Source organism: Syzygium oleosum, unplaced genomic scaffold (assembly GCF_021117445.2).
Source record: "Syzygium oleosum isolate NSW1041296 unplaced genomic scaffold, Sole_v2.1 Sole_v2.16, whole genome shotgun sequence".
Classification (NCBI taxonomy): Eukaryota; Viridiplantae; Streptophyta; class Magnoliopsida; order Myrtales; family Myrtaceae; genus Syzygium; species Syzygium oleosum.
In genome coordinates this window covers 7,493,481-7,602,674 of record NW_026607500.1, presented here as the reverse complement: position 1 = coordinate 7,602,674, position 109,194 = coordinate 7,493,481, and the positions used below count along the sequence as shown (strand labels likewise).

General features: G+C 42.2%; 1 protein-coding gene, 2 long non-coding RNA genes and 3 pseudogenes across 11 annotated transcripts; all 6 read left to right on the top strand.

The window, feature by feature from the left end:
• Positions 1-17,064: 17,064 nt before the first annotated feature.
• On the top strand, positions 17,065-94,455 carry LOC115686198 (disease resistance protein RUN1-like; annotated as a pseudogene).
• On the top strand, positions 27,253-36,941 carry LOC115686167 (uncharacterized). 9 transcript variants are annotated; one of them, XR_008818157.1, is made up of 7 exons: positions 27,254-27,413; positions 32,330-32,376; positions 32,453-32,668; positions 34,483-34,621; positions 35,185-35,425; positions 35,512-35,604; positions 36,070-36,941. It is a non-coding gene; the product is annotated as an uncharacterized LOC115686167 (long non-coding RNA). The 9 variants fall into 9 exon arrangements; XR_008818158.1 differs by having other exon boundaries at positions 27,253-27,413; positions 34,510-34,621; positions 35,175-35,604; XR_008818156.1 differs by having other exon boundaries at positions 27,253-27,413; positions 34,506-34,621; positions 35,175-35,604.
• Positions 44,442-45,440, top strand: LOC130140162 (uncharacterized). Its single transcript, XR_008818159.1, has 2 exons — positions 44,442-44,996; positions 45,270-45,440. It is a non-coding gene; the product is annotated as an uncharacterized LOC130140162 (long non-coding RNA).
• Positions 86,476-87,719, top strand: LOC130140158 (disease resistance protein L6-like; annotated as a pseudogene).
• On the top strand, positions 94,426-98,392 carry LOC130140160 (superoxide dismutase [Mn], mitochondrial-like; annotated as a pseudogene).
• LOC130140159 (uncharacterized) lies at positions 97,226-100,011 on the top strand. Its single transcript, XM_056318789.1, has 3 exons — positions 97,226-97,849; positions 98,354-98,469; positions 99,880-100,011. Exons 1-3 carry the CDS (start codon positions 97,733-97,735, stop codon positions 99,986-99,988), a joined length of 342 nt encoding a protein of 113 aa, XP_056174764.1. The 5' UTR covers positions 97,226-97,732; the 3' UTR covers positions 99,989-100,011.
• The last annotated feature ends 9,183 nt before the right edge of the window (positions 100,012-109,194 follow it).

Sequence of the window (109,194 nt, the reverse complement as noted above, 5' to 3'; positions counted from 1 at the left end):
GCCTTGGTTGGCTCTTCAAATCTGGCTGTCCTTGGCCACCGGCACTGAATGAGCGATCGTCTCTCTCTTTACACTTAAAAGCATATGTTTGACTTGTTCCCAAAGCCAATTTCCAGTAAAAACGCCTCTGATTTCTCTCTCAATACCTTGATTTTGCCCCCAAAAACCTCTAAAGAGCCATGGGACAACTCCAACAGGAAAACCCTCAATTGCCAGTCTAGCAATTGCAAGCAGCGCGGCTTCGACCAGAAGAAGAAGAAGTTTGAGCCAGCGGCACCGCACTCGCATGTCAACCAAAAGTAGTAGAAGTAGATGGGTTAAAGGCTGCTACGAGGCCCAATCGTCATGCCACTGACCAATTGCAAGCTCCAGCTTTTGAAGCGGGAGCGGATCAAGGACTACCTGCTCACGAAGGAGTTCGTGACAAATGAAGATCGGCTCAAGATGGCCACGAGCAACGATGGCTCATTCGACACTGGTGGCCATGGACGACCAGATCTAAAGAGCTGACCAAGAAGACGCTTAAATGCTGGCCGACGGCCATGGAAGATGGCCAAATCTCGAGAGAAACGTGAGTAAAAGAGGAAGAAGAGAAAAAAAGTGAAAAGATATAAAAAGAAAAAAAGAAATGTCTTTGGACAATTATGTCCTTGGTTGTGCTGTCGAAATAAGCATGTGCTAGCTAGCTGGCTGAAGATTTAACCGGCTGTCGAGTTTAAGCCTTTGGCCATTTTAGATTCTTACTTGAGACAACGTTCATCCCGGGCCCTCTTTTGAGAAAACTCATTCACTTTGCGCCCTTATTTGAAATTTTCCTTAGATAAATGTAAGGCAAGATTAGTGGCACTTGATTACTTTTATGTTTAATCTCTGGTAACAAGGCGTACAACAATTAGATTAATGATGGTTTTAGCTTCTATACATAATTTGGTAATTCGTCAAATCGACGTTAAAATTCCCTTTCTAAATAGCGATTTAAATGAAGAAACTTATGTTTGAACATGAAGGCTATATAGAAATTGGTCAAGAAGATAAAGTTCATAAATTGAATTACTTTTTGTAAATAGAATTCTCCCGTGTGTCTTTTCCTTTCTCTATATATCCAAAGGCATCTTCTAGAGAAAACACAAACTAAGAGATCACCATTAACATTACTCTATCATTTGTTCCTTTTCTCCTCTGTCTCTTTCACCCTTTCTCTATATTGAATATCACTTAAAAGCTTGAATCTTGTTCATCTTTTGCTTGCTACATAGACTAAGTGAGGAAGGTTAGGGTCTGGGCATTGCATTAGGGGACAAGATATCCATTGGAGTCGACTGTATTGGATCGCGCGAATCTTATCGAGAAAATTGCCATCTTCATGGCAGTATTATTGATACGCCTAGTTCTAAATATTCATCTAATATTTTTTAATCTCCATATCACGTATTTAGTTCATCTGTTTGGGCACTAGTTGGCATCTTAGATGGGCTTATCCATGTTAGGTGGGCTTTCTCATCGTAAAAATACCGAACTATATACACCTTATAATGTCATTTGCTAAAGAGAATATGATTGAAAAAATTACGACAATTTAAATTGCACGACTTTGAATTTGTAAGTTTTACGGTGAAAGTACAACAAATCGAATGTGATATTTCCTTTTCTTTTCTTATCACTTTGTGTTGATTTCTTCGTTAGACACAAATATAAAGGCTTTCTTAGGGCACAGCAAGGATCCTAGTTGTCGCTGATGACACAAATTTGACGATTAATTGAAAAGTGAAGATTCCATTACATGAACTTTGCCGATGACATCAACGAACTTTTTCTTTTAGGACAAAAAGAAGGAAAGGACAAATTGCTGAGATGAGAAAATTGAATTTTAAAAAGAGTGCTGAGTCAGTAACCATTTAATGAAAAAAAAACGGCAAGAATATTTTACCTGAACACGTCATGGAGGTCGTGGCCTAGTGTGGCTACAGATCTCCATCGGAGCGAATCGACGGAGGTCGCTACCTCCGTAGCCGCATCTCTCTCTGTCTAAATCAAGCCACGCGGTGGAGATGAGCCCGTCACCACGACCATGGAGGTTGTAGCCTTACGTGACCATAGAAAAAAAGGACGATTTTACAAAGTATTATTCTTGAAAAATATTTTTCATGGAAAGTTTCTTATAGCGAAACAATTTCACTGAAAATAACTAGCGTCAAGTCTAATATTTTCTCATGGGTTATGGCCCATTTGGTTCAAGAAGTCATTATCAGTTCATTGAAAATGAAAACTATTTTTGTTTTTATTTTTCCATCTTCGCGAAAGCACGTTTGGTAGGAAACTTTTCCGTAGAAATTAGAACTATACATGTTTGGTTTGTTTCTTGATAATATGGAGAACGACACTAGAAGTGCAAAAAATTATGTATATCGCTCACTTTACGTGACATCCCGAATTTCGGCCCATTTTTGGGATTTATAAAACGCGTAATTTGTCAATGTGCTTATAGTAAAATCTCGTCCGGGAACTGATCACTCCCGGTTATCATTTTAAATTAGAGATTTCGCTAGAATCGCACTCGATCAAATTTGGCCGTTATTTGGATCCCGAACTTGGCAGTCGATTTCCGGGAGTTTCGGGACAAAATAAATTGGACGGTGTCAATATTATGGTAGTCAACGTTGAGATTGTCAGGAATGATGGAAAAATGGGAGTTTTTGATCACGTGCGAATTTGGACTAGTAGACCTCCCTCGTTATGATTTGGTCTAATTAATTTGGCCTTTGTCCCTTTTTATGTGCGAGGCTTATTTTGGACCCGTAGACCACTTTCGGTTTTTAATTTGGGCCATCGGATCGCGATTAATATTTGAATGTACAAATATTTTCTTTTATTCTCTCTCTCTCTCCCCCTCTCTCTCTCTCTCTCTCTCTCCTCTGCCGCGCATGTCCTCTCCGCGCACGTCTCCCCCTGCCCACGTCCCCTCAGCTCACCCACTCCCACCTGCTCTCTCTCTCTCTCTTCGTTTCTTTTCCTTCTTTCTTTTTCTTTTCTTCTTTCTTTCTCTTCTTCTTCTTCCTTCTTCCTTCCCCGAACTCGCCTGGTTCTGCTTCGTTCCTGCTCTGCTCACCGGCTGCTGCTCGACCGCCCATCCAGCTCCGCCCGACGCCACCCTACCAGTCGCCGACGCCGCCGTCCTCCTCGCACCGGCGTCGCGCCGCCGTGCCGCGCGGCAGCTCCGCTCGACGCTGCTTCCTCCTCTCCCGAGCGCACGAGCTCGGCTCGTCGCCGCTCCACCAGTCGCCGCCGCTAGCAAGCTCGGCCGCCGTCGCGCCCTCCGCTGCCCGCCGCCTCGATCGCCGCTTCTCCTCCCTCGCGCAGCCGGCAGCTAGCCGAGCCGCTTGCGCTTTTCGCGCCCGACCGCTGCTGCTTCGCCGGCTCGCCGGCCGGCCCCGTCGCCGTCGCCGCTCCGGTCTTGCCGCTGGCCGCCGCCGTGTTCCACCACAAACAACCGGCAAGCCCCCTTCCCTCCCCTTTCTCTCTCTCTCTCTCGGTTTGGCCGTGAGAGGCCTTGAGCCGGAGGAGCTCCGCCGCCGCCGTCACTGTTCCGGCGCGGATCCGTCGCCTCGCCCGGCCGTCCAGCCGTTCCATTTCCCTCTCTATCTCTGACCGTGCCCCTCTCTCTCCCTCTCTAGGCCGTGGATTAGCTTAGACCGTCGCCGTCACTCGCGCCGTTCGCCGGAGCCGCCGCTGCCGTTACTGTTCCGGCGAAGGACCGCCGCTGTCCAGCCGCCATTACCACGTGTTCAGCTCGGTTTGAAGCTTAGGACATCCGGTGAGTTTGACCCTAAGCCCTAATTAGGACAATTTGCATTTCTAGACGGGTTTTAGGGGTTAATTAGGTTAATTTAGGGGTTAAACGGTGGAGGCTGTTAGGGGCTGTTACCGTGGCTGTTTTGGTGGTGAGTCGTGATGATTTAATTGAGATTTAGAGTCCCGTATTGTGCCGTGAGTCGGCTGAGCTTGGGTGCTTCGATTCGGATCGAATTTGTGGATTTGGCGGGAGAAACTCGTGATCCAAACGGTGGCTGTTAGGGACTGATTTTGTGGCACATTTGGTGACCGAGAGTGATGATTTAATCGAGGTTTAGTGGTCTATAGAGTGCTGTGATGTGGCGAAGCATAGATGCCTTGATTTGGGCGAAATTGTGGACTTGGCGGATGAAATTTGTGGACCGTATGGTGGCTGATTTTGTGGCTATTTTACGGGCTTAGTGTGACAATTTAATTGAGGATTAGTGGCCCGTAATGTGCTATGCGATGGCTGGAAATATTGGAATGAATTGGCCCGAGTTCGGTTAAGTTCGGGTTCAATTGTGGATTATAGTGCGCGCCTAGTTTGGTCCTCATGGTGGCTGATTCGGGTGATGCTTTGGGGAGTCTAATAGAGTATTTTGAGGGTATTTGTTGGCCTAGAATGACCTGCTTGGTGGCTGTCCATACCGGGATTTAATTGGACAAGGCGCGATCAATTTGAGGCTTGATTGTGTGTTTATCGGGAATGATCGCATTGATCAATTGACTGGCTAAATGAGCCTTGTTGTGATTGATTTTAGGATGCCATGTTGCTTGTTTAGCGGGACTAAGAATGGAATAGCTTGGCGGGCCTCGAATGCGAGGGTTCTTGTTATCCCGGTTGTGTGGATTGTGCATGGATTGTGTGTCAAGTTGATGTCATGGCTGATTTGAATTGATTGTCTGATTGGGCATGTTGATTTATGAAATTGAATATGCGTGGTGCAAATGCGCATGATTGCATCGTGATTTGAGTAAGTGGTGCGGTGCAAGTGAATGCCCATATGTGAACGTTATAGCCATGAGTTTGCATCACGAGCATTGGCACGGCATGTGCATTTACAAGTGGGCTCGAGTGACATGTGCATTGTGATCACCTAAAATGCCCTGATGCGTTTAACGCGGGGTTCAGATGAAAATTGGTGCTTGTGAATGTGTGATCATAATAAACCCTGATGCGTTTTACGCGGGGTAGTGAACCCGTCCTGAGGCGTTTAACGCGGGACGATGCCCGGATTGCCGGAAGACCGCCAACCTGATGCGTTTACGCGGGTTCGGTCCGTATATGGAGATCGGTGTTGCGCCCGATGCGTTTACGCGGCTAGAGACACTGGGCCGATGCGTTTACGCGGGCCGAAGTGTTGGATAGTGATAGACCTGATGCGTTTTACGCGGGTCGGACCTGATGCGTTTAACGCGGGTCGGAGGAGAAATTGATAAATGGCAAGTATGCTAGAGTGCAAGCGTGCGAAAATGCATTGATGAGGCGTGAGCACGCGTATGAGCACGAGCATAAGCATGACATGCGTTGTGACCAAATGATGTGTACATGTGCTGCGACTGGATCCTATGTTTTATGCTTGAATTGTAAGTGCCTAACCTGCAGGGCAAGGTGAGTGTTGGATTTGGGCCAGAGGGCCTAAGTCAATTATGATTTGCTTGGAGTGTTGATTTAGTACTCGTCAGGAGGTGCACTTTAGCCTAATTTAGGTTTAGGAAATTACTCGCTGAGATTTATTCTCACTGTTGTTGAAAACCAATTTTTCAGACCCCCGGCCCTGAGGATGGCAGGCGTATTGAAACGTTTTGGGAGGAGCCCCGGCTAGATATAGTGTTTGATCGCCGAGCCACGTACTCGCTTTTGATTTTTGAGTGTGGGCTGTATATGAATATTGTATATGTTTCCCGATGTCAAAACAAGTGTATATTTATCCGTGCTGGTTGTTGTATGGCTATCCTGGATTATGTGTATTTTATTGTACGGGTGGTTTTAATTACTTCCGCATGTGCTTTAAATCTCTGTGTTGGGTGTTGGGTCGGCGACGAGTCCTGGGATGTCGCACACGAATCGACCTTTGCGAGGGATGTGGCGCGCCGAGGAGTGCGGGGCGTGATATCCCCGTTTGATTTGGTATCAGAGCAAGGTCAGCTCGATCCAATTAGGTCGAAGCCTGGAGTGATAAGGAGCGGTGACCTTGGGTAGCCAGTAAGGTGACCTCGTGTGCTATGTGTACCTCCTGATTGCTTGTGTTTGATTGAGTGCTTGTTTTAGTTGACCGTAAAGTGCAGGTGCGGCAGGACCCGAGGTAAGTACGCGAATCTCCTTGGTTGAGATGTTGTGCTGTTTGTGTAAGACCGCATGCTGGTTGCTTGATTGCTGCTGTATATACCTGCCTAGGACCTTAGACCGGTTTAGCTTGGTTTAGGTCTCTAATTCCTGAATGGAATTATAGCAGCAAGGTGAGCGTGCGAGTTGGAAAGATGAGTAGCCAAGGAAGAGGCCGTGGTAGAGGCCGAGGCCGTGGTAGAGGCAGAGGCCGAGGTCGTGAGCAGGACCCTGTAGAACCGCAAGTAAGGGCTGCCGAGGATCCGAGGGTAGATGGAATTTTAAGAGCTCTCGAGGAAGCTGGAATTCTGGGAGGTAGACTAGCCCAAGAGAGAGATGCCACTATAGCTGCTGCTGTTGAGGCCGCCATGGCTGCTGCTGCCAATGGGGCCAATGGGAATGATGGAAACGATGGTGATGATGGGAATCAGGGGAATCAGGAGGATCCAATTCCAGCACCAGTGAATGTGGGCAGGCCGATGTCCAAGTTAGTAGAGCAGTTCCTGAAATTAAAGCCGCCGAAGTTCAATGGGAAAGGTGACCCTGATGCCGCACCCCGTTGGATTGAGGGGTTGGAGAAGGCTTTCGAAGTGCTAGGGTGTACCGAGGCCGAAAAGGTGACATTGGCGGTATATCAACTGCAGGACAACGCCGATGATTGGTGGAAGGCCACCAAAGGAAGGGTATTTCCCGAAGGGACCGCCCCGACTTGGACCGTATTTTCTGAGACTTTCCTGGGAAAATTCTTTTCCGAGAGCGCCGGGGAAAGGAAATTGGCGAGAATTCATGAGGCTCCGCCAGGGATTGATGACCGTAGATCGGTCGAGGCGGAATTTGCGAGACTGTCGAGGTTCGCGCCAAGGATGGTGGAACACCCCGAGGATAAGGCGCGAAGGTTTCGGGATGGGCGAAAGCCGACATTCGCGGCCGCCGATACCGTGAATTTAAAGACTTATGAGGACTTATATGAGAGAGCTCAGGCTATTGAGCGAGAGCAAGTAGATAGAGCGGCCGCATCTGGATCGCGGTTTGCCCCGGCTAAGGACAACCGCCGTTTTGGGAAGAAACCAATGGCGGGAAACAGGAGGTTCGTCCCACCGATCAGGAAGAACATTGGAAAGCCGAATCCCCAGCAGAACAGGTTTGGGGCTTGCTTCAAATGCGGGAGTATGAACCATCAAATCAGGAGTTGTCCCCAGCAGCGCCCCGCAGGACCCCTGATGCAACATCAACCCCGAATTGGGAATCAGGCTGGGAATCTACTGCCGGCTAATGTGAACAGGCCGCCGGCACAAGGACGGGTGTACGCCATGGCGCGAAGAGAAGTTGAGAATGCGCCGGGCGTGGTCACAGGTACGATTTCTCTTTGCGGTCATGTCGCGTATGCATTATTTGATCCGGGAGCATCGCATTCGTTTATATCTGCTCAGTTTGTTGAGTTGGCTGGATTAAACCCTGTTTTGCTAGAAGTGCAATTGTGTGTGACTACGCCGTTAATGGATAAGATATGCATATCGTTAGGATGTCCGGATTGTGAGATAGTGATTGGTGGCGTAGAAAGCAGGATAGACCTAGCGGTTTTGCCAATGTATGATTTTGATTTAATTGTGGGCATGGACTGGTTAGTTAAGCGGAATGCCGTAATGGACTCGGTAGTAAGGTGATTCGGTTTAGCCCTACTGGACACCCTAGATTCGAGTTCGTAGGGAGTCGAGGAGGAACCTCGATCCCTTGGGTTTCTTCGGTTGAGGCAACTAAATTGTTGGATGAGGGCTGCCAAGGTTATTTAGCGAGCGTAGTTGATTCGACGGCGGGAGAAGTGCGGCTAGAGGATATAGCAGGTGGTGTGCAACTTTCCCGATGTCTTTCCTCGGGAATTGCCGGGATTGCCACCGAAAGAGAAGTGGAATTCGTTATCGAGTTGGCATCCGGGATCGAGCCAATCTCGAAGCCGCCGTATAGGATGTCGTTGTCGGAATTGAAAGAACTTAAGGTTCAGATGCAAGAATTGCTAGACAAAGGTTTTATCCGACCAAGTGCGTCTCCATGGGGAGCGCCAGTCCTATTCGTCAGGAAGAAGGATGGGTCGTTGAGGCTATGTATCGACTACCGTCAGCTGAATCAAGTGACGATTAAGAATAAGTATCCCCTCCCAAGGATAGACGACCTGTTCGACCAGTTGCAGGGAGCCTCGGTATTTTCTAAGATCGACCTAAGGACGGGGTATCATCGCAAGGATCCAAAATGAGGATATCCCAAAGACGGCATTCGGGACGAGGTACGGACACTATGAATTCACGGTGATGCCGTTTGGGTGACGAATGCCCCGCTGCATTCATGGACTTAATGAACCGGGTATTCAAAAAGTTCTTGGACCAGTTCGTCATTGTCTTCATCGATGATATTCTAGTGTATTCAAAGAGCTCCGAGGAACATGAGGTACATCTGGAAAGAGTTTTACGGACGCTAAGAGAGCACGCATTGTATGCTAAGTTTAGCAAGTGCGAATTTTGGCTGAATCGAGTTGCATTTCTTGGGCATATAATTTCCGGAGAAGGAATCTCCGTGGATCCGGCAAAGATTGAAGCAGTAATGGATTGGCCGAGACCGACGACAGTTACTGAGGTTCGGAGTTTCTTAGGACTGGCGGGATATTATCGGCGATTTGTGGAAGGATTCTCAGCGATAGCCACTCCGCTGACGAAGCTGCTTAAGAAGGAAACGAGGTTTGAATGGACGGAAAAGTGCGAAGAGAGTTTTCAGGAACTGAAGCAGAGATTGACGACGGTGCCAGTGTTGACGATTCCTTCAGGATCGGGCGGGTATGAGATCTATAGCGATGCTTCGCTCAAAGGATTGGGATGTGTGCTAATGCAAAATGGAAGGGTGGTTGCTTATGCATCGAGACAGTTAAGGCCTCATGAGATGAACTACCCGACCCACGACTTGGAACTGGCAGCAATTATTTTCGCACTCAAGATCTGGAGGCACTACTTATGTGGAGAAAGGTTTCAGATCTACACGGACCATCAGAGCCTCAAGTATTTGTTTTCGCGAAAGAATTGAACATGAGACAGAGACGTTGGATGGAATTATTGAAGGACTATGACCGTGACATATTGTATCATCCCGGGAAGGCCAACCGGGTAGCGGATGCCTTGAGCAGGAAATCGAGCATCGCGCATTTGCTAGTCAAAGAGTGGATTTTATTGGAAGGAGCGCGGGACTCAGAATTTAAATTCGAGGTAGGACACCTCTCCAGTCTGATGGCGACGTTACGGATTGAACCAGAAGTGCAAGCCAAGATTAAGGCGTTGCAGTCTACGGACCCTGAGATTCAGAAGATCCTAGAGATGGATGGCACTAATAGGAAACCGGACTTCCAAGTGTCCGAGGACAGAATTCTTAAGTTTCGAGGACGGTTATGCGTGCCCGATGATTTGGGACTTAAGGAAGAGATTCTATCGGAAGCTCATAGGAGCGCTTATAGTATTCACCCAGGCAAAGACAAAAATGTACAGAATCTCCGACAACACTATTGGTGGAACGGAATGAAAGCGGATGTGGCCAGGCATGTGGCTAAGTGCTTGACGTGCCAACAAGTGAAGGCACAGCATTGTAAGCCTGGTGGGATGTTGCAGCCGTTGGAAATCCCAGAATGGAAATGGGAGCACATTACAATGGATTTTGTGACGGGATGCCAAGAAGCCGGAGGGACACGACTCTATTTGGGTGATAGTGGGCCATTGACCAAGTCGGCGCATTTCCTGGCGGTGCGAAAAGACTTCGAGCTAGAAAGGTTGGCAGAATTATATGTGCGTCAGATAGTTCGCCTTCATGGAGTACCGGTATCAATCACATCGGACCGTGATCCCCGGTTTACTGCGAATTTTTGGAAAAGTCTGCAAGTGGCCATGGGGACTAAGTTGCAATTCAGTACGGCCTATCATCCTCAGACGGACGGCCAGTCTGAAAGGACGATTCAGACATTGGAAGACATCTTGCGAGCATGTGTTTTGGATTTTAAGGGCGGGGGAGGAACAATGCATTTGGTCGATCGCCTACAACAATAGCTACCAACGTAGTATCGAATGGCACCATTCGAAGCACTATATGGCGGGGCTTGCGGAACACCGTTGTGTTGGGATGAGGTAGGAGAAAGAAGTATAACGGGTCCGAGTTGGTTCAGCGATCGGTGGAAACAAGTAAAGACTATCCGGAAAAGGTTGAGAACGCTCGAGCCGTCGAAAAAAGTTACGCGGATCGAAGGCGTAGACCATTGGAGTTTCAAGTTGGCGACCATGTATTTCTTAAGGTCTCGCCGATGAGAGGACTATCTAGGTTTGGCAAGAAAGGGAAACTAAGTCCAAGGTATATAGGCCCGTTCGAGATTTTGGAAAGGATTGGGACGTTGGCCTATCGTCTCGCCTTGCCGCCGAATTTGTCGCAGGTTCATAACGTCTTCCACGTGTCGATGTTGAGGAAATACAAACCGGACCCGACCTACGTGCTAAATCATGAGGTGGTAGACGTGGACGACAGGGTGTCGTACGTGGAAAAGCCAGTGCGAATCGAGGACAGAAAGGAGCAAGTTTTGAGAAACAAGACGATCTCGTTAGTCAAAGTTGTCTGGGAACATCACGGGACGGAAGGCGCCACATGGGAAAGCGAGGAAGTGATGCGACAACAATACCCCCATTTGTTCGAGTAGTCAGGTTTGGATTGTAAATTTCGAGGACGAAATTTTTATAAGGGGGGAAGAGTTGTGACATCCCGAATTTCGGCCCATTTTTGGGATTTATAAAACGCGTAATTTGTCAGTGTGCTTATAGTAAAATCTCGTCCGGGAACTGATCACTCCCGGTTATCATTTTAAATTAGAGATTTCGCTAGAATCGCACTCGATCAAATTTGGCCGTTATTTGGATCCCGAACTTGGCAGTCGATTTCCGCGAGTTTCGGGACAAAATAAATTGGACGGTGTCAATATTATGGTAGTCAACGTTGAGATTGTCAGGAATGATGGAAAAATGGGAGTTTTTGATCACGTGCGAATTTGAACTAGTAGACCTCCCTCGTTATGATTTGGTCTAATTAATTTGGCCTTTGTCCCTTTTTATGTGCGAGGCTTATTTTGGACCCGTAGACCACTTTCGGTTTTTAATTTGGGCCATCGGATCGCGATTAATATTTGAATGTACAAATATTTTCTTTTATTCTCTCTCTCTCTCTCCCCCTCTCTCTCTCTCTCTCTCTCTCTCTCCTCTGCCGCGCATGTCCTCTCCGCGCACGTCTCCCCCTGCCCACGTCCCCTCAGCTCACCCACTCCCACCTGCTCTCTCTCTCTCTCTTCGTTTCTTTTCCTTCTTTCTTTTTCTTTTCTTCTTTCTTTCTCTTCTTCTTCTTCCTTCTTCCTTCCCCGAACTCGCCTGGTTCTGCTTCGTTCCTGCTCTGCTCACCGGCTGCTGCTCGACCGCCCATCCAGCTCCGCCCGACGCCACCCTACCAGTCGCCGACGCCGCCGTCCTCCTCGCACCGGCGTCGCGCCGCCGCGCCGCAGCGGCAGCTCCGCTCGACGCTGCTTCTTCCTCTCCCGAGCGCACGAGCTCGGCTCGCCGCCGCTCCACCGGTCGCCGCCGCTAGCAAGCTCGGCCGCCGTCGCGCCCTCCGCCCGGCCCGCCGCCCCACGGCCGTCGCCTTCTCTCCCACTCGCGCGCGCAGCCGGCAGGCTCGCCGCTTTGCCTTTCGCGAAAGCCGCCGCTGCCCATCGCCGGCTCGCCGGCCGGCCCCGCTGTCCGCCGTCGCCGCCTCCCGTCTTTGCCCGGTCGCCGCCGTGTTCCACCACAAACAACCGGCAAGCCCCCTTCCCTCCCCTTTCTCTCTCTCTCTCTCGGTTTGGCCGTGAGAGGCCTTGAGCCGGAGGAGCTCCGCCGCCGCCGTCACTGTTCCGGCGCGGATCCGTCGCCTCGCCCGGCCGTCCAGCCGTTCCATTTCCTCTCTATCTCTCGACCGTGCCCCTCTCTCTCCCTCTCTAGGCCGTGGATTAGCTTAGACCGTCGCTGCCGTCCGCGCGCCGCCGGAGCCGCCGCCGCCGCATCTTTCCGGCGAAGGACCGCCGCTGTCCAGCCGCCATTACCACGTGTTCAGCTCGGTTTGAAGCTTAGGACATCCGGTGAGTTTGACCCTAAGCCCTAATTAGGACAATTTGCATTTCTAGACGGGTTTTAGGGGTTAATTAGGTTAATTTAGGGGTTAAACGGTGGAGGCTGTTAGGGGCTGTTACCGTGGCTGTTTTGGTGGTGAGTCGTGATGATTTAATTGAGATTTAGAGTCCCGTATTGTGCCGTGAGTCGGCTGAGCTTGGGTGCTTCGATTCGGATCGAATTTGTGGATTTGGCGGGAGAAACTCGTGATCCAAACGGTGGCTGTTAGGGACTGATTTTGTGGCACATTTGGTGACCGAGAGTGATGATTTAATCGAGGTTTAGTGGTCTATAGAGTGCTGTGATGTGGCGAAGCATAGATGCCTTGATTTGGGCGAAATTGTGGACTTGGCGGATGAAATTTGTGGACCGTATGGTGGCTGATTTTGTGGCTATTTTACGGGCTTAGTGTGACAATTTAATTGAGGATTAGTGGCCCGTAATGTGCTATGCGATGGCTGGAAGTATTGGAATGAATTGGCCCGAGTTCGGTTAAGTTCGGGTTCAATTGTGGATTATAGTGCGCGCCTAGTTTGGTCCTCATGGTGGCTGATTCGGGTGATGCTTTGGGGAGTCTAATAGAGTATTTTGAGGGTATTTGTTGGCCTAGAATGACCTGCTTGGTGGCTGTCCATACCGGGATTTAATTGGACAAGGCGCGATCAATTTGAGGCTTGATTGTGTGATTATCGGGAATGATCGCATTGATCAATTGACTGGCTAAATGAGCCTTGTTGTGATTGATTTTAGGATGCCATGTTGCTTGTTTAGCGGGACTAAGAATGGAATAGCTTGGCGGGCCTCAAATGCGAGGGTTCTTGTTATCCCGGTTGTGTGGATTGTGCATGGATTGTGTGTCAAGTTGATGTCATGGCTGATTTGAATTGATTGTCTGATTGGGCATGTTGATTTATGAAATTGAATATGCGTGGTGCAAATGCGCATGATTGCATCGTGATTTGAGTAAGTGGTGCGGTGCAAGTGAATGCCCATATGTGAACGTTATAGCCATGAGTTTGCATCACGAGCATTGGCACGGCATGTGCATTTACAAGTGGGCTCGAGTGACATGTGCATTGTGATCACCTAAAATGCCCTGATGCGTTTAACGCGGGGTTCAGATGAAAATTGGTGCTTGTGAATGTGTGATCATAATAAACCCTGATGCGTTTTACGCGGGGTAGTGAACCCGTCCTGAGGCGTTTAACGCGGGACGATGCCCGGATTGCCGGAAGACCGCCAACCTGATGCGTTTACACGGGTTCGGTCCGTATATGGAGATCGGTGTTGCGCCTGATGCGTTTACGCGGGCTAGAGACACTGGGCCTGATGCGTTTACGCGGGCCAGGAAGTGTTGGATAGTGATAGACCTGATGCGTTTTACGCGGGTCGGACCTGATGCGTTTAACGCGGGTCGGAGGAGAAATTGATAAATGGCAAGTATGCTAGAGTGCAAGCGTGCGAAAATGCATTGATGAGGCGTGAGCACGCGTATGAGCATGAGCATAAGCATGACATGCGTTGTGACCAAATGATGTGTACATGTGCTGCGACTGGATCCTATGTTTTATGCTTGAATTGTAAGTGCCTAACCTACAGGGCAAGGTGAGTGTTGGATTTGGGCCCGAGGGCCTAAGTCAATTATGATTTGCTTGGAGTGTTGATTTAGTACTCGTCAGGAGGTGCACTTTAGCCTAATTTAGGTTTAGGGAATTACTCGCTGAGATTTATTCTCACTGTTGTTGAAAACCAATTTTTCAGACCCTCAGCCCTGAGGATGGAAGGCGTATTGAAACGTTTTGGGAGGAGCCCCGGCTAGATATAGTGTTTGATCGCCGAGCCACGTACTCGCTTTTGATTTTTGAGTGTGGGCTGTATATGAATATTGTATATGTTTCCCGATGTCAAAATAAGTGTATATTTATCCGTGCTGGTTGTTGTATGGCTATCCTGGATTATGTGTATTTTATTGTACGGGTGGTTTTAATTACTTCCGCATGTGCTTTAAATCTCTGTGTTGGGTGTTGGGTCGGCGACGAGTCCTGGGACGTCGCACACGAATCGACCTTTGCGAGGGATGTGGCGCGCCGAGGAGTGCGGGGCGTGAGACTTTAGTGCTAAAAGTTGTTTTCGGATCATTTATGTGGCGCTTAAAAAAAAACGATTAATTAAGTGTCAATTCCGATCCGTGTCACTGAAAATCTAATGTGGCAAAATTTTATTAATTTATTAGTCGTACGTGGCTCGTTGGCGTGCCCAGTTAGCATATAACCCATAAACATCATTGTCTGAAAGTTGTAAATAGTGATTATTTAAGTGCCAAATTTTATTTAAAGTGATCACTTCAGTATCGATCGAATTGTACGATGTCATTTTTGATGTCCATGTGGACTGGATTTTTTTAAAAAATTTCCAAGTAATATTACAAATTTTAATTATAAATGCCATGTAATCAATTTGGCCGGAATTAGCACTTAACAGATCGCTTTTTCTTTGATTTGATACTTAGGTGATTGTTTGTTCTCGGATTTAGCACTTAAGCTTTAAAAAAAAAAAAATTTTTGGCACTAAAGTGAGCGCCGTACACAACTTTTGGCACTTTTAATGTTCTTCTCCCCTTGATAATATTTCCCATTCGCAATACATCAGATTAATATATAGTGAGGCTTCAGTCTCTCTTTATACTATTTATGTTTGTTAACAAGAGCGATGGAAAAAATTATCTCACTAATCAAAGTGAACCTTTTAAGACAATCCTTTCTGGATGATCATCTTAGCAAGTGAGAAATTACTCAAGTCATCCAACAATATGCTTTTCTTCTTGGCTAATTAAAGGGAATTCATATACCCATCATTAGTATTTAATAGCTTTAGAATTTCTTAACTAACTTGTCTTAAAATGAAAAAAATCTGAAACAGGAAATTTCTTTGAAGCTTCCTGGAGCTACGGATTGAAAAGAATAATCCCTTTAGCTTAAAAATAGCTTCAACCTTAAAAAAATTTTGTTAGGAATAAAAAAAAGCAAGTCACTTGGCAAGGGACCCACTCATCTTTTGAAATTCTTAGGTGTACGCTTATGTTTCACACCACTTTCGCACTTGATTAGGATAATATATCATAACGCCATATAACAATTTTACTATGCTATTATGATGTTCTTGTACTTAATTACTTTGACGTGTTGTAATGTCGTACATTACTATGCTATTATGATGTTATATTTGTTAATTTTTCACTGGTTAGAGAGAGAGAAAGAGATACGATAGGAGTTTCTAATGAATATGACATAGCATTTTTCTAATCAAGTAGTTGGAATTATATAAGAAAGACATTGAAAAATTTCACCAATTAAAAAGGTTTCTTCACAGTAATGGTCCACTAGCTATTAAGCTGTGATACATGTACAAATATCTCTCTCTATATATACATATATCATGCAACTTGATTGTAAAGAAATCGAATTGAATAGACAAATCAGCATAATATTTTACAAAATGACCAGATGCTAAAAAGAGTGTGTAAGATACTCTTGCTAACGTTTTCCTCTTAAAAATTGCCACCATCTCTTTCTCTAGACATTGCTAAAAAAAAATTGATAGAGGCTGCTTCAACTTAATCTGCGTCTGCTAAACTATAGAAAAGGGCAAAAGAAATTAAGCAGGTGTCACACTTCAGCAACCGAGAAATTAGACAGGAACTTTGTTTACGCTAATCCCAATCGAATGAGCTGTAAAAATGGGCACTTTTCTTTAGATTATTCCAACGCCAATTTGCCAACATGAACATATGTAACACAATTACACAGTTCTCTAACCACTTATGAGTATTATATTGTTGGTGTTTTTTCTTGTATATTGTCTATTAATAGAAAAAGCAAGTTGTGCCAAGAAGCAACTACGTAGTTTCCACGCACCCTCCGCATAAAGCTGCGGAAATTGCCCTATAATTTTTTTTAATAGCAAAAAGTGCTGTGCATCGATAACAAAACGTGGCAGGCAGAGAATGGTGGAGACCACAACGATATAATTGGTCAAAGTCTAGATATTGTAGGTGATGATCTCGGCTTAAAAGCTAAGCAAAAGAAGAATGTCCCCATGAAATAAAAAAAATTTTGACAAAAAATGAAATAAAAAATAAAAAATATATTATTGAATAAATATTTGATTTTGGAGAATCCGTTGGCTAACATTGAAAGAATAAAATTTATGTAAAACATCAAAAATCATTAATTTTTTTTTTTGGTTAGAAAAAATATTAATTTAAGGACAAAGACAAAAGTGCCTTGGGCTAGAGGCAAATGATGACTAGATAATCTTTAGGTTTGACGTGACATGAAGATATATAGTTTGAGGAACTCAAATTGTTTCGGGAGAGATTTAGCTTGTGAGTTACTTTTTCGGAGAAATCTTTTTTAGAAAAAACAAATCAGATTATAGATTGAGAATAATAAACTTTCCTTATTTGAATATTAAGTGTCATACATATGTTTTTTTTTAACAAATTCTAATTCAATCCGACGATTGATATGTTTCTGTCATCGACTCATCTACCTTAGCACCAGGGGCACGTGATTACAGCTAGTTAGCTTTCTTTTCCACTTTTATTTGTTAATAGAAAAAGCAAGTCAAGTCAAGTCAAGCCTTGCTGGATCTGACATTTCAATAAAAGCACCAAAGCATTGCACGTCAGTATTGCTCATTAAGTTCCTCGCACCTTCCGCGCAGTTCTACGGAAAGCACACCTGCAATAATTGACTTTTCCGAGCAGCATGCATCACAACGGTTCAATTGGCATGATGAGTATTGGATTATTGGATGGCCAGAACTCAGCTTTGTTCAAGCACGCAGAATAAAAAGGGTTGCGGGTGGGTAATCCAACGTCGAAGGCTGAGAATCGGTGGAGATCACAGCAGCGTGTGGATTGTGTTGTTTGAGCACTCCTCAGGTAATCGGTGACTCCTTGTTCTTCTCCTCTTCTCTCTTCCTTCTTTTGATCGCTCCATTTTCTTCTGATGAGTTGTATGAGAGCTTTTGTTTTTGTTTGAATGTAGCTCTCAATTGAGACCTGAGAGACATTTATGTAATTCTTAGATCTGAGATTCCATATTCCTCTTCTTTTCAGGCTCCGCGTCATCAATCTCGAGATGAAAAGAAAAGAATCCACTCATTCAAAAGATCCGTTATACAGAGCGTCTTCCTCATCGACCTCTCCACATGTAGGTGATCATGAAGGCGGCGGAACCAAAAAGCGAAAGGAAATGACTACGAAGTGTTGTTGAGCTTTAGAGGGAAAGACACTCGTAAAGGCTTCACCGATTATCTCTATACTAGCCTTGTTGATGTAGGAATTCGAGTGTTCAGAGATGACAATGAGCTCTGTGTTGGTGAGGAGATTGGTCCGGAGCTTCTCCACAGTATTACGCAATCTAAGATCTCAATCCCGATTATATCTGAGAATTACGCTACCAGCAAATGGTGTCTTCGCGAGCTTGTTCAGATGTTGAAGTGCAGGAGAAGCAGAGGGCAAGTAGTGTTGCCCATATTTTACAAAGTGGAACCCTCACAGGTGCGACGTCTGACAGAAAAATTTGGAGATGCTATCAATGCACATAAAGAGAATTTGGATGAAATGGTTGTGAAGGAATGGGAAGAATCACTCAAAGAAGTCAGTTCCTTGAAAGGATGGGAATTGGAGAAAATTTATGATGGGTATGTTATTCTCCACTAAAACATTGTTTGGTTTCTCATAACTAGATCTTACTTGAAAAAGAATATAAATATTCCCATCATATACTAAAATTTGGTGTTATTTGACAGGCATGAAGGAGCATTAGTTAAAATTGTTGTCAGAAAAGTCATAAGTGAGTTAAAAAGACCTTTTCAACTAATTGTTCCCAAAGAGTTGGTCGGAATTGATAATCGTGTAGAAGAAATTATGAGCTTCATAGATGCTGAATTTAATGATACAAGGATTATTGGAATTTATGGAATGGGCGGTATCGGTAAGACAACTCTTGCAAGGGTCCTGTACAACAATCTCTCCGGTCGATTCGAACATCTTAGCTTCGTGGCAAATATTCGAGAAACATCTCGACGCAAGGGTATTGACTGGCTACAAAAGCAGCTCATTCGTGATATACTAAGAAGTCCAGATGATGTGTCTAATGTCGATGATGGAATCTGTATTATCGAATCTCGATTTAAAAGTAAGAAAGTCCTAATTCTTCTTGATGATATAGATGATAAGGATCACTTGAATGCTTTGGCTGGAGATAGTAGTTGGTTTAAAGCTGGAAGTATAGTCATCATAACCACTAGAAACAAGAGTATTCTTGACGAGGTTGGGGCAGCCTACATGTACGAACTCGAAAAGTTGCCTTTGGATCCGTCATTGATTTTATTTAGTAGACATGCATTTCGAAAGGATTCTCCTCACAGTGATTATGAGGTTATCTCTCATAATATCGTGTCTACTACTGGAGGGCTTCCCTTAGCTCTTGAAGTTATAGGTTCTTTCTTACGTGAAAAGAAAAATGAAATATGGAAAGATACATTAAAGAAATTAAAGAAGGTGCCTGATAAGAAAGTGCAAGAGACGTTGGGGATAAGTTACGAAGCATTAGATTATGAGGAGCAACAGATTTTTTTGGATATTGCATGTTTTCTTGTTGGAGCATCTAAACAAAATCCAACTTATATGTGGGATGCTTGCGATTTTTTCCCCGGGAAGGGGATTGAAGTATTGAGTCTTATGTCCCTCATTAAAGTTGATGAAAACGGCACATTGATGATGCATGATCAACTGAGAGATCTTGGAAGGGAAATTGTTCGTCTAGAAAATCAAAAGAAGTCTCAAAAGCGTAGCAGATTATGGATTTGTGAGGAAGCCACGGATGTGCTCGAGAGTAACAAGGTAAGAGTTTTCTCTACTTGTCTTAATTAGTGAATGTGAGCCCATCTTCTCTTTCTTGTTTGAATTAAAATTGTTGCCGGTCCTAAGTCCCCAAAACTTGCTGCTTCTACCAGCAAAAGAGCTCTTTCGATTAATTGTTGTTCTTGCTTGGTTTTAGGACATAATTGAGGAGCATTATCTTGGTTATTGATAAATGATATATCTCTTTACCCGGTAGTATTGTGATGAGGAAACTCTCCTTTTGGTAACTTCAATGCAACAACAAAACTACAAAAACATAATGATTAACATAACACTTTTAGAGAAAAGCTCGCAAAAATTGTTGAGGCCATGCTTTTCTCTCATATCATTTTGACGTGCATGTTTGATGTTTGGATTCTTATTTTGATTTCTTGCTAGGTTTGTTTCTTTCTTTTTTCTTCTACTCAGTATTGACTTCTTATGAGTTGTTTGTTATGATAATGAGACCTCTATTTTGTTTATGACAATTGGCTATCATGGTTCCTGTAATTTTTAAGTTGGGCTAAGTACAGATTTAGTACCCCTAAGTATTATTGTTTGTGTGATTTAGTCTTTTATCTATTTGTTTTTTGCTCAATGTAGTCCTTTATCTTTCCAAGTTTGTGCAATTGAGTCCTTTGTTGTCAACCGTTGGTTAACACCGTCGATTTGTTAATGTGACTTTCATATTTATTTATGATATATACGCAACCATGTAATATAACCCTCTAATTATATATTATTTTGTTCTATTGACTTTTCATAATAGTGGATAATTTTCTTCCGTGAATTTGCTAATACTTTTTTAGTTTTGTGATGTTGGATAATTTTTCTATTAATCCCCCGATGACATTCATTTGTCAAATATAGGCTCTCATGTTGTTATAATTATGACTGCATCGTTCAACTCCAAGTGAGCATTGTATTTAGCAAAGATTTAGTTAATCTTTATATCGTCATTTGTTAAATATGGGCCATCCATGTGATATAATTTTTTTTCGATTTTTTATTTCTCAAGTATTAGCTACCATGTTATAATAGATATTTCTAAATTTCATAATAAGCATTTTATAGCACATAATTAGTACCTTTATATCATTTATTTGTTAAATATGAGCTATCATGTTGCATAATTTTTTTTATATAATCTGCTTGTGAAATTCACAAAATATTTTCTCATAATGAGTATCCATAGAACTTTTTAATCATAATAGCCATCACTAATTATTAATTTTTTTTATATTTATTGTAGAAATATATATAATCACGTAAAAAGGTCCGTCTAAACATATGTTCTTTTTCCTTCTATGATGGACAATTTTATTACATTCATTTATTTGTAAAGCATGTTAAATAATGATGATGGATATTTCTTAGTCACAATGGGTATCCATACACGTTTTCAATCATAACAGTTGTCGCTACATTGCGTCATACTTATTGTTGAAATATATGCATCCATGTAATAGATTCCTCTAAACATATAAATTTTTTCTTCCATGATGGGTAATTTGATTATATTAATTTATTCCTAAAGCATGTTATATAATTTTTCTTGTGATGATAGTTATCTCTTTTATAGATTTTTTAATATTATTTATTTGTCAAATATGAGTCCAACATGATATTGATCTGTAATTTGACAAGTATGCTTTTAATATTACTTATTTGTCAAGTATGAGCCCGTCGCACATAATAAAAGATAAACTCATAAATTGTTCTCATTGCTACAAAATATATATGTTATGTTGTTTGGCATGATCTATGGATTAAAACAAGACATTAGAAGAAAAAAGTTAAATCTTCACAATAAACGGAACAATAGAGCCATAAATATTTTAATTAGATTTTTAACACTCAAAACACTTTTAACTTCTGCTTCGCACTCTAGTCTCAAGATCTTGATATTCCCTATTCTTCTCAAATTCAATGAATTTACAAAACTAGAGGTGGTCAACAAATTACACTAACAACCCGTATGGTTACGGTAATGGAATAAGGCTACAACACTATTACGCTGTAATGTAATAAAGCTGTAGTAGCTATATGTTGGTCGGTTTAAGTTATGTAATAGTTATTACATGGTTTTGTTTCATGAACAACATGTGCAATATGTAGAAATGTGTCTGTTCAAACTTACGTTTTCAAAACTAAGTCTGTTAATGTCACACCCCAAACTCAACAAGAATAAGGGCATGACACGGCCATCCTTTAACAAAAGGACGCAGCCTAAACATAACCAAAACTCACATGATATCAAAATATATGCAACCACATATATACATGATATAAAGTTTATTTGGTTACAATATCAGAGTTAACTACAATCCACCAAAAAAAGCTAAGTACATTAAGCTCCACATCCATGTGTAACTCGTACCAAAAAGTCCCAACTATCAAAATGTTCTCCCCGACACCGGAACTCTCACGCCTACTAGCGTCTCGGTGAAGAACCTGAAAACAAGTTAAATGAGAGGAATGAGCTACCACGGCTCAGTGAGTAATACATTTCTTCTAGGTAGATCGAGCACCTACTATGCACACAGTTGTAAGACCAAACGAAAACTCAAATAACCCAACATATAACCAACTCCAGGTTCAAAATACGTTATATACTACTTAAACATCACATTTTCACAATAGGAAAGCTCATTCCAATTAATAATATCAAAGAAGAAACCAATGGTCAATTCCATTGGCCAATCTCGTCGAAAAGCACACGCCAATGGTCTATTCCATCGGCCAATCTCATCGAAAAGCACACGCCAATGGTCTATTCCATCGGCCAATCTCATGCTCAGAAATCTAAGTATGATTACGGATAACGCCCCGTGAAAGGCGACCAAGATTCCCCCCTTGGCAAGGTCTCCACCTACTATAAGCCGGTGGCTCGGCCCACAAGGATATCCTAAACTAGTATGCGCATACCCACAACCCCTCATTTGGGTTCACAGAGACACTGAGCATCAAAATCCACAACAATATCATCTACCAATCTACAAAACCCATTCCAGAAATCATTTCATAAACCATTTCATAAACCAAAATAAAACCCTTCATAAGCCACATTCAAATGCAAGAACTCCTCATGAGTCTTTCTCAAAAGGTTTCGCAAACCTATTTGCATTCAGTAAATTCAAATCGAAATCAAAAGATAATCTTTCATTTTAAATACACAAAATGGCAGTAAATGCTCGATCCAATTTTATGCAATCAAAATGCCATTTCTTATATGGTAACATGTCTAATACATAACATTTTATAAATATGAGTTACAAATTCAAAGAAGAAATAGTACCACTCACCTTGAAAAGCTGAAAAACTAACCTACAGCGATTTCTCGAGCCGACACACTTGAATACCTAACAATAAGTCGAAAAACGGTATCAAAACCGAGTAAAATGTTACTTCAACTACGACTCGGCTCAACTAGGCTTAGATGCTAATATAACGACTAAAAGACGCCCTCAAAACGCTCGTCTAACGCGATTATCCAAAATCGCCCACAATACAACGCCTAAGCGCAAAACTTGATTGCGCCATAACTTTCTCCAGTAAACTCCAATCCAAGCAAGTTTATAGTCAAAAGAAAGCTTGTTCGGAGCACTACAGGAACCCCAACTTGGCAGCCCCAAAATCGAGCCGAAAACAGACGAAAATCGGCCTAAAAATCACTGTTCGCGTACTGTTCACTGCGCGCACTCAACTTCAAAAATTCATATCCAGCAAATCGTAAGTCCAAATCAGGTTCCGTAAAACCCCACGGTTCCGCAACACTATAAACTACCAATTCTATAAAAATATGCAGCTGAACGACTCAAAAATCAGACTTCGCCGCTCGAATTTCCCAAAATTCCGAATTTAAACCCTAAATCGGAAAACTTCTCCGATCAAACGAACGAGGGGCGCGAGTACTTACCGAGCGTTGCGATTCGAAGTCGAATCGGCTAGGCAAGGTCCGCGCGGCGCAAAACCCTCTCCTCTCCTCTTTTTCTTCTTCTTCTTCCCTTTCCTCTCCTTTCTCTTCTTTTCCGTTTCTGTTTTTCTCAGCCAAGGAGCTCTCGGCCTCCTTTTTAATTTGGTCGAGAGTCCACTGTAGCTTCTGTTGACTTGTTGACTTGTTGACCTTTTTTTTTTTTTTTTTTTTTTTTTTTCAGAACCCATATTTTACAGTTAATGCAAAAAACATTATGTATGTACCATAAAAAAAAATCGTCTAGAAACTATGCCACTCAAAATGCAAAGAGAAATTCCGGTCCGGACGGTATTACTTGCCAGAGAGGTGGTCAAAGCAATGGCTCATTCCAATACCTGTGATGTAAATAATTATGGTTTTGAATTTTGTGTCTTGAAAGTTAAAAGGTATGCAACTAAAAGCAATTACAACATATGGATGATTTGTGCAAGCATCAGACAAGCATGTGCAAATGCCATGAGTATCTTTAATTAAAAAAACACTAAATATAATGAAGTAACGAGATTTGTAAAAAACTTTCTATCAATGCATTTCAGCGAACATATTTTTGCACCAATGAAAATGTAATCAACTGAATATAACATTGCTTAGAACTGAAAAAAAGGGTATCTATGAAGTTATTGATGAAAATAGCATAATATACAAAAAAAAAATTGAAGGAAAAATTAGTAGTACCTCATCCGAAAGAAAAAAAGTTTGAAGGAAATATTCAAATCACCAAACAAATCCGTCTTTTAACTCTCATGATTTGTGCTCACTGTGCAATTCATCACCTAAGACAAAATAAATTTGAGGTCCCTAAATATTTGGTTACAACGAAAGAAAAATGTAAAAGACTTGAATTTCCTTAGTATCCAATTTAATCAATCTTCATGTACGATCTTTCTGGAAGCAAGATCTCATTAATTTGTGCTATTTCACAGTAACAAAATAATCAAGATAATGAAAATGTTGCGTCAAACATCTATACTAATAAAAAGAGGAGTAAAGATCTTCTATATAATGTTTGACATATAATCGATTTTTCTTCCATGTACTCATTAAACAAATACATAATAAGAAAGGAATCTAAAACATGTGCATACTTTTTGAGATGACATTCTCATTTTCATTTTGCTATTGAGAATTGCAAACAACGTACACCAGAGTAATAGGGGGATCTACAATGCAAATTCTCTAAATTTTAAACACATTTTGATGACAACTTTGATAGATGTATTGGGACTGTAAGAGTCATGCTGTTTCACATGTAAAGGATATGAGTCAGGGTTATGCTGTTTCACATATAAAGGATATGAGTTAGGGTTATGTATAAAGAGAGGGCTTCTATTGTAATTTTGAAAGGATGCAATTTTTCGTAATTTTTTTATCAATTTTTTTTTGTAATTCAAACGGTGCAAATTTGCGAAAGTCATGAGTGGAAGAGTAAAAGTTTGAAAACACATTCTTGAGCTTCACATTTTTACATAAATTAGATAAATCATATGCAATGACAACTTGTCATTTCACCAAGTTGAAAGTTAGAAGCCTACATCATAATAGTATGATATCAAATTGATATTAGTCCATCTTTTCTTTTATACAGTTGGTCTCATTTCATCAATTAAAACTTACGGTCAACAATGTTTCATAATTGCAGGGCACTAGTAAGATTGAGGCCCTTTGTCTTGACAATTATGGCGAGCTTAGTGAGATTGAGAGCCTTAATCGTAGCGATTGTGGCAGAAAAAGAAAAAGCTATCGAGGTGAACAATTTAATAAACTCACCAACTTGAGATTCCTTCGAGTGTATGGTGTGAATTTCACCGGAGATTTCCAAAACTTGCTTCCTCAATTAAGATGGCTTCAGTGGCGGAATTGTCCCTCAGATTTCGAAATGGCCAACTTTCATCCGAAAAAATTAGTCGTGCTCGATCTATCAGGTAGTTACATTACAGAGGACTGGGGAGGATGGGATCCACTCAAGGTAAGAAATTGAGAAGATATATCTGTTGTGAATAATAACTTGTTACCGAAGGTGCAATCGCACTCAATTCTCCTTTCTTTCTTTTAGAAAGGTTTAATATCGTTCCTCGGATTTAGGATTTTTGGGTAAATATAAGAGGAATTTATAGCTATCTAAATACTGAGAATCTTCTCCCCCTTAATATGTTTAATTGATAAAACTCAACAACCTGTCATGCTTAACCTTAGACAATACTAGAAAGAAAAAATAATACTATATTAATTAACATCTATTAAAAGTTTTAATTACTTAATTGTGCCTATTTTGTATTTTGTTAATCTAGCTAGTTTATGGCTTCTAAGATAATTTCTCCCCGTGCAAAAGCATGTCTTTTGAGCGATTCTTATTATATCTCTGTATCAACCTTCTTTCTTTCAGAAATAGAAACTCCCACGCATTCACTTGTGTTGTACATTCATACTAAAATTCTAAATTCATTTTAATCTTAGAGTAATGGATATAATTTATGAATTGCTCTAACTTGTTGCGCAAAATAATTAATCATTATAATAGTTGATTATGGAAGTCGTCACTGTATAACACAAATATAAATTATTAATGTTCTGAGAGTAATAAAGTTATCCTTCTAGTGACATTAATTTTTTTTGGAATACAACATTCTTTATATCTTGTACATATAACATTAAAAAAATTGCTTTTCATAATTAAACTACCCGTTATTGAAGTGTCATCTGCTTTTTGATAATAAAATTTGCTTGTGTCTAATCAATGGCATTGCCATAGCTCTTAAAAACTGAATATATTTTCTTTTTGAAAATTTATCCGAAAATAAACATGGTTAGCACTTGTAATTCCCTAACATTCTTTTTGCAATGGATATGTTTAAAAAAATCAATATGATGGTGTAGCCTAATACTATTAAAGAACATTTAAAATCAAATAAAACAACTGTGAAAAAGTAGTGGAGCATGGGTATTTTTCGGGAATCTTATAGATTCTTATAAAAAAAAACAAGGAATAGTGGAAAATCACACGTTGCAGCTGTCCAATTTCACTGAGGTTTTCCTTTGTTTCTTTCAGATGGCAACCGAGCTGAAAGTTCTCAACCTCTCGTATTGTAAACATTTGAGAAGAACTCCCGACTTGTCTGCTTTCAAAAGTTTGGAGATTTTGATTCTTAAAATCTGTCGGAGTCTGGAAGCAATTCATCATTCTATCTGGCATATGAAGACTCTCGTCTCCTTGAATGTCGAGTATTGTAGGGAATTGAAGGAGGTATCAGCAAGAGTAGGGAGAACGGAAGAATCGATTACAAAATTACCTGAAAGTATTGGGAATCTGCAAAATTTGAGGATCTTGAACATTGATTGGACTCCCGTGACGGAATTGCCTAGTGCTATTGGAATGCTGGCGAAACTTCAAGAGTTGAGTGCAATATGGTGCAAAAATCTGAAAGGACTGCCTAATAGTATAGGCGAACTGGTTTCGCTAAACAAGCTTCATTTAGACTATTCGGGCATTTTGAGCTTGCCAGAAAGCATTTCTAAGCTCTCTTCTCTCCAATGTCTCAGCGTTGAATTTTGCAAAAACCTTCGAGGAATACCGAAACCGCCCTCCAGCTTAACAGCTCTGCACATCACTTTCCCAAGTCCATCGTTACCATTTCTTTCCAAACTAACCATTCTCGAGGAACTCACTCTTTATGATTGCCGTCCACTTGAATGTCTCCCCGAGCTTCCCGTCAGACTATCGAAGCTTTCTCTTCCATATATGGATTTGTCGCGTGAGAAGCGCTTACAGAAATTGATCCGCGACAAGTCCTTTGGGCGAAAAGAAGCCACCACATACCAGTATTTTGGGTGGCCTGGGCGGGGGCCTTGCATAGAATACGACATTGAAGAAATTAATAATAAAAATACGACAGAAAGAGCAGAGCGCCAATGGCTCTCAGCCTCAGCCTCAGCCTCAGCCTCCACCTAAGGCCTCGGCTCCAATTGGCGGCTTGATCTCCCCTACAACTATGGCGCTCTCCAGCCCGCAACCAGCGGCGAGATCATGCAGCTCCACCGCCAGACGAAGCACCGCCACTGCCAGGCCTCCAACGAGGCGCTCGAGCAGCTCCACGATGCCATAGGCGAGGGCGACGCTCCGGCCGTCGTCAATAAGTTGCAGAGCGCCTATCAAGTTCAATGGCGGAGGTTCGATTCTCTTCTGTTTTGTCCTCTTGTTTCTTTTGTTCCTTCTGTCTGGGATTTAGTTTTTGTTGTTTGCTTTCTAAGTTCAATGGAAGTGAGGGCGAAATTTGTCAGGAGCGATAATTGATGGAGCATTCTCTTGTCTAACGCGGACTCATCGAGTGTTCGGATTGTTCTTTAACTGTTGCCTGCCGTTGCATAGAAACAGGACCTTAATGAATTGCCAGAGTCAAATTTGCTGAGGACGTGCTTGACTTCTCATTTGGGGTCAATCCTTAGTGACTTAATGTGTTCCCTCGAGAAATGACGAGGACTAGGCTGAGCTGTTAAGGTTTTCGGTCACGGTAGCTGAATGCAATTTAGCATATAGTCTTATTCGTCAGCGAAACAGATGAACAAGGAAAAATGCTCTCAACTTTGTTCCATTTAAGGTTAGTGCACTGAAGGAAGGCGTTATTTGTGATGAAAGCTTCTTGAGATTCAATGAAATTGAGAGTGAAAGGTGGTCGAGAATTTAACTCATGGACAATTGAATATAAGAAGCGGCACATTTCAAAGATGAGCTATCCTTTGCGAGGAAATTTGTAGTGTATATAATGTGACTGATCTGGCTTTGCCAGCACTCGGTAAGATAAATCTATTATCTGCAGTTGCGGCTCATGTCAAATCCTTGATGGGTTAGCTCCCCTCTAGAGCCAAAGTTCCTGGTTTTTCAGTATTTGTCTGCGATAGCTCACCAATGTCTGATTGGTTGTCAATAGCTTTTTCCATATTGATGTGAATGGTGCGCTGGTGCTCCTGATGAACCATAGTACTATAGAATGTACGGAGTGACAAGTTTTGGATCTATATTGTCACGCCCCGAACCCCATCGAGCTCGCGACATCCCCTGCTCCGGTCGAAATGATGCGACGTCCCAGGAACGTCGCCGACCCAACCCAAACATCAGAGCCACATGCGGAAGCGAATAATAAAACCCCGGACAAATAATGACGACAACGGGGTAGAACAACAGAACAATCCAGCAACCACATATTCATACAACACCAAATATACAAACATCATATTCCAGACATAAATACAGACTAACATCCTCAGTCACCGTTTAAACAAAAGATCGAGGTCTGGTTAACTTAACTTCCCTATGGGTCAACCCGATTTACACAACCCCTAAAACCCTAGGGAAAAACCTAAGGATCGCCTCGTCCGTCCGCCTCAATTTCGGCTTGAAACTCGGAACTCACTGCGAGCTCCACCGGGCACCAACAGCGCTCCCGGACTTCCAAAAGAAAAGGCGCACTTCCCGGGTTTAGGGCCGGGGTCTCAAAGTGGCGGTTATACAACCGTGAGACGAATCTCAATAAGTGTACAACCCCAAACCCCACGTAGGCACTCACGTATCGCCAGACGAAAACACACATAACACACAACGATCGGCCAAACTAACAATCACATGCGACCCTACCTGGAATCCATCACGCACGTTCCTGCACGTTAGACAATAACACAGCCAACACATCACAGCAAGGAATCACGGACGCGCGTGCCTCAATTATAAGACGAAACCACTTGGGCACGTCCCATACCGTGCCTAGCGGTTTCTACCCCATAATTAAGCATCACATCACGCGATACAAACACACTCGCACGCTACTCACACCATGCGTCACTTTCCACAATCCTCTCGCTTGTCTTGCCAAATCCCACTCATTCTCAACCTTTCCACTACTACCGCGCCCGCGTAAAACGCATCAGGCCAACGGTCTTCTGACCTCGTCAGGCATCGTCACCCCGTCGGGCCGGGCATCGTCACCTCGTCGGGGACGGCATCGTCCCGCGTAAACGTACACGCCTCGGGACGGAATCCTACACACACTTTCCTTCTACCGCGTCCGCGTAAACGCATCGGCCAACGGTCTTCGACCACGTCGAGGCATCGACACCTCGTCGGGCCGGGCATCGTCACCTCGTCGGGGACGGCATCGTCCCGCGTAAACGAACACGCCTCAGGACGGATCCTTTCCAACCAATCCCACATTTCCAAACCTTCGTTCCACACTCTCCACACGTACCACGCCACCACACAAACACACACTGCCAAACATACACACTTCACACACATTCCATAATTTCGCATTCTCGTCACACAAACACGCACCATTTAACCACACGCTCTCGGCACGCGAATTCAATGCACATTCACATCACCATATCACCACACTTCACGGCTACATAAACACGGCACGCCACCACACCACATTCAGCCCAATGCACAAACCAAATCAGCCCACAACGATTTCCAAGCCAACCAACAAGCACAATCACACAACCACGCACAAATTTCCATTCAAGGCACAATCCCATTAATTAATCGCACAAATTAATTCCGATCAAACCCCAACATCACAGCCCTAATCCAAGCTCCCTAAACCTCAAAATTCTTCGCCTAATCAGTCCGCAACCACCAAATAATCAGTCACTCAAATCAGTCCCGACCAGCCCCTAAAACAGTCACAAATCGCCTAAACCGAGTCCTAAACGAGTCTAGAAATACCCGAGCTCCTAGGTAGTTTTTGGGGGAGACACTTACCCAAAAAAGGCGAGACAGAACGGGGCTGGAACGGGCCGGGACAGCGGCAGCAGCGTCGCCGGCGATGTACGGACGGCGTGAACAGTGCGCCGTACGAACGCGGTGAACAGTACACTCGTACGGACACTGTACGGACAGGCTGGGACGGTGCCGGCGAGGTGCCGGTGACAGCCGCGGCGTCCGACGGTCCGCGTGAACAGTGATCCGTACGGACGGTGAACAGTACCGTACGGACACTGTACGGACTGGCTGGACGGCGACGTACGGCGAGCTGGACGGCTGGGTGTCGACGGAACGGCGATCGGGGCTCCGGCGAAGCTCCGGCGGTACTGTTTGCAGACCGGGAAAGAGAAAAACAGAGAAACAAGGCTGTTTTGGACAAAAGCTGGGGCGTGGTGGCGCACGAGGTGGAAATGGTTGCTGGTGATGTTGGCTTGGTGGGGGCAGCCGGCAGGGATCTTGTTCCGGCGTGAACAAGACTGGAAGTGGCGAAACGTGTCTGAAGAACAAGAAACGGAGAAGAAGAAGAACTTGCACGGGGGAAAATAACCAAATAGCTGAGAGGAGAGAGAGAGATGGTCTGGTCAAATAGGTCAAAGATAGCTTAGTGGGATCCAAGTGTCACAATCTAGGCCCATTGGACAATTTTGCCCCTAATCCAAGGGCCCAAATTTGATCCAATCCAATAATTTAGGGGTAGAATGGTCATTTGCTCTTAACCATGGTTGACCAGACCTGAGTTAAGCCTAACTCACCTTGGTTAATCCCAAAATTAAATCCAATTTTCGGAATTAATCAAAAATGGCCTAGGGGCATTTTCGTAATTTTCCGATCTCGAACCGAAATTCTAATTTTTGCACATACGCGTTCCATATATGCGTGGCCAACATAATATGGCGTCGGAATCGCGAAATTCATCGCGCAAGCCCTCGAAAATCCACGTCAAAGTCTCGGGAATAAAATAATATTATTTTTCCAATTTTTGTCGAAATTCCAATTTTTGGCCAAAACCACTCTAAATGTGCGTGGCCACCCCAAAATGACCTTGGCCGCAAAAAATAACCTCAAACGGCCTCCGAATCCAGCCTCGGTGCCCACAGGGGCAAAACCGTAATTTTTCCGGCCCCGGACCGAAATCCATTTTTTTTGCAGAAATGGGTGGCCCCAAGGTTGGCCAAGCCAAAAACGTCATCGGCCGTCCAAAATTGTCACTTTCAAAATTCTCGATTCCCGGGCCCGAATTCCAAGAAATGACTAAAATCGAGCAATAGCAACTTTAGCTTATCTCTGGCTAACGGGTGGCTCTCTAGAAGTACGCGCTCTCGACCCGTGACCGACACTAAGTCAAATCACGTTTAAGTTTACTCCACCCGGGACGACCTCGGTTGTCATATAATTGCGAGGGTCTGTCACTAGTGCCCTTTGGACACGATCAATCAAATAGATCGGTCTCGGTTGGCTCAAAACATTCCCTCGTCAATCGATATGGTCGAAGTCGAACCCAGGTCGAGTTCTTTGGTCGTGCGAACTCAATCCCGTAACGGCCCTACCCCTAAGGTTAGCATCCCGTGAATGCGCATTTCCGGGTGAGACCTCACTATAGTGCATTGGTCAAATTCATTTCTTAAATCCCGGGAAAAGGATCGAAAATTCAGACTGTTACATATATGGCACTAGCGAGGATGGGTGGCATTCGAATGTGACCACATGCAGATTGTGTTGTGCTTACTGACTAGGAGGAAAAATTTGTTGAGGGTTGTCTTTCCATCCTGAAGACTGTTGCTTAGATTAGTCTTTGTATCGGTAGGTTTTATTTTTTATCACATCCTTATTGCAGTTGCTACCAACTAAATGGAAGGGGAAAAGAGGTGAAATTAGGGTTTCTGAGTTTCGTTTTGTTTCATATGAATAATTTATAGCATGTGATGAACAAGTGTGAAATGTTGTATTAGATATTATCAATTCATTTTTAAGTAAGCTTCATAGGCATTGTGGTGGTAGTTCATGCAGTTTTGCAAAGGCATGTTGAACCACGACTGTGATTGAACTTTCTTACAGAACTTCATCACATTTGAAACGCGCTTCATTCAGGTCTATTGTTTGAAAACAATTTGCGGAAATTTTGTGTTCTTTTTAAGAGCACTGATGGTTGTGCCGGCCATTCTATTACCTCTTCTTGTTTTTATAAACTATCCAACGATCTCAAATTTTCTTTTTATTTTCTCTATGTGCATATTCAACTATTAAAGATTAGCTTTTGGCGCTTAGCCCGTTATTATCCTTTTGATTTTGCTCCTCTTATGATTTTGTGGATGTAACCTATGTTCAGGTCATGTTAATCACTCCACATTCTGGAATAATCTTGCTCCAATTCAGGTAAATGCATGTTTGACAAATTTTGATCCATGCGGTCGCTCTATGTCTCTCTGGCCTCATATGTTGGGTAATGCAGGTAGGAGGTGGTGAGCCACCAAAAGGTTTCCTCGGTTGGGCCATTGACAATCATTTTGGCTCTTTAGATGCACTTGTGCAGAAAATGAATGCAGAAGGTGTTGCTTTACAACTTCGAAACAAACGCTGCTAGTTGCAAGAATCTAGTTGCAATTCAGGGGACCTTTCGAGTTCGAAACATCTAAGGCTATCATGTGTTGCCAACTGCAAGAGTCTGGTAAGTTTGGATATCTCTGTTTGCGTGTCCATTCAATCACTTGGCCTTTCAAGTTTAAAGAATCTAAAAGAATCAGATGCTGCCAACTGCCAGAATTTAGTTGAAGTTTGAGGCTTTGACACATATAGAATATCTGGAAACATTCTGTATCTCTGGATGCGCATCCATTGAAAGATTCCATGCTACAAATTGTCGAAATCTAGTTGAAATTCATGGTCTTTACAGGTTGGATTTACTGGCAAGATTGAATATCTCTGGGTGCTCTTCTATTAAAAGATTACCAGACTTTTCCAGTTTAAAGACTTCGAATTTCAAACTGCAAATTGCAAGAATCTAGTTGAAGTTCGAGGTCTTGATTGATTAATAAGAATCTGTTGGGTAGGTTTAATGTCTTTAAATGCATGTCCATTACTAAATGACCAGACCTTTCAATCCATTAAAAGATAAACAGACCTTTCAAGTTAAAAATGTCTAAAGGGATTCTATGCTGCAGACTGCGGGAATCTAGTTGAAATTCACGGCCTTGAGAGGTTGATTATTGGTAAGATTGGATATCTCTAATTGCACATCCATCGAAAGATAACCAGACCTTTCTAGTTTAAATAATTTGAGGGCTTTGATGTTGCAAGCTGCAAGAGTCTAATTGAAACGCGGTCTTGACGGGCTGGATATTTTGGTAATATTGGATATCTGTGGTTGCACTTCCCTTGGGAGATTATTGGATCTATCGTGATTGAAAACCCTGAAAAGGTTGAAACATCAACCACCGTGAGAAGCTAAATGACACTGAAAGCCTAGAGATATTTTCATCCTGCAAAAGTTTGCAAAATTCCCAAATGCGTTGAAATTTGAAGATTTAAGGAACTTGATAGTGATAGCTTGTTGCGAACTATCAGACATCCCAGGGCTCAAAGGATCGAGATACCTATAAAGTATAGAGATTTCATGATGCTCATCAATTGTCGCATGAGACTGCAACAAACTAATTGAGCCTCGAGGGCTTGGAGACTTGGAGCTTCCACAAGCTTTAGTCATTTCCCAATGCAAGTGGCTAAAGCCAATATCTGAATTGTCATGAGCTTTCCTCATATAGAATATGAGCAGTTGTTACGTTGGGTTTTCTTGAGATCACATTCTGGTGATAGTTCGAGATGATCCCTGTCCCCTAATAAGACAAAACCTTAGACTTGATAAAGTCATGAATGAAGCTGGCAGTCCTGGTGAATCATCCGTGAAACTCTTTTTTGTGCATTACTGAGTGATTCATGCCTCTTAGTTGGAATGAAATCTTTCTCTTGATCGTGGTAGGAATGTAGCTGGCAGCCCTTGTTGGAGGACTAGATCATAAGAGTGCCTTTTGAGAAAATAATTCGTCATTTGTCATCCCCTGTGATTCTTCAATCTCAACATGATACCAGGAACCGGACTTTTAGATTAATAATCTTTTTTCAAGTTTTGCATTTGAAGGTTGTTCTGCTCGCTTGCAGGTCATCTATAAGGTGTTTGTTTTGTTTATATGGCGAGTTAAACTTTTATGCTGTTGATTAATGGCAGGCATACTGGTTTAACTTTATACGCAATGTTGATACTGTAGAAATTACAAAACGTAGAAAGAACAAGCAGCTCTTTAAGAAAATCCGTTTGACCATAGTCATCTCAGTTTCTTAAGGTGGACGACTGAAATCCCACACTCAGGAATGATGCGAATTTGCTTGCTTTTCCTGATTGCTTGAATTGGTTTTTTATTGTTCTGGGATATTGCAACTGTAATTTTCTCTTTTGTCTGTTCTCACTGATTGCTCGAAGTAATCTAGTGATTGACATGTGGATTATTAAGGAAGCTTCTGGAGGCAAAGTATAAAAACACACAGGCAAAGGAGAGCGGTCATGCTGTTGGACTTGTGGCGCTCTGGATCCCCAAAATTTGTTGGGTTCTTTCAAGCTAATCATCAGGTGTGAATTTGATATGCTGCAAGGCTGCAAGAGTTGGTTCATAGTTTCATTGTCATTTTAAGTTCTCAATCAACCGATTATGTGTTGAGTTTGATCCTAACAAAAATTCACACCATTTTTCCTGTCTCCAAGTGATTTACTGTTTTGCTCATTTGTCATTCCAATGGTGGGGTTTTTCTCGCTACACCAATGAGGATTTGCTCTAGTGATGCTCTATTTCGACTTGCCAGTATATGCAAGTTTTTGTCTCCTGCCGCATTCTAATTTTTCTAATAATCTTGGTCTTCATGATTTTGGAACTACTAATAGAGCCGGACTTAAGAATTTGGAGGAGAATCATATATGTTTTCCAAAGAAATTTATGAACTATTACAAGTTTGAGCAATGTTATCCATATGAATCATGCTGGACTTATGAGAAGAAGCATTTTAATGAGTATATTCACTTTGTGATGAGGAGCAACATCTCACAATCTATCAATAGTCCATCTTTATCTAGTAGAAACAATGATCCTCATGTATAATGAACTCATATAATGAGCTTATGACAATAGACATGAACAGGACCAGCAGTTTCACACAAAGATATGAAGCATCACTTCCAGGTGGTGGCAGAGATGTGGTGGTCCCAGTGGTTGGCGCTGGTAGTTACGGGGATCCAGCTGGACTGGAGGTCGGGGAGGCAGAAGTTTCACTAACGGTGACGGCTAATTTTTGGCCCCGAGAGCAACAGTCACTGTTAGCAAAGATGTAGACAAAGTTATACTTGCAGGCGTCGTTGAGGGAAAAGGTGGCCAGTCTGTTGGTTAGTTTATGAACATAGAAGCACTGTTGCAATTATTGTTAGCACCATTTGACATGTTCACGACATCATGTGACCCTGCATTGCAGTAGCACACTGTAAAAATAATGGAAGATCATTGGCATTTAAGAGTGAAGTTCCAGACTGATTTTTCGGCCACTGAAGCTCAAGATTGATTGCACGTAAGTACATCTATGCAATTTAAATCAGGAGATTTTACTAACAGAGCTTCTGTAAGCTAGAAATTACAAGAACTGTTTTTCTTGTCTTCATATGTTAGCTTTCTAGCATTTATGCTCCAATAAAAATGGGATATTGAGTTCTCTTCAGGAAGGTATACATAGATTTGTTTCTCTCCCCTCTGTGAGTGCTTTTCTCTCTTTGTCAAGAGCTTTCCCTACATCATAATGATGTTTTCTTTCAGCTACCTTCCTCCATGATCGTCACCCCCCATTCTTCTCGATCATCCATAATCCTCCTATTCGCTATCATCATTAGTTATTTCCATCTGCTTTCTATTTTAGTTAAGTCTCTTTGGAATTGTTTCGTCGCATTAGTTTTCCTATTACTGCACACTGCCTCTATCAACTGTTCAACAACATTTCTGAGTTTATTCTCTGCTGATCTATTCTTTTTTCTCATTACAGGATGCCTGCGGTGGTTCCCTTGACATCGCAAGCATCTCTGGTAGACTATCTTATGGGGGATCATTTGGTTTTGGAGCAAGTTGATGATGAGGAAGCTGAGATGGTTTTGATTGGAAGGATTTTGTTGGAGAAGTGCTTGAGTCGAGCTGCGTAGCTAATGTTTGAAGGAAAACCTGGGCTGGTATGGGTGAGATTACTATAACCCCTCAAAATGAGAAGATGTATTTGTTCAGGTTTCACGATTGGCACCAAGCAGAGATAGTCTTAAGTTCTGGCCCTTGGTGGATTGCATAAACTGCAGGGATGGGATGCTCAGAGGAGACAGGAGAACCACTGTTTTCATGAACTGGAGGTGTGGCTGCAAAATACATGGATTGGCCTTAGACCAAATGAAAGAGAACAATGCGAAACCTATTGCTTGTTGGGCGGGCAAACTGGTGAAAGTTGAGTCAATTCATACCAAATCTCAGGGACATTGTGGATTCCTTTCTGCTAAAATTTCCAGATGAGCTTTGTTACTTCGACTGAGTATAAAACTTTCTGAGGGGTTGGTGAGTGAGATTGAGATTGAAATAGAGAAAGCCAGTACTAATCATTCACTGACGAAGAAAATGTCCAAAATGATGCATTTACATGTCTTTCGATGGCAGGAAAGGTCAGTTCAATGATATTGGCCAAATGGATTGCGGGATAGGGTGGGAATGAATGTGACATCGCTCAAACCTTTGTAATGGGATTGAGGAGGATGATTTGATAATGGACTGCGATTCCACAAATTCTTTACTCTCTATTATATTCAATTTGTAGATCATTCCAGCAACCGACCGTAATATTTGACTAATCGATATTCACTTGATCAGATCAAACATATATGATGAAGTGGCCAAAAGTTCAGATCTTGTTAACACTAGTCTACATCTAGATTTGCAAGCTTCTATGTCACGATGTTGTATCTGTTACTTCATACTCTACAATAACTCTGCAGGATAACTGAATTAGGACATATCGCAACTCAATCGCTTGTTTGTATCAGGTGTCTTTCCAAAGAAAGGAGAAGAACCGGGACTCAGAAGAGCATTTTTGGTCGATGTCATTCAGGAATCAGCTGAATTTGTTTGTATCAAGTGTCTAAACCTTAAAAACTAAAAGACTATGTTTCAGTCTGTAGTCTCAGCATCTATACATAAAAACTGACTCAGAGGAGATCAGTACTGCATCACACCAATCCTCTGTATGCTCTTCGCGAATTCCATGGATAACTTGCATAAATGCTTGTGACAAATGCCATTTTGGAGGCCGAAAATAGTAACAACAGAACTTTTGATCAAGAGAAAGCGTCAAACAATGCAGAGTCCTAGAAGTAGGAAATGTTCTGGAGTCCAGAGATCATACAAATCATTGATCAAGTAGCATCCCAAAAACTCCCAAACCTGCCATTGATTTGACAGAAATTGGAAAGTGACAATGACATATTCAGTCATCCATTAAGTCTGAAGATTCAAGCATTTGACAAATTAAACCACAAGCAATGCACCAGGACTGGTGAATCTTTTGAAAAACTGATTAAAGAGGCCAAACCAAATCTAGCCGTATATCATGACGTGAACAATGAAACGAACAATATTTTTTTTTTTGGTAAGGTAGAAACGAACGAATGAACCGAACGAACAATATTTAGTAAAAGATAACTCCAGAATGTTTAAATTCAGATACCGTCATAAGGAATGTGAAGGTGTTAGGAAGCAATTATGTTTTGACCAGGAAATGCAATAATAAAATCTGTCAATTGATCGCTATCAATTAGAAAGTGATCGTTGTATAACACATAAGACTGTATGAAGAGCCTGCAAGGTTTGCTACCTATTCGGAACCTAAAGAAATAATCCTTCAATCCTCGGACTTATGATTGCCAATTTTATGATAGAAATTTCCGATGATCGTCTATATCTGGATCTATATTTAAGAAGTGGCTGAGGTGTCTTAAACCATTAATGTGTACCTAGGGATGAGTCCGATGCAGTTTGATGTGGTTTCAACGTCAAGGTCTCCACACACAAAAATTCATAAATTACGAAAATGAACATCAAACCTACTTCATAATTAAAAAAAACAAAAAAAAAACCTTACTTCATGTATAAATGGTAAAAGTAATTATGAACCTCATAGATTATATAATATGGATTCGTGGTTTGGCCAGTTTCAAAATGATTGAAGCCAAATTTGTTTGATTTGTGTTCCATTTATTTAAGAAAGCAGTCTTGTCAGAGGTTCAATTGAACATAAAGGTATGAACAGTTTTTTGCTTACCCCTACATCTACCGAGATTTTTAATCATTCGGAGATTGTCTTCGGATACAATTAATCGACAATCGAGCATTTCTTGTAACAGCCCGAATTTCGATGTAATTCCGGGATCAATAAAATTGACAATATTTCGCATTTCATTTTGGTAAGTCTCGCCCGGAGCTGATCACTCTTGGGATACTAACCAATGGGGTATGGCTAACTAGGAAACGGTACGTGGACCAGGGACTCGATAGTGAACGGGACACCGATCTCGAGATATGATGAGGGAATATTTTGGGCCAACGTGGGCCGATCTTAGGAAAGGTGATGGATTTGGTTTGGCCATGGCCAACGATGTACAATCGGATCGCAGGTGATTCTGCAAGACCGAAAGTGCACGTGACCAACCAGCCCTGAACCTGAACCGAAACATCGCGACCTCTGGAACTAGTGATGATTTCTCATTCTCTTAATGATCGGGACCGTTGTAAGTCAAATAACCCTAGGTCGATACGCGTAGATCCTAAACAGCCGCCCGTTAGTGAGAGACCCTGAAATTGAAAGTTTAGCGAGTTTTGTTCACGGAATTGGGCCCGGATTTCGATGCCGATTTTCGAAGGCTTAAGAGACAATTTTTGGGAATCTGACGTCATATTACGCTGGCCACACACGTTTGGAGTTAGTACGAGTAAAGAGTGGAATTTCGGTCCGGGGGTGAAAAATTACGGTTTTGCCCCTGTGGGCACCGAGGCTGGATTCGGAGGCCGTTTGAGGTTATTTTTCGCGGCCAAGGTCATTTTGGGGTGGCCATGCACATTTAGAGTGGTTTTGGCCAAAAATTGGAATTTCGACAAAAATTGGAAAAATAATATTATTTTATTCCCGAAACTTCGCAGTCGATTTTCGAGGGCTTAGAAAGTGAATTTCGCGAATCCGACGCCATATTATGTTGGCCACGCACATATGGAACACGTATGTGCGAAAATTGGAATTTCGCCCCGGGACCGGAAAAATGACGGTTTTGCCCCTGGGCCGTTTTCGGGTCCGAATTTTTGGGAAATTTTTGGGATAAGTAACTGTGGTTATCAGCTGCATTATTGGCACCAAAGACCCAATTGCCCCTCAATTATTTAAGCCTATCTCTTTAGAACCGTTAGATTAGGGGCGTTTTGGTCATTTTTCACGGATCGGCGACACGTGGCACTTTGGGCTGCTTTATTTGACCAAGTTGGACTGTTTTCTCTCTCCTCAGCCCTCCCTCACGGCAGAACCAGCCCCCACCAGCAGCTTCTCTTCCATTTTCCTCTCTTTTTCTCCATTTTCTCTCTTGGTTTTGGCTTCGCCGGAGTTTGCCGCCGGCCACTGGAGTGCCGCCGCCGACCGCCGTGCCCCGCCGTCGACCACATAGTCCCCCAGCTTCAGCCTCACCCCTGTCCAGGCCTTTTCTCTCTCCCTTTCTCTCTCTTTCTCCCTCTTTTTCTCTTTCCCGTCCGGCAAAAAGGGTCGCCGGAGCTTCGCCGGAGCTCGGATCGCTGTTTCGTCACCACCCAGCCGTCCAGCCTCGCCGTGCGTCGCCATCCAGCCTGTCCATACGGTGTCCGTACGGTACTGTTAATCGCGTCCCCGTACGGATCACTCTTCATCTCGACTGTACGGACGTCGCGGCCGTCACCGGCACTTCGCCGGCCACCGTTTTTCGCGCCATCCGTACAAGTCCGTACCGCGCGAACAGTACACTGTGAACAGTACACTGTGAACAGTGCCGCGTGAACAGTGCGCGTGAACAGTACGCGCCCCCCCCCCCTCCGGGAATTCCGCCGCCGGTTTCACTGTTCATCAGTGATTGGCCGCCGTTCCTCGTCGTCGTGATCTTGGATTAAGTGAGTAAAATTCCTAAACCCGAATTAGGACTGTTAGTGCGTTTTTCTGGACTGGTTTAGTTATTATCGGTACAATTTGAACTAGCTTGGATAGTATCAGTGGGTATTTCAGACTGGGTTGAGGACGGATTGGTAGAAATTATCATTGGGAAATTTAGTGGATTAATGAGAATTATTTGGGGAGATTAATTGGATTAAATGACCAATTTAGGAGCCCGTTGGAAAATTACCGGGTATGTCCGGGTTGACTGATTGTACGTTAATTGTGCCTAATTGTGGTTGATTTCGTACTGCTATGTCGTATGTGGTGTGGCCGAGTTTATGGAGTGCGATTGGCCATTGTTTGGTTTACAATGAATTACTGATTTGTGAATCGCACGTTAGGCCACACGGTATTAATTGGGCCAATTAAGCACATGTTGTGACATTGAGTGTTTGAATTATATTGGTGCTCGTGGTGCATTGCATTGCATAACATGGACACGCATTGCGTATGCCAAGAGTGTGGCATGTGATGAAATTGTGTGAGAATGCGTGTCTGCCATGAGCATGTGATCACCTAAAATACCCTGAAGCGTTATACGCTGGGTTCAGATAATAATGAGTGGTGTGATCACCTAAGGACCTTCGGGTCGATACCGTCCTCATGCACTTTGAAGCAGGACGATGCCCGGTACGTCCGAAAGGCGACCATCCTCATGCACTTTGAAGCGAGGCTCGGTTCGCAAGGAGAAACAGTGTTGCGCCTCATGCACTTTGAAGCGAGGCTAGAGACACCTTGGGCCGAGATCGGTTGCTGCGCCTCATGCACTTTGAAGCAGGCTAGACGCACCGGGCCGTGAAAAATTGATGACTCGAGTCGTAATAAATAATAAATTGGGCGATTGCCAGTGTGCCAGTGTGGGCCAGTGGGCCGGGAAATACACGTGACATGTCAACGACATTTGCATGTATGAACATGCATGGACTGGCATGCGAGTGTGTGAGCCTCGGTGCATGAGCATGTGATTGGCGTACGTGTGATAATGTGTCATGTACGTGCCGTGATTATTATATATTGAACTGCCAACCTGCAGGGTCGGAGGATTATTTGATTGTTGTTGCACTATGGTTTCACATATTTATTTCCAGTCAGGATATTGCATGCTAGCCTAGCCTAGGTTTAGGGGTTGAACTCATTGAGATTCGTCTCACGGTTGTATAAACCGAAACATTTCAGACCCCCAGCCGTAGAATGTCGAGGGCATCACCTCTTTTTGGGATACCGCACAATATTCAGCGGTCGTCAAGCGTGCACCCCTGTGGTGATGGAGCAGCCTATGTGAGATATTATGCTGTTTTGTTTGTAAATGTGGGAGAGGCGCACTACCACACCCAAGAATATGTGGCTTGGTGCTATCGAGGAGCCGACGGAGCAATCGGACCCCCGCTCAGGACCTTTGATGTCCCGGTAGATGTGAATAATGTCATGATCGCACAGATGGTAAGTGGTGAGATTTCCGATCCTCCAACTACGCCTGATTGGAGCAGCCAGGGCGAAACCGTGGACGGACCTGCTGCTATGGTCGAGGAGGCTGAGGAACCTGAAGTGTTGTATGCTGATCCGGAACCCTTGGACCACCAGAATGAAGAAGAGCCGGTAGCCATGGAAGTAGATCACGAACAGGATGGAGAGGTTGAGGAACTGGGATCCGATCAAGAAATAGGAGCCAAGGACGAGCTGGGATTATACTTAGACCCTGAGTTAGAACCGGATTCGGTGGACGAGAGTGATGCAGCAGAGGACATGGATTCCGAGGAGTCCGAGTCCCAGGAGAGCTCGATAGAGGAGTCCTCAGGGTCCGACCCGGACTGGGGTCCCTAGGTTAGCAATACTCCTAAGTAAAGCGAGTACACCTTTTTGACTGAAGCCTGTCTTAGTCCCATCCAGTACCCCTAGCCACTGACCCTTTTGACCTAGAGGCTGCTATTATGAGTGTTGACTGCTGTTGTTGTATAAACGAATATTGTAAAAAGGTTTTTATAGCAATGTAAGTATGTACCTATTTTCTACTGCGATCGTGTTTATTGCTTGGCTATCCTTGGCTCGTATTTTATAATTGTCAGGGTTGTTTATTTAATCGCTTCCGCTTGTGCTTGTTCTCTGTTGGGCATTGGGTCGGCGATGCTTCCTGGGAACGTCGCACCAAAATCGACCGGGATGGGATGTTGCGTTCCAATGGGGTACGGGGCGTGACATTTCTGAATAAAGAGAAAACCAGAAAATATAGGGCCAAATAATCATCGACACTTAGATCTTAGCCAGAAGGCCGAGAAAGGTACAAATAATAATTACAATCGTACTAAAACTTCCAGGTCGCTATCTAATCTTTGGGTCATCATTTCTAGGGAGCCTCACGTTGGATAAATTCAGAAAACGGGCTTCTTGTTGATGTTTAAGCCCAAATTGATGTTAGGCTTTCGCCCTCTGACTAATATAACGGGTTCAGTCTACCTTAGGCATTAAAATTTTTTGTTTCTCTTTTTTTGGTCGAAACATTAATATTTTTTGTTCACTATCTTCGAATTTTCTTCATTAATGAACCTGGCCAAAGAACAGAAGGAAAAATTCATTAATGAAAATCTAGAACATCAAATTTTAAAATCAACTCTTTACGCCCTGTGATTTCAAGATTCCACACTTTTCACTTTGAAATTTCGTGAAGACTAAGTCCACATGTTGTAATTTCGAGTTGTGGCTGAGTTAAGTATCATCTAGTTGGAAAATAGACTTGAGAAGGGGTAGATTCTACTCAAACTTAGTAAACTAAGAGTTCATATTGCAATTGGTTATGATGCATATCATATATCAATATAACATGACATCAGTTGGTTCCTTATATCAAACTGATTTTGGCATATTTCATGTAAGACCCGCGTGATTTAGCGATGGTAAGGCATTGAGCTCACATAAAGCCAATGCCTCTAGCACTTTTTCGAACCCATTCCAATTAAATAAGTTAAATTAATTAAGGTCTCTATGCCATACCATCAAAATAAAGAAAAAAACTTCGAATTTTCATGAGATAGCCGCTTTGCCGTTAAATTGAATAACAGTTGCCTGTACGACTACACATATGTTTGCAAAAGATGTGTGTGCTAACATATATAGTGCAAATAATTTGGATCATTTATTTAGTTTTCAGAGCGACGCATCATAATTTGAACGGCCAAAGTGATGTATCATAATTTTGAAAACATCAAGGCATTTAGTTTTTAGTGGGGATGAGAAGAAAATAGCCCATCTTAGTTGAAACAAAACCGCCGATACAGTATAGAAATCCAGTTTGTTTTGTTTACATGGCGAGTTAATTTACATGGCGAGTGAAACTTTTATGCTGTTGATTAATGGCTGGCATACTGGTTGATACACGATGTTGATACTGTGGAAATCACAAAACATTGATAGAACAAGCAACTCTTTAAGAAAATCCCTTTGACGATAGTCATCTCAGTTTCTTAAGTTGGGCGACAGAAATCCCACACTCAGGAATGACGTGAATTTGCTTGCTTTTCCTGATTGCTTGAATTGGTTTTTATTGTTCAGCGATATTGCAATTGTAATTTTCTCTCTTGTTTGTTCTCATATGATTACTAGAAGTAATTTAATGATTGACGTGTGGATTATTAAGGAAGCTTCTGGAGGCAAAGTACAAAAACACATAGGCAAAGAGAGCGATCATGCTGCTGGGCTTGTGGCATTCTGAGTCCCCAAAATTCGTCGGGTTCTTTCAAGCTAATAATCATCAGGTGTGAATTTAATATGCTGCAAGGCTGCAAGAATGAGTTCATAGTTTCATTGTCATTTTTAGTTCTCAATCGATTGTTTGTGATGAGTTTGATCCTAACAAGATTCACACCGGTTTTCCCGTCACCATGTGATTTACTATTCTGCTCATTTGTCATTCCAATGGTGGGATTTTTTCGCTTCACCAATGAGGATTTGTTCTAGTGATGCTCCATTACGACTTTCTAGTATGCAAGGTTTTGTCTCCTACCACATTCTAATTTTCTAATAATCTCGGTCTTCATGATATTGGAACTGCGAATAGAGCCGAAATTCAGAATTTGTGAGGAGAACCATATATTTATTCCAAAGAAATGAACCATTACAAGTTTGAGCAATGTTATGTATATGAATAATGCTGGAATTATGAGAAGAAGCATTTTAACGAGTTTATTCACTTTACGGTGAGGAGCAACATCTCACGATCTATCAATAATCCACCTATATCTAGTAGAAATAATGATCCTCATGTATAATGAACTCACATGATAAGCTTATGGCAATGGACATGAACAGGATTAGCAGTGTCCCACAGAGATATGAAGCATTGATCACTTCCTGGTGGTGGCGGAGATGTGGTGGTCCCAGTGGTTGGGGCCGGCAGTTACGGGGATCTAGCTGGACTGGAGTTCGGGGCGGCGGAAGTTTCACTGAAGGTGATAGCTAAGTTTTGGCCTTGAGTGCAACAGTCACTGTTAGCAAAGGTGTAATACTCGCGGGCTTTGTTGAGGGAAAAGTTGGCTGGTCCGTTGGTTAGTGTATGAATATAGAAGCACTGTTGTAGTTATTGTTATCACCATTTGACACGTTCACGACGTCGTGTAACCCTGCGTTGAAGTCGAACGCTGCAAAAATAGTGGAAGATCATTGGCATTAAAGAGTGGAGCTGAAGATCGATTTTTCGGCCACTGAAGCTCAAGATCGATTACACATAAGTGTGTGTATGCAATTTAAATCAGGAGAGTTCACTAATAGAGCTTCTGTAAGCTAAAAATTAGGAGAACCGTTTTTCTCTTATCTTCATATGTTAGCTTTCTAGCATTTGTGCTCCAAAAAGAATGGGATATTTCCATCTGCTTTTAGTTACGTCTTTTTGGCATTGTTTCGTCGCATTAGTTTTCCTATCACTACACACTGCCCCCTATCAACTGTTCGACGACATCTCTGAGTTTATTCTCTGCTAATCTATTTCTTTTTTCTCATTACAGGATGCCTGCAGAGGTTCCCTTAACATCGCAAGCATCTCTGGTAGACAATCTTCTGGGGGATCATTTGGTTTTGGAGCAAGTTGATGATGAGGAAGCTGAGATGGTTTTGATGGGAAGGATCTTGTCGGAGAAGTGCTTGACTCGAACTGCACAGCTAATGTTTGAAGGAAAGCCTCGGATGGTATGGGCGAGATTACTATAACCCCTCAGAATGAGAAGATGTATTTGTTCAGGTTTCACGATTGGCACCAAGCAGAGAGTCCTAAGTTCTGGACCTTGGTTGATTAGGGGAAATTGCGTAAACCTGCAGAGATGGGATGCTCAGAGGAGACTAGAGGACCTCTGTTTTGATGAACTGGAGATGTGGCTGCAAATACATATATTGGCCTTCAACTGAATGACATAAAAACAGTACGAAATCTATTGCTCCTTTGGCGGGCAAAGGGGTGAAAGTTGGGTCAATTCGCACCAAATCTCCGGGTCTCATGGATTCCTTCGCGCTAAAGTTGCAGTGGATGTTAAAAAAACCCCTCCTACTTGTCATACGATAACCAATAAATAACAATTATTTAATCTTTCAACTTTCGTAGACGAGGAAAAGGAAGAAGCACCCGCCACGTTGTCCCTCGACTTTTGCTTAATTACTAAACTGCCCAAAAAATGAAAGTTAAGAAAAACAAAATTGATAAAACCCATGCGGGATTAACGCAGAAAACCACTTCTCCACATGCCACGAACTTCCCACTGTTTTCTTCATCACTGGCACTGCCCCTGCTCCGCTGCTCGCGCCGGTGCGCGCCGCCGTCCTTATCCGGTCCACCCTATAAATAATACCCACCAACCTCATCCTTCTTCTCCATCTTCTTCCTCATCGCCATTCACTCTCTTCGCAGACTTGCACAGACCAGACCAAGACTCCGAGTCCATCGCGCTATCTCTCTTTCTATCTCACACCCAAAATGTTGTTCCATCACAAGCTCCCATCATCCTCTCCCCGCCTCCTCTTCTGCTGCTTCCACGACGGCCATGCTGCCGTCTGCCATGAGGCCGCCTCGGACTGTGACAATGGCAACCGCTACAAGGCGGCTCGATCGCCCTGCTCGTGGCTGCTTTCGACGGCTTAGGAGCTCCCGCTGCCGGAGATCCGGTGGAAGTGCTAGAGAATCATCGCGCAGCTTGGGAGGTGCAGGAGGCAGGGCCACATCGCGGCCTCGGAGTTCGGGTACGATCTCATGAGCTACGCGCTCAACTTCAAGGACGATCGGAGTCGGGAGTCGGACGAGGAGTTCCCGGCGAGGCTGCCGGTGTCTCCGGATCGGCTGCTGCTGGTGAAGTTGCCGAGGGAAGTCGCAGCGTGTAGTTGAAATCTTTTTCTCTCAAGATTCTCTTGATTTTGATCGACAAGTTGGCAACAGTCCTCGGAGGGATCCACGATGCCTGTACATATTGTAGATTTCGAGATCTCAAATTCACGGAAAATGTGCTTGGAAGTTGAGAATTGTGATAATAGAAAAATGTAAATTTCTGGTCGTTCACGAATGAAGAGTACACAAGACTTTACATGATCAATTAAGAGAAATACAACATATATATATATATATATATATATATATATATATATATATATATTTCTAACATCCCTAAGTTTGGAGAAAAGATCTCAGAAACGTGCAAGTGGATGTGTCTTAACGAAGATATCATCAGTTTGTTCAGCGGATGAATAGAGATAAGTCGAACAACGCCACGAAAAACATGATATCAAATGAAATGATAGTCTATTTCAACGTGCTTGATTTGTTCATGGAAAACATTATCGTATGTTTTTTGAATAACACATCGATTATTGTAATAAATGACTGTTCTTGTATGTTAATGCACTCCCATGTTTTCAAGCAGCGCCATCGTAACCATAGTAACTATGATCTCGTATTAGCAAGAGCTCGATTTTCTGCTCCTATATTAGAGCAAGCGACAGTGGTTTGATTCCTGCTACAACATGAGAGAAGTGAGATGCCCAAAAAGAAGCAGTAACCCATAGTGGAGCCTACCCTCGATGTAGCAACGAATTCGAAGGACTTGACTAACAATATTGATAGCATAGGGTACCAAGTTGAGTAACAGTGATATATATAATACTGCCGATGTAACAGTCTGAATTTTCGATCCTTTACCCGGGATTTAGGAAATGAATTTGATCAATGCACTTATAGTGAGATCTCACCCGGAAATGCGCATTCTCGGGATGCTAACCTTAGGGGTAAGGCCGTTACGGGATTGAGTTCGCACGACCAAAGAACTCGACCTGGGTTCAATCTTCGACCATATTGATTGACGAGGGAATGTTTTGAGCCAACCGAGACCGGTCTACTTGATTGATCGTGTCCGAAGGGAACTAGCGACAGACCCTCGCAATTATATGACAACCGAGGTCGTCCCGGGTGGAGTAAACTTAAACGTGATTTGACTTAGTGTCGGTCACGGGTCGAGAGCGCGTAATTCCAGAGAGCCACCCGTTAGCCAGAGATAAGCTAAAGTCGCGATTGTTCAATTTTAATTATTTCTTAGAATTCGGGCCCGGGAATCGAGAATTTTGAAAGTGACAATTTTGGACGGCCGATGACGTTTTTGGCTTGGCCAACCTTGGGGCCACCCATTTCTGCAAAAAAAATGGATTTCGGTCCGGGGCCGGAAAAATTACGGTTTTGCCCCTGTGGGCACCGAGGCTGGATTCAGAGGCCGTTTGAGGTTATTTTTCGTGGCCAAGGTCATTTTGGGGTGGCCACGCATACCAGGAGTCGTTTTGGCCAAAAATTGGAATTTCGACAAAAATTGGAAAAATAATATTATTTTATTCCCGAAACTTTGACGTGGATTTTCGAGGGCTTGCGCGATGAATTTCGCGATTCCGACGCCATATTATGTTGGCCACGCACATATGGAACACGTATGTGCGAAAATTGAAATTTCGGTTTGGGATCGGAAAATTACGAAAATGCCCCTAGGCCATTTTTGGACAATTCCGAATTTAGAAAATTTTTGGGGTTCTAACCAAGGTGAGTTAACTTAATTTAGGTCTGGTCGGCCCTTGGTTAGGGACAAAGGACCATTTTACCCCTAAATTATTGGATGAGAAGGAAAGATAGCCATTGGATCAAGGGCAAAATTATCCAATTGGCCTAGATTGAGACACATGGATTCCACTCACACCATCTTTGACCTATTTGACCAGACCCTCTCTCTCTCCTCTCAGCCTATTCGGTCATTTCCCCGTGCAAATTCTTCTTCTTCTCCGTTTCTTGTTCTGCAGTTCGGTTACTGCATTTTCTGGTACTGTTCACGCCGGAACAGTGCCGGCGGAGCCGGCGGCCGCCCACCGGCCGTCGCCACAAAGCACCCTTGGACCACCCTCTCACTGTTCGGCCACCACGGCCCCGGTTTAAATCCAGAACAGCCCTCTCTCTCTCTTTTTCTCTCTTCCCGTTATGTAAACAGTACCGTCGGAGCTTCGCCGGAGCTCCGATCGCCGTTCCGTCGACACCCAGCCGTCCAGCACGTCCATACGTCGCCGCCCAGCACCGTCCATACAGTGTCCCCCGTACGGTACTGTTCACCGTCCGTACGGATCACTGTTCACGCCGGGCCGTACGGACGCCGCGGCTATCACCGGCACCTCGCCGGCACCGTCCCAGCCTGTCCGTACAGTGTCCCCGTACGGGGGTGGTACTGTTCACCGCGTCCGTACGTGTCACGCCCCGTACCCCACGAAGCGTGAGCATCCCACCTTTGGTCGATAAATTGCGACGTCCCAGGAAGCGTCGCTGACCCACGCCCATACAGAGATCAAGCACAAGCGGAAGTATAAAATAAACAAACCCAGACAATTACAATATGAGCCAAGGATAGCCATCCAATAAACAACGATCAACGCAGAAAATATGTACATACTTATATTACTATTTTAAAACTCTTTTTACAGTGTTCACGACAACCAAAAAGGAAACACCAACAGCTGGGAATAACCCAAACAGCCACTTCTCCGTTCTGCTTCGTCCCCACCGGGGTGCATGCTCGACGACTGCTGGATAAAATGCGGTATTCCAAAAAGAGGTGGTGACCTCGGCATCCTACTGCTGGGGGTCTGAAAATGTTTCGGTTTACACAACCGTGAGACGAATCTCAGTGAGTTCAACCCCTAAACCTAGGCTAGGCTAGCATGCAATCTCCTGACCGGAAAAATAAATAAGTGAAACCATAGTGCAATAATAATCAATTAATCCTCCGACCCTGCAGGTTAGGCAGTTCAATATATAATAATCACGGCACGTACGTGGCACATATTATCACACGTACGCCAATCACATGCTCATGCACCGAGGCTCACACACTCGCATGCCAGTCCATGCATGTTCATGCATGCAAATGTCGTCGACATGTCACGTGTATTTCCCGGCCCACTGGCCCATACTGGCACACTTGCCCAATTAATTATTATTACGACTCGAGTCATCAATTTTTCACGGCCCGGTGCGTCTAGCCTGCTTCAAAGTGCATGAGGCGCAAGAACCGATCCGGCCGGTGTCTCTAGCCTCGCTTCAAAGTGCATGAGGCGCAACACGATCTCCTTGCGAACCAGAGCCTGCTTCAAAGTGCATGAGGATGGTCGCCTTCCGGACGTACCAGGCATCGTCCTGCTTCAAAGTGGATGAGGACGGTATCGACCCGAAGGTCATGACCCAAAGGTCCTTAGGTGATCACACAACTCATTATTATCTGAACCCAGCGTATAACGCTTCAGGGTATTTTAGGTGATCACATGCTCATGGCAGACACGCATTCTCGCACAATTTCATCACATGCCTCACTCTTGGCATACGCAATGCGTGCCCATGTTATGCAATGCAATGCACCACGAGCACCAATATAATTCAGACACCCAATGTCACAACACGTGCTTAATTGACCCAATTAATGCCGTGTGGCCTAACGTGCGATTCACAAATCAGTAAATCATTGTAAACCAAACAATGGCCAATCGCACTCCACAAAATCAGCCACACCACATACGACATAGCAGTACGAAATCAACCACAATTAAGCACAATTGACGTACAATCAGTCAACTCGGACATACCCGGTAATTTTCCAATGGGCTCCTAAATTGGTCATTTAATCCAATTAATCTCCCCAAATAATTCTCATTAATCCACTAAATTTCCCAATGATAATTTCTACCAATCCGTCCTCAACCCAGTCTGAAATACACACTTGATACTATCTAAGCCGGTCCAAATTGTACCGATAATACCTAAACCAGTCCGTAAAAACGCACTAACGGTCCTAATCCGGGTTTAGGAATTTTACTCACTTAATTTCGGACCACGGCGACGGGGAACGGCGGCCGATCACCGATGAACAAGTGAAACCGGCGGCGGAAATCCCGGGGGGGGTACTGTTCACGCTGCACTGTTCACTCGGCACTGTTCACGCCGGTACTGTTCACAGCGACTGTTCACCGCGGTACGGACTTGTACGGCGCGGGAAAAACGGTGGCCGGCGAAGTGCCGGTGACGGCCGCGGCGGCCGTACGGTCGAGATGAACAGTGATCCGTACGGGGACGCGATTAACAGTGCCGTACGGACACCTTACGGACAGGCTGGATGGCGACGCACGGCGAGGCTGGGACGGCTGGGTGGTGACGGAACAGCGATCCGAGCTCCGGCGAAGCTCCGGTGACCCTTTTTTTCCGGACGGGAAAGAGAAAAAGAGGGAGAAAGAGAGAGAAAGGGAGAGAGAAAAGGGCTGGACAGGGGCGAGGCTGAAGCTGGGGGACTATGTGGTCGACGGCGGGGCACGGCGGTCGGCGGCGGCACTCCGGTGGCCGGCGGCAAACTCCGGCGAAGCCAAAACCAAGAGAGAAAATGGAGAAAAAGAGAGGAAAATGGAAGAGAAGCTGCTGGTGGGGGCTGCTGGGGGTGGTTCTGCCGTGAGTGAGGGTGAGAGGAGAGAGAGAGAGTCTTATCTGGTCAAACATGGCAGCCAAGGGGCGCCACGTGTCGCCGATCCGCGCGATTTGACAAAAACGCCCCTAATCTAACGGTTCTAAAGAGATAGGCTTAAATAATTGAGGGGCAATTGGGTCTTTGGTGCCAATAATGCAGCTGATAATCACAGTTACTTATCCCAAAAATTTCCCAAAAATTCGGACCCGAAAACGGCCCAGGGGCAAAACCGTCATTTTTCCGGTCCCGGGGCGAAATTCCAATTTTCGCACATACGTGTTCCATATGTGCGTGGCCAACATAATATGACGTCGGATTCGCGAAATTCACTTTCTAAGCCCTCGAAAATCGACTGCGAAGTTTCGAGAATAAAATAATATTATTTTTCCAATTTTTGTCGAAATTCCAATTTTTGTCCATAACGACTCCCGGTATGCGTGGCCACCCAAAAATGGCGTCGGCCTCGAAAAATAACCTCATTTGGCCTCGAAAAGCAACGCTGGCGTCCCGAGGGGCAAAATCGTAATTTTCCACCCCCGGACCGAAATTCCAATTTTTACTCGTGCTAACTCCAAACGTGTGTGGCCAGCGTAATATGACGTCAGATTCCCAAAAATAGTCTCTTAAGCCTTTGAAAATCGACATCATAATCCGGGCCCAATTCCGTGAACAATACTCGCTAAACTTTCAATTTCAGGGTCTCTCACTAACGGGCGGCTGTTTAGAGGTTACGCGTATCGACCTAGGGCTATCCGTATCGTAATGGTCCCGTTCATTGAGAGAATGAGAAATTATCACTAGTTCCAGAGGTCACGATCGTTCGGTTTAAGTTCAGGACTGATTGGCCACGTGTACTTTCGGTCTTGCAGAATCACCTGCGTCCCTATTGTACATCGTAGGCCTTGGCCAAACCCAATCCATTACCCTTTCCTACGATCGGCCCGCGTTGGCCCAAAATATTCCCTCAGCATCTCTCGTGATCGGTGTCCGTTTCACGATAGGGTCCCCGGTCCACGTACCGGTTTCTAGTTAGCCATACCCCATTGGTTAGTATCCCGAGAGTGATCAGCTCTGGGCGAGACTTACTAAAATGAAATGCGAAATAATATCAGCATTATTGATCCCGGAATTACATCGAAATTCGGGCTGTTACAGTACGGTACACTGTTCACGCGTCCGTACATCGCCGGCGACGCTGCTCCCGCTGCTGCTGCTGTCCCGGCCCGTTCCAGCCCCGTTCTGTCTCGCCTTTTTGGGTAAGTGTTTTCCCCAAATGTCATTTAGGAGTTCGGGTATCGTAGGGCATGTTTAGGGTTTAGTTCGGGTAGTTTATGTGGCTATTTTAGGACTAAATTGAAGGCTGATTGTGTGGTTGTTGTGGGCTGAATCGGAGACTGAGTTGGCAAGGAAATTTGCGAGGTTTAGGAGGCTCGATGATGGTTGAGTGATTGTGACTGAATTGTGCGATTGATTGGTAGAATTATGCCTTGAATGGCACTTTGTATGTGGTTGTGTGGCTCGTGATGGTTGGCTGGTTTGGTGTGTGTTTCGGACTGAATGTGGCTTGATCGTGTGCCTCGTGTGTGTGGCCGTGAGGTGTGTGAGTATGGGAGTGTGATTGTGTAATGAATTTGTGTACCAAGAGTGTGTGGTTATGTGTGCGTGTTCGTGTGACGAGAATGAGTAATCGTGAAATGTGTGTGAGGTGTGTATGTTTGACCATACATGGTGGATTGTGTGTAAGGCGTGAGGTTGTGTATGACCGTGAGTGTTGCTGGCCATGTGTAAGTGTGGTTTGAGTGGAACGAGGGTACGGAAATGTAGGATTGATTGGAAAGTGTCACGCCCCGAACCCCAACGGGCTCGCGACACCCCTCGATGGTCGATCATTGAACGCGACGTCCCAGGATGCGTCGCCGACCCAAACGAACTACGCAAGCGGAAGCGAAATAAAACAACCCAGACAACTAACAAGATGACAAAAGGATAGCACGAAACAATAATTGCATAACATCATAAAGCAGTCACTATTCATAACGATAACTCAGGTTACCAATTTAAAACCACAATTTTCAAAAGGGAGCGGTGGTTGACAAGCTTATCTCCTCTACAAAAAGGTATTCAAAAGACAGGGCAATTTGATCTATCCTTCAATCCATGTGGTACTTTGGCGGCATCTCCGAATCGATCACGGTCGCGGATCTGAAAGTGGTTATACAATAACCGTGAGAACGAGTCTCAATAAGCAACAACCTATACCCCACCTAGGCTAATGCGTACCCAGACAAGTCCAACATGAGAATCACCAAACAACACAACCAATTTCACACGACAAGCTTACCTCGTCTCGAACCACGTGCTAACCCTGCATATTAGTCCAAACATGATAGTGCAAGAATAGTTCACCACCAAATTACAATCACCCAGCACACACACTCCCACTCGCAATCAACCAATCCAACCAAGCACCCACACGTACATTTAGCCAATCCAATCAGTCATATCGCACACACGTGTCCAACCAGCTTTCCTCTCACGGACCACCGTCAACACGTCTCAAGTCCGGTTTCACATACACACAAACCACACAATTCGATCAATTCCAATGGCCGCCGTCAACACGTCCCAAGCCATACCATTCGATCAATTCCAGTGGCCGCCGTCAACACGTCCCAAGCCACACTATTCAATCAATTTCCAATGACCGACGTAAACACGTCCCGGTCCAACACACCTTTAACGGGCCACCGTCAACACGTCTCAAGCCCGAATCCATTTGGCACATCGGCCATTCATGCCTTCACACGGACCGCCGTCAACACGTCCCAAGTCCGTAGCCCTCCGATCAATCCGGGCTTAGAATCGACAGACAAGCACACGCCACTCAATTAAATCAATTTCACGCCAATTGCATCAAACAACCCATAATCACCACTCAGTCCAATTCACAATTCGCCACCTCAATCCACAAACCCGACATTCAAGTCGGCCACACACCATTACCCGAGTCAAGCATAGCATTTAATCTAATTTAAATAGCGCAATTATAACATAATATAATTAAATTAAAACACGCCCTAGCCGTTCTAACCCGAGACAAGTCAATAAAGTACCCAAAATACTAGGTAAGGTTTAGGAAGCCACTTACCTAAGTTTGGCCCGGGAAAAGTCGGCTCGGGCCCAAAATAGCCCGGGTGAACAGTACCGGACTGGGCGCGGACGCGGGCCAACAGGCGCGGTGGCCGGTCAAAGTGGGCACAATGGCCGATCGGCGTGCTGGCCTTGCGCGGCGGCGCGGACGTGCGGCGTGCCGGGGCGCACGAGCGAGCGGATGGGCGACACGCCGGGCGATGGGCCGGCTGAGCAGGCAACGCGCTTGGGCGACGGGCACGGGCGCCGGCACGGGCGCGGGCAACGAGGCACGAGCGTGGGCACGCGGCACGGTCGCGTGGGCGACGAGCCGGCCACGGGCCGGGCTGGTTGGCGGGCCGGGCCGGCTGGTCGGGCGGCGGCACGGGTGGCGGCGGCGGCGTGGCGGCGGCAGCGATGCGGCGGCGGCGCGACGCGGCTGCGATGGCGGCGGTGACGGGCGGCACGGCGACCTCGTGGCGGCGGCAGGCACGCCGGGTCGAACCCGGCGGGCGGCGAGCGACGACGGTAGCGGCGAGCAACGGCGGAAAGTTAAAGGAAGGAGAGGAAGTTGGTCGAGGCGGGTGGTGCGGTTGGGGGCGCTCGGCGGCGGTGTCGGGGACGCTCGGGCGTCGGGACGACGCCGAGGAGTTGGCCGAGTGAGTTGGCCGGCGGCCGGCGGGGTTCGGTCGCAGCGAGACGCAGCGACGAGCCGTAGCTCGCGCGGAGGAGGAGAGAGAACGGCCCGGTCGGGCGGCGGGCCGACGGACGGCGCGACGGCGGCCGAACCGGGCCGGCGACGCCACAGCGGCGAACGGAATGGGACGAGCCGGCGGGCAACGCCGGGCGCGGCAGCGCGGCGACGAGAGCGAGCTCGTGCGGCTGGGAGAGGAAGGAGGCGGCGTCGAGGCGGCGTTCCCGGGCGACACGGCGGCGCGAGGAGGACGGCGAGTCGGTGGGCTGGTGGGACGGCGTCTAGCGAGAGCGGAGGGTGGTCGTGCGGCGTTCGGTCGGGTGAGCAGACGCACGAGCAGGACCAGTCGGGCGAAGGAAGAAGGAGAAGAAGAAGAAGAAGAAGAAAGAAAAGGAAAAGAAGGAAAGAGGAGAGAGAGAGAGAGTGGTTGCATGGGGAAAGGGGGAGACGTGCGCATGGCAGAGGGGGTGGGACGTGCGCGGAGGGGACGTGCTCAGCGCGGCAGAGGGAGGAGAGAGAGAGAGAGAAAGAAAGAGAGAGAGGGGGGGGAAGTCAACGCAATGATTATGATCCAACGGCCACATTTGAACCCGAAATTGATCTAACGGTTCACGAAAAATCCCAATTAATAATATAGGATAAAAATGCCAAAATAAAATAACTCGAAACACACTACGAGGGAGGTCTACTAGTCCAAATTCGCACCCGATCAAAAATCCACTTTTCCACTATTCCTGGCAATCTCAAGGCTGGCCACAATAATATCGACACCGTCCAATTTATTTCGTCCCAAAACTCCCGAAAATCGACTGCCAAGTTCGGGGTCTAAATAACGGCCAAATTCGATCAAGTGCGATTCTAGCGAAATCTCTAATTTTAAAAATAATAACCCAGGAGTGATCAGTTCCGGGCGAGATTTTATTATAAGCGCACTGACGAATTACACGTTTTATAAATCCCAAAAATGGGCCAAAATCCGGAATGTCACAGAAAGGATCCGTCCTGAGGCGTGTACGTTTACGCGGGACGATGCCGTCCCTGACGAGGTGACGATGCCCGGCCCGACGGGGTGTCGATGCCTGACGTGGTCAGAAGACCGTTGGCCTGATGCATTTTACGAGGGCGCGGTAGAAGGAAAGTGTGTGTAGGATTCCGTCCTGAGGCGTGTACGTTTACGCGGGACGATGCCGTCCCTGACGAGGTGACGATGCCCGGCCCGACGGGGTGACGATGCCTGACGAGGTCAGAAGACCGTTGGCCTGATGCGTTTTACGCGGGCGCGGTAGTGGTGGAAAGGTTGAAAATGAGTGGGATTTGGCAAGACAAGCGAGAGGATTGTGGAAAGTGACGCATGGTGTGAGTAGCGTGCGAGTGTGTTTGTATCGCGCGATGTGATGCTTAATTATGGGGTAGAAACTGCTAGGCACGGTATGGGACGTGCCCAAGTGGTTTCTGTCTTATAATTGAGGCACGCGCGCGTCTGTGATTCATTGCTGTGATGTGTTGGTTGTGTTATTGTCTAACGTGCAGGAACGTGCGTGATGGATTCCAGGTAGGGTCGCATGTGATTGTTAGTTTGGCTGATCGTTGTGTGTTATGTGTGTTTTCGTGCAGCGAGCGTGAGTGCCTACGTGGGGTTTGGGGTTGTACACTTATTGAGATTCGTCTCACGGTTGTATAACCGCCACTTTCAGACCCCCGGCCCTAAACCCGGGAAATGCGCCTTTTCTTTTTGGAAGTCCGGGGAGCTGCTGTTGGTGCCCAGTGGAGCTGCAGGTGAGTTCCAGAGATTCAAGCCAGAAATTCCGAAGCAGAATGGAAGAGGGCGACCCTTAGGTTTTTCCCTAGGGTGTTTTAGGGGTTGTATAACTTGGGTTATCCGATAGTGAAGTTAAGATAACCAAACCCCTGAACTTTTGTTTAAACGGTGACTGAGGATGTTAGTCTGTATTTATGTCTGTAATATGATGTTTGTATATTTGGTGTCGTATGAATATGTGGTTGCTGGATTGTTCTGTTGTTCTACCCCGTTGTCGTCATTAATTGTCCGGGGTTTTGTTATTCGCTTCCGCATGTGGCTCTGATGTTTGGGTTGGGTCGGCGACGTTCCTGGGACGTCGCATCATTTCGACCGGAGCAGGGGATGTCGCGAGCTCGTTGGGGTTCGGGGCGTGACAGCCGACTAGTTGTCGATACAGTGTAGGATTCAAAAGAGGAGTCCCATCTTTGGTATCAAATTTGGCATTTGTCTCGAGAGGAGTTGTAACTCGAGAGGTAAGATTAGTGGCATTCTTGACTTGGGAAATATTATAACCAGAGAATCTGAATGAACCTCCAAGTCTAAAAGTTTAGTTGCCCAAGATCTAATTTCAAATTATTGACTGAGATATTACTTGAGTTTTAAATACCAGTCAGAATTAATCAGAATCAATCAAGAGAAATACACAAAATTCCTAAATATATCTATATCTCCAACATTCGATATGTCATCATCATCTTCATTTTGCTTTCGCTTCTGATGGGAGTATTCCGTGTTCAAGCATTTTTGCTGATCAGTGTTGCGTCAATAAAATGCGAATCGACAAGCAGTAAATTTTGTCTTGGATGAATGAATTTTCTTTATGAATAACATGGATGCAACTTCATTCGAGTCGAGCTCGAGTATCTCGATTTTCTAATCAAATTGAACTCGAGCACAAATTTTAATACTCGATTAAGTTCGAGTTGACTTTTAAATGTTGTGTATACATATCAAGTCAAACCGACCGCGAGGGCACTGTATCAACCAGACTCAACTCGAATACACCCCTAGAGACAAATGCCATATTTCCCTAATTATTTATACCAAATTGTTGGGTGAGCAGGCGTCCGCCGGCAGGCACCGATGGTTGGATGCATGGACCATTTCCTCGGACGCTCAGTCCGAGCCACACCGACGTGGAGCACTCCCACATGCGGACTTGCACTTCGAGAACTACACGAGCCCAACGACCATGCGAGTCGCACGGTTCGTAAATGACTAGAATCCAAGCCAAACGACATGACACCCCCCCCCCCCCCCCCCCAATCGTTCTTAATTATTAGTTAATTACAATGATTATATCGTAGCTACTGAGTATTGAGGAACATTCATCGTACCCTCGTTTCGTTCATGCACCACGGGACATCTCGTTTACTTTAACCAGAGAGAGAGATAGCGAGCAATTCTGGGTATTTGGGAAAGCCAGCTTGGAGATCTATGAAACCACCATTAGAAGTGGAGCTAGTGTCACGTGAAGGAGACTAAGTGGAGATCAGTGCAAGGGCATCCAGGGAATGAAATGATTCATTCTTACTGACTTTAATTGTTGGAGTAACCTAGGTTGAATACCCGATTTGCAATTTATCTGTGCACGCAGATTGATTAATATAACACGCTTTCTCAAGCTTGGGATCAATTTGCGCATCAACATATGTTTGAGAGATGCATCAACACACCGACAAAGTAATGGTTTAGCTGGTCTAAACATCGCCTATTCGCTCAAAAGAAGCTGCATTAACACAACTCAATGCTAGTATATGGCGGGACATTGAAAGAAAATTTAAAGTGATGGTAATGTGGATGGTAATGTGGGAGGTGATAGAGGGATTCGAACTTTTGAATATCTGATTTGATATCACGTGAAAAATCGAACGTCCCGATCGATCTCCTCTCTTTGGTCGCCTTGCCTCCAAGTTCTACTCATTTAGCCTTAAGATGTTTCACATCTTATTGATTTTCTTTTTGTATCTAATCGGGTCCATCACATTCCCAGGATTACGGATTCTCCAACTTGAAATAAATCATCTTTCCCGCACTGCAGCTGCTTCAGGAGACTAAGGTCAGAAGTCATGACATTGAAGTCACGATTTTGTTCTTGGCGTTTACTCTCTCTATTCATATGGTCGTACGACAAAATCTAGATATGTCAAAATTGGTTATAGACCCATTTTTTAACCCGTATTTGATAGGTTGGATTGTTATATGGATTAGCTATATTCAATAAATAGGGTCATAAATGGATTTAGAATTGTAAGGCTCAAAATGATATGAGTGTTAAATATGTTCACAACTTACTTAAATCCAACTCACATTTATTACTCTCTTCACTCTTTCTTGCCTTCACTCGATCGCGCTCGCTCACTCCGTGCTCTCACCTTAGCTTGGATATGTGTTTTCCTATATTGGTATAAAGATAGAAGTGTTTTAGCAATATGGGTCTGGGCGGATACGTATTGGATATATTTGTATTACATGGAAATTGGTCAATTTGGATCGGATAATTTTCAACCCGACTCGATCCACTTGTTTAACGGGTCTAATAAAATCCACAGAAAAAATTATTTAAATTTTAACTTTGGTAAAACAAAAGAGGGATAAAGAAAAAAAAAAAGCAGCTGCTACGTGGTCTCTCGACTTCTGCTTAATTACCGAACTGCCCAAAAATAAGATGGAGAAAAGTAAAAGATGAAACAAACCTCACGCGGGGTTGACGCGAAAGAACCGCTTCCCACTTGCGCCCACGAGCAACCCGCGGTTTTCTTCATCCTCACTCCCACTCCCACCAGGCCCACTCTGTTCTGCCGCCACACGACCCCCGTCCTTATCCGTCCGACCTATAAATAATACCCTCCAACCTCCTCCTGTTCGCCACCTTCGTCCTCATCGCCAGTCCCTCTCTTCACTCTTTTCACAGTCTTCCACAGACCACACCAAGACTACGAGTTCATCGCTCTCTCTGTCGAAATGTTGTTCAATCACAAGCTCAGATCACCATCCTCCCCGTGCCTCCTCTTCTGCTGCTTCCACGATGGTCATGCCGCCGCCTACCACGAGGCCGCCTCCTCGGACTGCGACAATGACTGCGACCGCCGCAAGGCGGCTCGATCGCCCTGCTCGTGGCTCCGCTCCACGGCTCAGGAGCTCCCCCTGCCGGAGATCCGGCACTGGTGCTGCAGCCTGGTCGCTCAGATCGGGAGGTGCCGGTGGCGGCACGGGCACGTCACAGCGGCCTCGGAGTTCGGGTACGATCTGATGAGCTATGCGCTCAACTTCGAGGACGATCGGAGCCGGGAGTCGGACGAGGAGTTCCCGGTGAGGAACTTCTCAGCGAGGCTGCCGGTGTCTCCGGATCGCCTGCTGCCGGCGAAGATGCCGAGGGAAGTCGTAGCGTGAAGCTGAAGTCATTTTCTCTAAAGATCCTTCTAATTTTGATCGACCAGTCGGGCTATATCACAGTCCTTGGAGCGATCCACAGTGCCTGTACATATTGTAGATTTCGAGATCTGAAATTCATGGAAAATCTGCTTAGATCATCGTCTCCGTTTTGCTTGCGCTTTTTGTCCACGTGATCTAGCATTTTTGCTGATCAATGTTATGAAATAGGAACCGACAAGAAGTAAATTTGTCTTGGATGAATGAACCTACTTTATGGATAACGTGGATTTATGATATGGATAACGGGGATCCAACTTTATTTGAGTCGAGCTCGCGAGTATCGCGATTTTTATGGACGAATTGAACTCGAGCATAAATTTTAATACTTGATTAAGCTCGAGTCGAGTTGTAAATGTCGTGCATACAAATCGAGTCTAACCGAGCTCGAGGGCACTGTATATGACCGGACTCGACTTGAATACACTCCTAGAGACAAATGCCACATTTCCCTATTATTTATACCAGATTATCTGGGGAGGGAGAATAACCAAAAAAATTATAAATCTATTGCAATTATGCCAATTTAATCTAAAACCTTTTAATTGTGCTAATTGAGTTATAAATATTTTCACGGTTTTGTCAATTAAGTTCATTCGGCCAATTTTAGCTAGAAATAGTTGATGTAAACGTCGGCTGTCTTATGTGACATAGCTAAAGTGACATGGACAATTTTAATAATTTTTTTTAAATTTCTGAATTTTTTTTCTTTTCTTTCTCACTTTTCCTTTTTTTTTGTGACTTTCGTCCATTGGCCGACAAGGGTTAGCCAGCGGCCCTTGCTAGGCTTGTAAGGAAAAAAGGAAAAGAAAAAAAGAAAAGAAAGAAGAAGAAAAAAATAAAAATAAAAAAATAAAAATTGTCCACATCAATATTGGTCATCCTACTTGGCAATACCGATGTCCACGGCGGCGATTTTCGACGAAATATAAAAATATTTATGACATAATTGGTACATAATTAGTACAAATGAAAAGTTTAGAACTAAATCGATACAAATACAATAGATTTAATATTTTTTCATAATTTTCCCGGGTGGGCAAACGTCCGGCGTTGGGTGCACGAACCATTCCCTCGAGCGCTCACTCCAATCCACAGTGACGTGGAGCCCTCTCATATGCGGACTCGCACTTCGAGAACCACACGACCCTTGCAATCACGCGAGTCGCTCGGCTCGTAAATGACTAGAAGTAGAATCCAAACCAAACATGACTACCCCCATCATTCTTAATTATTAATTTATTATAATGATGATGTCGTAGCTACTGAGTATTAGGGAACACATTCATCGTGCTCTCGTTTCGTTCATGCACCACGGGACAATCTCGTTTATTAAAACTAGAGAGAGAGAGAGGGCAAGCAAGTTCTAGGTATGTGGGAAAACCAGCTTGGAGATCTATGAAACCACCCATTAGAAGCGAAGAGCTAGTGTCACGGGAATGATATTAAGTGGAGATCAGTGCAAGGGCATGTAGGGAACAAAATGATTCATTCTTACTAACTTTAATTTTGGCAGTAACCTAGATTGAACTCCCGATTCACAATTTATTTGTGTATGCAGATCGATTTATGTAACACGCTTTCTCAAGCTTGGGATTGATTTGCGCATCAACATGTGTAGAAGAGATGCGTCAACACACCAACAAGGTATTCGTTTAGCTAGCCTAAACATCACCTATCTGCTTCAAAAAGAAAATGCATTAACTTGGCTCGAAGCTAGTATTTGGCTAGAAATTTTAAAAATAAGGTGAAAAGTGATAGTAATGTGGGAGGTGATAGAGTGATTCGAACCTTTGGGTTTTTTATTCGATATCATGTGAAAAATCGAACGTTCCAATCAATCCCTCTATTTTGTCGTCTTGCCTCCAAGTTATACTTGTTTAGTCTTTGATATTACAAATCTTATTGATTTTCTTTTTGGATCTAAACCCAGGATTACGAATTCCTCCAACTTCAAATAAATCATCTTTCCCGCATTGTAGCTACTTTAGGAGACTAAGGTCGAAAGTCATGATATTGAAGTGACAATTTACTCTCTCTATGCATATGGTCGCACGATGAAACCTATATCTGTCAAAATGGGACGTAAGTCTATATCTTTAACCCATATGTGTTAGGCTGGGTTGTTATACGTGTTAGTTAGGTTTACAACTTACCTAGACTCAACCCACATTTATTACTCTCTCTTCACTCTCTCTCACTTTCACTCGATCACCCTTGCTCATATCATGCTCTCATCTTAGTTTGAGTATGAGTTTTCATATATTTTGTTAAATATAGAAATATTTTACTAATATGAGTCTAGTCGAGTACTTGTTGGTTACAATTCATTGGATTTGTATTGTATGGAAATTGGTCAATTCGGCTCGAACCATTTTCGACTGAACCTGACCCACCTATTTGATAGGTCTAATAAAATCCATAATATTTTTATTTAAATTCCAACTTCGGTAAAACAAAAAAGAGATGAGGAAAAAATGCATCGGCCATGTGGTCCCTCGACTTTTGCTTAATTACCAAACTGTCCCAAACCTCACACGGGATCAAGGCAAAAAACCGCTTCCCACTTGCCCCAACGAACAACCCTCAATTTTCTTCATCCTCACTCCCGCCCCCGTCCTTATCCGGTCCACCCTATAAATAATACCCACCAACCTCATCCCTCTTCACAGTCTTCCACAGACCCCACCAAGACTACGAGTTCGTCGCTCTCTGTCGAAATGTCGCTCAATCACAGGCTCTGATCATCGTCCTCCCCGTGCCTCCTCTTCTGCTGCTTCCACGATGGGCACACTGCCGCCGCCTACCACGAGGCCGGATCCTTGGACGACTGCGACGACGGTAACCCCCGCGAGGTGGCTCGATTGCCCAGCTCGACACGTTACAATTGCCAGAGCCTCGTTGCTCGGATCGGAAGGTGCCGGAAGCAGGGCCACGTCGCCGCCTCTGAGTTTGGGTACGATCCAATGAGCTATGCACTCAACTTTGAGGACGATCGGAGCCGGGAGTCAAACGAGGAGTTCCCGGCGAGGAACTTCTCGACGAGGCTGCCGGCGTCTCCAGATCGGTTGCTGCCGGGGAAGTTGCCGAGGGAAGTTGTAGCTTGTAGTTGAAGTTGTTTCCTACAGAAAGAAAACCTTTTTTTGATTTTGATCAACAAGTTGGGGGCTATCAACAGTCCTTGGAGCGATCCGCAGTGCCCGTACATATTTTAGACTTCGAGATCTCAAATTTATGGAAGATCTGCTTCGATATGACATCATAGTCTCCGTTTTGCTTTCGTTTTTTGTCTGGAGTATTCCGCGGTCGAGCATTTTTGCTGATCAGCGCTCCGTCAATGAAATGCGAACCTTCGACCAAAAAACATACAAAATGAAATGCGAACTGACACGAAGCAACTTTAGTCTTGGATGAATGGGATTTACTTTAAAGATGACCTAGATGCAACTTCTTTTCTTGTGGATAGGGATTGGTAGTGGGCCGTGCCGACCCGGGCATGGCATAACCCGGCACACTTGGGTTCGTGCCAGGGCATGCCCCATTAGGTGGCAGGCCTTGTCCGTTTTGTGCCTAGGTCGGGTCAGCCACATGGGCCAGCCTAGGCCTGACTTTTTTTTTTTGGAATTTTTGTGAATTAGTATAGTTTATTATGTGAATTATATTTTGGCTGGACAAGTTTCATGTTGGAGGATGTAATTGTGATTTTATTTTGGAAAATCTTCAAAGAAATTTCTTTTTGATGGTGATATGCACAACAAAAGTGAAAATTTATATAAATGATTGTGCTAAAAAATTGTCTATGTTAATTCGTTTCGAGATTCTATCCAACAATTTATTCATAAATTTGATCGACACCTTTGAAAAGAAGTAGATTTTTCTGGAAATTTCTCTTTTCAAAAAAACTAATTTTTATGGAAATAAAATCTCACAATTAAAAAACATAGTACCTTTTAAATATATATGGCAATAAAAACAGAAAAAGAGTAAAAAAAAAGGAAAGTAAAATTTCGGGGTTGCCACTTATAAATTGCAACTCAATCATTGAGCGCAATTTTATCTTTTTGATTAAAAATGGGTGGATTTAATCATATAGGAATTGGTCTGACAAAAAAAATAAATCATATAAGAGTTGAAAATAGCGCGGCTGAAAATTATTTTAACTTCGACCTTCGTAGACACGGAAAAGGAAAAATCAACAGCTATCTGGTCCCTCGACTTTTGCTTAATTACCAAACTGCCCAAAAATGAAGTTAGGAAGAGAACCGCGTCCCCACCTGTCCACGATTCATCCCACGGTTTTATCTTCGTCATCTCTGCTCTGCTGCTCGCGCCGCGACACGACGGCGTCCTTATCCGTCAAACCTATCAATACCCTCCACCCTCATCCCTCTTTCCCGGCTCCTTCCTTCACCAACGCCATCCACTCTCTCTCTCTCTCTCTCTCTCTCTCTCTCTCTCCACATGCCCAAATGCTGTTCCATCGCAAGCTCAAATCATTATCCTCCCCGCGCCTGCTCTTCTGCTGCTTCCACGACGGCCGCACCGCCGCCTACCACGAGGCCGCCGCCTCCTCGGACTGCGACGACGGCAACCGCAACCGCCGCGAGGCGGCTCGATCGCCCTGCTCGTGGCTCCGATCCACGGCCCGGGAGCTCCCGCTGCCGGAGAAGCGGCGCAGGTGCCGCAGCCTCGTCGCTCGGATCGGGAGTCGCCGGTGGAGGCAGGGCCACGCTACCGCCGCGGCCTCGGAGTTCGGCTCCGATCCCATGAACTTCGGGGACGACCGGAGCCCGGATTCGGACGAGGAGTTCCCCGCGAGGAACTTCTTGGCGAGGCTGCCGGAGTCTCCAGATTGGTTGCTACCGGGGAAGTTGCCGAGGGAAGGTGTAGCTTGTAGTTGAAGTCGTTTCCACTGTAAAAAAACACATCTTTGTTTTTTTGATCGACAAGTTGGGGGCAATCAACAGTCCTTGGAGGGATCCAAGTTGCCTGTACATACTGTAGATTTTGAGATCTGAAATTCATGGAAATTCCGCTTCGATATGTCGTCGTCGTCTCCGTTTTGCTTGGGCTTTTCGTCTGGAGTTTTCTGTGTTCGAGCAATATTTGCTGATCAAGTAGTGTTGTGTCAATGAAATGCAAACCGACAAAAAGCAAATCTAGTCTTGGATGAATTGGATTTACTTTACGGATGACGTGGATGCTAACTTCTTTTCTTGTAGATAGGGATCGGTTGTGGGGCTGTGCCGATGGCAGGCCATGTCCGTTTTGTGCCTAGGCTAGGGCCTAACCCAGTGTAGGCCCGACAAGTTTCTCATTGAAGAATGTTATCGTTATTTTATTTTGGAAAATCTTCAAAGAATTCTTTTTTTTGCTTTATCAGCCTATTATATACATACAAGAAAACTGATAGGACGGAATTTGATGATGATATGCACAAGTGAAAATTTATAAACAAATGATTGTGCTAAAAAATTATCCGTGTTAATTTATTTCTAGATTCTAATCGATAATGTATCCATAAATTTGATCGATAGTCTAGAATAGAACTAGGTATTTTTTTGAAAATATCTCTTTTTGACAAAACTAATTTTTATGGAAGTAAAATTTGACGGCATCTTTTAATATACATGGGAAATTTGTTTTTTTGGTAACTAAATCCTACATAAAATGGAAAAACTTAAAAAGAAAGGAAAGTAAAATCATTTGGGCCGCCACTTTAAATTGCAATCTAATGATCGAGGGCAATTTTGTCTTTTCGATGAAAATCGGGTGTACTTAATCGCACAGAAGCGGGATTACTGCTGCCCAAAATTATTAAAATTCAATCTCGGCAAACACGGAAAAGGGAAAAACAGGCAGCAGCTTATCCCTTATCTGGTCCCTCGACTTTTGCTTAATTACGAAGCTGCCTCAAAAAAGAAGTTCGGAAAAAAACCCAAACGAAACGTAACATCACGCGGGATTAACTCAAGGAACCGCGTCCCCACTTGCCCACGATACATCATCCCTACGGTTTTCTTCATCCCGACGAGGAACTTCTCGGCGAGGCTGCCGGCATCTCCAAATTGGTCGTCACCTAGGAAGATGTCGGGGGAGGAAGTCGTTGTAGCGTGCAGCTGAGGTTTTTCGTCTTTGAAAAGATTCATTTTGATTTTGATCAACAAGTTCGGCTATCAAGGTCCACAGTGCCCTTACAAATTGTAGATTTTTGAGATCTCAAATTCATGGAGAATCCATGGATCTTCTACTTCGATGTGTGGTTATTGTCTCCATTTTGATTTCGCTTTCTGTCCAGAGTGTTCCGTGTTCAAGCAACTTTTTGGCTGATCAGTGTTGAATCAACGAAATGTGAACTGACAAGTGTAAATTATGTTGTCTTTGGATGAATGGATTTACTTTATGGATATGATAATGTGGATGGATGCAACTTCCTTTCTTGTGGATAGGGATCGGTAGTGGGCCATGCATGGCCGAGCTCGGCCATGGATAAGGTGGCGGGCAGCGTCTTGCTCCGTGCCCAGGCCCGGTTGGGCCCATGGGCCGACGTAGGTCCAACATTTTTTTTTGGATTCAGCCTTTGGGGTTGAGTCCGGTAGTTGGGCCCATGCCCAAGCATGGCCCATTAGGTGACTCGCCGAGTCGCTTTTTTTTTTCCTAGGCCTGGTCAAGTCCATGGGCCATAATGGGCCTACCTAGGTCCAACGATTTTCTTTTCGGGGGGTTTGGCCGCGGAGGTCGAGTCCAGTAGTCGGGCCCCATGAGATTGGAAGGGATCGCAAGGCGAATGTCATAAGCGATGGGCGGGAAATTTTTTGTTCACTTTTGTTGATTATGCAGACACATAAAGATGAAGGCTTTATTAGATTAGAAATATAAATGCTTGTATGTAGACCTTAGTTATCACACTATGATAAAATGCAAACTTAACATGAATATGGACCTAAATAAAAGTTGTTGAGTTGGGTAAGATAATATTTCTCGTACCTTAGGGTGAGAGAGAACCCCGTGGAGAAAGGAATTGGGACAATGGCCATCTCCAAAGCGATCACCATCTCAATTTGACGATGGCAAGCGCCTAAATAGTCATGATCCTTGCCATTGCTTGAGACCAGCCACTGGCAAAAAGGAAAAAAAATCATAATTTTAAAAAAAATTGTCCATGCTAGTGCTGTTTATGCCACATAGGACGGATGATGTTGACTGGACCACCATGTCAATAATTTTTTATGAAAATTAATCGAAATGACTATATTGACAAATCATCAAAAGGTTTTGGATTAAATTGGCACAAATGAAAAGTTTAGGACTGAATTAGGAGCAGTACAATAGGTTTATAACTTTTTTGATAATTTTCTCCGTATTTGGCAATTAAGGAATATATTTGTGTGTCGATTAGACACAACATAATTTCATCGAATATAAATAATTTCATAATCTAAAAAAAATTTATTGATTCGTTTAATTTATTAGATCGAGATTTTTATATTATCTAGTAGTTATCTGGTTTTTTTCTTTTTTTTTATCTCTTATCTATTAGTTAGTTTGACAGACGTTAGAATTCAAAAGTTATTTAAGCGGGCTTACTTAAGCATCCAGTAATCACTGAAGAGGAATTTGCCACATCAACTTTTTAAGCAAAATTTTGTTGGCCAAATCTTATTAAGCATTTTTAGTTGGCGAAGCATGTTGGGCATTTAACAGTAAAAAGAATAAGAAAAGTCTTTGGTCCCAATTTCTTCACTTCTGTTATTGACTTAGTAGATGATCCAAAGAGTTATAATGATGCTAAGTCTAGACCGGATGTACATATGTGGAAAATGGCAATGGATGTTGAGGTAAAGTCTATTAAGCAAAATAATACATGGTCATTGGCTAATCTTCCTCCTAACACTAGAATTATAGGTTCTAAATGGGTGTTGAAGAAAAAAATTAAAATCACACGATAAGTCCAAATAAGGACTCGATAAAAATGTGCTTTCTAAAAAGAGGGCCAATAGTAAACGTTGTTTCAAACAAGGGCTAAAGTGGCCATTTAATTTCAAATTATGGCATGAAGTGGCCATTTGGTCTTAACAAGGGTATGAACTCACCGGTTGATGAGCACATGCATATTCCAGGAGCACGAGCATGGACATTTTTGTGCAGTGACATTTTTTCTTTTGTTTCCTTTTCATTCCTTATCTTTTCACTGTTCATCTTCTTCATACCTGGAGGGAAGTTGCAGGTCTCAAGCTCACCTCCAGATCTGGCTATCTTCCAAGGCCATTGGCATCACATTCAAGCATCGCCTTGGTCGGCTCTTCAAATCTGGCAGTCCATAGCCGCCGACACGGAACGAGCCGTCGTCTCTCTCTACACTAAAAAGCATATATTTAACTTGTTCCCAAAGCCAGTTTATGATAAAATCACCTATGATTTCTCTCTCAACACCTTGATTTTTCCCCTAAAAAACCTCCAAAGAGCCATGGGACAGCTCCGACAAGAAAACCCTCAACGGCTAGTTCGGCGATTGCAAGCAGAATGGCTCCGACAAGAAAAGAAGAAGTTTGAGCCGGCGGTGGCGCCGCCCTCGTACTTTGACTAGAAGCAGAAAGGGCTGCGGGCCGCTGCGAGGCCCAACCATCACGTCGCTGACCAAGTGCAAGCTCCTATTGCTAAAGCGAGAGTGGATCAAGGACTACCTGCTCATGGAGGAGTTCATGACAAAAGAAGATCGGCAAGCCATGGCCACGAGCGATGATGGCTCGTTCGATGCCGATGGCCATGGATGGCCATATCCGAAGAGCTAGCCAAGAAGATGCTTAAACGCTTGTCGACGGCCATAGAAGATGGCCAGATCTGGAGAGAAACGTGGGTGAAGGAGGAAGAAGAGATAAAAGTGAAAAAGAAAAAAAAATAGAAAATAAATGTCTTTGGATGATTATGTCTCTGGTTGTGCTGTCAGAATAAGTATGTGCTTGCCAGCTGGCGAAGATTTGACGGGCCAATAAGTTTATGCTCTTATTTTAGACTAAATAGCCACTTTAAATTCGTACTTGAGACAACATTCATTCCGGGCCCTCTTTTGAGAAAACTCATCCACTTTGGGCCATTATTTGAAATTTTCCCTAGATAATTGTAAGACAAGATTAGTGGCAAAAAGGTATAGTAAAGGGCTTGATTACTTCGATGTTTGTTCTCCAGTAGCAAGGCTTACAATGATTAGAGTAATGATGATTTTAGCTTCTATACATAATCTGGTAATTCGTCAAATGGATGTTAAAATTGCCTTTCTAAATGGCGATTTAGATAAAAGGAAACCCATGCATCAACCTCGCAATTAGCTCTTTAGGCATGACGAGGATGGATAAATGGTTAACGGAAGTGCTAAGTTCAAGCCGGGACTCACCATCGGGAGAGCTCGCTACTGAAGTACTGTGGATGATCTGGAAAGCGAGAAATGCTTGGATTTTTCAAGGCCGGACACTTGACCCGCCAACGATTGTGCAGAACGCCCTTAGCCAGCACTGGAGTTATATGAGATGGAACCCACGCTCAGGAAAACAGAGCAAAGCTTGAGCAACCGTACCTAAAAGATGGAAACCGCCGGCCAGAGGAAAGCTTAAATTCAACATCGACGGTTCGTGGGTGGAAGGTGCTTCGACGGGATCGGTGGCTGGCGTGTATTGCGACTCCACTAGAGTTCTGGTAGCCGGCTTCGCCGAATCCGTTCAGGCTGACTTTGATGCAATAGGAGGCACAAATGCGAATAAAGAAAGAGACACTCAGAGGAAAATGCTTCACTTCTTGCATTAATTATTCATCTGACAACAGATCTTTAAATAGGCCACTTATACCAACAGGAAAACTACAAGATAGCAACAAAAGAAACCGACTCCTATAATCTAGAACTGTAACAACATAATCCTAACAAACTAAATAACTTTGACCGATTCTAAAGAAAACTACATTGATTGATTCTAGCCAACATTCCCTCCCTTAAATTAATGCTATAGACACTCAGTTAAAAAAAAAAAACAATTGATACCCCCCTCAAATTGGATTATCCACCGAGCAAACACCAAGCAATCTTCTTAGCTTCAGAAAACGTAGGCAACTTGAGGAGTTTAGTATACATGTCCGCAACTTGGTCTTCACTTCTGCAAAAAAAAAAGATCAATTACTCCATCCTTCATAAGATCCTTGAACAAGTGATACTGTCTACCATGTAGAACATGATTTTTAGGTAGTTTAATGGTCTCACGGTAAATTGAAGTTGCTCCTTGTTGCTTCAACTGAAGTTCTTTAAGAATCTTCTTTAGTCAAATAGCTTGACAGGCACATGAAGTTGCAGCTATGACTCAACTTCGATTGTTGATAAAGTAACAATTGGTTGCTTCTTTGAGGACCATGAGACAGCTCCTGAACCGAGCATAAAAACATATCGTGAAGTGCTTCTTCTATCATCTAGATCTCCTGCATAATCACTGTGTGTAAAGCCAAATAGATATGACTTCTCTTCCTTCTTATAAAACAGTCCATAAGCAGCAGTACCTTGCAAGTAAAAAAAAATTCTTTTTGCAGCATTAAGATACATCTCTTTGGGCATTCCATGTACCTACTAATGAGTAGCATGCACTATATCAGGTCGTGCTAGAGTCAAGTACATCAAGCTTCCCACAATTTGCTTGTAGAGAGTGCTGTCCACCTTTCTTCCTTTGGAATCTTTCAGAAGCTTGAAACCAACTTTAGTTGGTGTACTCATAGAATTGCAATTCTTCATTGGAAATTTGTCTAAAATTTCTAGTACATATTTCTTTTGAGAAATAAAAATCCTTGCAGCTGATTGAGTCACTTCAATACCCATAAAGTAATGCATCATCCTTAGATCAATCATATCAAATTCAACCATCATAAACTTCTTAAACTTGTCAAACATGGCATGATCATTTCCAGTAAATATAAGATCATCCACATATAAGCACACAATAAGCAGCTTTCCTCCATCACCTATTTTAATAAAAAGTGTATGCTCATATGGACATTTTTTAAAACCTTCTTTCAAAAAATAAGCATCAATAACTTTACCAAACCCGTGGAGCTTGTTTTAGCTCATGCAATGCATTTTTTAGTTTATATACCTTATGTTAACTACTAGGCTTCGCATATCCAGTAGGCTGATCAACAATACCTATTCTTGCAGGTCACCATGCAAAAATGTTGATTTCACGTCCAATTAGAAGATAGGCCATGAATTTTGAGCTGCCAATGCAATCACCAATCTGATTATATCATGCCGTGCAACAAGTGCAAAGACTTCTTTATAATCTACACCAAACTCTTGCTTATACCCTTTAGCTACTAAGCATGCCTTGTACTTGCCAACTTCACCATTTGCTTTCAACTTTGTCTTGTACACCCACTTGACATCAATTTTTTTGTGTCATCTAGGAAGATCTGTCAACTCACAAGTATTGTTTCTTTCAATGGCTACAATTTCTTCATCCATCGCATTCTACCAACTTGATTGTTTTACAGTGACGTCGAAAGTTGTAGGATCACATTTGGAAAATAGAGCAAAATGTGTAAGTGGGTCATTAGATTGATCAATTTCAGTTACCTAATAATTAGTCATCCATGTGGGCCTCCTTCTAACACATTGTGGCCGTTGTTAAGCTACAAGTGGACTTTGAGCATCTTTTGGGAAAGTTTGAGTGATTGTTGTTTGCTGCATATGCTCAATAGGTTGCTATCTTTCCTCATCATTATCGAAGTTTGCTAGAATATGGTCTCCAACACTATTCTTGCTCCATGGCCAGGTTCAATCTTAATCAAAGACTACATCACGACTGATAATGATTTTCTTGGTGATAGGATCTTAAACCTTATAAGCCTTTGATTGATCACTAATGCCAAGAAAGATGCATTTTTCTCCCTTGTCATCTAGCTTTTTCCTCTTCTGGTTTGGAACATAGGCATAAGCAACACACCCAAAAATTCCGAAATGGTTTACTACTGGTCTTCGGTCGCTTCATGCTTTCTCTGGTGTCATATTTTGAACATTAAAAGTGGGACTTCTGTTCAAAATATGAATGCTCCAATTGAATGCTTCGAGCCAAAAGCTTTTCGGAATGCCACTTATTGTCAAAAGGCATTGTACCATATTCAAAATAGTGCCCTTCTTCCTTTCACAAATACCATTTTGTTGTGGCATATAGACTGCTGGAAGTTGCCTCTTGATTCCATGAATCTCACAAAAATTTACAAATTCATGTGAGTTGTATTCTCCACCACAATTAGTGTGAAAAACTTTTATTGGGTTGCCAATTTTTTTTTTCAGCAAGTGCTTTATAGCTTTTAAAGGCTACAAAAGTTTCAGATTTTTTCCTGCAAAAAATAAATCCAAATTTTTCGGCTATAGTCATCAATGAAGGTAATTATGTATCTTTTACCTCCATTAGAAGATAGATTTATTGGCCTGCAGATGTTCAAATGAACGAGCTCCAATGTCCTCCTTGCTCTCCATGACTTTCCTTGTGGAAATTGACTACGGTGTTGTTTACTAACAACACATTCTTCACAAATTTGAGAAGGAGCTGTAATTTGAGGAAGACACGTCACCATGTTCTTTTGATGTAGTGTTCTTAACCCACCAAAATTGAGATGTCCATAATGAAAATGCCATAACCAAGCCACATCTTTTGATCTCATAGAGAAGCATGAATAGGTAGTATTGTGGAGATACAGCGGAAACATTCGTTTCTCCGTCATATGGACTTGGGCAATTAAGCCCAATTTTTCATCTTTTATTCTGCAAATGCCACCTTTAATAGAGATTTCATATCACTTCTCTTGTAGTTGGCCAGCACTCAGCAAATTGGTCTTTAACTCAGGGACATAAAAAACATTTGAGATGGTCTGCATAGAATTTCCCTTCATGCAAATTGTTACCTTCCCTTTTCCTATAACAGAAATAGTGGAATTATCTCCAAACTTCACAGTGTTGTGGAAAGATTCATCCAAATCAGAAAACACCTTTTTTATCTCCATTCATGTGGTTACTATAGCCATTGTCTAAATACCACATGTTTGGTTGAGTTTCTTCCTTCACGTGACACACCATCAACAAAGACACTTCTTCTTCTTTTTCTGCAAAGTTAGTTCTTTCTCCACCTTGTCTATTCAAATTAGTTTGACATTTTGATCTGTAATTGCCATACCTATGACATTTGAAACACCCTACATTAGATTTGTATGCTGACTTTGGTCCCTAACCAGTTGAATGCCGACCTCCACGACCTCTTCCTTTCCCTTAAGGATTATGAAACTGATTATTGTCAGATTTTTTATTTGAGCTACAGCAATCATTGTTTCTTTTGCCTATGCCTCTTCCATGCTCACCCACCATCTATCTTTATTTGCTTTAGCTGATGATGAAAAGTGGTTTTCAGTTGAAGCCACTTGCTCCTCCATCTCTTGCTATTGAAATTTTTGTTCATGAACTATTAAGGATCCCTGCAATTCATCAATTGAAAGTTCTTCGATATCCTTGGCTTCCTTTATGGAACAGACAACAAAGTTGAATTTTGGTATCGAAGATCGAAGAATTTTCTCAATTATGGTGACGTCATCCGTCTTGTCGCCATGAATCCGCATCTTGTTGACAATTGCCATTGTTTGGGAAAAATAGTCTATGACCGACCCTCTCGATTTCATTCGTAGGATTTCGAACTACAAACAAAGTGTTTGAAAGCTGCTGCCTCTTTAATCTTTTTTTTTTTTGGGTCTAAATCTTTGCTCTTGTTGATCCTTGATATTTCTTCTTCATGGAGTCCCAAATTTGCTTGGAGGTATCCTTGCAAAGAATTGTTTCCAAGATTGATCTCTCAATGGCTTGGAAATATCATTTTTGGCCTTGAGATCTTTCAGCTTGAATGCATCCAGATATGCTATTTGCGTTACCGACAACATAGCTCCTTCCTCTGGTTCTGCAAGTCCAAAGGTAACTACTTGCCAATACTCCTTGGATCTGAGGAAATTTTCCATCAACATGCTCCAATGGTCATAATGACCACAAAACGTGGGATAGCTGGTTGCACAAATGTCTCCAAGGCCTTCGATTTCAACTGCTATTGCAAGCGTAAAAATGGAATAGAGCTACTGCGCTATTCTCACGGACTCTCTTTCTTTTTTGCTCTCAACCTTTTGTGGCTCACATTTTCTCACATGTTTGAACTCTCAACACTCTCAACTAAAATAGGCTCTGATACCACTGATGCAATAAGAGGCACTAAAGCGAATAAAGAAAGAGACACTCAGAGGAAAGTGCTTTAGTGCTTGCATTAATCTGATACAAACGGGGTAACTACAAGAAAGCAACAAAAGAAACCAAGTCCTATAATCTAAGACCGTAACAATAAAATTCTAACAAACTATACAACTTTGACTGATTCTAAAGAAAACTACATTGACTGATTCTAGCCAACAGACTCTGCCTTGACCACGGAAACCCTAGCCCCCCACCGAGCTCTGCTGTACTTGATGGAAAAAGTAGATCTCCTCCGGCTGATAGATATGGAGGTTCTGCTAGAGACAAACTGCAGATGTGTTGCAGATTTTTTCTTGGGCAAAGAAGAAAATCCATGGGCCTTGTCTCCAATCGTGGACGATTGCAAGCTGATGTGGGCCAAGTTGAGATCCGTTAAAGTCCCTCGTTGCTCTCGTGAAGCCAATTCTACGGCCGATTGGGTTGCTAAAGCCTTCCGTCGAAATGCTCTATCTCCAGACCGGATGGCTAAACCCCCGGGGTTTTTGTGGAATAGTTGATGTTCCGAAGCTGTTATATTTGATTCCGGGTTTTTTCGCAAATGAATGAAAGGCTTTATTTCGACAAAAAATTGGCAATTTAGATGAAGAAACTAATATTTCAACAGGAAGGCTATATAGAAATTGGTCAAGAAGATAAAGTTTGTAAATTGAATTACTCTTTGTAATAGAAATCTCCCGTGTGTCGTTCCCTTTATCTCTATATCCAAAGGCTTCTTCTAGAAAAAACACAAACTAAAAGATCACCATTAACATTACTCTATCCTTTGTTCCGTCTTCTCCTCTTCGTCTCTTTCATGCTTTTTGTGTATTGGCTAGCACCTCTAAGCTTGAATCGTGTTCATTTTTTGCTTGCTACATAGACTAAGTGAGGAAGATTAAGGTCTGGGCGTTGTATTAGGGGACAAGATATCCATTGGAGCCGACTCTATTGGATCTCGAATCCTTTCGAGAAAATCACTGTCTTTGAAGACAGTATTATTGATAAACCTAGTTCTATATTTTCATCTAATTTTTTTGAATCCCCATAACACATATTTGGTTCATCTATTTGGGCACTAGGTGGCAGCTTAGGTTGGCTTATCTATATTAAGTGGGCTTTCTCATCATAAAAATACCAAACCAGATACCTCTTACAATGTCATTTGCTCAAAAGAATATGATCGAAATTCTAAGCAACATTCTAAATTGTACGATTTTGAATTTGTAAGTTTTATCGTGAAAGTACAATGAATTGTGTATGAAATTTGCTTTTTTTTTTTTTTATCACTTTGTGTTGATTCGGTAGACACAAAAATAAAGGCTTTCTTAGGTGGCAGCGGGGGTCGTTGCTGTCGTTGATGACACAAATTTGACACTACCAACTGAACAGTCAAGATTCCATCACATAAACTTTACCCATGACATCAACTTCTCTTATTTTTTAGGACAAGAAGAACAAAAGGACAAATTGCTGAGACGTGAAAATTGAATTTTAAAAAATATTGCTGATTCAGAAACCATCTAGCGGCAAAAAGAAAAAAAAGGCATGTGAATGCAAGAATATTTCATCTGAACCCACAGCCATGGAGGTCGAGGCCTCTTGCGACTGCTGATCTCCATCGGAGGGAATTGATGGAGGTCACAACCTCCATGGCCACGTCTCTCTTTCTCTCTCTGCGAATATCAACACATGCGATGGAGACGAGCCCCATCACCACGACCACGGAGGTTGTAGCCCTCATGTGACCGCAGATGAAACGCATAATTTTATAAATTATCATTCCTGGAAAATAATTTTCATGGAAACCTTTTCAAGCGAACATAATTTCGTTGAAAATAACTAGAGTCAAGTTTACTTACGGCTCATCTGGTTCGGAAAAACATTTTCAGTTCATTGAAAACGGAAATTGATTTAGTTTACATTTTCTATTTTTCACCGAAAAACGTTTGGTGTGAAAATTTTCTGTAGAAATTGGAACTAACAATACACGTTTGGTTTAATTTTTCATAATATATCCCATTCCCAATATATCATATTTCTATATTGTGAGGCTTCAGTCTCTTTATATACTATTTGTGTTTGTTAATATGAGTAATGGAAAAATTATCTCACTAATAAAAATGAATCTTTGAAGGGTTAATACCATGAAAAACCCCAAACTGGTATACCTATGACAATTTTATCCTCTATTAGTTTCCGTTAAATTTACTGTCAAATTTCTGAGTTCGAGGACACGTGGTAATTGACGGGTGTACCAGTTTGAGATTTTATCCTTTGTTTGTCACATAATGTACTAGTTTACGATTTTTCGTGATATTAATCCAAATAAACGGAGGGTAAATTTGTTACAAATGAACAAGCTTGGGGTTTTTGGCAGTCAAAAGATTAGCTTGGGGTAAAATTGTCACAGGTGTACCGGTTTAAGGTTTTTTATGGTTAAAAAATTAGTTTGGAGTAAATTTGCTACATGTGTACTAGTTTGGATTTTTCATGATATTAATCTATCTTTTAAGACAATCCTTCCTGAATTATCATCTTCGCAAGTGGGAAATTACTGAAGTCATATGACAATATGCTTTTTTCCTTGGCTAATTAAAGGGAATTCCTATACCCATCATTATTATTTAATAGCATTAGAATATCTTAACTAACTTGTCTTACAATGAAAAAAAATGTTGAACAGGAAATTTCTTTGAAGCTTCCTGGAGCTACGGATTGAAAAGAATAATCCCTTTAGCTTAAAAAAAGCTTCAACCTTCAAAAAAATCACGGAAATGCTTCAAATATTGATAAATTTGTGGGCCTAATTTCAAAAAAAAGCACCAACTTTACCTTGAATGACAATTTTGATCCGAACTTTTTTTTATCTCATAAAAAATCACCAATTTTCACTTAAATTCCACATCTGACCCGAACAATATGAAAATTTTACATCACGGGGGCCACATTTGGGACTCGAGTAAAAGTTGGTGCTTTTTATTGAGACAAAAAAAAGTTTAGGCAAGAATTGTCACTCAAGATAAAGTTCGGGCTAATATTTTGGAGCTCTGAAGAATTAACTGGGTATTCAAAGAGAGAGAGAGAGAGAGAGAGAGACTTCACCTGCTCAGTCAAATGATAGTAAGAATGAAAATTTGAAGAGTTTTTTCAAACCAATTTTAATTTCAGTGTCTACAAGAGCAAACTTACGATAACTCATACGCACCGACATATAAGCTAGCTATTTGAAAGCACGTGAAATACCTTGCTAAACTTATAAATCAGTTAAGTTCAGACCTTTGGACTGTGCGCAAGTGGCTTTGACTTAGAGTCGTTTTGATGAGATTTGGACATCTGACTCTAGTTTATAAGATGAAAATTTCTGACTCGCTAACCAACTGCGCTAATCATGAGAGGTTGAACCTACAATCTTTGTACACATAATTAGCATGAGACCCAAAATACATTTAACTTTCGTGTCACATTCTATATTATTTGACAAATCATATATCTTTTTCAATAATTATTTCTTCTTTTGGGTCACAAAGAGCAATTTTTTATTAGAGAGATGAACAAATATATTTAGTTTCTTTTAGATTCCAATTTCCAACCCGCTCAGGAACACAATCAATTGGGGGTCCACAAGAAGTGTAAATGCTCTCACTTTATTGTTTCTTTTTTCCCTGTTGATAAAAAAGCAGGATTAAGGCAAATTTTTTGTCATCAAAGTGGGTGAGTAAAGAAAAGCAAGTCACTAGGCGACGGATACCACAGGTTTAGTCAGCTCATATTTTTCCTGCGAAACTTCCATCAGTGTTGATTCCATTCATCTTTTGAAAATCTTTAGATACACACTTCTGTTTCACACCACTTTTGCACTTGATTACGTCATAGAATATGCTCTTATGATGTTCTTGTACTTAATTACTCTGATGTGTTGTAATGTTGTAACATTACAATAGGTATACCATAAAAGGTTTCCTCGTCTTTCGGTCTTTGCTGCGATCCAGTGACCTTGAACATGGCTATTTTACCATGCTCAATCTGATGGTTCACACTGGCAAAGTTTTGATTGCACAGCTCAACGCAAATTAAATGGACAAATGACATTCAAATATGTCACGCCCCGCACCCTACGAGCGCGCGATTATCCCGCGATGGTCGATCATTGAACGCGACGTTCCAGGACGCGTCGCCGACCCAACCCAAACGTCAGAGATTAGGCACGCGCGGAAGCAAATAGAAACAACCCGGACAATTAATAATGACAAGGGGTAACAATAGCACAAAACAATAACTGTAATTCCTACACTTGGCAAATACATACAATGCTCATCAAAAGGGACAATGGTTCGCGAACTTAACTCCTCTACAAAAGGGGAAACTCAAAATACGGGACACTCGACCCGTCCTCGATCTCTGAGATACCCTTGCAGCGTCTCCCATCACTCACGGTCGCGGATCTGAAATGGTTATATAATAACCGTGAGAACGAGTCTCAATAAGCAACCCCCTATACCCCACGTAGGCCAATGCGTACCCAGACAAGTCGTACATGCAAACTACCCCATAACATATAGAGTTCACATCATTATACTTACCTTGCCCTCGAATCACGAGCCAACCCTGCATATTAGTCCAAACATGACAATGCAAGAACAGTTCATCATCATATCACGGTCACCCGGCACACGCAATCTCACTCGCATTTAACCAGCCCAGCCAAGCAACCACACGTTCAACTGGTCAATTAAATCACACGCTCAACCAACCAAATCAGTCACACGCTCAACCAGCCAATTCAGTCACACGCTCAAATCACATGCGTGTCCGAACATCTTTCTCACAACTCGCGCCACTGCGCCTCAAATTCATTCTCACAGGCACACAAGCCTCACAATTCGATCAATTCCAATGGCCGCCGTCAACACGTCCCAAGCCATACCATTCAATCAATTCCAGTGGCCGCCGTCAACACGTCCCAAGCCACACTTTCCTTTCACGGACCGCCGTCAACACGTCCCAAGTCCGTAGCCCTCCGATCAATCCGGGCTCAAATTCCAATGACCGACGTAAACACGTCCCGGTCCAACACACCTTTAACGGGCCACCGTCAACACGTCTCAAGCCCGAATCCATTTGGCACATCGGCCATTCATGCCTTCACACGGACCGCCGTCAACACGTCCCAAGTCCGTAGCCCTCCGATCAATCCGGGCTTAAAATCGACAGGCAAGCACACGCCAATCAATTAAATCAATTTCATGCCAATTGCATCAAACAACCCATACTCACAACTCAGTCCAATTCACAATTCGCCACCTCAGTCCACAAACCCGACGTTCAAGTCGGCCACACACCATTACCCGAGTCAAGCATATCATTTAATCCAATTTAAATAGCGCAATTGTAACATAATATAATTAAATTAAAACACGCCCTAGCCGTTCTAACCCGAGACAAGTCAATAAAGTACCCAAAATACTAGGTAGGGTTTAGGAAGCCACTTACTAGATTTTGGCCCGGGAAAAGTCGGCTCGGGCCTAAAATGGCCCGAGTGAATAGTGTCTCACTCAGCGCGGGCGAGGCGCGCGACGGGCAGCGCGGGGCTCGGCCACGGCGCTCGGCCATGGGCACGGCCCTCGGCCACGGGCACAAGGCTCGGTCACGGGCTCGGTCACGGGCTCGGCCACGGGGCGCGAGCGCGGGCAACGGCGCGGCGGCGAGCGCGGGCGTGGGCAACGGGCGCGGGCGTGGGCACGCGGCTTGGTCACGATCCGAGCTGGTCGGCCGGGGGCTAGGCCGGGCTGGTCGGGCGGCGACCAGCGAGCGGCGGTGACGCTGGCGGCGACGGTCGGGCGTGGCGGCGGCGTGCGGCGGCGGCGGCAGTCGAGGCCGGCTAGCCGCACGGCGGAGCGCGGCGACGAACGTCGGAAAGCCAACGGGGAGAAGAAGAAGTTGGCTGAGGCGTTTGGTGCGGCTGGGGGACGCTCGGCGGTGACGACAGCGACACTCAGGCGTCGGGGCGGCGCCGGGGAGCTGGCCGGATGACCTGGCCGGCGGCTGGCGGGGTTCGGTCGCAGCAGACGCAGCGACGAGCTGCAGCTCGCGCAGAGGAGGGGGAGAGAACAGCCGGTCGGGGCGGTGGCTGACGAACGGCGCGACGGCGACGGAGGCGGGCCGGCGGCGACGTCACAAGCGGTGGAACGGAGACGGGACGAGCCGGGCCCAGGCAACGCCCGGACCGTGACAGGGCGCGGCAACGAGCCGAGCTCGCGCGCTCGGGAGGAGAAGGAGGCAGCGTCGGGGCGGCGTTCCCGGGCGACACGGCGGCGCAAGGAGGACGGCAGCGTCGGTGTCTGGTGGGACGGCGTCTAGCGGAGGCGGAGGGGAGGTCGGGCGAGCAGACGCACGAGCAGGACCAGTCGGGCGAAGGAAGAAGGAGAAAAAGAAGAAGAAGAAAGAAAAGGGAAAAGAAGGAAAGAGGAGAGAGAGAGAGAGAGAGTGTGTCAGGGGGTGGGTCTACATGGGCGTGGGCTGAGGGGACGTCTGCCTGGGGAAGACGTGCGCGGCCAGAGGGGGAAAAGAGAGGGAGAAAGAAGGAGAGAGAAGGAGGGAGAGAGAAAGAGAAGAGGGAAGGGTAGACGCAATGAGGAGAGAGAGAGAGCGTGCGCGGCGTGGGCATGTCAGAGGAGAGAGGAGAGAGAGTAAGAGAGAACAAAAGTAGATTTTTTTTTTATCGTCGAGCGCGATCCAACGGATACGGTTTAAACTAAAAATCGATTTAACGGTCACGATTCAAATATTAAATGCGATCCGATGACCCAAATTCAAAACCGAAAGCGATCTACCGGTCCAAAATAAGCCTCGCATATAAAAAGGGACAAAGGCCGAATTAATTAAATCAAACTATAGCGAGGGAGGTCTACTAGTCCAAATTCGCACCCGGTCAAAAACTCCCATTTTTCCATTATTCCTGACAATCTCAACGCTGGCTACGATAATATTGACACCGTCCAATTTATTTCATCCTGAAACTCCCGAAAATCGACTGCCAAGTTCGAGGTCTAAATAACGGCCAAATTCAATCGAATGCGATTCTAGCGAAATCTCAAGATTTAAAAATAATAACCGGGAGTGATCAGTTCCCGGGCGAGATTTTTACTATAAGCGCACTGACGAAATACCCGTTTTATAAATCCCAAAAATGGGCCAAAATTCGGAATGTCACAAAATACTTGCATCGAATGGCTGACAGACATGGCAAAATTGTTATGCATAAAAGCGCCAGACCAGAAGCAGCCCCATCTTTCTCATATTTTTGAGAGGCCATTGAATCAAGGGAAAATTTCAATGAAGGACCCCAAGTAGGGTCAAATTCTCAAAAAAGGGTCCAAAGTGAACATAGTGTCAAATAAGCGCATGAAGTGCTCAATCAGTCTCAAATAAAGACCCGAAGTGCCCAAAAAATCTCAAATAAGGACCTAGGTCCCCGGCCGGCCAAAATACCTGCGAGCCGACAGAAGTTATGTTCGCACGAACAGTAACTTTAATTTTTTATTATTTTCTTTACTTTTTTCCTTTTCTTTTTTTTTTCTTTCCCTTTTCCTTTTCTTTTTTTTCTTCTCTTCCTCTGCCAGCCATCGCCGGGGCCGACGGAGGTTGCCGGCCTCAGGCGAGGCCGCCCTCGCTGCCGTCGGGCGAGGGCCGCCCTCGCCTAGGCTGGGCGAGGCTGGCCTCACCAATTGCCGGGGAGGTCGAGCCTCGCCAGCGGCCGGTGGGGCCGAGCCCTCGCCAGATCTGGCGAGGCTCGTCCTCGCCTACAACTGGCAAGGCCGGCCTCGCCCGACGCCGGCGAGGTCGAGCCCTCGCCAGATTTGGCAAGGCTCGACCTCGCCGGCAACTGGCGAGGCCGACCTCGCCTGAGGCCGGCGACCTCTGCCGGCCCCGGCTATGGCCGACGGAGGAAGAGAAGGAAAAAAAAAAAGAAAAGGAAAAGGAAAAGAAAAAAAAAACAGAAAAGGAAAAACAGAAAGAAAATAATAAAAAAAATTAAAAAGTTACTGTTTCGATGCCGGAACAGTAACTTTCTCGCCGGCCGGCGGGTATTTTGGCCGACCGGGGACCCAGGTCCTTATTTGAGACTTTTTGGGCACTTCGGGTCCTTATTTGAAACTGATTGGACACTTCATGCCTTTATTTGACACAATATTCACTTTGGACCCTTTTTTGAGAATTTGACCCCACTTGGCGTCCTTAATTGGAATTTTCCCTTGAATCAATCTTTCTTTCTTTTTTCCTTTCTTTCATTTTGAGTTGCTATTCATGTACACCGCGATTCTCACGAGATAGAAAAGAAGAGTAATCAAATGCATGACTTTGGTTGCACGCTATTCTTCATGATTTTTTTGGCAAAACAAAAATGTTAGTCTATCTCAACCATTGAAAAATGTGGGGACCTTATACGATTCACATAATTGAATTATTTGAAAAGCATACTCAAAAAATACTTGTCAATCTTTCACTTGCTAGAGAGAGAGAGAGATACAATAGGAGTTTCCTATGAAAGTGGCATAGCATCACTTTAATAGAGGGGTTGGAACTCTCCAAGAAAGACATTCAAAAATTTTGCCCCTTAAAAAGATTTCTTCACATTAATGGCCCAATATTTGTTAAGCTGGGATACATCTACAAATATATCTCTATATATACGCACACGTATATCATGCAACTTGATCGTGAAGAAATTGAATTGAATAGACAAATTAGCTAAACATTTTTAAATTGCACAACTTTGAATTTGTAAGTTTTACCTTGAAAGTACAATGAATTGCATGTGATATTTCCTCTCTTTTTTTTTTTTTATCACTTTGTGTTGATTCCTTCCTTAGACACAAATATAAAGGCTTTTTTAAGTGGCAGCGAGGGTCATTGACAAGAAAAAAAGGTTCATTGATGTCGTGAACAGTTAAGATTCCATTACATGAACTTTCTCCACGACATCAACTTACCTTTTTTTAGGAAAAAAGAAGAAAAGAACAAATTGCTGAGACGAGAAAAGTGACTTTATTGCTGATTCAGAAACCGTCTAATGGTCCAAGAAAAAATAGGGCATAATAGCGCAAGGATATTTTATTTGAACCCGCAGCCATGGAAGTCGTGGCCTCCAGTGACTGCAAATCTCCATCGGAAAGAGTCGACAGAGGCCGTGACCTCCATGGCCACGTCTATCTCTCTGTGAAAATCAATCCCCGCGGTGGAGATGAGCCCCATCACCGCGACCATGGAGATTGTAGCCCTCGCATGACGATAGATGAAAGGCATGATTTTGTAAATTATCATTACTGGAAAATAATTTTCATGGAAACTTTTTTTAGTGAACATGATTTCGTTGAAAATAACTAGAGTCAAGTTTACTTACGGCCCATTTGATTCGAGAAAACATTTCCAGTTCATTGAAAATGAAAACTGTTTAAGTTTACATTTTTCTATTGTTTTTCATAATATATCTCATTCCCAATATATCAGATTTCTATATAATGAGGCTTCAGTCTCTTCATACACTATTAGTGTTTGTTAACAAGAGCAACGAAAAAAAATTATCTCACTAATCAAAATGAATCTTTTAAAACAATCCTTTCTGGATGATCATCTTAGTGACTGAGAAATTACTGAAGTCATATAACAATATGCTTTTCTTCTTGGCTAATTAAAGGGAATTCATATACCGATCATTACTAATTATTAGCATTATAATTTCTTAACTAACTTGTCTTACCTTATAAAGGCAATGAAAAAAAATCTGGAACAGGAAATTTCTTTGAAGTTTCCTGGAGCTACGGATTGAAAAGAATAATCCCTTTAGCTTAAAAAAAAGGTTCAACCTTCAAAAAGTGGGTGAGAAAAAAAGAGCAAGTCAATAGGCAACGGACCCACTCATCTTTTGAAAAGTTTTAGGTGCACACTTCTGTTTCACACCATTTTTGCACTTGATTTCAATAATACATCATAACGTCACAGAACAATTTTACTATGCTATTATGATGTTCTTGTACTTAATTACTTTGACGTGTCGTAATGTTGTACATCACAATAGGTGCACATTACTATGCTATTATGATGTTGTACTTGTTAATCTTTCACTTGTTAGGGAGAGAGAGAAAGAGACACGACAGAACTTTCTTATGAATGTGGCATAACATTTCTCTGATCAAGAGGTTGGAATTCTGTAAGAAGGACATCGAAAAATTTCACCGATTAAAAAGGTTTCTTTGCAGTAATGATCCACTATTTGTTAAGCTGTGACACATGTACAAATATATCTCTCTATACACACAAACATATATCATGCAACTTAATTGTGAAGAAATTGGATTGAATAGACAAATCAGCATAACATTTTACAAAATGACTAGATGCTAAAAAGAGTGTGTAAGATACTCCTGTTAATGTTTTCCTCCTAAAAGTTGCCACCATCTCTTTTCTCTAGACATTGCTAAAACAAATCAACAGCAGTTGCTTCAAGTTAACCACAGAAAAGGGCAAAAGAAATTAAGCTGGTATCACCCTTCAGCAGCCGAGAAATTAGACAAAAACTTCATTTACGCTAATCCCAATCGAATTAGCTATAAAGAAGGGCACTTTTCTTTATATTATTCTAACGCCAATTTGCCATCTTATCCAACACAGTTCTCTAATCACTTATGAGTATTGTATTGTTGGTGCGTTTTCTTTTATATTTTCTATTAATAAAAAAAGCAAGTCATGTCAAGAAACACTTGCGTAGTTTCCACACATCCTCCGCATAATGCTGTGGAAATTGCGGAATTGCTCTCTAATTTTTTTAATGGCAGAGAGTTTTTTTTGCGTCGGTAATAAAATGTCAAAGACTGAGAACGGTGGAGATCGCAACAATATAATTGGTCAGAGTCGTAATATTTTAAGTGATGATCTTGGCTTAAAAGCTAAGCAAAATAAGAATGTCCACATGAAATAAAAAAGCTCAATAACAAACGAAATAAAAAAGTGAAAATGTATTACTAAATAAATATTTGATCAAAGAGAATCCGTTAACCGACACTAAAAGAATAAATTTTATGTAAAATCTAAAAAATTATTAATTTAAGGATCGAGACAAAAGTGACTTGGGTGAGGGGTTGATGATGACTAGATTATCTTTAGACTTGAGGTGACGTGGAGAAATATAGTTTGAGAAATTGTTCTTGGAGAGATTTATTTTGTGAGTTACCTTTTCAAAGAAATCTCTTTTGAAAAAAAAATCTGATTATAGATTGAAAATAACAATTTTCCTTATTTAAATATTAAGTGTCGTACAGACATTTTTTTTAACAAAATCTGATTTAATCCGACAACTGATGTGTTTTTGTCATTGACTCATCAACGTTAGCACTAGGAGCATGTGACTTTACCTTGTTAGCTTTCTTTTTTATTTTTATTGTTAACAGAAAAGGCAAGTCAAGTCAAGTCTTTCCATGCACCTTCCAAGCAGTGTTCCGGAAATTACGCCTGCAATAATTGACCTTTCCGTGCAACATGCATCGTAGCGGTTCAATTGGCATGAAGAGTCTTGGATCGTTGGATGGCCAGAACTCAGCATTGTTCAAGCACGCACAATAAAGAGCGGTGCGTGTGGGTAATCCAAGATCGAAGACTGAGAATCGGTGGAGATCATAGCAGTGTGTGGATTGTGTTGTTTGAGCACTCCTCAGGTAATCGGTGACTACTTGCTCTTCTCCTCTTCTCTCTTTCCTGCTTTGATCGCTCCATTTTCTTCTGATGAGTCGGACAAGAGCTTTTGTTTTTGTTTGAATGTAGCTCTGAATTGAGTTTTGAGAGACATTTTTGCACATCCCAGCTCTGGGATTTCCATATTCCCCTTCTTTTGAGGCTCTGCTCCATCAATGTCGAGATGACAAGAAAAGAACATACTCATTCAGAAGATCTGCAATACGGAGTGTCTTCCTCATCGAGCTCTCCACATGTAGGTGATTATGAAGACGGAGCCAAAAAGCCGAAACGAAATGATTACGAAGTGTTCTTGAGCTTTAGAGGAAAAGACACTCGCAAAGGCTTCACCGATTATCTCTATACTAGTCTTGTTGATGCAGGAATTCATGTATTCAGAGACGACAATGAGCTCCCTATTGGTGAGGAGATTGGTCCAGAGCTTCTCTGTAGTATTACACAGTCTATGATCTCGATCCCCATTATCTCGAAGGACTACGCTTCTAGCAAATGGTGCCTTCATGAGCTAGTTCAGATGTTGAAGTGCAAGAGAAGTAAAGGGCAAATAGTGTTACCCATATTTTACAAAGTGGAACCCTCGAACGCGCGACATCTTGCAGGGAGATTTGGAGATGCTATCAATGCACATAAAAAAAATTCGGACCAAATGGTTGTGAAAGAATGGGAAGATGAACTCAAAGAAGTCAGTTACTTAAAAGGATGGGAATCCGATAAAATTGATAACGGGTACATTTTTCTCCGTCGAAATATTGTTTAGTTTTTTATAAATAGATCTTACTTGAAAAAGCATATAAACATTGCCATCATATATTGAAATTTTATATTGTTATTTGACAGGCATAAAGCGGAATTAGTCAAAACGGTAGTAAGAAGAGTTATGAGTGAGTTAAAAAGACTTTTTCAGCTAAATGTTCCCGAACAGTTGGTGGGAACCAATGATCGTGTGGAACAAATTATGAGTAAGATAGATGCTAAATTCAATGGTACATGGATTATTGGAATTCATGGAATGGGCGGCATTGGTAAGACAACTCTTGCAAAGGTGTTATACAACAAACTGTCTAGTCATTTTGAGGATCGTAGCTTTCTAGCTAATATTCGAGAAACATCTCAGCGCGAGGGTATTAAATGCCTACAAAAGCAGCTCATTTTTGACATAATAGGAAGTTCATGTGAGGTGTCTAATGTCGATGAAGGAATCAGTGTCCTCAAATCTCGATTTACAAGTAAGAAAATTCTTACTCTTCTTGATGATATGGATGATAATACTCAGTTGAATGCTTTGGTCAGAGATGGTAGTTGGTTTAAAGCAGGAAGTATAGTCATAATTACAACTAGAAACAAGAGTATTCTTGACGGGGCTAGCCACATGTATGAACTCAACGAGTTGCCTTCGGATCAATCATTGATTTTATTTAGTAGACATGCGTTTCGAAAGGATTTTCCTCCTAGTGATTACAAGGATATCTCTTATGAGGTTGTATCTACTACTGGGGGGCTTCCTTTAGCTCTTGAAGTTATAGGTTCATTCTTATGTGGAAAGACAAAGGAAGCATGGGAAGATACATCAAAGAAATTAAAGAAAGTGCCTGATAAGAAGGTGCAAGAGACGTTGGGGATAAGTTACAAAGCATTAGATTATGAGGAGCAACAAATTTTTTTGGATATTGCATGTTTTTTTATTGGAGCATCTAAACAAAATCCGACTTATATGTGGGATGCTTGTGATTTTTTCCCCGGGAAGGGGATTGAAGTATTGAGTCTTATGTCCCTCATTAAAGTTGATGAAAACGGCACACTGATGATGCATGATCAACTAAGAGATCTTGGAAGGGAAATTGTTCGTCTAGAAAATCAAAAGAAGCCTCAAAAGCGTAGTAGATTATGGATTCGTGAGGAAGCCACGGATGTGCTCAAGAGTAACAAGGTAAGAGTTTTCTTTACTTGTCTTAATTAGTGAATGTGAGCTCATCTTCTCTTTCTTGTTTGAATTAAAATTGTTGCCGGTCCTAAGTCCCCAAAACTTGCTGCTTCTACCAGCAAAAGAGCTCTTTCGATTAATTGTTGTTCTTGCCTGGTTTTAGGACATAATTGAGGAGCAATATCTTGGTTATTGATAAATGATATATCTCTTTACCCGGTAGTATTGTGATCAGGAAACTCTCCTTTTGGTAACTTCAACGCAACAACAAAACTACAAAAACATAATGATTAACATAGCACTTTTAGAGAAAAGCTCGCATAAATTGTTGAGGCCATGCTTTTCTCTCATATCATTTTGACGTGCATGTTTGATGTTTGGATTCTTGTTTTGATTTCTTGCTAGGTCTGGTTCTTTCTTTTTTCTTCTACTCATTATTGACTTCTTATGAGTTGTTTGTTATGATAATGAGACCTCTATTCGTTTGTGACAATTGGCTATCAAGGTTCCTGTAATTTTTAAGTTGGGCTAAGTACAGATTTAGTACCCCCTAAGTATTATTGTTTGTGTGATTTAGTCTTTTATCTATTTTTTTTGGCTCAATGTAGTCCTTTATCTTTCCAAGTTTGTGCAATTGAGTTCTTTGTTGTCAATCGTTAGTTAACAGCGTTGATTTGTTAATGTCACTTTCATATTTATTTATGATATATACGCAACTGTGTAGTATAACGCTCTAATTATATATTATTTCGTTCTATTGACTTTTCATAATAGTGGATAATTTTCTTCCGTGAATTTGCTAATACTTTTTTAGTTCTATGACGTTGGATTATTTTTTCTGTTAATCCCCCGATAATATTCATTTGTCAAATATAGGCTTTCATGTTGTAATAATTATGACTGCATCGTTCAACTCCAAGTGAGCATTGTATTTAGCAAAGATTTAGTTAATATTTATATTGTCATTTGTTAAATATGGGCTATCCATGTTATATAACTTTTTTGTCGATTTTTTATTTCTCAAGTATTAGCTACCATGTTATAATAGATATTTCTACATCCTCATAATGAGCATTTTATAGCACATAATTAGTACCTTTACATAATTTATTTGTTAAATATGAGCTATCATGTTACATAATTTTTTTATATAATCTGCTTGTGAAATAGAACAAAATTTTTTCTCATAATGAGTATCCATAGAACTTTTTAATCATAATAGCCATCACTAATTATGCATTTTGTTATACTTATTGTAGAAATATATATAACCACGTAAAAAGATCGGTCTAAACATATGTTCTTTTTCCTTCTATGATGGACAAATTTATTACATTCATTTGTTTGTAAAGCATGCTAAACAACGATGATGGATATTTCTTAGTCACAATGGTTATCCATACACGTTTTCAATCATAACAGTCGTTGCTACATTGCGTTATACTTATTGTTGAAATATATGCATCCATGTAATAGATTCCTCTAAACATATACATTTTTTCTTCCATGATGGCTAATTTGATTATATTAATTTATTCCTAAAGCATGTAATATAAGTTTTCTTGTGATGATGGATATCTTTTTTATTGATTTTTTAATATTATGTATTTGTCAAATACGAGTCCAATATGATATTGATCTGTAATTTGACAAGTATGCTTTTAATATTATTTACTTGTCAAATATGAAGCCGTCGCACATAATAAAAGATAAATTCATAAATTGTTCCCATTGCTACAAAATATATATGTTATGTTGTTTGGTAAGATCTATGGATTAAAATAAGACATTAGAAGAAAAAAGTTAAATCTTTACAATAAACGGAACAATAGAGCCATAAATATTTTACTTAGATTTTTAACACTCAAAACACTTTTAACTTCTGCTTTGCACTCTAGTCTCAGGATCTTGATCTTCCCTATTCTTCACAAATTCAATGAATTTACAAAACTAGAGGTGGTCAACAAATTACACTAACAACCCGTATGGTTACGGTAATGGAACAAGGCTACAATATAATCGCTATCACACCGTAATGTAATAAAGCCGAAGTAGCTATATGTTGATTGGTTTGAGTTATGTAAAAGTTATTACATGGTTCTGTTTCATGAACGTGTAATATGTAGAAATGTGTCTATTCAAACTTACGTTTTCAAAACTAAGTGTCCGTTAATGCAAAAACATTATGTATGTACCATAAAAAAAAATCGTCTAGAAACTATGCCACTCAAAATGCAAAGAGAAATTCCAGTTCGGACGTTTTACTTCCTAGAGAGGTGGTCAAAGCAATGGCTCATTCCAATACCTGTGATGTAAATAATTATGGTTTTGAATTTTGTGTCTTGATTAATTTTTATTATTGGCATGAAAGTTAAAAGGTATGCAACTAAAAGCAATTACAACATATGGATGATTTGTGCAAGTATCAGACAAGCATGTGCAAATGTCATGAGTATCTTTAATTAAAAAAACACTAAATATAATGAAGTTACGAGATTTGTAAAAAAATTTCTACCAATGCATTTCAGCGAACATATTTTTGCACAAATGAAAATGTAATCAACTAAATATAACATTGCTTAGAATTGAAAAAAAGGGTATCTATGAAGTTATTAACGAAAATATGATAATATACAAAAAAAAAATTGAAGGAAAAATAAGTAGTGTCACATCCGAAAGAATAAAAGTTTGAAGGAAATATTCAAACCACCAAACAAATCCGTCTTTTAACTCTCATGATTTGTGCTCACTGTGCAATTCATCACCTAAGACAAAATAAATTTGAGGCCCCTAAATATTTGGTTACAATGAAAGAAAAATGGAAAAGACTTGAATTCCCTTAGTATCCAATTTAATCAATCCTCATGTACAATCTTTCTGGAAGCAAGATCTCATTAATTTATGCTATTTCACTTTAAAAAAATAAACAAGATAATGAAAATGTTGCATCAAACATCTGTACCAACAAAAGAGGAGTAAAGATCATCTATATAACGTTTCATATATAATCGATTTTTCTTCCATGTATAATTAAAAAACACTCATTAAAGAAACATATGATAAGAAAGGAATTAATGTAAAACACGAGCATACTTTTTGAGATGACATTCTCGATTTCACTTTGCCAGTGAGAATTGCAGACAAGGTACACCAGAATAATAGGGGGGATTCTACAATTCAAATTCTCTAATTGTGAAACATGTTTTGATGACAAGTTTGATAAATGTACTTGAACTGTAAGAGTTATGCTTTTTCACATATAAAGGGCATGAATTTTGATAGTTATATTTGAAGTAGTTTGTACAAAAAGATAGGTCTTCTATAGTAATTTTGAAAGGATGCAATTTTTGGTAATTCAAAAGGTGCAAATTTACGAAAGGCATAATTGGAAGAGGAAAAGTTCGAAAACACCTTCGTGAGCTTCACATTTGTACATGAATTAGATAAATCATATGCAAAAACAACTTGTTATTTCACTAAGTTGAAAGTAAGAAGCCTACACCATAATAGTATGATATCAAATTGAAATTAGTCCATCTTTTCTTATATACAGTCAATTTCGTCAATTTTACGGTCCACAATGTTTTATAATTGTAGGGCACCAGTAAGATTGAGGCCCTTCATCTTGGCTATTATGGCTGGAAAAACTACCAAGGTGAACAGTTTAAGGAACTCACCAACTTGAGGTTCCTTCAAGCTGCAAACGGCGTGAATTTCACCGGAGATTTCCAAAACTTGCTTCCCCAATTAAGATGGCTGGAGTGGAAGGAGTGTCCCTCAAATTTCAAAATGGCCAACTTTCATCCGAAGAAATTAGTCGTGCTCAATCTATCAAGTAGTAAAATTTCAGAAAACTGGAGAGGATGGGGTCCACTTAAGGTAAGATATTGAGAAGATATATTTCTTGTGAATAATTACGTGATACCGAAGGTCCAATCACACCAAGTTCTCCTTTCTTTCTTGTAGAAAGGTTTAATATCATTCCTCGAATTAAGGATTTTCATCTAAATATGGAATTTATAGGCACCTATGTATTCAGAAGCTTCTGCCCCTTAATATCTTTAATTGATAAAACTCTACAATCCGTCATGCTTAACCTTAGACAATACTAAAAAAGAAATTAACTATATTAATTAACATCTATTAAAAACATAATTACATATTCGTGCATATTTTGATTTTCGTTAATCTAGCTGGTTTGTGGCTTCTAAGATAATTTATCCCCATGCAAAAGTAGTTCTTTTGAGCGATTCTTGTTATATCTCTATATCAATCTTCTTTCTTGGAGAAACAAAAACTCCCATGCAGTGACTTGTGCTGTACGTACATACTAAAATTCTAAATTAATTTTAATCTTAGGGTAATGCATATAATTTATGAATTGCTCTAACTTGTTGCACGAAATATTTATTCATTATAATTGTTGATTATGGAAGTCGTCACTGTATAACACAAATATAAATTATTGATGTCACGAGAGTAATAAAATTATCCTTCCAATGGCATCAAATTCTTTTGGAATACAACATGCTTTATATCTTGTACATATAACATTAAAAAATTACTTTTCATAATTAAACTACCTGTTTCTCTTTAATTTCATACTATTAAAGTGTCATTTGCTTTCTGATAATAAAATTTGTTTATGTCTAATCAACGGCATCGCCATAGCTCTTAAAAACTGAATATATTTTCTCTTTGAAATTTTATCCGAAAAAAAACACAGCTAGCAGTTGTACGTAGATAACATTCTTTTTGCAATGGATATGCTTAAAAAAAATCAATATGGTGGTGTAGCCAAACACTACTAATAAAACATTTAAAATTAAATAAGACAATTGTGAAAGAGTAGCGGAGCATTGGTACTTTTTAGGAATTTTAAAGATTCTTAAAATGATACAAGGAATAGTGGAAAATCACACATTGCAGCTGTCCAATTTCAATGAGGTTTTCCTTTGTTTCTTTCAGATGGCAACCGAGCTGAAAGTTCTCAACCTCTCGTATTGTAAACATTTGAGAAGAACTCCCGACTTGTCTGCTTTTAAAAGCTTGGAGATTTTGATTCTTGAAAACTGTTGTAGTCTGGAAGCAATTCATCCTTCTATATGGTATATCAAGACCCTCGTCTCCTTGAATGTAAACTATTGTAAGAGATTGAAGGAGCTACCGGCAAGAGTGGGGAGAATGGAAGAATCGAGGGAGCTTCTTATAAGTGACACCGCTATAAAAGAGAATCCTATTTCGAGAGGTTGTCTGATGAAGCTAATGACTCTAGGTGCCCTAAGTTGTGATAAATTTGCTCAGCTTCTAGAATCCATTGGCTCCTTTGTGTCGTTAACTCAGCTGAACTTACATGAGACAAGGATTAAAGAATTACCTGAATTCATTAGTTCTATGGAGCCGCTGGAGACTCTTAATGCCTATGGCTGCGAATCATTAGCTCGCATACCTAGCTCCATAGGCAATCTAGCATCCCTGTCTCGCCTTGACCTATCGGAATGTCGATCGTTGAGAGAGATCCCCGACTCGATTGGAAAGTTGGCATCATTGAATGAGCTGCGATTAGCATGGACATCGATTACAAAATTACCTGAAAGCATTGGGAATCTGCAAAATTTGAGGATCTTGCGCATTAGTGGAACTCCCGTGACGGAATTGCCTAGTGTCATTGGAATGCTGGCGAAACTCCAAGAGTTGAGTGCAGTATGCTGCGACAATCTGAAAGGACTGCCTAATAATATAGGCGAACTGGTTTCGCTAAACGAGCTTTATTTAGACAGATCGAGCATTTTGGGTTTGCCAGAAAGCATTTCTAAGCTCTCTTCTCTCCAATGTCTCAGCCTTAAATTTTGCGAAAACCTTCGAGGAATACCTGAGCCGCCCGCCAGCTTAACAGCTCTGCACATCACTTTCCCAAGTCCATCGTTACCATTTCTTTCCAAACTAACCCTTCTCGAGGAACTCACCCTTTCTGATTGCCGTCCACTTGAATGTCTCCCCGAGCTTCCCGTCCGACTATCCAAGGTTTCTGTTCGATCTGTTACTTTCTCTGGGGAGGTTAATTTGTCCAGCGCTCGCATTAGACGGGGGTTGGGCCGTTTATACACTACGACATTGAATAGGCAAATTCCCAGATTGTCCAGAGGTGACGAGCCCAGGTGTGTATCTGACTGAGCTCGAAGATCAGCTCCACAGCAGAAGGGAAGCTCCCATGGCTCTCCGCGCGCTGCTGGCCGGCAAAAACCCTAGCCTCCGCCTCCGCGTCTGGCCTCGGCTCTAATGGCGGCTTGATCTCCCCTACGACTACGGCGCCCTCCAGCCCGCAATCAGCGGCGAGATCATGCGGCTGCACCGCCAGAAGAAGCACCACCACCGCCAGGCCTCCAACACGGCGCTCGAGCAGCTCCACGATGCCATGGGTGAGGGCGACGCTCCGGCCGTCGTTAATAAGTTGCAGAGCTCCTATCAAGTTCAATGGCGGAGGTTCGATTCTTTTCTGTTTTGTCCTCTTGTTTCTTTCGTTCCTTCTGTCTGGGATTTAGTTTTTGTTGTTTGCTTTCTAAGTTCAATGGAAGTGAGGGTGAAATTTGTCGGAGCGATAATTGATCGAGCATTCTCTTGTCTAACGCGGACTCGACGAGTGTTCGGATTGTTCTTTAACTGTTGCCTGCCGTTGCATAGAAACAGGACCTTAATGAATTGCCAGAGTCAAATTTGCTGAGGAGGTGCTTCACTTCTCGTTTGGGGTCAATCCTTAGTGACTTAAAGTGTTCCCTCGAGAAATGATGAGGACTAGGCAGAGCTGTTAAGGTTTTCGGTCACAGTAGCTGAACGCAATTTAGCATATAGTCTTATTTGTCAGCGAAACAGATGAACAAGGAAAAATGCTCTTGACTTTGTTCCATTTAAGGTTAATGGACTGAAGGAAGGCGTTATTTGTGATGAAAGCTTCTTCAGATTCAATGAAATTGAGAGTGAAAGGTGGTTGAGAATTTAACTCGTGGACAATTGAATATAATAAGCGGCACATTTCAAAGATGAGCTATCCTTCGCAAGGGAACTTGTAGTGTATATAAAGTGATTGATCTGGCTTTGCCAGCACTTGGTAAGACAAATCTATTATCTGCAGTCGCTGCTCATGTCAAATCCTTGATGGGTTAGCTCCCCTCTAGAGCCAAAGTTCCTGGTTTTTTAGTATTTGTCTGCCATAGCTCACCAATGTCTGATTGGTTGTCAATAGCTTTTGCCCTATCGATGTGAATGGTGCGCTGGTGCTCCTGATGAACCATAGTACTATAGAATGTACAGAGTGACAAGTTTTGGATCTATATGGCACTAGTGAGGATGGGTGGCGTTCGAATGTCACCACATTCAGATTGTGTCGTGCTTACTGACTAGGAGGAAAATTTTGTTGAGGGTTGTCTTTCCATCCTGAAGACAGTTGCTTAGATTAGTCATTGCATCGGTAGGTTTTTTTTGTTATCACATTCTTATTGCAGTTGCTACCAACTAAATGAAAGGGGAAAAGAGGTGAAATTAGGGTTTCTGAGTTTCGTTTTGTTTCATATGAATAATTTACAGCATGTGATGAACAAGTGTGAAATGTTGTATCAGATATTATCAATTCATTTTTAAGTAAGCTTCATAGGCATTGTGGTGGTAGTTCATGCAGTTTGGCAAAGGCATGTTGAACCACGACTGTGATTGAACTTTCTTAAAGAACTTCATCACATTTGAAACATGCTACATTCAGGTCTATTGTTTGAAAACAATTTGCAGAAATTTTGTGTTTTATCTAAGAGCACTGATGGCTGCGCCGGCCCTTCTATTACCTCTTCTTGTTTTTATAAATTATCCAACAATCTTAAATTTTCTCTTTATTTTCTCTATGTGCATATTCAACTATTAAAGATTAGCTTTTGGCGCTTAGCCCATTATTATCCTTTTGATTTTGCTCCTCTTACGATTTTGTGGATGTAACCTATGTTCAGGTCATGTTAATCACTCCATAGTATGGAATAATCTTGCTCCAATTCAGGTAAATGCATGTTTGACAAATTTTGATCCTTGTGGTCGCTCTATGTTGGGTAATGCAGGGAGGAGGTGGTGAGCCACCAAAAGGTTCCCTCGGTTGGGCCATTGACAATCATTTTGGCTCGGTTCTTTAGACGCACTCGTGCAGAAAATGACTGCAGAAGGTGCTGCTTTACAACTTCGAAACAAACGCTGCGAGTTGCGAGAATGTAGTTGAGATTCAGGGGACCTTTCGGGTTCGAAACATCTAAGGCTATCATGTGTTGCAAACTGCAAGAGTCTGGTAAGTTTGGATATCTCTGTTTGCATGTCCATTCAATCACTTGGCCTTTCAAGTTTAAAGAATCTAAAAGAATCAGATGCTGCCAACTGCGAGAATTTAGTTGAAGTTTGAGGCTGACCCATATAGAATATCTGGTAACATTCTGTATCTCTGGATGCGCATCCATTGAAAGATTCCATGCTGCAAATTGCCGAAATCTAGTTGAAATTCGTGGTCTTTACAGGTTGGATTTACTGGCAAGATTGAATATCTCTGGGTGCTCTTCTATTAAAAGATTACCAGACTTTTCCAGTTTAAAGACTTAGAATTTCACGCTGCAAATTGCGAGAATCTAGTTGAAGTTCGAGGCCTTGATTGATTAATTAGAAAATTTGGGTAGTTTTAATGTCTTTAGATGCATGTCCATTAAAAGATTACCAGACCTTTCAATCCATTAAAAGATAAACAGACCTATCAAGTTAAAAATGTCTTAAGGGATTCTATGCTGCAGACTGCAGGAATCTAGTTGAAATTCACGGCCTTGAGAGGTTGATTATTGGTAAGATTGGATATCTCTAATTGCACATCCATCGAAAGATAACCAGATCTTTCTAGTTTAAAGAATTTGAGGGCTTTCATGTTGCAAACTGCAAGAGTCTTGTTGAAACGCAACCTTGACGGGCTGGATTTTTTGGTAATATTGGATATCTGTTGTTGCACTTCCCTTGGGAGATTATCGGATCTATCGTGATTGAAAACCCTGAACAGGTTGAAAATCAACCGCTGCGATTACATTCAAAGCCTAGAGATATTCTCATCCTGCAAAAGTGTGTGTATTCAAGGTTGCAAGTTGTTAGCGAAATTCCCAGATGTGTCGAAATTGGAAGATTTAAGGAACTTGATAGTGACAGCTCGTTGGAAATTATCAGACATCTCAGGGCTCAAAGGATCGAGCCACCTATAAAGTATAGAGATTTGATGATGCTCGTCAATTGTCGTACCAGACCGCGACAAACTAATTGAGCCTTGAGGGCTTAGAGACTTGGAGCTTCCACAAGCTTACGACATTTCCAGATGCAAGTGGCTACAGCCAATATCTGAATTGTCTTGAGCTTTCCTCATATAGAATATGAGCAGTTGTTACGTCGGGTATTCATGAGATCACATTCTGGTGATAGTTCGATATTTGAGACTGATCCCTGTCCCCTAATAAGGCAAAATCTTAGACTTGATAAAATCATGAATGAAGCTGGCAGTCCTGGTGAATCATCCGTGAGTGATTCTTTTTTGAACATTACTGAGTGATTCCTGTTCCTTAGTTGGAATGAAATCTTTCTCTTGATCATAGTAGGAATGTAACTGGCAGCCCTTGTTGGAGGACTAGATCATAAGTTTTGTATTGAACGTTGTTCTGCTTGCTTGCAGGTCATCTATAACGTGTTTGTTTTGTTTACATGGCGACTTAAACTTTTATCTTCTGTTGATTCTTATAATGGCAGGCATACTGGCTTATGCGTGATGTTGTTATGGTGGAAATTACAAAACACTGAAAGAACAAGCAGCTCTTTAACAAAATCCCTTCAACCATAGTCATCTCAGTTTCTTAAGGTGGATGACTGAAATCCCATACCCAGGAATGACATGAATTTGCTTGCTTATCCTGATTGCTTGAATTGGTTTTTTTATTGTTCTGTGATATTGCAACTGTAATTTTCTTTTGTGTGTTCTCATATGATTGCTCGAAGTAATTTAATGATTGACATGTGGATTATTAAGGAAGCTTCTGGAGGCAAAGTGCAAAAACACATAGGCAAAGTAGAGCGATCATGCTGCTGGACTTGTGGCGCTCTGGATCCCCAAAATTCGTTGGATTGTTTCAAGTTAATCATCAGGTGTGAATTTTATATGTTGCAAGGCTGCAAGAGTGAGTTCATAGTTTCATTGTTGTTGACACCTCCGACAATTGTCATTTTAAGTTCTCGATCAACCATTTGTGTTGAATTTGATCCTAACAAGATTCACACCATTTTTCCTGTCACCGCGTGATTTACTCTTCTGCTCTATCATTCCAATGGTGGGATTTTTTCGCTACGCCAATGAGGATTTGTTCTGGTGATGCTCTATTTCAAGTTTCTAGTATGCAAGTTTTTGTCTTCATGATATTGGAGCTGTGAACAGAGCCGAACTTAGGAATTTGGGAGGAGAACCATAGATGTATTTCAAAGAAACTAATGAACTATTGCAAGTTTGAGCAATGTTATCTATATGAATCATGCTGGAATTATAAAAGCATTTTAACGAGTTTATTCACTTTATGACGAGGAGCAACATCTCACGATCTATCAATAGTCCACCTATATTTAGTAGAAATAATGAGGATCATGTATAATGAACTCACATAACAAGCTTATGGCAATGGACATGAACTGGACTAGCAGTGTTGCAAAGAGATACGAAGCATCACTTCCAGGTGGTGGTAGAGACGTGGTGGTCCCAGTGGTTGGTGCCAGCAGTTACGGGAATCCAGCTGGACTGGTGGTCGGGGCAGTGGAAGTTTCACTGACAGTGACAACTAATTTTTGGCCCTGAGAACAACGGTCACTGTTAGTAAAGGTGTAGACTAAGTAATACTCGCAGGCTTTGTTCAGGGAAAAGGTGGCTGGTCCGTTGATTAGTGTATGAACGTAGAAGCACTGTTGCAGTTATTGTTATCACCATGTGTGACCCTGCGTTGAAGTAGAACACTGCAAAAATAATGGAAGAACATTGGCATTAAAAGAGTGAAGCTCAAGATTGATTTTTTGGCCACTGAAGCTCAAGATTGATTGCACATAAGTACGTGTATGCAATTTAAATCAGGAGATTTTACAAACAGAGCTTCTGTAAGCTAGAAATTACAAGAACCGTTTTTCTCTTAATTTCATATGTTAGCTTTCTAGCATTTATACTCCAAAAAGATTGGGATATTGAGTTCTCTTCAGGATGGTATACATAGATTTGTATCTCTCCCCTCTGTGAGAGGTTCTCTCTCTCTGTTGAGAGCTTTCCCTACATCACAATGATGTTTTCTTTCTGCTATCCTTCTCCATGATCGTCACCCCCATTCTTCTCGATCATCCAATATCCTGATATTTGCGCTCTATCATCATTAGTTATTTCCATCTGCTTTCTATTTTAGTTATGTCTCTTTGGAATTGTTTTGTCGCATTAGTTTTCCTATCACTACACACTGCCCCTATCAACTGTTCGACGACATGTCTGAGTTTATTCTCTGCTAATCTATTTCTTTTTTCTCGTTACAGGATGCCTGCAGAGGTTCTCTTAACATTGCAAGCATCTCTGGTAGACAATCTTCTGGGGGATCATTTGATTTTTGAGCAAATTGATGATGAGGAAGCTGAGATGGTTTAAATTGGAAGGATTTTGTCAGAGAAATGCTTGAGTCGAGCTGCGTAGCTAGTGTTTGAAGGAAAGCCTGCGCTGGTATGGTTGACATTACTATAACCCCTCAAAATGAGAAAATGTATTTGTTCAGGTTTCACGGCTGGCACCAAGCAGAGATAGTCCTAAGTTCTGGCCCTTGGTCGATTAGGGGAAATTGCATAAACCTGCAGAGATGGGATGCTCAGAGGAGACGGGAGAACCTCTGTTTTCATGAACTGGAGGTGTGGCTGCAAAATACATGGATTAGCCTTAGACCAAATGAAAGAGAACAATGTGAAACCTATTGCTCATTGGGCATGCAAACTGGTGAAAGTAGAGTCGATTCACACCAAATCTCGTGGTCGTGGTGGCTTCCTTGGTGCTAAAAGTTGCAGATGCTATATATGTACTGTGGAGTGAGGCACTAGCTTTGTTACTTCGACTGAGTATAAAACTTTCCGAGTGGAACCACCCACCTGGGTGGCGCTGCTGGAGTGGGCACTCTTCCTCTCGCAAAAGGTTGAGTGTTCAAATCCCGGGCGCCGCAGGGTGACTTAACCGGTGGCACGTGTGTGGTGGCTAGCACGTGTCGCCCCCAGGGTTTACTCCCCGGCTGTCGGCCGTGCGGGGGTTCCCTGGGTTACCAAAAAAAAAAAAAAAAACTTTCCGAGTGGTTGGTGAGTGAGATTGAGATTGAAATAGAGAAAGCCGGTACTAATCATTCACCGACAAAGAAAATGTCCAAAATGATGCATTCACATCTGTCTTTCAATGGCGTGAAAGGTCAGTTCTATGATATTGCCGGAATGGATTGCGGGATGGGGTGGGAATCAATGTGACATCGCTCAAACCTTTGTAATGGGATTGAGGAGGCCGATTTGATAATGGACTGCCAATCCTGCATATTCTTTTTTTTTTTTGGTAACCTAGGGAACCCCCGCACGGCCGACAGCCGGAAGGTAAACCCTGGGGGCGACACGTGCTAGCCACCACACACGTCGCACCGGTAAAGTCACCCTACGGCGCCCGGGATTCGAACACCCAACCTTTTGCGAAAGAAAGAATGCTTTTCAGCGGCACCTGCAGCAGATATCATGCATATTCTTTAGTCTCTATTATATTCAAGTTGTAGATCATTCCAGCGACCGACCATAATATTTGACTAATTGATATTCACTCAATTGGATCAAACATATATGATGAAATGGCCAAAAGTTCAGATCATGTTATACCAGTCTACATCTAGATTTGCAAGCTTCGATGTCATGATGTTATATTTGCTACTCCATACTCTACAATAACTCTGCAGAATAATTGAAGTAGCACATATAAAAACTCAATCACTTGTATGTAATGTCATATTGCTTATGGTATAAAGAGCGAGGTTGGTTATTGTTGAAATATGACGCAAAAACGATAGGATCTTGTAAATTAAGTCAATGCGAAAATACTAGAAAAATACGATAAATAATAAGGACACTGGAGATTTATGTGATTCGGTCCAAGTATCGGTACTTACATTTACGGTGAGAGTCAGCAACAAATAATTCATTATAATCGGAGAATCAGATTTACAATTCGCTTATACGCTCGAGTGTTTCTCACACCTAGATTTAAGCGTAGAACCAAAGTGTTTACAAATAAATAACTCAATTAGACGAAATAAACTCACTATACAAATCACCGCGTGTTCAAGTCCAAAGCAAAACACGCGCATGTCTAAGAACGTCTCTGTACGTTCTGCCTCCTTTATGCGGCTTGAATACAAGCATCTCTGTACGTCTTGCTTTGTACGGCTTTGGTCTTCGCTGAAAGAAAGAAACCCTCAATTTTTATATTTTTATATGCGGCAAAAAACCCTTTGTTTTTGCTTTCCCTTTTTTCTAACTTCCGTGGCCCCACACATTTCTTTTGTACGTACAAGAAGTGAAGTCCTTTACTGGTAAAGGAGTCAACAAATTGACCTGGGCCCACCGAAATAGATATAATAAAATAAAGTGTGCTCCTATTTTGTCTTTTAGTGGCCTTCTTTATTCTCGATTTGTGTTAAGCCAATGACCGTGAGCCCCTGCCGAAATGAGCTAAATAAGAAAGTGAATTTGTTACGTGGGTTCAAACCCGTGACATAAATTCAATAATTCTCCACTTTGGTTCGACGTTTGTAGCAAAGTTATAATACTCATAAATCATGATCTTTCTCCAACGCCCAGATAGACGCTCACTCTCATGAGATCTGAATAGTCTTCAAGTAGAGCTTGAGCTTAGCCAAAAAAACATGCTTAGTCATTATGTCCACTGGGTTATCCGATGTCGCAATCTAACATGAACAATGAAAAGAATAACATTTAGTTAAAAATAACTCCGAAATGTTTAAATTCAGACATCATCATATGGAATGAGAAGATGCAATTATGATTTGACAAGGAAATGCACTAACAGAATCTATCAGTTGATCGGTATTAACATGAAAGCGATCGTTGTATTAATATACAAGACTATATGAAGAGCCTGCAAGTTTTGCTACCCGTTCGGAACTTAAAGAGATAATCCTTCAATCCTCAAATTTATGATTGCCAATTTTGTGATAGAAATTTCCGATGATCGTCTATATCTGGATCTATATTTAAGAAGTGGCTGAGGTGTCTTAAACCATCAATGTGTACCTAGGGATGAGTCCGATGCGGTTTGATGTGGTTTCAACGTCGAGGTCTACACTCACAATAATTCATAAATTACGAAAAATGAACATCAAACCTACTTCATAATAAAAAAACAAAAAAAACCTTCATGTATAAATGGTAAACGTAATTATGAACCTCATAGGTTATACAATATAGTTTCGTGGTTCAGTCGGTTTCAAAATAATTGAAGCCAAATTTGTTCGATTTATGATCCATTTATTTAAGAAAGTACTCTTGTCAAAAGTTCGGTTGAGTATAAAGGTTTGGACCCTTTTTTGCTTATCCCTACATGTATTGAGATTTTTTATCATTCGAAGATTGTCTTCGGATACAATTAATCGGCAATCAAGCATTTCTGATTAAAGAGAAAACCAGAAGACATAGAGCCAAATAATCATCAACACTTACATCTTTGCCAGAAGGCCGAGAAAGGTCCAAATAATAATCACAATCGTACTAAAACTTCCAGGACGCTATCTAATCTTTGGGCCATCATTTCTAAGGAGCCTCACGTTGGACTAATTCAGAAAATGGGCTTCTTGTTGTTGTTTAAGCCCAAATTGATGTTAGGCTTTCGGCCTCTGACTAATATAACGGGTTCAGTCTACCTTAGGCATTAAAATTATTTTGTTCTTTTTTTTTTGGTCGAAACATTAGGATTTTTTGTTCACTATCTTCGAATTTTCTTCATTAATGAACCTGGCCAAAAAACAGAAGGAAAAATTCATTAATGAAAATCTAGAACATCAAATTTTAAAATTAACTCTTTACGCCCTGTGATTTCAAGATTTCACACTTTTCACTCTGAAATTTCGTGAAGACTAAGTCCACACATTGTAATTTCGAGTTGCGGCTGAGTTAAGTATCATCTAGTTGGAAAATAGACTTGAGAAGGAGTAGATTCTACTCAAACTTAGTAAACTAAGAGTTCATGCTGCAATTGGTTATGATGCAAATATCATATATCAATATAATTGGTCAAAGTCATGACATCAGTTGGTTCCTTATATCCAACTGATTTCGGCATATCCCATGTAAGACCCTCATGATTTAGCGATGGTAAGGCATTGAGCTCACATAAAGCCAATGCCTCTCGCACTTTTTCGAACCCATTCGAATTAAATAAGTTAAATTAATTAAGGTCTCTATGCCATACCATCAAAATAAAGAAAAAAACTTCGAATTTTCATGAGATAGCCACTTTGCTGGTAAAGTGAATAATAGTTGCTTGTACGACTACACATATGTTTGCAAAAGATGTATGTGCTAACATATATTGTGCAAATAATTTGGATCATTTATTTAGTTTTCAGAGCGATGCATCATAATTTGAACAGCCAAAGTGATGTATCATAATTTTGAAAAACATCAAGGCATTTAGTCTCTAGTGGGGATGGGAAGAAAATAGCCCATCTTAGTTGAAACAAAACCGCTGATACAGTATAGAAATCCAGTTTGTTTTGTTTACATGGCGAGTTAAACTTTTATGCTGTTGATTAATGGCAGGCATACTGGTTTATACGCGATGTTAATACTATGGAAATTACAAAATATTAAAAGAACAAGCAACTCTTTAAGAAAATCCCTTTGACCATAGTCATCTCAGTTTCTTAAGTTGGACGACAGAAATCCCACGCTCAGGAATGACATGAATTTGCTTGCTTTTCCTGATTGCTTGAATTGGTTTTTATTGTTCTGCGATATTGCAACTGTAATTTTCTCTCTTGTCTGTTCTCATATGATTACTAGAAGTAATTTAATGATTGACGTGTGGATTATTAAGGAAGCTTCTGGAGGCAAAGTACAAAAACACATAGGCAAAGAGAGTGATCATGTTGCTGGACTTGTGGCATTCTGAGTCTCCAAAATTCGTCGGGTTCTTTCAAGCTAATAATCATCAGGTGTGAATTTGATATGCTGCAAGGCTGCAAGAATGAGTTCATAGTTTCATTGTCATTTTTAGTTCTCAATCGATTGTTTGTGATGAGTTTGATCCTAACAAGATTCACACCGTTTTTCCTGTCACCGTGTGATTTACTGTTATGCTCATTTGTCATTCCAATGGTGAGATTTTTTCGCTTCACCAATGAGGATTTGTTCTAGTGATGCTCCATTATGACTTTCAAGTATGCAAGGTTTTGTCTCCTGCCGTGTTCTAATTTTTCTAATGATCTCGGTCTTCATGATATTGGAACTGCGAATAGAGCCGAAATTCAGAATTTGGGAGGAGAATCATATATGTTTTCCAAAGAAATTTATGAACTATTACAAGTTTGAGCAATGTCATCTATATGAATCATGCTGGAATTATGAGAAGAAGCATTTTAACGAGTTTATTCACTTTATGACACGGAGCAACATTTCACGATCTATCAACAGTCCACCTATATCTAGTAGAAATAATGATCCTCATGTACAATGAACTCACATGATAAGCTTATGGCAATGGACATAAACAGGACTAGCAGTGTCACACAGAGATATGAAGCATCACTACCTGGTGGTGGCAGAGATGTGGTGGTCCCAGTGGTTGGGGGCCTTGGGGCGGCAATTACGGGGATGTAGCTGGACTAGAGTTTGGGGTGGTGGAAGTTTCATTGAAGGTGACAGCTAATTTTTGGCCCTGAGTGCAACAGTCACTGTTAGCAAAGGTGTAATACTCGTGGGCTTTGTTGAGGGAAAAGGTGGCGGGTCCGTTGGTTAGTGTATGAATATAGAAGCACTGTTGCAGTTATTGTTATCACCATTTGACATGTTCACAACGTCGTGTGACCCTGTGTTGAAGTAGAACACTGCAAAAATAGTGGAAGATCATTGGCATTAAAGAGTGGAGCTCAAGATCGATTTTTCAGCCACTGAAGTTCAAGATCGATTGCACATAAGTGCGTGTATGCAATTTAACTCAGGAGATTTTACTAACAGAGCTTCTGTAAGCTAAAAATTACGAGAACCGTTTTTCTCTCATCTTCATATGTTAGCTTTCTAGCATTTGTGCTCCAAAAAGGATGGGATATTTGCATCTGCTTTCTATTTTAGTTCCGTCTTTTTGGCATTGTTTGGTCGCATTGGTTTTCCTATCACTACACACTGCCCCTATCAACTATTCGACGACATCTCTGAGTTTATTCTCTGCTGCTCTATTTCTCTTTTCTCATTACAGGATGCCTGCAGAGGTTCCCTAAACATTGCAAGCATCTCTGGTAGACAATCTTCTGGGGGATCATTTGGTTTTGGAGCAAGTTGATGATGAGGAAGCTGAGATGGTTTTGATGGGAAGGATCTTGTCGGAGAAGTGCTTGACTCGAGCTGCATAGCTAATGTTTGAAGGAAAGCCCGGGCTGGTATGGTTGAGATTACTATAACCCCTCAGAATGAGAAGATGTATTTGTTCCAGTTTCACGATTGGCACCAACCAGGGAGAGTCCTAAGTTCTGGACCTTGGTCGATTAGGCGAAATTGCGTAAACCTGCAGAGATGGGATGGTCAGAGGAGACTGGAGGACCTCTGTTTTGATGAACTGGAGATGTGGCCGCAAATACATATATTGGCCTTCAACCGAATGACATAAAAACAGTACGAAATCTATTGCTCCTTTGGCGGGCAAAGTGGTGAAAGTTGGGTCAATTCGCACCAAATCTCTGGGTCTCATGGATTCCTTCGCGCTAAAGTTGCAGTGGATGTTAAAAAAACCCCTCTTACCTGGAAAGTGGAGTGTCAGGGACCATGGTGAAAGGTATTGGGTAGAGATCCGATATGAGCGGATGCCATCCTTGTTGCGAAATTCAAATTGGCATTAGTATAAAAATCACAAACAATACAGAATCGCAAATAAACGAAATTGCAATAACAAAGTTGGAATCGATACAAATGAATACCGAGGCCTGTGTTTGACACAGTTTCCTTAAAACAGATTCGTTCCCCTCAGGACGCGTCCGAGGTTTCGTGAACGTCTGTCTCCCAGGATACAACGGTTGACTGCTAAGAAGTAATCAGGACTTCAAAGCTTCCGGCGAACTTGAACAAATTGCGGAACTGAACACTATCGAAAACCGTGCAAATGCAGAGAATATAAAACAGAGGAAGAATGATTTCGATAAAAATAGAACGCAGGGGAGAGCATTTCGGGAATAATAACGGCCGATTAAATCTGTCGTTACAAAATCAATACAAATAATGGACGATTAAATCTGCCGTTATAAAATCAATACGAATAACGGACGATTAAATCTGTCGTTACGAAATCAATACGAATAACGGACGATTAAATCTGCCGTTACAAAATCAATACGAATAACGACCGATTAATTCTGCCGTTATAAAATCAATACGAATAACGAACGATTAATTCTGCCGTTATAAGATAAATACATATGGGAATAACGGCTGATTAAATCTGTCGGACGTTATGAAATTCGTAACTGTTTGAGTTGAAAGGAAAAATAAATCAGAAGGCAAAATTGGGCTCGTCGCGAGGCCCACTTTTCGGTCCTGCAATCGTGTACGCGGGATGTGCGCTCGCGCCCAAGTCTCAGCTTGTCGGGCGTCGGATTTGCACCCCCCCTGCGCCTGCGCGCGAGGCAGAGAGTTTGTGCTATGATAGTTACCACTTCAAATAAGTGTAACCGTATATAAAGCACTCCATAACCTTCTTTCTTTTCCGATGTGGGACTAGTGTTTTTCCACATCCCACTTCCAACTCAAGGGTGTTTTTTGAGCATCAATTTCTCATTCATTCACCCATCAATTTATCCCATATTTCCAACAATCCCCCACATGAATGAAAATTGTTTTAGTTTTGACTCTGTGATAGTGTTCAACAATTGAAACCTGCATAGGATAGGTAGGTATTACCCTTTGAACCTTCCCTTGTGAAAGTATATTTACTTTACTAGTTGTCCAGTAGACATGATGTCCTTGAACTGTCCAGCTTTCTTATGTAAATGAACCATACACTTCACACAGGAATCATCTAAACGTTTGTTCAGTTCTCATAGTTATGTTCATTTTGGCCATGAACATCAACCTGGTTCTGCAAGAGTTTCTAAAGAATTTAGCCCTAATAATTCTCCTTTGAAGCGGCCCCACTTCTCTCTTACATAGGTGATTACTTAATTTTGAGTAATTTGTTTACTCCACTTAAGAATCATTAAAGCAAAATGCTATCCTTTCCATTACAATATCACTGTTATTTTATATAGGAATGGTTTTAGGGATAACCCCCACAGTGACATCACTAAGTTTATATAATTAGGTTGTCCCTTTGAACCTAGATCTTGGGATCTCCAGTCAACTAGGTTGGGTTTCCTTTATACCAACTTATTCTTTCATGGGCTTCAGTCCCATTCCTCTTGTTGATTTCTCAACTAACTCTCTGTTTAACCCTTTGGTTAGCGGATCCGCAATATTATCCCTTGACTTTACGTAGTCAATAGAGATAATTCCTGTTGAGAGTAGTTGTCTAATGGTATTATGTCTACGACGTATATGTCTAGACTTACCATTATACATATTACTCTGTGCTCTTCCAATCGCAGATTGACTATCACAATGTATACTTATTGGTGGCACAGGTTTTTGCCATTTTGGAATATCCTCTAAGAAATGGCGTAGCCATTCAGCCTCTTCACCACATTTATCTAATGCTATAAATTCATATTCCATTGTGGATCTGGCTATAATAGTTTGTTTACAGGATTTCCAAGATACGGCTGCTCCTGCTAGTGTGAATACATATCCACTAGTAGATTTTGAGTCTTTTATATCAGATATCCAGTTCGCATCACTATATCCTTCCGAGCATTTGGGTATACGGTATAATGCGAGCCATAATTCCGAGTATATCGTAAGTACCGAATACTCTCACTATTGCTTTCCAATGGTCGCACTCGGATTGCTTGTATATCTACTTAATTTACCAACCGTATAGGCAATGTCTGGTCTAGTACAACTCATTAAGTACATTAGACTTCCAACAACTCTAGAGTACTCTACTTGAGAAATACCCTCTCCTCTATTCTTGGAAAGATGAAGACTATTGTCTAATGGTGTTCTAGCAATACCAGAATCATTCATGTTGAATTTTTCAAGAATCTTGTCCACATAGTGTGACTGGTTTAAAATAAGACCTTCTGATGTTCTTGTGATTTTAATTCCTAAAATCATATCAGTAGGTCCCATATCTTTCATGTCAAATCTTGAATTCAACATATACTTGGTAGATTTGATCATTTTATCATCACTACCAACAATTAATATGTCATCTACGTAAAGACATAAAATGACATAGCCATTTGTTGTCTCTTTAATGTACACACATTTATCACATCCATTGATCTTAAAACCATTGGTAATCATTGCATTATCAAACTTTTCATGTCACTGTTTTGGTGCTTGTTTTAGGCCATACAATGATTTCACCAATTTACAGACTTTTCTTTCTTGTCCTGGAACTATAAAACCCTCAGGTTGTTCCATGTAGATTTCTTCATCCAAATCACCATTTAGGAAAGCTGT

Excerpts from the sequence above, each read along its gene's own strand:
- LOC130140159 (XM_056318789.1), top strand. The coding sequence starts at position 97,733 with ATGAGATCACATTCTGGTGATAGTTCGATATTTGAGACTGATCCCTGT. Across the intron at positions 97,850-98,353 it reads GCAGTCCTGGTGAATCATCC|GAAGCTTCTGGAGGCAAAGT; the intron begins GTGAGTGATTCT and ends TGGATTATTAAG. Across the intron at positions 98,470-99,879 it reads TGTTTCAAGTTAATCATCAG|GATGCCTGCAGAGGTTCTCT; the intron begins GTGTGAATTTTA and ends TTCTCGTTACAG.